Genomic DNA, 144179 nt, shown 5'->3' with positions numbered 1-144179 from the left:
TGACCGATTGGCAGACTGAGTTAGTGTTAGTTGACACAGACAGAGGCAATGTGGCAAAGATGGACTCTGTGTGTGTGTGTCTGTGTGTGTGTGTGTGTGTCGACAAACTTCCTCAGCTACTTACCAAGACTGGCATGCATCCAGGTACACACACACATGCATCCAGGAACACACACACACACACACACACACACACCGCTGACCTTTCACCTCAAACAATCTCTCTAGTCCCTTGGGAGTTTTTAAGAGTGTGATGAGCGGTGGGGTGACACATGTTATAACCTCCATACATGCAGCAACTTCTGTCTCAAGACCGAGTTCACTGTGGAGTGTGAGAATGAGGAGGTGACCTGTAGTTCACAGTATAGTGTAACTCATTACACTACACTATATGGCCAGAAGTATGTAGTAAACAGACTGTTGAACGTCTCATTCATAAACCATTACCCTTTGAGGCAAATATGTAATTTGTGACATTTGTTTATATAAAATTGACTTGACAACAAAGGGCTTCCCCAAAAGTGTAGCACAATATTATAGACCTTTCAGAGCAAGTATGTGGACTGGATCTACTTTTGTCAATAGAATGTGCCTACTACAACACAATAATTAGGTTTCCTTCTTACACTCATGCTTGACCTCTGCTTTGCAGGTTTTCATGTTTATGTTGTGCATTATGTCCAATCCACCTGCAGTCATCAGGACAGTGTCCTTTCTTTGGTATAATTTAGTCTTTTCTTTGAAAGGTAAATAAGATTGTACAATGTATTGTGCTCTCTTTCTTTCTCCTCTTCCTAAAACAACTCTCTATTTAGCTTTTTCTCCCCTCCCCCATGCCCTTCACTCCAACCCTCTCTCCTTCCTTCCACATCCAGCAGACAGAGGGCGGATGCTGGCAAACACTTCCTCTCTCAACGAAGTTACTTCCTGTCTCTGGGAATCTATTTCCTGTTCGCAGCAACTATAACAGCACTAAGAGCATTCCTTAGGAGTCTCTATCTTACACACACACGCACACACACACTACATATGTACATGCATTTAATGGCTGTGAGTGTGTGATTTGTTTTCGTTTGACTCAGGGGCATTAGCTTGTTGCTTGTCAGCAGTCCTCTCCTGTAACTTCAATATGTTGGTCTTGTAGGGCAGTCGTTCACATTGAACCTTTTAATTTTGCTGTGTCAAGCTTAAACATGAGACAATTATGAGATGACAAAGAGCTGGCTGGGACTGTATAAGGGGGAACACTTAAACATTGTATGAATTAACAAAGTAGCCCGAAGCAGAATTCACAGAAAATCTGTGATTGAGGGATTGCCTCCACATGGCTCTCACCATAACCATGGCCGAGACGGCAGCCATCAGCTAACTGTGCTAACAGCACAAACAGTGCAACCGTCAATAGTGCTGACAGAGCTAACCTCGGGGAACCAGACGGTGAATGCTGTTTGCCGGGACGTCGTTATCAGCTGCAATCGCTGTATGGGCACAGCGGCTTCGAATAGCTAGCCAGTGGGGCACACAAACAGGGACTCACATGCACTAACATGCACACGCAACCGGCCCGGCTACGTAAACAAAGCAACGAGAAGCTCGCATTACACACACAGAGGGAGAGTGACTTCATTCGCTGCTCAGGTAGACATTACTCCGCTATATCTTTACACAGCTGTTTGCTGCTATATTAATGCCCTGAATATCGTATAGTGAACCTTTAATGTCACAGCTTGATGCTGCACAAGTAAGTGGGCCAGAGAGAGAACGCAGAAAGACTGAGATTGAATGAAGGAAATGAGGATGGAGAAAGAAAGATTGAAAAATAAAAAAGGCTCTTGGCAGGACACAGGCAGCGTTTCCTGTGGTGTTAACACACACACACACACACACACACACACACACACACACAAAGTTGTGTTTCTAATCAGTCGTAGTATTATCTGGCCTTACAAGGGGAAGTGTTTATATTTGTCTAGTAGGTTGGACCGGCACAGTGCTGGAAGTGACACACACACACACACACACACACACACACACACACACACACACACACACACACACACACACACACACACACACACACACACACACACACACAACCACACACTCAAAGGCACAGGGATACATACATAATCAGCACAAATGCGCCCATCGACAGACACTAGCTCACACCCACAATAACATATACATAGATGCCAACACATACAGTATCTCAAAATAAATGGATGGTGCATGATCTCATGAATACAGTCTTCCTCACACTGTGCTTCTCTTTATCCCGTCATCTGATTCCTTCATCTCTCTTTTTGTTTGTCCTCAATGTTTTTCTCAGGTCATCTCCACAATGTAGTTCCTCTTACTGTCTATTTTCCACAGCTGCTCTTTAATTGAATTGGCCTTGATACACTGATAGACTTGTACATGACATTGATTAAAGGCTGTAAATATGTTCTAAGGTAACATTGCCATGATCACATCCAGGACAGAGACGACTGTATTCAGTGTTTACATGCTCCAAGTCATAACATCAGGGTGTCTGCGTACGACGAAACAAGCCCAACAGGAGGGTCTGTTTGGGTTTTTAAGTTGTGCGGCTGCTGGTGTGTTTGTTCATTGTTGGTCCAGTCTCCTCTCTCCCATCTGCTGCTACTCATTAGCATGGAAACAGGACCGGGAGCGTTTTCACACATACACACACTGGCCATTAATCAACAAGTCAGACCAGGGTCCATTCCCACACATACACACCACACAGATGAAAACAAAGACCATACACACTGAGACACAGAGCCTAATCACAGAAACATCCCACAGCACACTTTACTGGGTCTCGACCACACCTCTCGTCTCAAAGGATCAGACCTGGCAACCTAAATGTTTGTCTATCAAATTTGGCAACCTAGTGATGTCTCAATTGCTTTAAGTGATGACTGTTCCCTGGTGGCACCGTCAGCGAACACAGCGACATTTGTTCTCATCAGCTGTTCTTCTTTTATACCTTCATGGGATGAATTGGGATTTATTATTGTGTGAATTAGTTGTTTAATTTGTCTAGCCATCATGAATGGCCACATTGAAGAGAAGAGTGTATTCCCATGAACTGACTATACCTTGTGTAAATGAGTGTAAAGAGGTAAACCAGCCTAAGTTACAACAACAAGAATATCAAATATATGTGGAAGGTAAAAAGCAGAGACCACATTCCAAAATAAACTGATAATAAAGAAACTGCAAAGACACAAAATAAGACATCGAAAATGGGTAAAATCAAAAATAACACAAGCTGTAAAGGGATAGGGTTATGAAGTAATGTAATGTAAAAGCCTTATGTCTCACTTTTTAAGTTATCTTGATATAAGACGTGATATCTGTTCAATTTGTTTGCAATTTTTATAGGTACGCAGCTGAAAGAAGATAAAACTGGAGATTTTACATTTATTTTATAAGTTTCAATCCTAGCCATTGTATTGTGCATGAGATCAAGATGGGTAATCAGAGGCAGGAAGGGACAGAGCTGCTGCAGCCTGAGCAAGAACCAATAGAAGCATTCATGGCATCCAAAAAATAAATTCAATTTGATACAAGACTGCACGAGCTCCCTTTCTTGTTCTGTAAACGGTGATTCACTTTCACTCTTAACACCTTTTGTGAGAGTCAGTCTGATGCGTGACTTTTAGCTGTTCACTGTATAATATCAACCAAACATCAGTGCTTCCTGCAGAAACTATAAGCCAGCACTTCTACTGTCCAACCAGCTCACACAGAGGAAGCTCACTACAGAAAGACAGTGCGAGCCAGAGACAGCAACAACCCCTCAAAATAAGTGATATTACTACTGGTACATTTAAAGAAAGGATGAGACAATCAAGACAGCATGTTAGTTCAGTTTCCTGTGGTTTATCAGCGGACTGATTAAAAGTCTGACACTCTTATGTAAGATGTATATTTTGGTACCTGAGATGTGGAACCAAGAAAGTCTCCCTGTTTACCAAAGAACGTATCCTGCAGAAGTTAAAGAAAAGCTTCTAATGAGTTATTACTTGATCTGGTCATATTCACAAAATGCAAATACACTTTATCTTGATGTGAAAAAAATTAATCAAACTTCATCAACGTAACTCGATGTTAGAAATACCAATACGATGTTAAAGATACCAAATATGTTACTCTGAAAGTGCATGGGTAATGTGTATAAAATCATGCACAAGGCATTTATAGGTTTCATTTAATGGTTCGTCCATAAACGAAGCCATGCTGCCTTGAGTTTAAATGTTTTACTAATTGTAAGCATCATAAAGCTTACATTAAGTATTGGAAGCAACAAAATACCAACAGATGAAAGACAAATTAGATGAAAGCCAGTCTCAGTGAGGTGTTGGGCCTCTGTGACTCAAGCTCTTTCTCTAAGAAATGTTCTCTCAGTCTTGATGACAACACATCACTTTAAAATCTCCCACAGGCGTTTGGTTTGTCAGGGAAGCATCCTCATCATTCATCGTTGTGTTTCACTCATTTATTCAGACTTTGCCTTTAATTTGTCAACTGTCTGTGTGAGATATTGTCATTCAGTGCGGTTATCGTGTTTTTTTCTCATGTCAAGAAGAGGGTTAAAGAGACATTTTGAAGAGAACATCAGAAACCTTGTGGTTGTCTGGCAGAAACCCAATCCCACACTGCCACAGCAACAGAGAGACTCGACCACAATAGAGCAGCGCAAAGGTAATGCAGGAAAAGCTGTTGTGTCTTTTTACCTGGTTCTAAAGCGGTGAACACAAATCAAACTCATCAGAGAGAGAGAGAGAGAGACATCTGCTGCCTCTCTCTCTCGCTCCCCTCCTGTGTGTCCACTGTGGCAACATCTGCTTCCTCTGCTGTTCGTTCCCATCATGCAGTGGGCGTGTCCTTTGTGTTGCCCCCCCCAGCTTCTTTGTTCTAGCCAATCATTGTCCTCGCCAAGCTGTTCCCACGATGCACCAGTAATGACCAGAAGGCACTGATGGAAGCTGGTGTCTCTGAAGGAATGACTCTGTCTTTACAACCACTTTAACCCCCAGCGATAAATGTCAATAAACTAAATAAAAACAAAGTGCTAGCATCTACTCAACGACAGTTGAGGAATGTGTTCAGTTTTAAGTGCTTCGATTAACTGTTATACCCCCCAAAACTATGATTTCAATAAAGAATATATGTACATTAACTTTAGAAAAGTAAAATAGATTTGATAGAGTCATGCTGTGCAGATATTAACAGAGTCAGAGGAGAGAGACAATCAGGGAAAGAGGAAGAAGGAAGAAGAAGAAGGGGGAGAAGTAGTATGTGAAAGAGAGAGAGATGGAGCTCTGGGAAAAGATCACAGCCTGGTCCCTGGGGAGCTGCGACAGATGAAGTAGCTGAATAAGCTGTCTGTCATTGTGTGACTCGGGCTGCTGTGGTCACTTCGTTTGTTCAAACTCAACAATGGAGGATGGCTGAGAGAGAAATCTCTGTTTTCCCACAAGATTTGGCCCTAAAAAAGTGATGCTGAGTTGGTGTGGGGACAAATTGAAAAGCTAATAAAAAAACAAGAGGGGAGAAGAGCTGTAAAGTCAGTGAGTCGCTGTTATGATGCTGTTTCAACAAAAGAAGTGAAGACATGAAGACAAATCTATCAACTTGTAGAAAAGACGTTTGTGTTTACGTTGTGTATTTTGTGGTCAGGTGGCATATTCAAACTAGAATCTCAAGCATTAGTAACTAAAGCAAATACAACACACCAGTCGGCCAGAAACAGAAGGGCAAAGTTTCCCAGTACGATAACTGTCTCGAGATAAAACGATAGAAGAAGAATCACAAATTCAATGTGTGAATACCATGGATACTGTCACATGTTACATTATGTTATATAGACAGATCTGTAGCCAGGAAATGTCTTCATACATCAAGTCTCACACAGGTACAAATAACTGCATCTGTAGTGGTTATTAATGGCCTTTTTATACCACATTTAATCCAACGAAGCCTGTGATACTTTTATTATGAGGTTTACTTAGTTTGTCTTGTAGAACATTGCTTCCTACATGGTTGTTCAGGTCTTTGCAGATACAGATTGGGGCCTCTTTTTCAGGAAGGACGGCTCCATAATAAACCAAAACTGAATCAGTTTTTGACTTTGAGTTTTTTGAGTTTTAGAGTTTTACGGTGCTAATTAGTTGTGTTCTCTCTTGATGTTTGATGCAAATCTCCTCTCAGTGTAAACTACAGCTAACGACTGCTTGATAAATCTGAGCTCACCTTTCTCTCACATCCTCAGCAACACGAGAAGATGGAGGTATCATTAATCAGCACGATAGCTGTTGTGATGTTAGCTAGTAGGTTCAACCTACGCACCAATATTAAAACTGTTGTAAAAACAGATGAATTGTCTGTCACACCCTTTATTCAGCCACAATAATAACTTACTCATGATGTTAATTTCACATTTGCAAATAAAATGAAACATTTAATTCCAGGCTTCTTGAGGGCCTTTGCCATATTGGGGTCCTAAGTAATTAGTTGCACTATTCCCCTCACTACTGCCCTGTATATAGATGTCTGTTGATGTAAATGTTCAGTAAATGGTAAATGTTGCATTTTTTTATATAGTGCCCTTCTTGTCTTCAGCTCCCTCAAAGCTCTGTACACTACATGTCAACATTCAGCCATTCACACACACATTCATATGCTGATGGCCATACAAGGATCCACCTGCTCATCAAGATGTAAACCAATGCTCACACAGACACCAATTTGCGAAGGACACTTCGACATGCAAATATAGAAATATATATTATATACTGAATATTTATTTATGCCTTCATGAGAGGGCTGACAAGAAATGAGTGGGGGACAAAGATGGGGAACAACATGCAACATAGGATGTTGCGGTCCATGACTGGCACCATAACCCCCAATAACAAGAGGGCGCCCCAGTTTCTTCAGCTTCAACTTTCTGCAAAGTACTGTTGTGTGCATGTGTGTGTTTGTGTGTATGCGTGTGTGTGTGTATGTGTGTGACAGGTGACCAGTGTGTGGACAAAAGAAGGGTCAGTGGCAAAGTGTAGGCTCTCTTCTTCCCCATTTGTCCCTCTCTCTCTCTCTCTCTCTCTCTCTCTCTCTCTCTCTCTCTCTCTCTCTCTCATATACACACATACACACACACACGCACACACACACACACAAACCAACTATCATTAATGTGTATGCTTACACACTGACACTCACATATACATTCAAACAGATCTGTGAGAGGAGAGAAGAGGAGCGTATGAATGGACAGATTAATCAGATTATAGCAGAGACACACTTAAACAGCCTGTTCTCTGGATTAGCTATGGTCCTGCCTACTCCCTGTCAGAATAAAAAGTGTGTGTGCGTGGAGAGAAAGAGGGAGGAGAGTAAAAGAGACAATATATTATCCAACACACATATTTGCGTATATTTCAGATTTGTGTATCACATTTTGAGTTGCTTTTGTTGTTGGTGTTGCTATTAAACATCATCCATGTTTTCTTTACTAAATAATTTACATTCTAAATCCTGCATTATAAATTATGGTAAAATTTATACATTTCCTTAAAAACTAACAGGACTGTAGAAACTGACTGAACTGTTGAGCACCACGTGGAAAGGAAAAACAAGTCTGTGTGAATATGTGTCTGATGTAATAAACATTTATAATATATATTTTACCCTGAAGAAGTTTTGATTTCCCCCTTTAGAAGTTCAAAGAGTGCTGTGCTTTATGTGCAGTGGGGCGGCATATGGCAGCCAGTGACCAGGGCTTTGTCTGACTATTGACACCAGAGAGATGCAGAGAGGGAGGATGTGAGTGTGTGCGACTGTTCGGGGCCGGAGGACAGCCTAACAACAACAAAGGACCAGCTTTAAGCCTGTCTCCTGTGATTTTCCAACTCAGCGAAAAGCTATTGTGGCACTGAAAAAAAGTTAAGTTAAAAAGCTTAGCATGGTATGTGCTAACAACTGCCTGCGCTTGTGTAATACAAGCAAATACTTTTTGAGCAGTCACAGTCGCAGTCTTTCCCCGTGTCTACAACAACTGGACAGGCCAGTGCTCCAACACGTCGGTCTGTAACTTGACTTTCATATAATGTGACTCTGTATCATTATATAAAGGAATAAATTAACTTAACTTGACCTCATTTCCAATGAATTTACTGTTGTCAGCAAGGCCATGACCTGTGTTTATGTGTGTGTGTGTGTGTGTGTGTGTGTGTGTGCGTGTGTATGTGTGTTGGTGTGCTAATGTCGACACTTAATAGACTTTGTCTTCTGTAATTGTGGCAAATTTCTGATCATCTGTCATCGAATTTCACCGTCTTGTGTGCGTGTGTGTGTGTTTATATGAGACCGCGAACCAGATGAGTTTCTTTGATGATTACTGCTACACTCCCAGTGGTTGCTAAATGACATACACACACACACACACACACACACACACACACACACACACACACACACACACACACACACACACACACACAGAGTAGTCAGGCAGGGGCAACCGGGACTAAATCCAGACTGGTGGTTTCTCTCCTCAGCTATAAATATCCCTCTGCTTAAAACAAGATCACACACACAAGCACTGATGCTCATGTACAGAGAACTAAAACATTCATTCACAAGTAAATCAACACACAGACACAAACACACATACGTAGCCATGCACATATAGACACACACACACACACACACACACACACACTCCTTCCACTCACATGCACAAACACTTACACACAAAGAGATGGCTCTGGCCTCAGAGGAGGCTAGCTAAGCGGTCTATGATTATGGGGTGTGTCTTTGTCTCATTTAGTGGTTCCACAAGGAGACAGTCTTCTGCTGCGTCAGACGAACACACACACACACACACACACACACACACACACACACGTATGCAAATACCAACACACTATCACTTAGAGAGAACAAATCCATCAGCTTGAATTTGTTAGATTGCCCTGTAAAGAATTACAAATGTAAAATAGCTTCATATGACGCTAATATTTAGTTTTGTCATCTTTTATGACGTAAAGCTCCTAAGCTAAAAGCCTTGGTTGTGATATGAACATATATTACTGTAATGGAAAGCCACTGTCTATTTGTTCTTCTTGTAAATGTAATCTTTACGAAGAAAAAGCAACCACATATTAATATAAGTTGAAAATCACTCGACACCAGACATGCTATATTTCCTTCCTCTTTTATTTTGGAAAAATATTGCGCTGATTTCCAGTAATAAAAATGACAGGCTCTGTACATACGACTTTTCTCTTAAATACAACACAGTCACAGGGGTCTCAAGTGCCTAACACATACATGCATACATACATACTTACATACATACATTATCTGCCAAATAAAAACAATTCAACTTAAATTATAACATGTTTAACAAAAAAATTCACAACAAGATGAAACACAATAATTACATTATTAAATTAAAAGAATACATCTTTCTTTAGATATCAAATAAAACAAATAATCCTAACCAACGGCAGGCAGAGTGATGGTGTCCTTTAATTGGCTAATAGTGGAAGACTGGGAGTGACGGGAGCGGGAGTGGGCAGTGCATACATTTGACACCACACACAGGTATCATCTCCTCTTCTGTACACACACTCATACACACACACACACGCACACCTCCATAGTGCAATGAGGTCTTGGCAGATAAGACTAGTCCTTGATAGCTCGGCTTGCTTGGAAACACAACAGCATCATTAGAGGAGAATTTAGTGAGCAACTTCTTTTAGGTAATTTTGTCAATAAATTGCGGCCAAAGGAAAAATGATGTCATTGAATAATTACACTTCCTATATGTTTTGTCTGATTTGTTTCATCCTTTGTTCGTTCTCTTGTGCTGATTGCTGTGTTTCCTAAGATGCCCTGCCCAAAACATTGCCCTGTGTATCACAACCTTCAGGGGTCAGGAGGCCAGTATGGCCCAACATGATCCATGTTGGATCGATCTGCAGTCACTACTGGAGTCTTCAGTTCTCTATTTTCTGCTGAGAACCAGCTCAGCCAACACTGTCTGTCAGTGCTGCAAAGCTAAAGATGCACAGCTGCTGTAGAAGTCCCACTGTTTTTACTTTTGTTTTGTCAGGAAAAGCTCCAATTGAGATTTTTATTAATTCTTAACAATACGTGGACATACAGCAAGCAACAGCTGCAGTACTAGTGAAGTACAGGGACTACTCCTATTACTTCATCCTTTACTCTGCAGCACTGCACAGAACATGAACTGTTGAATATCCACAACAGCTTTTACACTGCGTCGTAAAACCACGGCACATAACAGTACTACAACTGTACTTCAAAAGTTCTCAGTACTCCAAAGGTACTACACTGTTCATTCAACCAGTACTCCACAGTACTACAATATCATCGGTCAACATCCAAGTCAATACTCCATAGTTCATCCTGGGACAAGCAGTAAATCTTCCACTGCTGCATGAGTTCTTGCTCAGCACTGTTTCTGTACAAAGTTTGTACGAGAGCTAGCACTGTCTTCTGTTGCTTCATCCATAGCACTGAGTCAGCATTAGACATCCATCGCAGCTCAAAAATGTCAAGTATTCACCCGTAGTACTACTGTAGTACTAAGTCCTTGCCAAGTCGGTACTGACTCTGTGTTGGCTCAGTAGCACCTTGGCTTAAAGTCCTCAGGTAAATCCCAGGGAACAGCAGCAAACAGCAGGAGTAAAACCTCCTGGAGACAAGCTGAGCTCTACTGCTCAGGGCTGGTGTGTGTGGACCGCCATCAACCACAGGAAACTGGTCTGATCTGGTCTGGACTGGTATCATACCTGTAATACAGAGAGAAGAATAATCAGTGTTTAGTGTGTTTTTACATGTGTGCTGAGGCAAGTTACAATTATTTGGTATATTTGTCGGGCAGATTATTCTATTTTTGTGTACTCACCTCTGTAGCAATGATACATTCATCTTTTTGGTCCGACATGACGTAGACGGACTGGTATTTGGTGCTGTTGGTACACTGGTACCTGCTGTCACTGGAACTGTGGTATTCAACATCACTGGTTGACTGGTATTTAAGATCACTTGCTGCGTGATAGTTCAACTCGCTGGACGACTGATATTTTGCTTCGCTGCAGCTCGGTGACTCGTCTACTTGTTTCATTTCTGATGCGTCACTGTGGGACGAAGAGGACAAAAAAACTGATTCAGAAACGTCGTCCTTCACACAACACATGCTATCCCTGCATCTAGGCCGACATTTTTATCCGTGCAGTTTAATGCATGCACAATTTTCCAAGCAGTCTACCCATGTAAATGTATATTTTGTATGTACCTGTTTTGTCTCTTCCTGTATCTTTCCTCCGAGTCAGACTCATCAAACATTTCACATTTAACCTCTGGCTCATCACGCTGCTCTTCTTTACACAGCGACAGCTCTTCAGGCCGGAGCTCATGGACCAGGTTGTACTCCACACTGGGGTAGCGGGTCTTAAAGCCGTTCTTCTCTGATCCGTTGAGCCCACTGATTCCACTAAGACCCCCCAGTGATCCATCGAGGTCCGAATGGTAATCCACCTTCTTGTTGGTGTTTTTAATTGACGTTGTCATCATAGTGCACAGTTCCTTGTCACTGCGGAGACAATTGTTGGTGGTTGTCAGGTTGTTCATGGTCTCGTGGCTGTCGCTGTGGACACTGTCGCTGTGGTGACCGTGCCTCTGCTGCAGTTTGACCCGAATGTAGACCACCAGCACTGAGCAGCCGATCAGAATCACAAGAACGAGGAAGACGCCGGCACACACAGCGGTCCAGGGGAATCCACTGTTGTCATCCTCCTCGTCTTCAATATTTTCATTTTCTGGGGAAGAATAACGGCGATCCGGTCCATCCACCACCGGCTGACCCCTGGGAACCTCTGGTAAGAGGAACTGGCAGTTGTGACCGCCATAGCCGGGCACACAGGCGCACACGTAGCGACCACCACGCTCATGGCAGGTGGCTCCATTGTGGCAGGGGTTGTGATGGCAGCGGGAGATGGGGGAGCTGCAGTTTTCGCCAGTATATCCTAAAGAAGAAGCAGTGTTTAAGACTCTAGAACAAAGCTATGATGAAGCTACATAAAAACAAATAATGTAAACATTATAAAGACGCATTTGTTAGTGTGCTCTCATACCTGGAGGGCAGGTACAGGTGTAGCCGTTCAGTTCCTCCTGACACGTCCCACCGTTCTGACAAGGGAAGGACAGACAGAATCCAGAGATACTGCTGCTGTCCTCACAGTTTTGACCTGAAAATCCCTCAGGACACTGACAAAGGTAGGAGTTCACCAGATCCACACATTCTGCAGCTGCAGAGGGGAGAGGGATCAAGACAAAGAGCGAGGATTAGTCCCGAGATATTTTAATTCTAGGTTTATGTTTGATTGTAGGTGAACTTACAAACACAGAGGACAACATACCATTTAAACAGGGGTTGGAGGAGCAGTGGTCGATTTTCTTCTCGCAGTTGAAGCCAGCGTAACCCATCGGGCACTGACAGAAGTAGCCACCTTCTGGGTTGTCGGCGCAACGCCCGCCATTGAAGCAAGGCCCATCTGCACAGGTATTGGCGCTTAACTCACAGTTGGTGCCATAGAAACCAGGTGGGCAGGTGCACTTATAGCCGTTATCGTTATCCTATAATGGAGATAATGTAAACAGTGGTTACACACAGGCTTGATTCAGTGAATATACTTGTTTTTATCAACACATCACTTCTCTTCATTGATACTCACAGTGCAGCTGCCTCCATTGCGACAGGGGTTTCCAGAACATTCGTTGACCTGGATTTCACAACCGGCACCCGTGTATCCAGGCAGACAGGAACAAGTGTAGCTGCCCTGGCCAGTGTTGGTACAGGTGGCTCCATTAATACAGGGCTTGTGGTGTGTACAGTAGTTCAGATCTGGAAACATCAACAAGGAGCAACATTCATAAATGATACAGCCTAAATATGAAGAAAAGAGGGCAGATAGAGTGCCAGCAAAGTAGTAAATCTCTCAGTAAACTCACCCTGGTTGCAGAAGAGCCCACCCCATCCCTCCTGGCAGTTACATTGCCAGGGCTGTTGGCAAGTACCATGGAGGCAGCCTGGGTAACGGATGCAGTCATCACAGTAACGCCCACTGAAGCCCACTCGACACCTGGGAACACAAAATTCATTAAATATTGTTAATAACAATAGATCTGTCTATTCATCGAGGCAACTCCCAGATATGAAGAATAGATTTTCATTGTCAGCGTGACTTACTTGCACTCTCCAGGTTTATCACAAAAGCCATGTTCTTCATCACAACCAGGAAGACAGATTGCTGCAGGGAGGAAACAGACAGTGACAGGTGAATCATGGGAAATCCAGTGTTGGAAACATGTGTTTGCCCTCTATCAGTCTCCCATTCACAGAGGGCTTTTTGAAACAGCTGCCTGCCTGTCTGGCTGGCGCCTCGACCTTCTTATCTGTTTGTCTGTCTTTCAGCCTGTCTGTTGGCCTGTGTCTCTAAAATTAGTTTACCTGCTCACCTGTCTGTCTGTCTGTCTGTCTCTCTGCCATAGAGGTCTCATAAACCCAGTGGCTCATGTTTGGTAGTTAAGGACACACTGGACCAAACTTAGCTGCTAAAGTGGAAAAGGATAAAACCTTGAAGGTCATCAGGTCGTTCCTGACCACCGGCTGAGATGTGTTGGTCTCTTCAATGCTGCAAAAGTTGCTAAAAATGTTACCTTTCAGCTTCAACAGTCTACAGGCAACTTTGTTCACCAAACGGGGGAACCAGCCAACAAGCCCTCTCCTTTAACATGGTTTCTCTCCAACACAAAAGCATCCCACACAAAGCCTCCTTTCTCCCCTTGACTGTGGGTCAGAAGTCCCTTTTCTCACCCTTGGCCCCTCTCCTCCTCTCCCCCCTTTCTACCCTCCTACTTCTGATCCTCCTCCCTTCGTCTTCAATCAACCTATCCCCTCTCTTCTTCTCCTTCTCTCCTCTTCCTCTTCTAAATTCATCCTTTCCCTCCTCCGCTCCTCCCGTCTCTCCTCACTCCCCTCCTCCTCCCTCCAGGGCCAGCTGGTCTGTGTGGAGCTAACCATCAGACAGCTGCTCCATTGTCTCCTCTCACCGAGCAGCTGCCCCCTCCACAACAATACACAACCCTGCTCGGCCAATCACCAGTCCGAGCAACAACAATACAGGACCCCCACTTGGCCAATCGGGGAGGAGGTTTGGGGTGAGGAGGCCCCAGTGGTCTAATGGAAGGCACGCGGCGTGTGAATTACTGAGGAGCCACTGCGGCTCATTAGAATGGAGGCCTCTGGTGCTATGGGATAACGAACTGACGCCTGTTGCACACGGGCCCTGTATTAGGAGGTGAAAAAAGTCCCTCAACAATAAAGATAGGCAAGTGGTTAACTTTGAAAATTACTTTTCAGAAATCCAGAAAATCTTTGCCTCATAAGTGTTAATATATAGCGCCTTAGTTGTGAGAGTTAAAAAATGCATTCTTCAGCTCTCTGAGCCATGACTAATGAAAAGCATGTTTTATTATATCTTGTGTATTGGGGCACATTGACAAGCAAACACACTTACATTCAGTGCAGTATTGTCCCTTCCAGCCAGAGTTGCATATGATCTCCCCGCGCTCGCCGCAGGTGAAGTGCCCAAAAGCATCGTCTCTGGGCCGGCAGAAGACGGAGCAGCCGTCGCCGTAGTAGTGCTCATCACACAGGAAGCGGTAGGAGTAACGCAGCTCAGTTCTGCCGGCTGTCTGCATATCCTTGTACCACTCTTCTCCCACAGTGAGGTGACGCTGAGTCGTGATCCTGCTGATCAGACGCTCCGGGTTGTCTGCAAAAGTCAATAACGCAGCTTGTTATTTGTCATGTTATTTCTGTTAGTGTTATGATTGAGTGCTAACAGCATGATGTTCTGAAACACAGGTGCACAAGGGGGGTGATACCTTGTCATTGTCAAATTATGACACTTATCTAATTTGTTTACTAGACCTAAGATATCTGTATTATTTTTATAATGAAGATTTCTTTGTTTGGCCTTCTATAGAAAGACAGTCACTCATATGTTAGTATATTTTTATTTGGGCATGAGGTTTAATGCCGGAATGATAATACTTTTTTTCTGGTTCCAAGAAAGTAAAGTGGTGGATGCTGCCGCCTGAACAAAATAAAAATAAAAAACATTTTAAAATGTGAATTGTGTCTTCTCATTTAGAAATAGGTTGATAGATTACTTCTGGTGACTGCCAGATTTTTCACTATCTCCACCATCGCAGACACACACACTCCCATGTTGTGGTCAGTTAGTCATCATTAGCGATAAGAGCATGACATTAAGATTACATTAAGAGAATATCACACTGTAGGGGCAAATCTCAACTGGCACCTGCAAAATCTGTGGGTGGGCTTTATCTTTTGATGATAAATACACCTCCAGCTGTAGAGAAGTGTGGCACATAGAGACTGCCTTTAAATCAAGTTATTTATTATGATGTTATTATGTAGAAGGCTACATGAATATATATGTATGAAAGAAGTGTATAGAATTTGCTCTCAGCATACTGTTCTCTAACATTCATTCAACTCTGTGTTGCCCTGTTTAGCACTAATGACTGAGCACTAAGTGAAAAACATGCAACTGTGAAACAAGGCCACCATTAGCCTTCTGGCCTGTCTTTGAGTTACACTGCTGCCTTTTCTGGCTGTCACCCACCTGTTGTCAGGTCGTCCAGGGACTCAGTGTGCAGAGCTTCAATGATCAGTGAAAACGTCCCCTGAGGAGAGACAGAGAGAGAGAGTCAACAGCTGCTCGGCCTGGAGGCCTCCCTCCCTCCGCAGAGCAGCAGAGGGCCATTAGGAGGCCTCCCAATAAACTTCACAGCCTAATTCCCGTGTTGATTAGGGGCCTAATAAGGGCTACTACCTGCTCATTTTTTCACACCCCTGCTACTATCACACTCTGACACCGCCGTAAAACCAAACGAGGCGGAATTTCACGCTGCGCTGCCAATGATGTGCCAACTCAGAGGATGTTAAATTTCCCACCACGCCTGGTCGGAGGAGAGGAGCGTTTGGTGACACCCCCTCCTCTTCTCACAGACACACACACTCGCCCTCCTCCCCTCCCCGTGTTATCCTACCAAAGAGCACAGAAATACTACAATAGCCCCTCTCACACAGTGCTGACAAAGACCCTCACAAGTGTTGAGTTTGGGAGCATCTGTTGCGTTTTGCACTCTTCAAAGCTAATATGTCCCAAATGGAGTAAGACAGTAGTAACTTCACAGTCTAACAGTTCCCATTACTACTTAAACATGTGAGATAAATCATAATAAAAAAACGACATGACACAAACACTACACACACACACAAAACATTTTAAATGCGGTTAAAACAATAGTTTTACAATAATCTTACAGGAATACCGTATTTCAAATAATGTTTCACATAAGGTGTTTATAAAAACACTTACCGGCCATGTGAAGGCGAACGGGAAGTGAATTGGGTTGGTGAAGCTGTCCGCGTTGGTCTCCGGCACCTGGAAGGAGTTGGAGCCGAGGACGGGAGTCACAGCACCGCCATAGGTGCAGGGAGGCTCGGGGGAGACGTTAGCCTGGTAATGCTTCAGACAAACCCGAAAGAAAGTCTTGCACTCACACTGCTGGTTACTGCCCTGCGGATGAGCAGAGCCTCCGGGGCAGCAGTTAGAGTTCCCCGGTATCCCTTTCTTGTTGAGGAACTCCTGCAGCTTCAGCTCAAACACTCCGGAGCACAAAACCTAAAACACACAATCAGCCCAGCGTGTTTATAAAACAGGTTACTTCAAGATGTTTGAAAAGTTAAGTACAAAGTATTTTAAAACTTTTTTTACAGCCGTAAAATTATGCAAACACACACACACGACGTGCGTTTGTAATAGCCTTTAATATCATCTTGCACTCTTATTGGACCTACCTGGCAGGTGAGGGAGAGAGTGACAACCAGGAGCAGAAGCAGGCGTCCCATTGTGTTGACAGCCCTTCAACAAGCAGTGCAAGCTCCACAGGTCCGTGTAGCCCGACTCAAACAATCATGGAAAAAGTTTTTAAAAAACGCTCTCCGTTATGTCACAGTCAAGGTGAACTCTTGACGCGCAGGAGGGAAGGTGAGGTGAAACTTTTCCTTTGGTGCGTCTGTCTTGTGCCGCTCTAGTTTTCCATACGAGGCACGAGTTTTTGACAGAGAGGGAAAAAAAAGTTTTACAGAGTAAAGTAATCCTCAGCAGAAGGATCCCCTTGGAGAAGCGTGAATGAAATCCCCGATGGAAATATAAGAGAGTTAATTCCAGTCAATCGTTGCAAGAGAAGAGGCAGATCTCGACGGCCTTGTTTATTTTCCCACTTGATAGATAATGATATGCTGATGCTAAGTCTTCGTCTCTCTGTGCCTCTTTCGGAATAACAGTGCGTATGTCTGATGAGTGTCCTGCCCTGCACAGGGTTTTATACCGAGCCAACAGGCGAAGGGTAATAAGATGCAAATGAGCCCCTCTGCTCCTCTTCTTCCCCTCCCTCCACCACCACCACAAGTCCGCCCCGGGGCCATCACAAAGAAAGAGAGGGGGGTGCACCACACAACTTTTCTAAAACCGCCCCACCACCCCCTCCCCTCTTTCTCTCAAAGGGACAGACCAAATGGCTAGTGAGCTGTTAAATGTGCAACAACCTCTTGCTTCCCCTGATGCCTCCTCCACAACGCAACACACAGGACCCATTTACATTCCGACAAATTCTTTAACCTCTGCACGAAATCCTCTACATCTCAGCATCAAGTGATTTATACACGCAGCAGCGCAGTCCGACGGTGGCTGCTCATAGCCTTTTGGGGTTGTATAGCTACTAAAGGCTTGGCTGGCTTGTTCCCTGCATGGCCAGCCGGCTGCCAGCCGTCCCAACTGCGTTACAACGACCATCTGCTCCGCCACATTCCTATGGTGTTACCCCTGCCGAGGCTTTCACACGTTCACACCCCCCAAAACAAGTCGATTTGTTCCTATTACCTTATCTGTATTTCTTGGTTGCATGCCCGACACCATACCCCTCCAAGTCCAGCTCTACAATTTGTTATCTTAATGTGATATTGCTTTTAATGCTGGTACTCTGATCCACAGATGTAATAGTAGGCCTACATTTAAAAAAATGTCAGAGCATTTATTGATCAATTCAAGCTGATTCTCGAAAAAAATGTCATACTAATGTAACTTAACAACATCACGTTATGCCAAGAATAAATAGGCGTTTTACAGATCACCACATCTCCATGAATCTCTGTTAATGATGATGACTTGTTCATGATGATGGCTTCCCAAAATCCCATTCACTGTATTTAGTTTAATTCATATTGATGCAGGTAAAATAATCTGAAGCCGAACAATTTTGACCAAGTAGTGCGCAAAGACGCAACAAAATAAATACGCACACACCCTGGCTGCAGGCCAACACACCTAAACCCTTTTCACCGCATGTCTCTGTATTTCCCTTACTTGCTCTTTGGTAGAGGCAGTAAAAAAGACTTGGTGGTGTGTCACTCGCGTGGCTGTCATTAAGGGACTTTGTGAGGAGAAGGAGGGAGAGTAGGATGAGGGGGGGGGGGGGGGCATAGAGGGAGTAAAGTTTTTTTTTCTTTGTGCTTTCAGCTGTATGGTAATTGGGCCGGCAGCACCTGCTCTCCCACAATAATACATCACCAGAGAGAGAGAGAGAGAGAGAGAGAGAGAAGAGAGAGCATGGCCGGTTGCATAAACAGTAATCTCTACAACATGTTTGATAACAAAATATCACAGTTCCTGCACAATAAAAAATATATAAAACAAGTATAGACAAGGCTACGTCTATTGTGGACACAATATAATTTCCTAGCAGAATACTCTGTTAACATAACACTGACTCCACACATGGACCCACTGTCTAATTTGCATATCTGTGTGTATCTGCAGAAAAATGCGGGGAAGAATTCGCACTTGTTGGCATGACGTAGTTGTGAGCCTTTTCTCTGGCTGTGAAGTAACTGAAGATGTTACATTTTGCCAAATGTGTTGAATGAGAGTTGAATGATTTCTTTATTAATGTGTTGAAGCAGGTAGCTCCACTTAGCTATATTGCAGAGCATATTCTAACGTTTACGCATTAGAGCACACATAGAGGCATTGGGGGAGGGGGGCCATAATTAACAACTCTAATTGAGGCTGGTGTCTCTGCACAGCAGCTCTGTTTTGGTCTGCTGCTGTCCCTAAACAAGACCTTCATTCACTTTAACTGATCTTAAACCCACGGACAACTTTCAGTCTATCATGTCGACACACACACACAGTGCTGATACATTGCGGTGTAGTGGAGCTTGTGTTGTCCTATCATTGCATAAGTTTGATGACCCTGCTCAGCTCCCTCAGGGTCAATGGATGGATAAACGAGACGCCTATGTCTAATGTGGTTGCGTGTCCATGATGTGCTCTTTACACCCCTTGAGGCTGATTGAAAGGCCTTTAACCTTAAGCTTTAACACTATTATGCTTGCCTGCCACGTCTTCCCAGATACCCGTATGTGTGTTTAGCTATAGGACGCTGCTCCGAGCTGCTCATTTCATTTAACCAGTTGATTTCAGCCCCCTTCTCAATAGCATACAATGCTCGTATGTGGCGTGGCGTAAAATCCCTCTCTTGAAGCCTTTTATTTACACTCATCCCGACTTTCAGAGGTCCCCGGTGCTCTTTCTCTCCCTCTCTGTATTAGGCCAATATACTATCAGTCATTCATCACCATGACGTGGCACACATTTTCTGATTACGCCGGCAAAGCGTGACTGAAAAGCATGGTGAGATGGAAAGTGACCCCCCTCCCTCGTTCATCAGCATCAAGTCGACATTTTCCCCTAAAACATCATTTATGCCAGCAGATTCTCTAATTGTGTTTTAAGGAAACAGCAGAAAGTAGAAACTCCTCCCAACTGATCCCTCTTTATGAGTGTGTGTGTTTGTGCGTGCACGCGCGTGTGTGAGGTTAAAAAATTGTTTAACTGGAGGTCGATTGTTTAACTGAAGTGCTTTCCTATTGTCTATGTGTGTACGTGTCCCTGCGTGTGAGCGCGCGCGCGCGCGCGTGTGTGTGTGTGTGTGTGTGTGTGTGTGTGTGTGTGTGTGTGTGTGACCAGGAGCTCTGTGACACGCAGGGGGACAACAAAGGAAGAGGTCTCGCGCCCCGCCGCCCATTCATCCCTTTCTCTTGCGAAGTAATTCCCATTGATTTTTATTGAACGGCGAGTCGCGAGCCCCTCGGGGGGAGAAACCGTGTGATTTGTGAAGGGTCGCGAGGACAAGACACGCCCCTCCTCGAGCCCGGGCCATCTGCTCACCAAACACCACAACACCAACCAGCTACCAAATGTCTTTCCCTCATCTCTATCTCTCTATAGAGTCTCTTCATGTCTCTCCTTTACGTCCCTTTATTCTTCCTCCTCACTCTATCAATCTGTTTCTCACATCTCTATGTCCTTCCTCCACCTTTTCCTCCTTTATTTCTCTCTTCAGTCTCTGATTTACAGGCCAAATGCCTTCATAGTACAGCTACTAGTTGCTTGATGGGACCCTCTGCCAAATCACAGTGGAGGCATGCAATCAGTATGAGGTGGCCACAGGCCATATGGCCAGTGTGTGTGTGTGTGTGTGTGTGTGTGTGTGTGTGTGTGTGTGTGTGCCAAGAAATGGACGGATGGCCGTCGTGGGAACCTCCACAATATCGCCATCACACCAACTACCCACACTCACAAACACATGATCACACACACGCACCGTTGCACGTAGCATGGCAGCCTTTGGCCTAGTCAGTTATAAAAATTAGAGTTCACAGGGACTCTGGATCATTCAATTTTAGCCAGAACAAATGTAACTCCATCTACGCTGCTTGGGTTCCCACATGCACAACGAGAATACTAATTTTAATCAGCCGGGGTGCTGACTGAGATATTTAATTTGTGCCCGGGGTGAAAAGGGTTAAGGACGGCTGAATAGAGGCTGATATTCAATTAGACAAGTGTTTTAAATTCTTGTGCTGCTATGTTATTTCATTAGTCTGATTCATTGCATTCATTATGTATTTATTCCATCACATTGTATTAATATATAGATAGATGGATGGATAGATAGATGGATAGATAGACAGATAGATTGACGGATAGATAGATAGATAGATAGATAGATAGATAGACGGACGGACGGACAGATAGATGATGGATGGATGGATAGATAGATAGATAGATGATGGATGGATAGATAGATAGATAGATAGGTGAGGATCATTCATCTGCTGATTATAATGATAAAGGAAGAGTCGTGTGACCAGGCCGCTAAGACCCCACCACCTACCACTGTGATGTCAGAAACTGGAGACTTACATGTCCCCTCCCTATCAGAGCCACAAAGACCTAAGGACGCCTACCATCCCAGTCAGGAATAGTATCTTATACCACCTGTTAGCCTCAATGTGTGATACAAACTTGTAGTATGATATACTGGCATATATGAAAGATAGGAAGTCATTTTAGTGAGAAAATATGTATGTATCTGTACTAAGATTGTGTTATTTCACTTTTTGAAGGTCAGTATTTTTTTTACTTCCCTCTTAAATGTCACATCCAATAGCTTCAATATCAGATAATAATACTTTTTTTCGACTTTGACGTCACATTTTCTGTATGTTTCACATCTGTCTGTTCCAGTGTTTCTTTAAATGTGTGTTAATATTGAGGAAAGCTGAGACCATTAGTCAGATAAGCAATAAACAAATATTTTGATAATTGATTCATCATTTCAGTCATTTGGCAAGCAAAATTGCCAAACATTACTTAGTTCTAGTGTCTGTAATGTGAGGATTTGCTGTTTTTCTTTATCTTTTGTGTTATCAAATTAAATTATTTAGCATTTCAGATTGTTGGTCAGAAAAAAAGTGCATTTTAAAGACATCAGCAAATTCATTGAGAAAACAATCAGGGGGTTTGTTGAAAATAAGCACTAGTTGCAGTTGTGCCATTGAGTGGAATAATGAAATTCTGATTTTTTTGTTTTATGGCTATACCATTAAATTAAATGGTAAATTCCAAGATGTTTGATGCCTAGTTTGACATGTTTCCCCTGTAATTCACCATGGAACAACGTTCTGTAGTTTTGAACAATGCTTGGTTATATAACATTAATATGAAACATAGTTGTGATGATGACTTTAACACTTTTTTATTTCCCACCTGACATGGTTGTCACAGTTTAAGTCTTGCTACACCATGAAATTTAATGTTTAATGTTTAACTGACTTAAAACAAGCAAACAAACAAACAAAAAAAACTTTTGAACAAATCGCACACTGCCTGCTCCCTGAGATCCCTGCCCTGCGGCCCCCAGGGGGTCCTTGGCCTTTAGTTTGAGAACCAGTGGCCTCCAGTAGCAGGATTAGCCAGGCCAGCTGCCCAGAGAGACCCTCGGCCCTGGACGCTGACACCAGGCCTGACCCCAGGGTGGCTACTATCAGGGACACTGAGGGGATTTGGACAGCACTTGTGTGTGTGTGTGTGTGTGTGTGTGTGTGTGTGTGTGTGTGTGTGTGTGTGTGTGTGTGTATGTTGTTCATTCAGTTGGACAACTGTTGAGCCAGTGCAGATTTGTGCAGAGGTGTTCTTTGTATGTATGTGTGTGCGTGCTTGTATGGTCAATTCTTTCCGGGGGTTAACTGCTGATCCAGTACAAATGGGAGGGGGTGGGGGGGTTGAGGGCAGTCGTGTGCTCCTGGAACATCTGCCTCTGTTTCTCCTGAGTCAAGCCTTGGTCAGGCGTGGGGGAGGCAATAGGGGGGAGGAACTCAAAGGGGAGGAGATGGAAGGGGAGAAGGAAGAGTAAGTGATAGGAGGAGGAGGAAGTTGAAAAGATCCAACGTGAATAGGCAACAAACCCAAACACTGTCTGCTGAAAATAGGATGCAGGATAAACCTCTTTACACCTCTGGTCCTCTGTGATCACATAGAGAGGATATACACAGGGACATGAATATAAAGCATGTCTATGTGTGCACATCCAGGTATATTGTGTGTATGTTTTTCATGTGCAGGATATGAAAACAGATTTTTCCCAGGAACAATAACTCTGAGCCTGGTCCTAATCAAACCAAGCATGAACAGTGTGTGAGCTTGATGGGACACATACAATATCAACTTGATCAAATTAGAAGAAAGGGACTTTTTTAATTTTGATGTACAGCTCATTATCATGATTCCAGACTTCTGAGTTACCAACACGCATTTCTGATCTTTTCAGCAAGTTAAATAAGGTGAAAATAAAAGTGTCATTCCACATACATTGCCACAATATATGCAACAACATGTTAACCATGAGTTGCAATTCCAAAACGATGTCAATACAACACAAACGTTTCCACACAGAGCTCATAAGACAACTCATTATCTGAAGCCAACGGGAAACCCACATGATATTCTATCACAGTCCACATGCAATTTACGTTTACTTCTCTGCTCTGCTCTGTACACTAGATCCTCGCCCTTTGTCCAACCATATCACAGCTGGGTGATGTTCTGCACTTCCTATCAGACTAAAGCATTATCAATAGCATTGATTGTGGATAAGAACATCATGTAAAATTAGCAAAATTATCCATTTGGCATGTTCTCAGATCACTCCACTCTAGAAAAACTCACAGCAACTTTACGGGACAACTTCAAACTGTATATGTACTATGTGCTTGTTTGTGATATAAAGCTATTGTCATCTTTTCTCTCTGTTTTGCCCTCTTTTGTTTGGTCTGACTATACACCTTTTTTTGTGTTATGTTGATGTAATTTGTACTGCATTGTCTCTTGTTGTTTACATTGCAAATAAAATAGCAATTCAGTCTGATTACCAGACTATCAACTTGGACCCAAACCTGAGAAACTACCTGAAGCTCTACAGCTCAACAGTTTTGAACATGAACATGCAACTTCAAGACAAGTGGGCCAAGTTCAGAATAGGTAAAGCAGCTGTTTGTTCAACATCTGCACATGTCTAGAACCCTGTTTCCTAAAACGTCCTCAAGGCTGAGGCCATCCTAACCTATAGACTTAAAATTAAGTTACCATTATTATTGTCGCAGGTGTTTTGGGGGAACCGAGGCACAAACCATTGGCCAAGTTCTATTTAAAACTAAAATGCCTATATGTGGTCTTCATGAGTCGAGTGGCCATAACCATCCAGTGCAATCATAGGGGGCAGATTTACAACACAGCTCCTCCCTCCTTGAAGATCAGTTGACTGGAAAGGGTGGATTGTCCTCCCAGTCCACAGAGCATCTGGCTGAGGAACGACAGATGCTGACAGCTGGACTGACATCCAGCATATGTCCCATTCTTTATTCCTGTTCCACTCAGACAATAGAGTGGAAGGGACGGGGGTGCTTTGTGTTGAGAAGGTAGACCTAATAGCTTGTGACTCCAGAAAAGAGCCCCCATTCTCCAGGAGAGGCTGGGGAGCAATTAGCCTGTCTCTGATCCTAGCCTGGGGAGTTATTATTGGTGGACTGAGCCCACAATAACCACAATGGTCTATTCTCATTCATGCCACCTTAAGATGTTTACTTTTTCATTACAGCACCAGTACAATGATGATCTCAGTTAGTTGTCCGAATTGTGCTCTAAGGATAGATTTTATGTTTGGTTTGCATAGTCTTTTATATCTGGATTAATCAAACAGATCATTTACTCTGGGTACTAATGCATTGCAAACGGTGGGATCCGTACGCTGAGCACGTGTGCTTTGTTTTGCAACGTGATGACGCCACGCGTAGATTACAGGAAGTCATTTGAAGTAAACACAACACGGATACATCCTGCACATGTAGGCTACACCACGATTTAAAAAGTAAGTCTTCTCTACGAGAAGGTGAAATTATTAACACACATAACTGTAGACTAGTTGGCTTGAAGGTAAAGGAAACGCAGCAGCCTCGCAATACATACGTGAAACGGCAGGAAGCTAAGCTAACCTTTAGCATCCAGGTCTACTCTCACTGAACCCTGAACTGAATCGCTATGCAAGCTGTCACGTGGTGTTTATCGTCTTGCAGTGACGTTAACCCGAAACAGTCACATTAATTAAACAGATGTTGCGAACACGTGACATTAACGTGGTAGTACAAATAAACTGGCATACTTTTTAGCATTTTGCTAAGTTACGTTTAAAGTTACCAATGAATTCAGTCTGTCTCTGTTTCTTCTCTGCAGGAATGGGCGTGAAAGGTCTTCAGTACTTTATGGACAGTTGCTGCCCAGAAGCCTGTGTGACTGTGTACCTGAGAGAAATGGCCAGACAACAAGTTGCCAAAAGCCAGCAAGGCTGCAGCAGCACAGCTGACACTACCAGTTGAGTTCAGTGTGCAGGTAGTGTGACAGTGTGGGGAGCAGCAGTGAGTTAGTAGTGAGGGGGGATATTAGTATATAAAATACAACAACAATTTCAGGCTTATACAGTATGATTAATTGTGCTGCTTCTGAAAACCAATGCAAGTATGTCTACTACTTGTCCAGTGTGCATTGTTTGATATTCAGTGAGAAGACACATGCATCTGTCTTGTCTGGGTGATGAGCCAAAAACTGTGCCTGAATTCTAATTTCCCAAAAGGAGTTAACATTTCAGTTTGGGCTAGTTTAATATTTATAGCACACTATTAGTGAAAGCATTCATGTGTTAGTCCAGTATTTCTAATTACAATAACTGCTGTTCACAATAACATACATAGACTTAGATTCAGTGATGCTAGTAGTTTAAAAGTTAAGAGTCGTGCTAACAGGAATACAGACAAAGTGAAATCAGGGACTGAGACAGCCGAGCCTAGCAGTCCGAATGACTGGCTTTGATAATCTAACGGCTGTAAGCTTTTTAAACTAAAAGATTTAAAAAACAGTACACTTGATTATTGGGGATGTGTATGTTAGCATACAGGCCTGCTCTCTGTTACATTTGTGTTTTCACTCTCATTTAGGCCCCACACTCGTTGTGGATGGTATGGCCTGCTTGCATCACTGGTACTCCTGTAAGGACTGGGTGTGTGGGGGGCAGTGGAGGGAGTACATGGATGTGCTGAAGGGCTGGGTGGAGGCCTTCACATCAGCAGGCATCAGACTGGTCTTCTTCTTCGATGGAGTGGTGGAAGAGCAGAAGAGACGAGTGTGGGTGAGGAAAGAAAGAAACAGACTGTGAACTTGTTGCGTTCAAATATATTCAACTTGAATATGTTGAAAGTCAAATTGTCTGATATCACCCGCACCTGCGGCAAATGCAGGTACTGATGTACTGGCCGTGCCCTCATATACAAACATGATGGAGAGACATCTACTCTATCCAACATCTTAAAGCAGAATCTAGATCCGGACCCTCTGGGAGCTCTGTTTGACATTACTGAAGGAGACAATCTTCATCTGACATCTGACATCTGATGAGCGCTGCATGGTGGCCTTTGCCTCACTTGGCTAGACGCACAGTTTTGCTCAAATTGAAGAATGCTGCCTCGCCCACGCAGTCAGCGGCTCAGAGAAGAAACTCACGGACCCTTTTTAATATACTTTCACAACACCCAAACATCACAACATCATTTTAACTCTACCCTTGACATGAACAATAAGTCCTGACTTCATGGCAATAGCTACAAGTTTAGTTTTTAAATTTCTTTGTTGACATTGTCCCTTTATACTTATTCCAGATAATCCAGCAGGAGGTTATTATTGTGATTTTTGTTATTTTTATGTGATGTCACATTGGTATATATTTTATAACAATGTGGAATAAATTTCACCCACCCTGGGTATTTTTGCTGAAAATGAATCAATCCACTACTTTCTTTAGTTTTAGAGTTTATTGACAGATTATTTTGAGCATTAGATGTTTATAATGTCAAAGAATTTAGAAGGCATCAACACGATATATTAAACGTCATTGACATTGAAATCTGAACTGGCAGAGCCTGGAGTTTACTCAACTGACCAACCCTCTCTATACAACATCCTCTCCTGTCCACAGGTGAAGAGGAGACGCAGAGTGAACGGGGAGATTTCTAAGATGTTTCGTCACATGAAGGCATATGGAGAGCAGCCTGGTAGAGAGCTCTTTTGTCTGCCTTCTGGTCTGGCAATATTCACAAGCTTTGCTCTCAGGTCAGCATTTACAAAACAATACAGTAGCCCTCTTGTACATAATGTATACGCTGTGATAATAAAGCCAATAATGTATATTATAGACTATAAATCATTGGATGGGGTTTGAACTGATATCCAGTGGTAGTTCTTGTTTTTCTGTTTATGGTGGAATTATTGTCTCTGTAGTTTGATATTATTTTCTTATTGCAGATGTTATTGTTGTTTACAGGTCATTGGGTCAGGAAGTGTTTTGCTCAGTGCAGGAGGCTGACTATGAGATTGCCAGCTATGCTCGTCAGCATGGCTGTATGGGCATTCTGGGTCAGGACTCAGACTTCATCATATACGACAGGTTTGTTAAAATGTTTTTATACTTTGGCACTTCATTGGATTGAAAAAATAAAAAAACTTCAGTTCCTGCAGAAAGACTTGCACTACACTACCTGCTGGTCAGTTAAAATGCTGATTAATAGATGAATTGATGTGATTGATAAGACAGTGACATGTGGTTTTATATTTTAAAGTGCCCCCTACTTGTCTGTGGCAGAGCTGCGGATAGACAGCCTCACCACTGTCATGTACGACCGACAGAGGCTCTGCCGAACCATCGGATTGACCGTTACCCAGCTACCACTGCTGGCCTGTCTCTTAGGTAACGATGTGGTGTCAGAGGAGCAGATGCAGCACATCAGGAACAACGCCATGACAACATACAGGTATCTGGGGTTTGTTCTCAATATTTGTTGAAATGTATGAGGAATTTACACTCGTGTCCTTTTCTAGATAAATCATACCTCTGTCGTTGACTACATTATAAGAACATTATAATGTGTGCTGAATGCACCCATTCATAATATTTAGAAAAATGTTCCATGAAATTATTTTCCAAGGCAGACTAATCTTGATTAGTGTGAGTAAACTGAGTTAAAGTGTAGATGATTATTATTATTATTGTTTCCCAGGACAAACAATCCCACACCACACTCTGGTGCTCCTCAGGGGCAGAAGGTGCTCGCTGTATCCCACCTTGTGAGCTCCTTGTGGGGAGGAGAGGAAAAAGAAACTGAGCTCATTCCTCAGTCTCTGAACCTGTCAGCTCCTCGCAGAGAGCTATTGAAGAGGGGGGTTCGCTCTTACTTGCTGCCTGGACAGGAAGCTTTTCAGCGAGGTGACATCTCTGCACTTCCCTCCGCCTTTGAGAAACATGTTAGTCCAGAAATATTAAAGGTATGTTCTGCCCCTCATGATGTCTCTTCAGTTTTGAGAGTACCAAATGTCACATTGACTTGCTATGTTTTACTTTGTGCTCTTCCCCAGGCCTGCAGAGAGAAGCATGTAGCCACAGAGGGTTTCATGGTTTACAGTGTTGTGTGTCAGGGAGTTATTGAATGTAGCAACACTCTGGAGGACGAGGAGAACACGGAGTTGCTGCCTCAGGCCCTCGTCTACCAGCCCTGCAGACAGCGCATCTATGGGCTGCTGCTGCTGCACGGCCGTGACGGTAGGACAGTTAACTTACTGGATGTCATAAACACACAGACACACACACACGCACTCTGGCAACAACATGCACATTGCCAGAAAACCAAATATCTAAGTATAAAGTCACCAACAGACATCTGAAGGTAGACACCCACAAATGTACAGAGGAGAGTAGTAGTTAAGAGGAGTAGTTTAAAAATAAAGACAAGTAAGCGCTTTTGTCTTCTCCATACAATGGTGCAAAGTCAGGCCAAGTCTGACCATGACTTTGCTTGTTTTCAGACAGCAGTGTCGACCTTCCAGCAGTCAGGGAATGGTTTGTCTATCCTGGAAACCCTCTGAAGGAACCTGACATGGTCCACCCTGTCCCAATCAGCCTCCCATGTACTGTACCTGCTCGTTTCCTCATTTGCTGTTCTCTGTATTTATTGGCAGCTGTTTATAGACAAAAACTGATTTGAATCTAGTTATGCCAGCTGATGTTAATTTGGAGAATGAGGAGATGAGGTTTTCTTTTAAGTATGGATGATGTTAGTCTATGCGTTGGTAATGGCTTTAAGTTTACAAAGCTTCTAATAAGCACAACAACAAAGGGGTCATTTGGTCGAAGAACATGTTGCAATGTTTCCTAGGAATTATGTTTGGCCATCAGAATGACATGAAAAGTTGCTTCTGGTTATGTTTGAAAGCTTAAAGAGAAAGTCCCACGGTAATGTTTCTCTGTCTGAATGTGTAGGTGATCAGCCCAGTCTGGACTTGTTATGGTTCGGCACTGGTCCTGAAGTTTCTACACTTCGCTTGATGTCCTTCCTTTCAATCTTCGATTGCCAGGAGTTCTCTGACTTGTCTGGAGGTATTGAAGACTCTCTCCTGGCTGCTCTCTGCCTGGTCACGTACATAGTCCTCCAGGTAGTGTCAACTCTTTCTTGTTTCTTTGATAGGTTTCAGTGGATGATGAAAAGAGATTCAACAAAGGTCGTTAGCCAATGCTGAGGAGAGTATTTATTGAGCAAAAATCAAATTAATTTATCAGGAAAAGGTGGAAACACTTTGTCTAACTACATAAAACCCTCTGAGAAAGATAAACTGAAAACCCCAATCAAAGACTTGTACAAGCAGTCCAATGATTTGATTATGAGACTCTCATATCTCATGAGTCATTTAAAGGTATTTATAAAATAGAAACAAATAGAAAATAGTATTTACTTGAGTGATAAATAATTTGTTCTTCTAATTAAAATTACATGTAAGTGAATTTTTTTGATGCTATACTAGTTTTTATTCCACTACAACCGTCTCTTGAGTCACGTTGGGTGTTCCAGGTGCAGAAAACATGAAAACATCATTAGTGATGGGTACTTCACTGTGATTGATGAGACTGTTTTGGTTTTCACTGGTCTGGCGGCATGTTTTGCTTTTGCATTCAATGAATAGGTTAAGCTGTTACTGTAAATTAAGCAGTCGGGCACAATAGCATCAGTTTGTATTGAGGCATATAAGTCATCTTTTGATTTAGGATTTACTACTATAACATATAGACAACAATTATTCTGCTCTTTTGTCAACTTGTGATTTGAAGTTAAACATCACTTGTTGGCGGTTTGTTGTGTGTTGTTTTGTCTTGGCTTAATGGTAACCACTATCACCCACTGAGTGCCCAGTTTAGCCACAGACACTGGTCTTTGTAACTCCAGCTCTTACGTCAACAGCTGCTCTGATAACCACCCAGAGGCTTTGAATATCTTAAGAGCCATTTCTTAATTCACCTTGATACAATTGTGTCCTTATTTTGGTTGTAAATATTAAACTATAAACAAATATTAAACTATAAACATGTGTGCTGTTTGTAATCCTGTTCTAATGCCTTGTTTTTTAATTCTTCCAACAGAGTGATCACTTTTCAAAGTAAACCGGAGTAGTAGTAAAAAGCAAAGATTTGTGATTTTGGTTTGCACATTCTGCATTGACGTCATCTTATTGAGCTTTAACACAACAGAGATTACAGGATCACATCACCTGGATAAAGGTGCATGCGTCATTTCGCAGAAGCTAAACAAAAATTAACTCTGTAGATTAATTTATCAGCTCTGTAACAAACAGGTCTGACACAAGAGATTTCACTTGCTTTGCATTTTTCAAAACAATGCTTCAATTTAAACATCTTTGTGTCGCAATGTATAAAATACGTGAGTTAAAGTTCTCCCATAAAATTGTCGGACTCATGACAGTAAAAAAACAACAACAAATCAAATTAAATTTTTCATTTCCAAACTTGTATTCTTCAGCCCCAACCAAAGCTGACTCAAGTGACATCACTTGAGGCTTTACGCAGCCCGTTCTGGAGCCACCAAAAGCTTTATACAACAGAAAAACAAGAAGGGTAGTCAAACATACGATCGGTGAAGTTTTAACAAACAAGCTAAATGAGGATATTAACCCTACACCTTTGTAAGTTAGACCAACCGTTACAATATCATTTTACCGAGCACCACTCTGTTCAGTTTAGACTCAAAGGATCTAGATTTTGGGGATAACAGACAGATCATTTAAATGGATGACGGACCAACAGACGGACAGAAGAGCAGCTTGTTAGACGGCCCGTTAGACGAGTAGTCGGGCTGACAGACAACAGTAGCTGTTGTTGTCTGATCACGGCTGCACTCACATTCCCTCGTCACTCTTCAATTTAAATAGCTTCAGGGTTTGTTTGTTTTGTACACACAGCTGGGCAGCCTTGTTTCTGCTTTCAGCATTTTTCTTTTCTCTGTTGAATTGTTGTACAGAGAGCAGACAAAACAAACGGACCCACACAAAAGACAAACTGGGATGTGATTGAGTTGACTAACCATATATTGTCCACTGTGTGTGTGTGTGTTTGTATGTTTTCAGGTACAAACTTTTTCTCAAGAAGACGTGGATGCTTACCTGAGTCAGGCTGTGTGTCTGAGACTAAAATCCCCTGATGAGCTTCAACAGATCAAGGTCAGTTAACACAAACGCACGCATAATGTGTAAATGGTCCACTGTTTTTGAAAAGGAACAGATCCGTTTTCTGATTTTCATCCCCTCAGTTTGTTCCAATGTACCCCAACGTTGTTGACGTTCCTGCTGCAAGAAGACAATGTCTCCTCCAGTTTACAGTCAACAAGGTCCGTCTGTGGCAAACACAGCTCAGAAAATGTTTCCAGTTATAGAAAGTCAGAAGAAAAATGGGGAGAAGACACAAATAAGCTTCTGATTGTGTCTCCAGAAAAACAAAGCAAAGTAAACAAACAAAAAACCTAAAACAATTATGGCTAAACTGCAGTGTGGTTGTATTGAAAATGGTAATTTTTGTATTATAGATTAAAAAAAAATCTGGATTCTTAATTTATGTTCTTGTATATTTTTACAGACACAACCTGAAGTCTGATGGTTTGAGATGATATCACTGTCACATCTGAAGCAGCTGTAGTTCAAGTTGCAATTGTTATAGCTGGTGATCAAATTACGAGAAATCTGTGTTAACTAGAGCCAAATCCGACTCACAGCTTCACTGTGATCACATCGTTACGTCGCAGCGTTTTAAATGATGAAATTGCCGTTCTGATGCCCAGCGATGAAGAAACACTGATCAGAATGAACGCTTAGACAGAAACTGACAGAAGATTTATTTTAAATAAATGTCACAATCATTTCAGTTATTGTAACAACACAATTAATTTGAAGACGTCTCTTTGGGCTTCAGAAACTTGTAATGGGCTTTTTCACAATGTTTACTAAGTGGTCGTAAACAATAATCGATAGATTGATTGATAGATAATGCCAAGACTCAATAGTTTGCAGTCTTAATCTAGACAGAAGTGTCAATAACATCAGCGAGGCAGCATTATTACTTCTCCTCACGGTCTTCAGTGAGCTCAGTGGATCTGACTCATGAGCTCTCACAGATTCAAGAGTCAGCTGTGCTTTTCCATTCTCTGGGAAAACGGCTGCGCTGTTTGCTGCCTTGTAGCCCCATTTATTTTTACTGCTTAATTACCATACTTATGTCAAGTAATTTGTATTTTTGCTGCCTGTCTGTTTCCTACACAATAATTAGGGCTGGGCGTTGATTTGAATATGCTGTCTGGGAGAAGTTCAAGGCTGCAGCAGGGGGGTTAACTGAGTGACTAGTATGGATTAACTACACACACACACACACACACACACACACACACACAAATATAATATAATGCATGAATATACGGACATGAACACCCACAGTAATGTATTTAAATATTAGATTCTGTATGCATTTGTGTGCAGAGCACTGTACCAATTGAAAACCTCTTTATATTTTCAAAACACAAAAAATGTATAATTTGAATTGTGTTCAGCTGACTGAAAATGACTCACAGCATATGTGTGTGTGTTTAGGGGAAAGGGGTTGCGGGTAGGTTTTGAGATGGGTTGGTTTCGTTTCAACATTCTTCCCCAGGGGACTGTGATTGTGGCGTGTGTGTGTGTGTGTGTGTGTGTGTGACAGAGAGTGTGCTGGCGACAGTCGCCTGTCTGTCCTGGCTGACGCTCACCACATGGAGCTATTTACACCAAGCACACTCCGCCCGCTGGACACACACACTCACACACACGTTTCTGTCTTTGTCTCTCTCACTTTGAGTGTTCTCATGTTCCTCTACTTAACGCTCTCGACCACTTTCTCTTTTTTCTGTCTCTCTTCACGTTGCATTTTATCTCTTTTATTCTCTCCCTCTCTTTTTGTGTTGGTGTGTTTGTGTGCGCCTTCAAGCTTTTGTGTCTAGTGGTTCATTGTTTTCAGAAGGTGAAGCTGTATTTGACTGGAAGCAGGTGGCAGGCAGGGCTGTGTGTGTGTGTGTGTGTACACACGTAATCACTGTTATCAGTGCTATCTACCAGAGGACAGGTGAGAGCAGAAAAAACACACACACACACACACACCCTGAGAACATCTGCCTGGTGTTGTCACAGTTAGCTTGCTCTCCACTTCTTCTTCATCACCCTCGTCTTCTTTTTCTTTATTGTCCTACTCCAGTTTTTTCTTTCTTTCCGCTCTTTCTCTTTCTTATGATCTTTGTCAGCAAACAACATAATCTTCTTCCTGATTTTACTTTAGTGAGTCAACTGAAACTATCCGAACTGAATCCAAAAATCCCAGCACCAGCATTTATTTTGCCGAAACATAAAATATCTGAGGAGAATATTGTGTCTAGTGGTGTACTGGCCGTCTGGCATTCACCTTTCTCCCTCTGGTCTCATCAGTCAACCTTGCAAGAATTCATAGTGTCAATCATCAAATCATTTACTAAGAAAAGTCTAAGGCCTCATTCAAATCCCACCTGAACTGCAGCATCTTACTTTCATATAAGTGTGAGATGCTGTTGCAGTGAACAAATCTATGCAAAGAAGTTTCACAGTGAAATGTGGAAACCAGATCAGCCAATCAATTTCCCCTAGCTAGCTAGTGACAGTGAAGTGGGTGGTCTGAGTCGTATATCATTGTGTGATTTATGTGTTAGGCTTGAGCAGATGAGGTTGTGCAAATTGGGTTCAATTCATCAATTAGTTTAGCAGCTGGGAGTAAAATTGTAAGGAATTTGTTTCGGGTGGTGACACTAAGCATATTGGAGAAACAGATGGCTCTTTAAGGCAAGCACTGTTTAAATGATGCTCTCTCTACGTATGGTGGAGTGATCGTCTGTGTGGTCAGTGGTGAAACTTCACCTCTGTGTTGAAGTCGGGTATGACCTGCTGGCAGCTCAAAAGAGAGTCACTGTCACTGCAGTGGTGGTTGTCTCATCTTTAAAGTAGAGATACTCCAAAGTATCGAGCCTCGTGATGAAGATGTACTTCCAACCAAAGATAAAGCCAAACTTTGTTCCTCCTCTATTCTCAGCTGCCTGTCCTGTCCAGTCGTGCGGTGCAGCTGGGATCTCTCTACGTCCGAGGACTGAGCAACCTGCTGGGTGCGAACTGTGCCAGCGGCTGCCCGCTGCCCATCGCTGCCCTTATGCCTTGGCACAGCTTCGATGGACGGCTGTTCCACTCAAAGTACCTGCTGGCACATAGCGGCACAGAGAAGACTGTGTTGCTGGACAGCGATGTGAGTGGAGACAGAAAAACAAAAAGGGGAATGTGTTTGTGTTTGTGGCATGATTTTGAGGAAAGAAAAAAAGTTGTCTTCTGTTGCAACTGCTTGTATGATTTTCTGTATTATTTTTACCATGAACAGAATGATTGAGACAAGACTGACCAAAGTGTGTTATCGTTTGCCTTTCTCTCCAGCCGTCCTGTTTGTCTCTGTTTCTTCGCCTGAGAGAGAAACTTACAGAAACCTGCAGGAAGAGAGGCAGAGTCCTGCAGTCCAGACCCTATGCACCAGAACAAGGTCATAGAATCACACCAGGACCCAGATACAGAGAAAGACACGCAGGTGAGACGTAATTCTGACTGACATGCCTTTACCTACAACTTCGGCCATCTGCCTTTCACAGATTGTTTTCAGTGCAAGTGAACACTTTCTTTTCACTTGTAACCGGTAGGCATTGGACAATATGTAACTTTCATGTCACAATTATCCTGTTTAAGATAATTGTGATTCACAATATTCTCCAGATAACTATCAAAATAGGCATAGAACTCTGAAAATTGCACTAGAACAGTGATTCTCAACTGGTGGGTCCCGACCCATCAGTGGGTCGCGGGCCTTTGCCTGAAGAAAAAAAAAGAAACTGTGCTTTTATTTTGAAGGGGATTTTTTATGCAGCGGAGTTATTCACACTCCTTAACAGTATTTGGCGTTAATGCCTTGTAATGCTAATAGACACCCACCATTTCACAGTATAGAACAACACCCACAAAGTTTGTTTTCATTTGTTAATTGCGCGAAATGCAAGTATGACACCGACTACATGTGGATTTTCTTACATTGAGGACAAAAGAGGGCAAAAACCTCTGTGTTTTGTGACGGGAACAATTTTTCTGCACAAGAGAGCTCCCTACTACTATGACTGCAGAGGACATTTTCAGCTCAGGTTCAAACTGCACCATCTTTTCATTAAATTAATTTGAGAAGTTGAAAATTTGGGTCGCGGCTTGTCATTAAGGGATGATGGTGGGTCCCGCAGCCAGACCAGTTGAGAACCACTGCACTAGAACATACCGGAACAACTTAACCTTGTTAAACTAAATAGTTAGGGAATTATTTTTGTAGTGGATCACAGATATTTGAACTGAAATGAGCACGTTCTGTTGTTTTGATTAATGTTAGTGTTTTAAAAGGGATTTAATGCCTTACATGTTTTCTCCTTCTTTCCTCTGACTCAACTCTGTCGGTGAATGTTGGTTCTGTGTTGTTTCGTGTAACATAATTATGTTGCTACTTTGACCAGAACTCTTTGGAAAAAGAGATTTTGGTGTTGTGACCATCATGGTTAAATAAAGGTCAGAGAGAGAAAAACGTTTTGACCTGAATTAAGAAATGTTATGGTGTTTCTAGGGCGCCCTGGTGGCCTGGTGGTTAAGATGCATACCATATAACCACAAGGCCTTGGTGCAAATCTGGCTGGGGACCGTTGTGGCATCACATCCCTCTTTGTCTTCCTGTGTTTCCTTTTCTTATTGTAAAGTTTACAATAAATAAGAAAAAATGCCCCCCAAAACATTATAAAAGTGATGTTTTGATGGCTGTATTATTTGTAAGGCTTTATGTCTTTATGTCTAATCGCTGTTGAAAGTACAGAGACGTAAAAGGGCCTCCAGTGATCCGTGTGGTAGAAACACACAGTGGCTCACATGAAAAACTGATGAAAATACTCCTGGAGCCAAACAGAGCAGCAGCATTTTAATCTGACAGTTCATCTGTGGTTGTAGTTCTCTGGTGCCCCTCACCGAACCACATTACCCAGAGGGCCTCGCTGTAACGAGCTCCATGTGTGCTGCAACCTTAATGCATACCAGCGTGCGCGCGTACACACACACACGTGCACGCTTGGATCCGAGACTTTGCCTAGTCAGTGCACCAGTAATAGTAGGTTTCTGTTTATAGGCTGAGAGAGCTCTATTTTAAGACACACAACAAGGCTGACTGATTACAGACCTCTCTCTTCTGTCTCTCCCCTTCCCCTCAGTCGTTCCCCTCTGTCTAACTCCTCATCCTTTTCTTTTTCTTTTACTGTTTTCTTCATCCTCTCTTTTCCCCATTGCTCACTGTTGTTCTCTTTCTGGTGCTGCATTCAGAGCCTTAACATTCTCCAGACGCCTTTCCATCTAATTATACACAGATTTTCAAACATATTCACCCTCTTAAACACCTACAACTTGAATTGTGATAAGGCTTTTACACACCAGGGGCGTGACGACGTGAAACAACATGAAAATTTCGAAATACTTGGCTGTTCATATATCATCTGTGCTATTCATAACGGCAGCAATGCAAATTCGTGACAGCACTTTTTCAATAAAATGTTTGAAGAGCTTCACGCCGACAAAGGATCAACTACTGGTAGTCTAAGCTATTGTTAGCTATTTCATAGAGTTTTGTTTTAGCGAAATGCTCTGAATGAATTTGATGCCCCTCTGGTAAACAGTTACGCAGTGTATATGTCTAGGGCTTTTATTGTGAAAGGTAAGAACTGAAGGACTGGATCCAGTATGCGCTGCCTTTGTCAAGATTGAAACGAGTAATAAAGTTTGCTGTCTTGGTTCGGACCAAGGAGCCTCTGGGATGTTATACAATGTAGTGTACGCACATTGGTTGATTGATTGGTTGATGCCTCTTTTTTTGCCACGTAAGATTTGTGTTCTGTGTGAAAGAACAAAACAGCAGTTCGAAAAGATCAATTGACATGTAAATTAATCGCATGAAGAAAAAACCTGCCCCCGGTGTGTAAAGGCCTTGAATGTGGCCTGTCAGTATATGATGCTCTCAGACTTTAGGTCAAGTTGAGCTTCGTGTTGGTTCAGGACTCGTCCTGCTCAGTGTTCAATCTCAGAAGACGACTCTGCAGAAGCTTATGAAACGTGAACCCATAGTTTCTGTTCAGCCCTGTGACTAAACCTTTAGTAAACCTTTAGCGACCGACTCTCTGCGTGCCATGTTGGTCCAGAGTCTCCCAGAATTGCGCCGAACTGTCTGCGTTTTGCCCAAGTCAACCCTCGTTGGTCTCATGAGGATGTTTCTGGTTTTACAGATGGAAGGCTATACACTCTTTCTACCTCGGTGTTTCATTTCTGCCAGACGCAGACACCAATCATTACTACAGAACTGTGGGGATATGGAGTGTGTGTGTGTTTGAGAGAGAGACAGAGAGTTTGTGTGTGCGTGAGAGTAGTGGTGGCGCTATGTGGTATCGTTGAGGGCCCGGTTTGGTTTTTGTTTGGAATCAGGCCTGATGTTTAGTCTCCTCAGCAAATATCTCCTCTGCCCGCCTGCCCTTGCAATTACACTCCAACAGTGGATCCAGTTTAGCTGCTCTCCCACGTCTCTTCAGTTTATTTCAGATTGCTTCCCATTCGTAGAGTATATTTTACTTTAGAGCAGTGTCGTCTCCTCCGATCTGTCCTCTGATAGTTTTTACTTTCATTAACACACATTTAACTCTCCTCTTACAAAGGAAGAACACATTTCTTCTCATACCTCTCTCTAATCTTATTTATCCCACTGTTTTGGTTTTAGTCTGAATCTCAATCTGAGAAACTGAAACTTTTCCAAAAGACAAGCCAACCACAGAAACAGTTTTGGTGCTTGTGGCCTGACTGACACATTTATTTATGCATGGTATCCTTTCATGTTTTTTTTTTGTCTGTACTTTCACATTGAGTGAGTGGATTGGTGGAAGGATGGCGGCTGATTTGGCTTAGCTGGCTACGGCTCCCTTTTGGCAACGTCTAAAGTTGGACTTGGTGCTTTATTTCAAGCATTTTGTAATTAAAATCTGCCACATCTGTCAAAGCTCCTGAAGTGAAAAGTATCTCACAGGCTTTTCTGAATGCGAGGGCAGATTTTAATGGGAGCTAAACAGGAGTAGGGAAACATTTAGCTTTTTCTGTCTAATAATTGATTTTGTGACCAAAAGTAGAGCAACAGACCATAAACACAAACATATGTTTCATCTTAGTTTTTTGTTTTTTTTATTTGTTAGATGACAGTTGACAAGGAGATCTGTAAGCGTTCAGCTTTGTGAAACTTTTTCTTTTCTGAATAATTCGACTTTCAGCACTGGCAGCGTTTGTCAGACGTGATGAGTGTGTGTGTGTCCTCTGTGATATGGCCATGGGTTGTTTTTTTGGCTGTTCTGTGGGTAACCTTGAAATAATTGTGGACAGACTTTAAAGGCAAACTGTGTGTGTGTGTGTGTGTGTGTGTGTGTGTGTGTGTGTGTGTGTGTGTGTGTGTGTGTGTGTGTGTGTGTGTGTGTGTGTGTGTGTGTGTGTGTGTGTGTGTGTGTGTGTGTGTGTGTGTGTGTGTGTGTGTGTGTAACCAAAGCTTGCACACTCTAGACTTCTGCCTTATGGAATTGAAAATGAACAGAGAGAGAGATGGGAGGGGAAAAAAACAATTGTTTTTTCACATAGTGGGTCATTTATTCCAGATTGTTGAATTCATCAAAGTCAACCTTAACTCATCACTTACCCGTTCCATTAGTCCAGACTCTTAAAATGATAACGGCTATAATGTAGGCGAATAATTCATCAGAAAACTAAAATATAATGTTTTGATTTTCCCTGCCACAACTTAACTGTTTTAATTCGCTCTCTCTGCTCTCATCGGTTTCGGTTGCAGCAGAAAACGCCGATGTACACAACCTGCTCAGCACCAAACAGCAGACAGACGCAGTTAGAGATTAGCTGGCGAACATAGTGGAGCATTTAGCAGCTAAAGAGAGATATTTCTGATATGCACAATCTTAAATTAATGCTAATGTTGCTCTCTAACTGCTGGATGTGTAATTAGAAAAACATTTTTTTATTTAAATTTCTGCTGTATTTATCAGTTACTGTAGGTTTAAGCACATTTTGGTTGAAGTAACTATTAATATCCAATAACTAAAACAACTGCTTCATCTTGGTGCTGTTTAGTCAGATTTGACTGCCAGTGGCAGAAATATCCAACATTAGACTTTTCCATTAGGCCCATCGCACTTCAAACAAGACAGTACACGACAATACAGAAACTTAGTCGGAGCATAGTGTGTTCATGTAGGACTTAATAAGTTTTACTGTCCTTTTAAGTATGACATTTCTCACTTTCAGGTAGCAGTGAGAACTGGAGGAAAAGAGGAGAAACAACAGGAGGCCATCGACATGGAGGAGGATGGAGGGAGAGAGGGGAGGCAAGTGGAGACCCGAGTGAAAATGACAGCAGTGAGAGACTGTGGCAGAGAGGAGACCATTTCAACCCTCACTCTCACTCTTATCCTTACGGCCATGATGGAGGAGCCCAGAACACGAGGCGTCCTCAAATACAGTCCAGAGGTCGATCGTACCACAACAGAGGGAGATACAGGCCGGCTCCGAGGTAACATCGGTGTGGAACTAGATGTTCCTCCTCTTTTTTAATGTTTCGTCTGTTCTTATCTCCTCTATAATGTCACATTTCATCCCCTCCCCTCCTCTCAGATGGTCGCAGCCTCCTGCACCAGGAACATAACTCGACCCCGAATAGAGAGGAGAGAAGAGGAGGATTAGAGGGGAGGATTTGAGGAGTTAAGAGGATGGGAGAGATGTGATGAAAGCAGTGAAGGAATCAAATGTCTCTGAACAAACTGGTTAGTGAATTACCCGTCAGGAATGTTTGTCTAAAGGATGCAGTAAGTAGAGAAATGGGGATTAAGAGATGGCGGCATGAAGAGATTAGGAATCGTCATTTAATTTGCCATTTTAACCTTAATTTGTCTTTTTTTTGTGCATCTCAAAATAATCCGGTAGACATACTTTAATAGTCAAATCATTTTAAAGCCTCTCCTTTATATCAGGGAAACTGACCTGTTTTAATGTGACGAAGAATGTACAGTTCGCATCAGCACTCACCAAACAAACACAGAAATGAGCTACTTCAAACATGCACTGAAGTAGATCAATGGTTAATCCCCGAGCCTGTTTCACCTCTTATCTTTGACAATAAAAGAACAGAGATCTTAAAAGCTGTGTGTGTCCAGTGGTATAATCCTTTTAAAGGCATGGTTTTAACTAGAGAAACAGTAATGCAAGTATCAAGTATCAGCTAAAATAGGCCGTCAGTGCCGGAGATTTATACACCTCTGTAAGGTGATGCCAAGAGCCGTTTGTGACACGTCAAAAACAAAGTGAGGCAACTTGAGTGTTTGCTTTTTTCATACACAGAACAATGTGAGTTGTCTGTAATGGATACTAATAGAGAAAGATGTTTATATGTTAAACTGTTTTGTACCGAGTCCTGAGTTAAGTAAACATGACCGAAATTTGTTGTCTTAAAAATACCAGAACCAGATTTCACACTATGTGACAATAACATTTAGAGTATTGAGCGTGTTGGGATCAAAATGACGTGTGTGTGCGTGTGCATGTTTGTTGGGTTGATGATGAATGTATAGCCTTTACAGCAAGGCTGACAGAGTGTCTTCCTGTAGCACAGTGAATGTCGTAAAACTTACCAGAGAGGAAAAGGATGCAGAGAAAGTTCCTGTGTGTGTGTGTGTGTGTGTGTGTGTGTGTGTGTGTGTGTGTGTGTGTGTGTGTGTGTGTGTGTGTGTGTGTGTGTGTGTGTAAGCGGTAAAGAGTAAAGAAATGTGAGAGTGAATTTCTCAACAAACGGAAACAAATGAGGGGAAATCAGAGTGTTGATACAGTGATGTGAGACGGTGTGACAGAGCGGAGAGTTACATCAGTTTTTTCTCCTGTAGTTCAATGATAGACTCATTATACAGTAACAGATACAGGACTATTTGGTAGTGGTTTTATAAGCCCTCAGACTTCAAAAAAACACTCAGCACATGGACTGGGTTTGAGATAGTAATCTTTTATGTTGTGTATCAATCTTATGTGATGTGTTACTGCGGTGTGGTGCTTTTTGGAGGGAATATTTGCGTTTTTATAGTTTTTGTAATTCTATGATTACTTACATTCTAAAATTCAATATAAAATAATTGAAAACATCAACATGGATCAGTAAACATCGTTGCATGAAACTTCGTTTCCCGTAATCTCTACAACGGAGGTGAGTTAGCTTGTCCCATAGATTCACAATTGCCACATCTATGGGGATCACCCAAGTTGAAAAATCCTTAATGTTTCCTTTTGTGTGACTCCATCATATACATTCTATATACAGTATTCTGTTTAGGTATAGTGCCAGAGCAATGTGTCGTTTTCACAAGTGATGTACAGTGTAAAACATTCAGTAAATGTACAGAGTTGAAATTGAACAAGAGAGGAATTGAACAACTCATTGATTATGAGTTTTCTAAGGGGATGTGATCAAAGCATCCCCTCCCCGTCTCCCCTCTCAGTCCAGAGGCAGCAGAACAAACATCAGAGCGTGTGTGTTTTTAGGTTCGTAACTGTGGTGAGTGGAGTGGTAGTGTACATGAGGAGGGGCGACAAGGGTGGGGCACGCAACACACATACATGAGTCGGGTCCAGTTGCCCCTTCTACATAATAACAATAACAGGAGGAGGGATGTTTTTTGTGGTGAATAGGAAGCGAGGGATGGAAAGTTAAAACGGGAGAGAAAAAAACAAAGTGGAAGACGGAAATGAAGGAGTTTAAAGGAGAGATGAGACGTAAACATTGAGAATAGGAAAACGAGGAAGACGTGGAGCGGAGGAAACGCAGCCAGAGGAGTGGGCTATGGAGAGGTGGAAGACTAAGAATAGAGAAAACTACAGAAAACAGGATGAGAGTGGAGAAAAGCCAGGAGGTGGATTTAGAGTAGAGGAAAGGGTAAGACAGAAGAGTTAAGAACACAAGTAATTTGAGTCAGTAGTCCTGCTTCAACCACAGGAAACCCTGTTGGCTGCCTGACAGATCAGCTTCCTGCGTGTGTGTGTGTGTGTGTGTGTGTGTGTGCGTGTGTCTGGGTGGTGGAGGTCTGGGTGTGGTCCCTCCAGTAGCAGGGAGACAAACAGTCAAACCCCCTTTCGAGGCCTCCACCCCGGGATTGGCCTCTTTCCTCTCCGGTGGCAGTCATTCAACAGGCTGTCCGCTCCATTTCGTCCTACACTCACTGTCTGTCTTATCTAAACTCTCTGAGGCTTTCTTCCTGCCGAAGTCATCAAACCAGGCAGCCAATGGTGAAACCCAGCTGGACCAAGGGAATTTGATTTTAAAACCTTGTGGTGCCCAGCGGTGACCACAATGGGTGGCACCTAAATGTATCCCGTCGTAACCACAAAACCACTTCATCAAACTTCACCCGAAGGAAAGAGGCCCTTTGAGGCAGAGTTACACTTTCATGACTTCACGCATTTACCTCTGGACAGGTGCAACATGGTTAAACCGTGTAGTGTTTGTCACAGGGGTTTTGGATGTTATGATATTTCCCAGCCTCAATCTGGTGAGAATGGTCTGTTCTGATGGGTAAAAGTCACAATGAGGCTTACATTTGTGTGTCTCAACAACTATTTGATGTATCCCCATGAAATTTGGATCAAACATTCATGTTCCCATCAGTATTAACTGTAAGAACTCTGGTGATCCGTTAGCTTTTCATCTGAAGGCCAGTTCGTCTGTGTGGCTGTGGACTGTCCGTCACTAGAAAAGTTAACTGGACACTCTTACCGTACTGTTCTTGTATCGTATTCCCCATCCATGGTCCTACCCTTTTCCTTTTTTATGTTCAGTCAAATACAGTAAAGAAAGGAGCTCTTCTTGTAGGAGGTCACCATCACGTTTTCTTGCATCTGTGTTACGTTTCGAGGGTATGCACACCCGTGATTGTAGTATGTATATGTTGGGACTTCACCATGTGGTTGCAACAAAGAGAGAGGCCTGCATGTCATTTTGAAAGCTTGGATTGTAAAATCACGCCAACCCCCCAACAGGCTTCAGAATCTCACCTGACTGTGAGATTTGGTTCAAACCACAACACTGGTGGCTCATTGGACGAGGGCCATGGGAGCCCCAGGGAGTCCCTGTGACACGGCCATGACATCACCAAGGCTATATAGACCGACGCATACCTTCATCCTGCGCTGTCCATGCGATTCACGTTGCTAAACTTTGGTGCCTTTTAAAGACAAACCCTAGGGGAACAGTCCTAAATTCGCTGGTCGAACAACAGGATCCTGAAGGGGGAACAGATAACTTGCTCCCCCACTTTAACCTGCAGACGGGAGATCACGGAATTGCTGGATTCTTTAAGTCGGCATTATCAGGGCGTCGGTTAAACCGCCGATAGAGCGGTACGGTCCCCGGTCCTAGGTTTGAAGAAATACCACTTACAAGTCTGAAGAACAAATCCCCGCTGCCATACTTGAGCCGCCGAGAGAGTGCAGTCAGGGTCACCAGTCCTAAGCAGGAGAAAGCAGGAGTGTTTTCTTTTTCTTTTCAAACTAACCCACACACACGTACACACTCTCAAACACACATATAGGCTGTGCTGTTAAGGTTATTTCATACACACGTGGCGTGTAAGCGCAGCCTCCATTGTGTGTCTTATTCCCCGTTAAATAATCGCAGCCTCACCGCCGTTGTGGAGCCATTCTTAAATCTCGCGTTGTGTAATCACTTACGAGACTACTTCCGCCATCTTTTTTTCTCTCCCCCTCCCTACACACACACACACACACTCCCCTCACCACGTGATTGTTTGTTGCTTTTAGGTAGTATGCTTGTAATTGTATAATAGATGTTTGTTGATTCATAATATAATTGATTTTTGATCAGTATTGTTAGAGATAAATAAACTCAGTTTTCTGTGATTATTTCGTGCATGTGTGTTGTGCTTGGACTCAAACCTTCACTCTGAATGAGGAATAGTACTTTCACTATTGACATTGTGAGTGAACTCTAATTTTGAGACTTAATCCACAGTTTGGTTATTGGTCCCTGATCCCAGGGTGGTACCCATTCATTGTTAATATATGTTAATAATTATATTGATAATAATAATCCTATTGATAATAATAATTTGATATTCATACTTGCTAATAACCAAACCCGTTCCTGCCAGATCCCAACATATATGTCCGCTGGAGTATGATCAAGGCTTAGCCCCATCATCAGGTCAGAAATGTTTAAAACCAAGTAATCCAAAACTGACATTCCCATCACCTCGGTTGTACTTTTGTTTCGTGCTGGATGTCAGTAAGTGGTTGTTTGTTAAAATTCTGAGCAGCTTTCAATTACAGCATTTTGGGAGAAAACGTGAGAGGAGACATCAATTTACCTTAACCACAATACCACTTGTTAACACACAGCAACCTGCCAACAAACGAACGTTATAGAGGGTAATTGTTATCATTATATGGTGACTAACATGTTCTTCTTAGTTAACAAGTACCTTCAGATTTAAGTGTTGTTATGTAGAAACCTGGATGAGCTTCAGGATGGCAGAAGAAAACCTGTTAAACACATTTAGAAACAATATATTACGAATCATTCTTTTTGTCTAAATGAACAGCTTTATTTTTGCAATGACGCCTCTTTATTCATCCAAACTGTTGTTGCATTCAGATAGACATGCAAAGAAGAGGTCCAGTTTGTTTTCTTGATTGACTGTGTGCGTGTGTGTGTCTGTGTGTATACAGACACACACACACACACACACACAAAGAGTCTTGGCAAAACAAATGGCTCTGTTATTTTGATGTTTTTTTTCTGTCGATTTCACAGAGGCACGCACCAAAGTGACACAGGCATCCAAAAATACACTGAGCATAGTGACCAAATATAACTGTTCTGTATTTACAGTAGTCTATAAATATAAACTGCTTTCTTTAGCTGAGGCCAAAACACAGATGGAACAAATCCCACACTGCTGTGTGTGTGTGTGTGTGTGTGTGTGTGTGTGTGTGTGTGTGTGTGTGTGTGTGTGTGTGTGTGTGTGTGTGTGTGTGTGTGTGTGTGTGTGTGTGTGTGTGTGTGTGTGTGTGTGTGTGTGTGTGTGTGTGTGTGTGTGTGTCGCCAAAAATAGCACACTCTAGACTTCTGCCTTATGTAGTAGTGGAATTGAAAATGAACAGAGAGAGAGAGAGGGGGGGAGGAAACTGACGGACTTATTTGGGGATTTTATTTAACCTAAAATGTGTCTGATGTTCCTCTTGTTTGATCTCTCCTCTCAAACTAAACCACCAAACCAAGGCTGAAGCTGATAATGAAGGTTAACTTAATTTAATCTAACTTTAAGATACTTTGTTCTTGAAGTGTGTAGTCACAACTAATGACTCTGGATCAGACACAACTATAAATGCAACAGTGTAAACACAATACTTCCACTTAATCATCCATCCTGTTCATACTGGCCATGAGGTAACGCTTTCCTTGTGCTGTTCAACAGGTGTTTTGTCACGGCAACAAAAATATATGTGACAACCTGGAAGTATTTCTCCGTCGCCCCCCCAAAAAAGAGGGACTTTCATACTGAAAATACTGTAACTTTGGAGGAAACTGACATTTGGCAAACAGTATGGAAAGAGAAATAATTACAGTGACCAATAACTCTTTCAACGTACATTTGGCATGTGAGTATTTTATTAAACAAATAATTAAAATATTTGTAAAACCAAATACCACTCATGTCAGGAGGCAACTAGCTTAGCTTAGCATAAAGACTGGAAACGGGGAAACAACTAGCATGGCCAAAGCTAAACAAAATCCATCCACTAGCACCTCTAATTAACATGTAACATCTCAAAGACATATCCTATGACACCTGCAGACGTACTCTGATCGGTCCGTTGCGCGAGTAGAGAGCACAGCAGTAAACTGGTGCCAAGTGCTCATTGTAGCTCAATATTTGTTGCTTGCATGTAAACAGGAAGCTGCTCCTGATTAATTAGCGTTCATTGTGGGATTTATCAGCCAGGTTGAGTTCATACAAAAAGAACAATTTGGCCTCTGGAAGTGCAGCTGCCATCCAGTGAACACTAAAGGAATCTGTTTCCGGATTAATTGTTCCTCGAATGGGCTGATGTAGTGCTGCTGTAACCATGGCGATAATGATCTGGAACGACATAGAGAAACCTGCAGGGTTCATATGGGTCCATAATCACTTGTTTGGAAGTTGCTTGTTAATAACTAGATGAATTGGCACTACTATTTTGTTTTTTTAAAGAAAATCTCAATTCAACCCCAAATAAATAATAACTCATCACTAGTGTATTATTGGAAACGTTCATCTCCGTATGTCGATCAGCGTGGTTGCTTTTCGTGCTTTGAGGTTTTTACTCAACAGCAACGGACAAAGGTGTGACCTCTCTCTTCACCTCCATGTTGACATCAGCTCACAGAGCTAGTGGTGGGTCGGAGCACTGTGTCCCACCCTCCCTCTTCTCCTCCAATCAGCTCCCTCCCTCCCTTCTCTCATCCTCCTTTATCTCTTTCCACCTTCACCCATTCCTCTCTTGCTCTTTTGCCTTTCGGGTATCTCCATCCCCCCACCCTCCCTCCTCCTCCTCCTCCTCCTCCTCCTCTCTCTGTCTGTCGTTGAATGAATGCTCTCTGACTAGTGGAACATATGCTGCTGGTTGTTCAATACCCTCCCTCTGAGCGGGGGCGCATCCATGCATGTGTGTGCCCTGTGTGTGTGTGACAGAGAGCGTCGTGGGTGTGTGTTTGTGTGTCTGTCCCTGTGTGAATACAAGTGTGTGTGTGTGTGTGTGTTCATTGAAACATATGCCTCCTGTTGCACATCGGCCATCTGTTCCTTGAATGGACTGATGGAGTGCTGCTGTAACCATGGTGATAGGCCATTCAGTCAAATAGCCAGTCAAACAACCCCTGGCTGTGTGTGTGTGTGTGTGTATGTGTTTGTGTGTGTGTTTGTATGTGTTTGTGTGTGTGTTTGTATGTGTTTGTGTTTAGGAATTGACTGGCAGAGTGGAGGAATTCCCACATGTTGATGAAATGAGGTTGACCTTCCAAGAGGACCTGCTCACTTCTACTCTGGTCTCCACATTCACAGTGATTGTACTGTAACTGACTGAGGACATTGTCTCCAGTAGACCTACTAACCCAGCCAGACCATTTACAAACCAGGAAGAAAACATTGTACAGTTTAATCAATCAAATTATATATATATATAAAGTGAGAGAGGTAAGGGGATAAAGGATAACACTGGTGAAACTTGAAATTGTGTTATATTATAATCAGATTAGTTTTAAACATTTTTATTATGTGGAGAAAGTTTTTTCAATATTACTAGTCTAAAAGAAGTTATGTTGTTTGATTAGGTTTTCTTCACTTTAATCACATCAAAACAATGATAAAATACTCTGCCGTTGGGATTCTTATGGATACTTAAAAGAGTTCAGATTGTTGGACATTTGATATATATGATGTTGGAAAGTGAGAATAGTTATATAATTAACAATTAAAGGTGTCATTTGATATATGGAGCATTAATGTAGCAGCTTACCTCTCTGTGATGTAAAGATTTAGTGTCGTAACATCTACTTGAGCAGAGAATAAAGTGCTACGCTGTGCTTTGTTGACATAGCCGGGCCGTCTTGCGTGAGTGCTTTTAGCTCATATTTGTGCATGTGAGCGTGATCCATTGGCAATATTTATTTATTTATTTATTATATTCTGGGCTTACAGACAATCAGCAGCGGGGCAACAGTGACAATTAATATTGAGTGTCAACTGTCTCTAACCACTGGTCTATTCATCTGCACCCTCAGTCAGACCAGCAGCAACCCCACCCTCACACACCCAGACACGCACACACACACACACACACACACACAGGCCCCACCTACCCATTACACACACTTACCCTGCTCCACCCAGTGCAGTGGTCTGCTGGCCATATGTCAGCCCATCTCCTCAGAAACACCTCTCTTGGGACTCCAGCTTCTTTTGTGTATGCGTGTGTGTTCCCTAATGTGTTTGCCATCTCCTCTCAATATCTCTCCTGTGGATTGGATTGTAGTCCACGCAAGAGATTTACTTAAAACAAATGTAATTATTAATGTGACTACTGTTAACACAAAACAAACCACAGGGTGTATAGTTTGGCAATGAAAGCAAAGCAGAGATATTTTGGTGCTGTTAAAGATGCAAGCCAAAAGAAAATGATGTAGGAAAAGAGAGGCAGGAGGGAGCACTAGGCCAGCTCATATCACCCAAAGGCCCAGGTGAGCTTAATCAACTGACGACCATATCTCATGTCAGTGATGAATACAGAAAAGTGAGTATTGTGGTCATCAAGGAGTGAGTTTTTCCAAACCTCATCACAAATGTCCAACAATGTGCCCTTCAGCTAGACAAAGCAACAAATCACAATATTCTGCTATCACAAAATTCCAACAACCAAACTAAAGAAGCACACTAAATGGTTCCTCTAAGCAAAGGCTCAATAGCCAACCAAGAAGTCCCAAGATGCAAAACACAAAGAAGAACCAAGCTACAACAAAGCTCACACAAACAAAACCAACAAAAGCATGAGCTGTGGCGCTTACCACCAAAACTGCTCAGCCACGATGCCACGATGCAGGCACGAAACACAACATTTAGCATTTTAGGGTTACCAATTACCTCACTGCCATTCTCCTAGTTCCTCTCTTACCAAAACTAGTTCTGCCGTAAACATAAGGATTGTAGAGCATACCGTGTTTGAGTCAATTTACCACTACATCACACAACCAAGGATTGACAAAATGCCCTATTTTTACATTATTAGCCATTCTATGTTTAACGTTACAAACCCACAAGAATAAAAACACAAGTACTACAAGTGCAACTGTGAAATGAAAGCCAGCACAGAGCCCAAGCTCCCAAGCCTTATCTAACTGTTTCCACTTATCTTACAAGTCTCAACTCTATTCGTCGGACAGATACTGGTGGTGGATACTTAATCAGTGATTCCACCAGAACCTTAAGGCGACTAGAAATCGAATACCCTTGATAAACCAGGTAAATATTGTCCTCACCCACGCTCTCCACCACACTAAAGTGAAAACAACAAATTGGTCGGTCTCCTGGTGACATCAACCAGATCAGCCAACGAATTGCTCCTACAAACAGAAATGAGGCTTTACTCACCAATTACATACCTTTAATCCCAAACAAAAGAGTTGGCAAACCAAACAATTAGGCTGCTTCCTTCCATCATCCCCCAAAACAAACTTCACAGAAGTAACCGCGGTAGTCATGCTAAATAACAGTTTCAATACTTCTAAAGTCTGGTCTTTCTGAGGACAAAGACAAAGTAAAAACAGTAGACGAGTTTGAAATTGTTCCCTAGTGCCACAGTGTCGGGCCCCTGTGACATTGTTTTCCTGTGACATGACGGTAAGCTTTGGGTTGTCATAGTGGTGTATCTGTGTGTGTGTGTGTGTGTGTGTGTGTGTGTGTGTGTGTGTGTGTGTGTGTGTGTGTGAGACTGTACACATCTAATCTAAATATAAAGCAAGGAATCTTTGTCTGTCTGTCTTTGTGTGTTCATCTGATTTACTTTGATTTACAATTTGGTGCAACACAAGCAACACCTTTAATATTAATATACTTTGAATAAACAAGCACGCAGTCCAACACGCTGTTGGCGGTGGACAGACCCGGCTCACTGTCGACAATGCTGCAAGCAGCACTGCCGAGGGCCAAGCAATCGGCCCATTTCAAACGGGCACGCACACTGTACTATTTAGTGCTATACTAAATATCAGTTCAATGGATGATGGGCGCTATTCATGTTTAATATGTTGGATAGTTTGAAGCTCAGGTACATCTTGTGAGAAGTTACAGGCTCTTTATGGGATTTTTAATGCTGTCAGGAGATGTTTTAGTTTTACAGACATAAAAGCATAAAAACTGCGTGTAAAGACATCAGACGACAGTTAGCAAATACTTTGTGTAGTACAGCATCAAAAAAAAATCACTCACAGGGATCCCCCTCTAATGCAACAGTATGGGACTAACTGCAGCATTTGGCAGCTGAGACTCATTCCATGTTGTGGTGTTTTGTGTTTGAGCCCAAATTATGATCTTGGTTTAATGTCAACCACCTAAATTCTTTCCCATTTTCTTGGTCTCTCACCACTGTCTCCACAAACAGACATGCCTTAAATATACTGTTACATTTTCCATAAGTAATACTTTTGTTGTTATTAGTGTTAGTACTGATTTGTTTTCTTTAAGAAGACATGCCGTTTATTGCTCACCCCAAGAGACAACGTTTGCTAATTTTTGAGACTGAATACTTTGAGATTTATGAATAAACAGTATCAACAAACAGAGAAAAGAAATGTTCAATTTCTCTGTGTTTTAGCCGATGTGTTTGACAGTTGTGTGCCTTTTTGTGGGTATGTGACTGTATGTGAGTGTGTGTTAATGGATGAAGGAGACCTTCAGTGTGTGTGTGTGTGTATATGTGTGTGTGCGAGTGTGTGAGAGAGAGGGAGAGAGAGAGAGGTTTAACTCGGCTTTTACAAATTTAGCAGAAAATCAGTTGCTATTTGAGGGTAATTCACAGCAGACGAGGCAGATTTTATGGTTAAGCATTAAAGGGTCGGGCCCCCAAAAGGCTGCGACTATTGGCTTTATAAATGGTTGATAAATCATTGACTAATGCTTTATAGATCAAGTTATACATTATATAAGTCTCAGTTAATCGTAAGTTAGAGTGTCTTTAGCTTCTGTAACGGTTTGATCTGATCTACCAACAGATGATGAGGGAGGTGTGTGTGTGTGTGTGGAGGGGGTTAATATTGTGCAAAAACAATTGAATCATAGAAACTATTCAGGAAACACATTACAACTGAAACACAGTATTGTCAACTAGTTATGGTTAACCAAGATGTCTCTGTGCATTCTGTATGTAAACATGCAAACTAGTTTTGTAGCACATCTGGTTGTGTGTGTTCGTGAGCGTTTCAGCAGCAAAGCCTTTTAGCCTCAGACCACTTTCTAACTCTGTTGTTTATTTCTTTTTCTTCTGTTGATGTCTTCCATTTTTTTCTCTTTGTTGAGATCAATCTTACCACTTTCTCTCTTTTTCTCCTCATCTTCTTCCCACTTTTTCCTCTTATGTCTTAATGAAGCAGATGTGTGTGAGGTTTTGTGGAATTTAGTGCAAATGTGCTTTCCTGACAACAGTGCAGAGACATCCATCCTTCCTCCCTACAACTATAAATATGAGTCTTTAGTTCGGCTTACAGCGAAGAAGTTTAGATAATTCATTCTCCACCGCCTGCACAGTGACTGCTTCCATCTGAAGCTGTTTTGTATTCATTCTAATAATGAAAAAATGCTGTTGTTTTGTCTCTTACTGTGAGACAGTGATCTTCACAGATGGGTTTTTGTTATTGTGTAATCCACAATATATATGAGTGTGGTGGGTATACCTATCACTATCTTTTGATAATGGTGGAGAAAAGATTCAAATCTACAACGTAACATCCAATATAAGGTCCCGTATTTAACATTTTACTTACAGTAACCTTATAGGCAGGAAATGTGCTAAATATCAAAAGGCAGAATATTTATTACAAACAACGAATCTCAAAGAAAGTATTTTGCTGAATACGACTCCAAATGAATGATGATGTTGCTCCAGGTCTGCTGGATGTGTAAATATCAAATTGAAAGGTAATATTATGTCAGTGTTTACAGCTTGTTTAAGCTGCCTCCAAGTGGTCTCAGACAGAGTTGATGTATGTTTAAATCATTGGTACTTAAATACACAATAAGATTGTGTCCATTGTAGTAGGTCTATCCACTACGTATACTGAAATTTGATCTGTAACAATGTAGCAATATTTAAAAGTCTTATTGTATGATTTGCAAATCATTATGCTGCAAAGTAATTTGCAACATTCAGAAAAATGATGTGATGTACTTAAAATATCATGGAAATATCAATTCCTACAAATGTTAATACACAAAAACACCAGTATCTCAAAATACTGATTAAATGGTGAAAGGTTTTTCTTCCACCTCTGCTCATTGATCGGGTGACGGCTTACAGTAAATATCTGAATTGGGCTTCATCAAATATTCCCACCCAGTCAAGTGATAGGCCTCCTGTGCATTCAAAAGGCTTCTCAACTGTAATGAAGCATCACAAAATGTGAACTTTAGTTTCTACAAGTGACTTAAGGCATTCACTGACGGTGGCCATTGGATCCAAACAAATAATATGAGTCTGTATTGTTCAATGGACCTTTTCAACTTAACAACATACACGTTTTAAATAAGCCCCTTTGTATTTCCTGTTGCAATGTTTGTTAATGCAGTAGCTAGCAGGAAGTAAACCTGGACTAAAGCTTTTGCCCTAGCAACAGAAAGACAATGAAAAGGTCTATAAAACGAATATATAGGAGTATTTGCCTTCAGCCAATGCCCTTGCTTAACCTTCATCATGGTGCCAATAAACTGAGATTTTACAAGAATCCACGACACCCCAAATTTGAATTGTAGCGGGTGAAATGAATGTTTCCAGTATTGAATTTGACCTTTATTACTTTTAGTAGTATTGTTGATGTCATTATATTCAATTTTATTTTTCTGAGCCCTACAAGAGGAACAACAGCATACATGGATTATGTTTTGCTGCAGATTCTCCCTGAACTCACTCCCCCCTGCTGTTGGAAACTACCATGCCTGTTCCACTTCTCAATGGCATTCCTGTGTTAATGCATGAATCATGACACGTTGCTGCTCCTCTTTCTTCCTTTCCCTCGTTCACATTCATATCGTTCTCTCTCTATCTCTCTCTTTCTCTCAGTAACGGTTTAACCCTCCACAGATGACTTTGTGTTGGGACTTCCTCTGAAGTACTGATGGGTCACACGCATGACGGCCAGGTTAACAAGCTGGCAGGTTTGGGAGGTGGGAATAAGGGGGACATGGTCAAAGTTCGAGATAACAGGGAGATCCCAGAGCTCGATGCAGGGCTGCTCATCCTCTTGTGGGATGATGACTTCAGAAATATGCTTTGATCTGCAGCTCTTCAACAGTACATCTTCTTCAACAAGTGACAAAGGACTGTTACATATTCTGCTATCTTGTCACTATTTTATCCCCTGAGCTATATGGCTGTTAGCTCTGCTGGTGACTATATCTTTTTAACTTAGACATACAGTATTTGTGGCTATAGTATATATAGCAGCATAAGGCCAGTTTCCATTCTGTTTGTGCCATGAGCAACAGGTGGTTTTCTATACTAGAGGAATGACTCTGTAAAAGGCGTGCATTGCTTGGTTTAGCCGTCTGTACAACTCTCCTGTCTGTTTCGTATGTCTTGTCTATTTTTAAAGAAAGTTTAAAAGAGAATCCATCATCTGATAACGGCGCTGTCTAATTTGTGTTACCAGTCTGTCCACTTGGCAGCAGTGCAAGCCAGCTGGGTTGGGACGTGAACACAGCGGTCAATTAAACAAGCTACAACATATGACAAGCATCTCTTAATTAGTCATCACATTTGCCTCTAAAATCTACTTAGAAAATGTTTCATTGTCTGAGAAAGAAAAATGGAAAAGCAGCAGTTTAACTGACCTTTAAAAGTCTGTCACACCACGGTGGCGTCTTCCTCTGTGTAAATCACAAGTCATGGCTGTAAATGCCTGACTGGAAACTCTTTGATCATAGTGGAAAAAAAATGAGAGAAGAGAGAGAGAGAGGATGTCGACATTTCACTGGAGAGGTGCACCCCAGGTGCTTCAGGACATCTTTTTCCAACTGGACACATGGACACCTTAGGGGGAATTTGGAAGAAAACATTGTGCGTCAAAGAGTTATCACGCTCATCAAATTAGACTGCAGACTAAATACTTCACTTTGAGCAGTACAACAACACTTTGTATATACTGTAGGTTTAAGTGAAAATATACTAAAACTTCCATAACTTCATAGAAGAAAACCAAATAAATGTTTTAATCTGAAAAAATAATCTTGCAGGGTCTGATAACTGCCCCCAACACACACACACACACACACACACACACACACACACACACACACACACACACACACACACTGTCTCTGTGTAGTTGAGGGTAACAGCACAGTAAAAAACTGATAGCTCTTCAGCAGGTACATGTCATCTCATCCTGCTCTTTGATAAGCACAGACACTTCCCTTTAACATGGGACTGACAAGCACACACACACTCACTCTCACTCTCTCTCTCTCTCTCTCTCTCTCTCTCTCTCTCTCTCTCTCTCTCTCTCTCTTCGTCCTGTCATAAAGTTATCTTTTGTGTCCAAACCAAGCTGGCAATTTTAAAAAGTGCATTATTTTGGTCTTCAGTCCACATTTAGCTTACTGTTTTTCAAACCAAAGTGGAGCATTTCAGAAAGTGTTTTCTATTTCCTCAAACTCTTCCCGCTAACATTCATTTTGAATGTCAGTATAGTCAAATACAAAGCATTTACTGAAGCCAGAAGGCTTTGCAAGCCTGAAATAATGATATGATCAATAGTATTTGTGCAACAGCACAAAGCGTAATGTTCCCCTTGGTGAACGGGTAGTATTTTATCAAATCACTCTTGTCTTATCATTCACTTGACGTCATAAACAAAAAAAGGATAATGTGAGTGCTGCTGTACTGACTCAAGATATAAGTGATCATTGAGAGTGGGAGGTGACAAAATGGACAGCAGCAGACCCAAAGAAAAGTAGTGCAGCTGTGTCTGAACTCAAACTTCAGACATGATCCTGAAAATACTGATGGGGTGGATGCAAGTTGTTTTCCCAGGTCAACAACATTTTCAGATATATCAGCCTCAGCGTAGCATAGCCTGTATCTCTTATCTGTATGATTAGTCATGTGAGCAAGAGACAAAGTGTGTGAAAGAGATCTAGAGTTAATGAGCACACTGTGCGCACACCCAGAAGATGACTAAGATGCTGAGCAAGGCACAAGAAAGGAAGAAAAAACTCTCACAGAAGCCTTAAATAGTACAAATGAGTCCCAGTCTGTCTTTAGCATGTATCCGTCAAAAGGAACAGGATGTGTGTGTGTGTGTGTGTGTGTGTGTGTGTGTGTGTGTGTGTGTGTGTGTGTGTGTGTGTGTGTGTGTGTGTGTGTGTGTGTGTGTGTGTGTGTGTGTGTGTGTGTGTGTGTGTGTGTGTGTGTGTGTGTGTGTGTGTGTGTGTGTGTTTGTTTGTGTTTGTCTGTGTGTGTGAGTGTGTGAGCAAGAGAGAGTTTAAAGGATCGGCACAGTGGCAGTTTGGAGCCTTGTTTTTTAGCTTTACATAGCCTGAAGAACATGTTTATACATCAACTCTTAATTGATGCACTCAGTGTCATATTCTACTCTGTTGGAGCTTCCTTTCGCGGTCTCAGTGTGGATTCATGTGATCAAACCTTCCCACAGAAAGGTTCCTCATTGGACTGGAAAGATGTCTCAAACAGCAGTGAAACTATGTGACAATTAACCACTCCATCATCACCATCATTTCACATCACTGTAAGATAATCATTTTACATGTCAGCACGTTTGTGAGAAAAGGTCACATTGCCACAACATGAATCCAATTTGACAAAGTAATGGCTGCAATGACAGTTAAAAGAATCAGTGTTGTGGTTTTCTCATCTCATTTACATGAGTGCCAAACATTTTCCAGAGCAAATGTTTCAGACTGATTTCCTTCCTTCCAGGCAGCCATCAGTTTCCATTTAGTTCACTCAGTATATAAGAAAATCAACTTGAAGATATTGGAAACTTCTTAGACATGGGTAATCCATCACAGGCAGTACGCTGTCTTGTTTTTTCAACAAATTTGAAAAGCTACACTATCATGGCATCGTGATCCATCAGCAAGCAAGGCTGTTTTCTTTTCTTTGCTAGTGCATTTATGGACACTCTGACATCCAAGATAGGTGAGTGTACTGTCAAATAGCTAATCTTTTTAATGCAGGACAGGATCACATTTACATGACCCTTTAAAACAACAATATAAAACTTAATTAACTTGTTTCGGTTTGTCCTACAGGTTTGATTTGTTGGCAACAGTCGGCAGATTTCAGATGCTGGACCTTTATTTAATGCTTCACCAAGTAAGTTGTTTTTTAAAAGCAGTCGCTGCTCACAACTGTATTTATTTTCTTTCAGGTTATTTTGGGGTATTTCATGCCTGTATTTGATTGTGAGAGTGGAGAGCGGCAGGAAAAATGAGGAAAGAGAGTGCATGTTAAACACGATAAAGTGGATTCAATGTTTAAAGTTTAATGTAATGTATCACCAATAAATAGAAACTATGCTGCAGATCAGAAAATGTATGATGTGATCCGGTAAATGGTTTACAATATACATTAATTGGCTAAAACGTGCAAAGCTGCCAGTATGTTTCTTGCACCATTTATTTCTATTATGTGTGTGTGTGTGTGTGTGTGTGTGTGTGTGTGTGTGTGTGTGTGTGTGTGTGTGTGTGTGTGTGTGTGTGTGTGTGTGTGTGTGTGTGTGTGTGTGTGTGTGTGTGTGTGTGTGTGTGTGTGTGTGTGTGTGTGTGTTCGTGTATTCGGAGGTTAGTTACAGGATCATCTCCTACCATCAATGAGGTGTGAACCCCAGACTTCTCACGTCCCCCCACCCCCACTTTACACCAGCCCAGGTGTCAAAGCCCCCACTGAGGTGACACTTATCACTGGTCTGGGAAAGAGCTGCTCTGTAACAACACAAAGACACTCACACACACACACACACACACACACACACACACACACACACACACACAAAGACGCTCAGATATCAGAGGATGACTTGGGTTGGAAAATGTCTCTCCTCCTCACTCGATATTAAGGTCTATAGATTATCAGGTCTAGACAAGAACAATAACATGACCACCATGGCAACCATGAGATTGCCTATTCTCTTCAAGATGTTCCAATGTTTATTAAACTTCCCATTCAATGATTTTGGCCCTACTACTTACTGATCTACATTATCTGGCTCAATAGCTGGCTCAGCTTGTCTCAGATACTAACACTGACACACACACAAGCACACACACAGACGAACACACACATTTATCTATGACTACCTATCGTGTCTCTTTTTAGGCTGTGTCTCTTCCTCTGTTCTCCCTCCTCCTTTCCTCTGAAGATAAATATGTCACTCACGCTGCAGATGGTGTGTGTGTGTGTGTGTGTGTGTGTGTGTGTGTGTGTGTGTGTGTGTGTGACTGAGAGGGAGTGTGTGTATGGAGACTGTTTGGGATGTGGAGTCCCCCACTGAGGTCAGATGTCACAGCAGACAGACAAACACATCAGCATTCAGAGCCGCAAGCCATTCAATTTATATCATAATTGATAAATACCAAATTAAAGCACAGTTATACTCAGTTTTTATAAACTAAATAGCAACTTTGTTTTGAGTTGTAGGCTTCAGGTTCACAGTGCAACAGAGTACTTCAACAGGGGTATAGAATGTAAACATTTGTGGAGGACAGTAGCCAAATGGTTGCAGAAGTGACCTCATGACCAGAGGGTCAGCGGTTCAAATTCCTGAACTGCCTGGTAGGGAAAGTGCCTGAGACACAACAACTGCCATCCAAACAGTGTAGAGAAAGGTCCCTGTCACTCAGCCACTGCAAAGAATCAATAGTAGGCTGGTTTATACTGTACTGGCAGCTGCCAGTGCTAAAACCAACAAATGAAACCGTCTCTCTGTGAGATAATCATTGAACAATTTACATATTGTTCTAAATTGAGAGTAGAATTCGACAAAATATTAATATTAATATTGAATCCCTCTAATTTGAAAGTGTTACCATTAGTGTCAACTCCACTGATATCTCCGCTGCTCTCAGAGGATTTCTGCTGCTTGTTTTCGATGTGCCAGACTGGTTGAGTCCCTGTGGCTCCCTCTAGGCAATTGTCAATATACACGTCAGTTGGCAAGTTAGCAAAATGTACATGATAAGTTCATTATGATGTGTCAAAGCTTATTGCTGCGTGGAGACATTTTTGTGCTCTCTAGACTGCAAGCTGTATCCTGCATAATATCAAAAACAATTGCTACACAAGGTGAAGCTATGTTCAACCTCAGTCACTATATATTAGGATAAAGCACTTACCTTCTGAATCTCCTCCAGGTTGAACAGCAATGGTTGAATCTCTTGTAAAATTGATCATTCTTTGTGTCTGGGCTTGTGTGTTATGTCACTACTTATGTCCCTACTCTCTGCAATTATTTTACACTGACTGGACAGCAGTATATTGTTTTACTTTTTATCCCTATATGTCATTTGTTTCTATTCACATGACAAACAGAAATCATGCAGCTTTGTATTTTCATTTGCTGCTTCTGACAAATGTTTTTTTTTTAATGAACTCTCAAATCACACAGAGTGGAAGATAAACGCTCCGCTGCTTTCTTGTGGTTCCCTACTTTCTGCTGACAGACAGTCTGCCATAATCACTGCAGGAGTAAGATGCTGGTCTGCTGAAATTAGTGGGTTTAGTTTCCTAATATGGCAGAAGTCTAAATCAAAGAGGAGAAGCACATTTTATGTTTTAGAGCAGGGATATCCAACATGTTCTCATTCCAACTTACTGATGCTTTGTCAGACCCGTGAAGCATCACTTTCTTACACACTGGGTATCAGACGCCGAGGGGCATGACAAAGCCTTGGAATTTGACGCCCTGGGAATGAGAGCCCACTGGGATATCACCTCCCTCTGTATCGGAAAGCAGATTTTCTCCTTTTTTTTCAGATTTTTTAGTTTGGAAGCGAGACTGGTGATGTCTCTTTTTTGGAGAAGCTTCCAATTTTCATCCCTGTGTTGCACCGAACTTTCTAATATAGGTTTTGTGAGCCTTATATTGCCGGCATCTTTGACATCTTCTGCATTTTTAATTCTTGAAATTCTTGTGACCCCTGCAGTTAGAGAGCTGTCATTTTGTAGGAAATACTTATATACTGTATTAAAATAATCAAACAAGTATAAATACATCAGCAGAGATCTTGTAAGACCCTCTCTGCACATAAAGCATGAAAAAGAGAAGCCATGATGAACCTTTATGTGTATTTGACTTGTGACTGTTTGTCTTGAGTTGTTTCTGTGTCAGCAACAAGAAAGACAACTCTCCATGTTTATCATTTACAACTCCTAAACATCACTTGTGATGTCTATATAATTTGTATTTTCCCCTTAAATGAAGGTGTCTTGACTCTCTGGATCCCAATAATACCAGGTTGCCCCCTCATGTGTTGTGGACCCTGTGTAAGTAGTCTAGTCAGCTGTACTGTAATTGTCACTGTAACTGGGTGTGCCATCACTTGTGACATCACTATGATAATAGCTGATATCCTCATAATTGGTGTTATTCGTTGTGCTGTCCCTGTAATCTGCAGTGTCCCACATGAGGAATCCTCCAGGTGACACTTAGACTGCCTCCAACAGAGACGATGTTTGATCTGTCACGACTCACTATCGTGGTCTTCAAATGTAAATGAAATTGATGCAGTATTCATGACACCTGCCTGGAGTCTTCATGTTGTTACCATTTAAAAACTATTTAGATTAGCCTTCATTTAAATTCTGGCCTTTGATGAGCTTATGTTATCCCCAAACCGAAAGATCCAAACATCAGTGAAATGGACTACAAAAAGATCTTAATATAATTAAGACTACATAAATATACAACACAAATAAGTACACATAAAAATAAGTAACGACATCAAGCAAGTCTATTTATAAATGTTTCATAGGAGGGACACTCTTGACAGAGAAAACTGCACATTACCCTAAATGATTTATTATGATGATTTGGCAAACAATTGAATTTTTTAAGGATATTTTCTTTATATATACAAAACATGCACTTAAAAAGCCATCTACCACCTGATAGCAATTATCTTAATTATGAAGTTTATACCATACCCAGCACTTCTGGTGTGTGTTTACCACTACTATGTTTCAGTAGCATAGATACAAAATATTTTTAAACCCAAAAGACACACAAAGAAAGATTAAAATACTATAATCCCAAAACATTATGGACAATGACAAACCAACATACTCAGCCACATGATTTCTAGTCCTTTGACTCTGTTCAAAGGAGGAGCCCAATTATTTTTGTGTCCCATCTTGGTTCATTGAACCATCTCAACTGTTCACTGACAATAAAAGAGCAAGTAGTGAAAAGAGCAAATACGCCATCTAGAGCAGGCAGGCAGGAAGCACAGTGCACTGCAGAACAAAAGTCCCTGTGCTCAGAATAAAAGGTATAATTAAAGTTAGATTGATGCCTCTAATCATGCGACTATTTTGATATAGATTCTGCTTTTCTTTTCTTTTTCAAACAGAGAGATGTGGTGACAAGAAGACTGTCAACGACATATTTAAATGTTGTATGTATATATGAAATTAAAATTAACACATCCTCACAAAAATAATTAAAATAATCCTTTTTGGAAAAATATGCAGTCAAAATATCTTAAAAAGTGGAGTTTTCAGCTCTGAAGATATATTTAACAAGATCTGTAGCTCAGTCATGTATGCAGGACCAAATAATATAATATTCTAGTAATATATATCTAGTAATAGAACTATATCAATAATACATATAATCTAAATTTGGTTGCAAGACAACGGAAATTAGTGGAGGTATTATTTTTTGGAAAATTAAAAGTTACCAACTATTTCCACGAATACATGTTGCGAATTATCCATAGGGTGTCTTGTATGTTTAAAAATACATAACTAACAAAGTATTTGGTGTAGAATAGTACAGATATAGGATTTTGTGATTTCACAGACGTTTTCACATGATTTTTAAGAAAATCCGGGAGGTCTTGTTGAGTTGGTATATAGGATAACCCCATAAGAAAGAGTCATACACATAAAATCTTTTTTTATTTTCATTTGTTTCATTCAAGGATAGCCTTTCCATAAGGTGTCAACGATACAACTTTTATTTTGAATGAATAGAGCGCCGCACTTCCTTCTGCCAGCTTCAACCTGGCGAGGTTCGATCGTTGTCCACCGACGAAAGGACTTCGCGAAGAAGTAAATAACCAGAAAACAAAATGAATACTGTCGAAAAGAAGCTCGCGGACTTGATACGCGAACACCCGAATCTGTACGACCAATCCCGGCGGGACTACAAAGACAATCTGAAGGGGCATCTGTCGTGGAGAGACATCGCAGACAACATGGGAAAGTCGGAGGAGGAGGTGAAGCTGAAATGGAAAAATCTACGCGACAAGTTCTGCAAGGCGAAGAAGCGACTCGCCAAGAGAAGCGCGCCTCTGCTCACAGACGACGAGAACCCGGTGGAGAGGCCCGTCCCGGTGCTGTACAACCAGCTGGCCTGGCTCAGCGCCTACGTCAAGCCCAAAGTAGAGCCTGGCACGGGGGAAGTCGACGAGGTGTGTTGGTCACTTGTCTTGTCTGTCATGCATTGATTTAAAATGGATTCACATATTTGATTTTTAAATTGTAACATTAGCAAGGTAATGTAACCGCGCAGTTAACGTTGTTTTGATTTATAGACCGCCCTACAGCCCTGACGCTAACTAACGGAGACATCGTTTTGCAAAGCTAATCGCATGATAACGTCCGTGTACACCGAACACATCGCTACTGACGTCTGCCTCTCACGATATCCGGATTCACTTGTCAAAATAAAAGCACGTGGTGGAAAACCGACAATCAGCAGTCACAGTTAAACATGTTTAACATGTTTAACATGTTTAACATGTTAAACCTAAAACTGAATCAAAGCATCAATCAACTTATTTGCCTTCACAAAACAATATGCAAAACAAAGTATATATCTGACAGATATTAGATTTCTGAAGCTGGTATTTCATAATTAGATTTTTTATATTGTACAATATTCTTTTTTTCTTTCTTTTTTTAAACATAAATACACAACAAAAACATTATTATTATTATTATTTCTTTTTTTAATGTAGACGTCTTAAAAGCCCTGCACAGCCCTGCACAGCCATGCTATACCCAAACAATGATTTCACTTATTAGACCTTTGACTTGAGCAAGCAATACAAAAACAACCTTTGGGGAATGCAAATGTATATAATATAATATGTACTCAGCTTGACAATTTACAAATGCAAAGATACCGATGCTTTGTGGTGGACTAACATGTTGTGTCTGAATTATCTCGAGCATATTATCTTTGGCATTCCTGCACTGCAAGTTCTTGTTATTTAATAGGCAATATGATATATTTGTGATAAGCTATTATTGGCCCCTAATAGCCACCTGCCGATGATTAATGCTCTATTGAATGGTATACATTACATTAAAATAGAAACAAATATATATATATTTATAACAAAAAATCAGTTTTGTTCCCAGTAGGAGGTATGGGTTGTATAAGGGACTGAGACATGTTTGGCTTTGATCGCCAAATAAGTTGAAGCTTGTTATCAGTGTTGCTGTCTGTGTTAACCACTAATGCTATTTGCTGTCTTCATGCCACACAGGTAGCTGGAAGTGGTGACGACGTGGACAAAGAGCAAGATAAAGATGAGAAGGAGCAGCATTGTCCTCTGCCTCTCGTTACTACTAGCTTTTCTCTTGTGGAGTCCTGTCCAAACAACCATCAGGAGATGGGAGTCTCTCTTAAACGTAAAAGGCAAACAACCACAGAAACTGAGATAAGCTCTGCAGATGCCCTCACCAACCTCAGAGATGAAGATGAACTGTTTCTACTCAGCCTTCTGCCTTCACTGAAGAGGCTTACCATTAAAAAAAGAATGGAGGTACGGATGAAATTCCAGCAAGTGCTTTATGCTGCAGAGTTTGAGGGCTAAAGGGCTCATTATGAGGCATTACAAATGGTGTGATCGATGGTAGGGCTTGTTATGGTATAAGTATGATTCTGCAAGCATTGAACCTGTAAATAGGTTTTTTTGGTTGTTTTTTACCATTACAACTTTTTAATATTTATCTTTTGACCACCACTGCTATCAATAATATCACTATGTTGATCTCTATAATTCAGTGTTGTATCGAGAGCTTTATTTCTGGGTTTGAAAAGTCTTTCGTTTTGAATGTAGGTGATGGAACCCCCTTTTGGTACTAGTTATAAAATAAGAGTAAACAGAGTTGTTAGTTCACTAGGTACACATACTTAGTCAAATGTAATTCCACCAGATATACCAGCCTCCTAATAACTCCCTCCTTTTCAAAGCTAATCCTAAAAGCTAATGTTCATTCAACATCATGAAGTGAAAAATATTTTGTCCACACCCATTTATTGGGACTTGAGCAAAATGTGTGTGCAAGTGTACTGTAGACTACCTGTTGACCTAGTAACTCAGAGTAATGAACAATCTGAGAATGAATTTGGTTGAAAAACCTTTCTATTGAAAAATATCTTTTATCTTTTACATTTCAGGACAGCACACACAAATGCCACAATTAACTACCCTTTGAACGGTACCTGCACACATTACCATATGTATGATAACAAATCAATTTCAGACATCAGTTTGAAATACCTGCAAATAGAAATACAGTTATTTCCTTTAACTTTAGCTCCACATGGGGGAAGTTAGGAAACAGTAGATTCCACCTAAGTTAGTTCTGTGATGCTGCTCGTCAACACTGCCCGCTTCTTGTCATCTGATTTTTGTAGATCAGACAAAACTCTCTGACTGTACATAGATATCTCTCCTTCATCTTTCTGAATGGAGTCATTTCTACTGTGTATATATATATATATATTTTTTACAAATAAATATTTTCCTGCTACGGAAAAAAACTGTTCGCTTGCTGTTATTTTTGCTAGTCGATTTCAAAAAGCCATCAAATCTAAGAATAGTTGGTCCAAAATTCTTATTACAAATCGGAACCTGCTAGTACTTCATTATTATTATTTTTTACATATACGTATATAGTGCAAACTCTACAATTACACAAAACATATGATTGTGCATATTTAATGGTAAAAATTAGGCCATTAAGTATTAAGAGTTTTTATCATCCACCCAAGTGTACAATAATCTCCTTTGTCTTTCATTTTGTTGCATTCTGGTGTATAGGGTAGCATCAGCCTTCTTGTATTTCACTGACGATGTTTTCTCGCTGCACTAATACTATTTCATTTTTTTAGCTGCACACACACACACACACACACACACACACACACACAAATCTCTGGTCTGTCTCAACAGTGACCTCTCTCTCTGTTCAGGGATGGGACTGCTGCAGAAAGCCCTGTTCACCAACACTTGCATGTTTTCATTCATATATTCATGTATTCCATTCATATTAGCGGTGTACAATGGAAATATGTGGGTGGGGTGTATGTATGAATACAAGTCAATGCCCCTCTCCCCCTCACTATATTTAACCCCCTAGAAGCCTCCTCTTGCCTCCCTCATTGCTGTGTTACTCCCTAACCCCTCCCCCTCTCCCTGTCTTCCTGCTCTCTTGTCATTGGGTGCTGTGTGGGGTGATGGTTGTGGTTTCTGTCGGTGATGTCTCCAGAGCGTGTACCGGCTTACTGCTTCAAAACTAATGAAGCTTATTTTGATTTAACAGTCTTGCAGCACTTCTAGATTAGATTCAGTTTAGATAGATAGAGATGGATATATAGATAAATAAATAGATAGTGTTTTGAAAGAATATATAAAGAACATACTAAGAACACATGCATATTTGTTCATCATCTCTGTGGAAGTAGTGCCTCTAAGGAGCCTATAACTGCTGCCTGTAGCTCCAACAGCTGACTTGCGAGTGACAACCTGAAGCTTGGACTGTACATTCTGCCAGGAAGTCGAGGACTCAAGCGCATCTTGAACAGTTTCCAGAGAGTCATTGCCTCAGGCTCGACCGGAGCATAGACTTATCCTTTTTGGGACCAGACTTCTGAGAGTTGACAAGCTGCAGAAATAAGGATCAACTCACTGCTTTCTACTGCCTGAGGTGAGATGCAATAATCTCATGATAACTTGCTGTCCTTGATTATTAGGGAGGATGTTGGTATAATCAGTGAAAACTTTGCTCCGATCTCTTCTGCTGTTACAGGACAGTAAACTCACTGCTTCTTGTTCTCTGCAAATTAGAATTATATTAATAACTCACAGTAGCAGAATCTGTGCGCATAGCACCACTCTATCACTGCTGCAGAATGAAAGGCTTGCTACTATGAAACAGCGTTTCTTCCGCCCATTGGTGGGAAAAGGTTCCACTGAAGGCTAATGATTGGTCACTCTGGCTGTCTGTCATGTCGAAGGGTGTGTTCCTACAGTGATAAACGTGGTCATATGACACAAACATACCACCCTGGAAGTAATGTGCTTGTTTAGGTGTGGTTCAGAGATGATGGGAGAGCAGAGAGAAGAGACAGTGGAGGAGGAAAGTGTATGCAGGGCGGCAGGAGAGAGATAGACAAATGAGAAAAACAGAAAAAAAGACAGATGTAGGCTGCATTAGATTCTGAATGCAAGATATGGACATGGTTATCCACGAAAATATTAAATACAAATATATCTAAGCTCAAATTCTGATGAATAGTTGGTTTGTTTCTCATTATTGGTGAAGACGGGCAGAAAATGTATGTACGGCCTCACAAAAAGCACAGATAAACAAACCAGCGGAAAGGCGAAATAGATTAAGACACATATTTTAGATAGTGACTTTTGTGACAATAACAGGGAAGCAAACAGGTAAACCGAGAAAGTAACAAAATAAAGAAGAAGAACTGGACATAACAATAACAAGGCAGCAGCAACCTGAGTCATGAATTCTCTGTTGAATGCAGCCATTCAGAGAATTAACACAGGCAGTATATGGTCAGCTAAGGGGTGTGAGGATCAGCAAGAAACCGGTCATATGATCCCTGGTCAGCCCTCAGCTATTAGAGAGAGAGTGACAAACAGGAAGAGAGGCAGAACAAGAGAAAAACAACAAGAGAGGAAAAACACCAGTGGTCCCTCCATGCTTTGACAGTGGGTAATGGAGCTAACATTCGTCAGTTGGTGTGGTCGGAGGCTTTCACATCCTCTTACATCATGGTGAGGTGGAGGCCCACTAGATGCATTCCTCATAAGCTACCAATCAAAGGAAAGGTAAAACCGTCTGTTCTATATTCTGCTCTATAATGTACATTTTTGTGATGATCGTAGTATTTACATTACATTAAATCAAGAATATCTGCGGGATGAACTTTTCGGCATGTATTATAAATGACAGCGAAAGGTTTTATCCTGTGTATGTGTGAGCGGTGATTGTTTGAATCAGTGAGGAGAAATGGGAGGCAAAGATGTAATGTTGTGTGACAGAGCCTATAGACAGTGACTAACCTTTGAGTCTACATGCAGGTATATGTGTATATTTATCTTGTTCTTTAATTCTACACCTGGAACCAGGCTTAAAACGAAATGGTTAGCTGCTTTTCGAAACTCAGATTTGTCCATCTCAAAATGTTGTGCATCTGGGCATCCTGGTGGCCAACCTATACCTAACTTGTGCTCAGGCAGGGATGTTTTGTTGTTAACAAAGTTGTGAATGCATTTGCATTGCCTGTGTGCTGAAATAAGTTTTTACATACACACATGTATGATTTATTCCAGGTTGTCTTACGCAGCTCAGCAGAAGCCCAGCAAATACTGAGACGGTTACCAAACAGGAACGCGCCATATTAGAGGGTCATCTGCTTCAAGGGAATCAAAAAACCCAAGAAAATTTGACTGTGTGGCACCAGCTGAAGAGACCAGACCAGAGGGAGCCACCTCAGGACTCAGGGATCTGCTCGATTTACTAACCTAACAACAAGACTGTGGGCACAGCAGAGTCCCACTCACCATGTACTCCCCTCAGAGTCTCCACCGCTGGGGCATCACTCACAGTGAGAGTATGGAGCGGTTAGCATACAGCCAAGGTAGGTTGGGAAGTGTTATTTAAAAGAATAACCCTATCTAATATATAATGATAACTCCTGTCAACTCCTACTGCAGCGTGGTCTTATACAATGTTCTTGTTCAATGGATTCATATCACTGGACTGAAACAAAGCATCTTCCCTGTCTGCAGTTCCTTCCTGTCTATTGTAATACATGCAATCAGAAATATCCAATTTACATTGTTTCCACTCTGACCCTTACCCTTATAGAGGTACAGTAATGTTATAAGCCTAATATCAGTGAAAGTTAATTTCAGAGCACCTGTGATTAAATGAAGCATCCTCTTACTTCTGCAGGTGCACTGAAGTCTTGCAGTCGATCAGTATCAGCCGACTCGTACATTTAAACAAATCACCAGTCAGTCAAGACGGCGAAGTGGTCTTTATAGGCTGACAAGCTTTATCATAGAAAAAACAAGCTTTAAGATGTCTCATTGGCCTCTGAGAGAAGGTGATGGGCATTGTTCGCAATTCTATGACTAGACTAAAATAATAAGCCGAATAATCAAGGAAATAATCAGCAGATTAATTGATAATTAAAACAATAATTAGTTGCAGACAGCCATGCATTTCATGTAGCATGCAGGTCTCACTTAAAACCTTAAGCATGTTTACCAAAGCCTGCTCAGCCTGACTCTCTACATGTACTTCTTCCTCCTCTTTACTGGTGCCTGTGTGGGTGTTTATTTTTCCACTGTCATGCTTCTAAATTCTACTGAGAGCTTTCCTCCGTGGGTTCATAATATGACATTGAAAGTAAGGCCGTAGCCAGGACTTTGGAAATACTGAGGTCATGACTCCAAATTCCCCCAGCAGAACCTAAGAAAAATATGGACAAGCAACCAATCAAACCCTGTAAATGTCTTACAGAATTTAAAGAAATCACAACATTTTATTAATTATTTGAACTGTTTAATTATACTATATGTATTAAGTATTTACAATTAAGGCATTTAGAAAATAAAGCTAACAACATTTTGCCTAAAACTATAAGATATTACAAAAAAATAACATGTGTAGCAGGCCTACATTTTTACCACAGAATGTTACGACTACCACGTAGAATTTCAATACCAAAATGACCAGAAATACAGTTGTTGAGGAGGAATTCAGATCCTGTTGTTACTGAAGTGAAAGTGCATAAATATTATTGGGAGATTTACTTAAAATGTGAGTATTCTCTGAACAACAAAAGCCCCCTGTGAGTATTAGACAATTATATTATTGTGAAAGCCGCATAGTTTAATCTATTCACAATGCATCATATTTTATTAGCTCAAATGTTTTATATGTCAAATCTTGATTTGTTAAGTAGTTATAACTGTCAAAATAAGTGGAGCAAAAAGTACAATATTTATGGAAGCACTCAAGTAAAGTACAAGTACCTCAAATTTGTACCTAAGAATAGTATTTTAGTTAAGTATTTTAGTTACATTCCACCCTAGCAGAAATATTACCAACCTCCTTGGGGGCTGCAGCTTTCTACGAGAGATGTTGGACCTTTTTTTTTTTACTCAACTATATATCTTAAAATAGCTGTCTGGGCCCTCTTGTCTCCAAGCATCTCTGTCGTCTACACACAGTACCACCCTCCACCTGGTGGCAGCCCTGCAGTTCTTCCTTCTAGCAGCAGGGGGCGGCACACCCACAACACAGCAGCCACTGAAATCATTACGTAGCTAGTACTGCCTTTTGTGTATCTCGTGAGCCTGTTGACACCGCCCCTCCGGAGGGTGCAGCGGGACCGCCAGGAGCCCAACTGTCGGTTTTGGTCTACGGGCTACAAATGTCCACAGCACCGGGATGTACGGAAAACAATCGTATATCAACGAGCAGCTAACGGTCATCATGTAGACCGACACCAACGGTTTGCAGTACGGGAACGCTACGACGGTTGACTAGTCAGGCTTGTTGCTTTGGGTGCTATTACAGGTATTTTTATGCTACGGTTGTCACAATGGTCGCCGGTTGAATTGCTCAACGACGCCAGCTCGCTAACGGTTAGCTAACCGTATGAATCTGGCTGCGTTCGCACCGACCAGCAGCTATATTTGTCTCAGAGGTACACGAACATGGCATCGCCTGCAGAGCACGACCTGGCGTTGTCTGAAGCGGACAGCAGTAAGGAGAAGGCTCAGATGTTTGGGATTTTGAGGCTGCAGGAGGAGAAATCTGGTGTTGGGGATAAAGCTAACAGTAGCAACACGGCGAGAGGAGGAGGTAGTAGTGGTGGTGGAGGAGACGGGCGATGGCAGGCTCCCATCTTCGCTTTGGCCAGGAAAGCATCCGAGACCATTTCAGGGAGCATTCACGTCCTACCCAAAGTGTCGGAGCACAGGACGTCTCTTTCCGGGGACTGGACCGTCCAAGGTAGAGTATTATCATAAAGGGAGTGTCTTGTTAGTAATAAAAGGTCAGTAACTGATTGTTTTAGGGTCACATGAGGAAATGTGCCCTTAGCTAACTGACATCTTCTAATCGGAGCACTGGTACTAGTTCCAGCTGGTGTTGGTAGATGTGCTAATGTGACAGACCTAGCTGGCTACATATCCTCCTTGTTCTTTCATATCTAGCATTACCTCATCACTCTCTGTGTGTGTCTGGCCAATTGATTTTCCAAAGAGCTCACATGCTTTGATGGTACACCCTCGCATATTAATGTTAGCAGTGCTGCTGCTGTTTCTACCGCCACACAACTGAACAGCGTGAGGCGTCACATGCCGCACTGATGCACATGGGAAACACATGTTCTGTCTTTTTTATTTCCTTTGGGGGTTTCACCATGCATAGTGGTGTTGTCTGTATTTGTTTGCTGCCTTGATATCACTACAAATAACGTTTTAGTATAAGCTAATATAGTATAGTACAGTATAAGCAGCTGTAACTAACTAAATATGTTTGTTTTCATGTTTTATCAATTCATTTTTTGTCGATAAAATATCAGAAAATTTTAAATATTTCCATCACAAATTTCCAGAGCTCAAGCACACTCACAGTCTGAAACCCTAATATATACATTTTTTACGATGATATAAAACGGATAAAAGCAGCAAATAATATTTTTTAAGAAACTGGAACCAGCAAAGGTTTCTCATTTTTGCTTGACAAGTGAATCGTACTATTGAATCATAATAGTTGCTGGTTAATCTTCTGATGAGCGACATCTTCTGTTGTTTCTGCAGAGCTCTGCACCAGTGTCTGTCTGACAGTAGACGTTCCCTCACACACACACACACACACACACACATACACACACACACACACACACACACACCTATTTAGTTTCTGACAGTTTCCAGGTGTCCATCACAGACTTGCATTTGAATTCTGTGACATCTGAATCATTTGAAATAACTAAATAGTTGTTTCAGGCATTCAGTGCAACATAACTTCTTCATTGATTGTTTGTTTGTCTTTCTGTTAACAAGAACACAGTAGATACATTTTAGGGGAATGACCTTTTAATGATCAAAGATTTTAAAAATCTACACAGTTGCATTCACACTCAAATCTCAATTGAAACATCCAGACACGTTTTTCACTCGTCAGTGTTTGATGTGTTGTAGTAGCAGTCACATGGCGACACAGGCATTTAAAGGGTTACTGTTTCTTTCTTAGTATCATCAGGGCGTAGCACCAACGGGCTCCCAAAAGTCTTGCTCACTCCCAAGAAATCATCTGTTGATTTGTCAGCATCTCTGCCTCTGGGCCATTAAAGCTCTCTGTCATTGCTAGGCAACATCTCTGCACTTTTCCACCCATCTGTCCTGCTCTGGTGTTTAGCTACACATTAACCACATTAACCCGGATGTCCACTCAAAGTGTAGAGCACTTAAAGACATATCTCTGTGGGAGTTTCTCTGTTTCAGTCTCAGGCTCTGGAGTTGTTCTAGAAGGCAAATGTTCAAAGTTAGCTGCAAACAAGACAATTTATCGAGCAAAGTTATACAAATGTATGTACTGCATTGTTCTGTGTGCCTACAGTGAGCTGACATAAAAATACAAATGATCTGTTTTTAGGGTGTGTTCTGCTTTCACTTACTTTACTTTTACTGTACATTCCCACAGTAAGCATGTTTCTGCTAATGACCAGCTGTAATACATTACATTATAAGCATATTTTAAATTAAGTGCTCGTGTGTGGCTTTTGTCCTGTAGCCCTGCGAGATCCCATGGCTATGGAGAGAGCCAACCTGCTGAACATGGCCAAGCTGAGTATTAAAGGGCTGATTGAGTCGGCTCTGAGCTTCGGACGAACTCTGGACTCAGACTACCCCCCTCTCCAGCAGTTCTTTGTTGTCATGGAGCACTGCCTCAAACATGGCCTCAAAGGTAAGAGGAACCTCCCAAGAGGAACCTCCCAACTTATTAACATTCAATATCAAAGGGTTCCTAGTTAGTTTTTTTTGATGTTCATGTGCTACTGCTTGTCTATTCTCTCTGCAGTGAAGAAGTCCTTTCTGGGCTTTAACAAGTCTCTCTGGGGTCCTCTGGAGCTGGTGGAGAAGCTGTGTCCTGAAGCAGCAGAGATCTCCGCCTCTGTACGAGACCTGCCTGGACTTAAGTAAGGAGTAAAAACACACACCTGTGCTCACACACAACTTAACCTTACATCGTGCTGGGGGAACATGAGCCACAACACAACCACACACGCTCACATTTACCAGTAACATGAGAATGTGACGTGAGCCAGAGCAGGAAAATACCTGACTGTTATTTACTTTCACTTCACCTTTCCTCTCCCTGCTGCCTCACTTCCTCCAAATTCTCTAGATCTTTAATATTCTTTCGTCTCTTTGTAACTGCTATAGCCAGAATAGGCACATTTTTAGTCAGACACAGTGTTAACAGCACGGAGTTTAAAATTCAGTAAAGATTAGTCATTATACTGTCAATTTTGGGCAATAGACATCTTTTAAAAGCAAAATCAGTAATGGTGCAGTAGTATGTTTGTATATTTGCTAACAGTTGTATGTTTTTCCACATCATGCTTTACTTTGTTATTCACTTCTCAGTCACACATACCAGAGCGTCTAGGCCTGACATCAAGTGAGCAATATTCAGGTCTCGCTGATCCAGCTAAATGGGGAACAGCCGTGTTGTTTTAGATGAAGAACAGACTGTGTTTCCTTTGGTGCTGCTGAGTCAGACCAACGGACATGTAGCAGAGCAGTGTTTATGCAACACTATGTATGACAGTGCAGGCGTTTTAATCGTTGAGATGAAAAAGAAGGAAGTTAATTAGATGAGCCCATGTTAACTGTAGACTGCAATAAACGCATAGAAGAACCTAATTAGATCCAAACTATAAAACAAAGCTCAAATCTTATCGTGTGTGTGTGTGTGTGTGTGTGTGTGTGTGTGTGTGTGTGTGTGTGTGTGTGTGTGTGTGTGTGTGTGTGTGTGTGTGTGTGTGTGTGTGTGTGTGTGTGTGTGTGTGTGTGTGTGTGTGTGTGTGTGTGTGTGTGTGTGTGTGTGTGTGTGTGTGTGTGTGTGTGTGTGTTTCCCAGGACTCCATTAGGCAGGGCCAGAGCTTGGTTGCGTCTGGCTCTCATGCAGAAACGGCTGGCCGACTACCTACGACTCCTCATCACCAGAAAAGATCTGCTCAGGTACTCTCATATTTACACATAACAATTGGTACATTTGACTTGTTTTGAAAAATATACCTTAATTAAAGTATATACTTTTTATATTTTCTTGTTTCCAAGTTTCAGCTATAGACAAAAAAATGTTTGGCTGAAAAATATTGGTGTTGTTAAATAATATTAATGATAAAACAATATTGTTTTTAATCAATTTAATACAAATTCTGACAGCTTGTACTTACGCCAAAGACATTTTACATCCACAGTAACACTACTGAGCTAAAACCTAAAATAAAGCCCCTTTTTTGCTTTTACCTAAGCTACCTTAAGTGTTTAAGGATCTGTTGTATCTTCCTCCACAGTGATTTCTATGAGTATTCAGCACTCATGCTGGAGGAGGAGGGAGCAGTGATAGTGGGCCTGCTGGTGGGTCTCAACGTCATCGATGCTAACCTGTGTGTCAAAGGCGAGGACCTGGACTCGCAGGTAACCCCTCTGAGACAGTATTTAGACCACTTGACTAGAAGAACACATTTACACCAGACATTACGACATTGTTTTAATGTGGGCATTAAACATCTGATGATGTGGCTGCATGACAACACGTGTACAGCTGATATGTCTACTCTTCTCTCCATAATTGCATCTAATTTTCCACTTGCACCAAATTAAGCAGAGAAGCAAATCTATGTCTTATGTTAATAAAAAATGACTCCACTTGCTGTGCATACAAGTTCACGGACATGAAACAGTTTAAACAACACTTGTTTGATTTGTCACGTTATCTTTGCATCAGGCAGAGAGAGAGCAGCCGCTGTGGTGTCATGTTTCTACGGGTGGACTCTTTGTCCTGAGTGCAAACACATTTTCTCACGAATGCACCCTGTTCAGACTGTGTTTACACCTGACTGAATGTGGCTGAGACACTTGTAACATGAAGCGATCTGGAATAGTTTGTTTGGATACGATTTTTGTCTGAGCCTTAACACAAATAACCACACACATTTGTACATTTGATGGCAGGCGTAAAAGAGATTCCATTCCTAAAGCAGAGATGATACATTTCATTCAAGATTAAAAAAAGCATATTTGGTTACTTCTTTTTAAGGCTGCAACTAATAATTATTTTCATTATTGATTAATCTGTATAAAAGCTATTATTTTTTCATTCTATCATTGGACTATAAATTGTAGAGAAAAAACTTCCCAATGTCCAAAACCCAAAGATATTTAATTTACAACTAGAATATAATATATAATATAAAACAGAGAAATGCAGAAAATCCTCACTTTCAAGAGGCTGGAATCAAATGGGAATCAAAACTATTTTTACTTGAAATATAATTGAAACAATTAATTGATTATCAGAATAGTTGCAGATAATTTGTCTTTTGATTGACTAGGTGGTGTATATTGTGGTAGTTTCTATTAGTGCTATTAGTAAATGTCAGTGGATATTAACTGCATGCTGTCAAATTTACAATAAGCATTTCGTTTTTATTGTGCAGGTTTTGATTTGTTTAACCACACAATTGTAAACATCCCCAATTCTTGCAAATGTTCTGGTGGCCTGCAACTACTCAAGGCATAACTGAATCAATGGTTGTTTGAACATTAGTGCTGGGCAAGTTAACGAAGGACTTTGAAAGTTAGCGGAAAGATTAACGTGAGACAACATCCGGTTTCTTCAGACGAACATCCGGTTTTCAGAATAAGATGCCAACAAAGTATGAATTATATTCACATTAAGTATAAAACATGCTACCTGCATCTCGTGAACCAAATGGTATTGCCCTTTTGTTCATATAGCAGTACTTTTAAAATAAAAGTGCGCAATACACTACTTTTTAATTCATCATTGAACTTTGCCATAACACTGCGATTAATCGCAAAAAATAATAATATATATATATATATATATTATATATATATATATATATATATATATATATATATATATATTATATATATATATATATATATATATATATATTATATATATATATATATATATATATATATATATATATATATATATAAACTTCATTTTGAGTGATGCCAGCTTGTCTATCTTCTCATGAGGTCGGGGTGATCGACTTCTCCATGTACTTGAAGAATGACATTGATGATTACAGGAGTGAAGAGAGGTATTGTCTGTTATTATCTCTCCACTATATTTAATACAATGGGTCTCTTAGCCCCCCCAATGTGATGCAGAGCTCTGTTTTACATATGTTTCCATGGCAACAGGAATAGCCAGATAGCGTCCATCTTGGATCAGAAGAACTATGTAGAGGAACTGAACCGACAACTCAAGTAAGACATTTGTTTTTTCATTGGGTAACAGACGTGTCTGCAGGGACTTCCGCAGAGTTCAGGGAGATGATGATGTTATTAACTTCAAGATGATTTTAAGAAATAGAAGTCCTCTGTTTACTGTTCTGTGTCGACCTGAACAGTGGCTGATTTCTACCTCACGTTTTTCTTTACATCCATCTGATGTTGGAGACATGGTATGATGCCTTGAATCGAAGGCAAAAGGCTGATTGCACGTTAAAATATTCAGTCCATTTTGGTTTGAACCAGTCTGCTTGTTTCAGAAGTACAACTCCCTACAGACAGACTCCTTTAAGCACAGACTGTCAATCACACTTCCTCTTTCAGTTTGTCTTTTTTTTCTCACAAACTTGGTATCACATTTCAATGAAACTGGATTGATCTACTGTCTTAAATGGAATTGTAGTTCTTTGAAATCTTTCTTCAAAACTCGCACCTGTGATTTGGGATGCACCAATGAGTACTCTGAGTACTGAACCGATACCTGTGTTTAGTTAATAAGCTGTGTGCCTCACTGTGTGGAAGTGACTGGGATCATTCTTTTATGTGTAAGACAACGTCAGACAGAACATAAGCTAAGCTAGCCATGGCACTACTGTATTGGTGCTGTGGCTATTGAAAGTTAAATTCAGGTCCGTCAGTCCGGGGTGTGACACTTCAGTCCTTTAAACATGTGAATGTCATTAAACCTCATAAACACGATAACAGCTCAAAAGCCACAGTTGTTCTCCATTTAGCTGTATCTAATTGAAGAGGGCAAATGTCTGTTTAAGTTACACATTTTAACACCTCTGTGTTGTGATATAGCCACTATAGTCCCATTCCCATATTCTGAATAATATGTTGGCACAATAAATTCAGTGAGAATCAAAATAAACAGAATCTGTTTACAATTTGTTTGTACGATGTGTTTGTGTGTCTAGCTCCACAGTTCATGGTCTTCAGGGCAGAGTGGAGTCGATGGAGAAGTCCAACTCTAAACTCGTAGAGGAGGTGAGATCCACACTCAAAATATCTGCGTATTAGATTTAAACTAAAGGTAAAAGGCGGCACTTTAATGTCAGAGTTTAAGTGCACATCTCTACATGATGACTGAAGTCATCATGCTTTGTCTTTTACATGTTATCATAGAATCTGATCTCATCATTTAGCCAGATATGTTTTGATGAAATCACAGTGTCGGTGCAAGCATTGTTGTCAAACTGTTCTTTGTGATCAACTAAATTATTAAAAATGTTTTGTGTGCAGTTAGCCATAGCCAAGAACAACATCATCAAACTGCAGGAAGAAAACCAGGAGCTGAGGAGTGAAAACAGCCTTATTCTGCTGAAGACACAAGAGCATTTAGAGGTACGCATGCACACGTCTAATGTCTTAAATCACAGAGAAACATTGATTTGGTAAAGATTTTGCTGCAGCCACAACTGAAACCAACACTGTAGATCTACCCCCTTAAAGGATAACTTTGTTATTTTTCAACCGTGACCCTATTTTTTCATGTTTTATGTGTAAGTGGCTAGGAGACAACCATTTTGTAATTCTATTCAGTACGGAGGGAGAATGCTGCAGACGGCAGCTGCTAAACAGGCTAAAAGTGCCTGTTTTTGCCTCTGACGATTGTTATTATAAGTGTCCAACAACATTATGGAAACGACCCTACAGAGGAATACAACTTTTTCTTAACCTTTGCTTTCTGTTTGTTATTGTGTCATGTGACTTGTTGCCGGAAGGCAACGGGTGAAACGTGAGTGAGAGTTGGAGAGAGTGGTGCCATGGTGACACCATTCTCTCCGGTGGTGGCTGAGTTTGTTGTGTTTGAGTCGGTTTGAGTACAGAAAACATAGCTAAAGGTTATCTAAAAGATTTTAAATGTCATGGCTGAATATTAAGAATATTTTGTTAATGTCAGAACCAGACTTCTCCGTGCGAGACACACATTAACAAACAGACCTGATCAAGCAAAAGGTAAAGAATACCTTTTTTTTGTACATTGGAAAATAGGGTCCAGGTTGAAAAGTACAGAAGTTATCATTAAATATTCCATCAATTATTACCAGCTCTGACTACAAATTGATGCATGGTATGGCTGACGTGTTCTTCCCGTTGACGTAATTTATTTAGGTAACCCAAGTCGATGCGTCAGTGGAGAGAGATACATACAAACAGTCGCGTCAAGGATTGGATGAGATGTACAACGATGCTCAAAAACAACTGAAGGAGGAGTGTCGGCTCAGACAGGTCAGACTGTGACTGTGTGTGTGTGTGTGTGTACTATATATTGTGACAGCGTAACAACAGATTATATGCATGTATGTGGTTTATTTTTAGGATGTGGAGAATGAGCTGGTAGTCCAGATGTCGATGAAACAGGAAATGGAGTTGGCCATGAAACTCCTGGAGAAAGATATTCATGAAAAGCAGGTCAGCCTACATTTTCCTTTCACTTCACTCCGTCTTCCTTTTTGAACACTGATTTATTTACAAAATGTCTCAAGAGATGAAAGTGGACAAAATATTGACAAAAGGAAATACTTTAAAATATAAGACATTTAGTTTTATTCAGTATTATCCATAATGACTTACAATGAATACACAAATAGAAAAAAATCACAAAACATGAAGAATGAACAATGTACAAAGAAACATGGATTATTATAGGATTTTCATATTGGTGGATTTGTTAATGGTGAGTTTTACAATCACAGGAGATATGAATGAGAAAGGACTCAAATTAAAATAATGATCATAAGAATGCTGGGGTTGCTCTACAGACATAGTGTCATCACAATGGGAGAGCACATGATAACGAACCCTTTGGGGGCTCAAACTAAACATATAGCGCCAGCCCATACTTGCTCACGTAGAGCAGTAGCATCTTGCCAGCTCTTGTGCCTGTTTCTCTCTAGCAGCCCTACCAGTGTCGGGCCTTTCACCACCAACACGTGAACTCTGCTAAATAAACGCCACCAGCTGACATTTGTAGCCGAGCTGTGACATACAGTAGCTGTCAGGGCAGCAGCATCATCACACATCCCAGCAGCCTGCTGACATCTTTGCACAGGAACATGGGGATATTTGTATCACGCATTGTGACTTACAGTTTGTACAAAATATATTTCAGCTTGCTTACAGGTAGCTCTGAAATGTGATATATATATATATATATATACGTATATACACATTAATATGACTATTCTCCAAAAATGGCCTTTAATCATCACTATGTTTGTTCGTATGTAGTCCTGAGTTAAATTTTGCACAAAACCCCAGTGAATAAATGATTTGAGAGGATCAATAGATACACAAATAAAAATAATACTGAAGCCCTTAAAAGACTGAATGAATGGATGAAAGAACAAATAATAAAAGAGCAGCATGCTGAATTACAGTGAAACTGTTGCAGGAGACTTGATAGTGTGACCAGGACAGTCAATACAGGATACGAACACATATGAAGTCTTTGTTTTTCATCAACAGGACACGCTGATCGGACTGAGACATCAACTGGATGAAGTCAAAGTCATCAATGTAGAGATGTACCAGAAGATGCAGGTAAAAACACTTACATTCTCACCGGGTTGCACTTGTTCTCTTGTCATACACAGTGCACATACTTTAATTTTTACTATTACTTATGACTTGTTCTCATTTGTTAGTCGTCTGATGAGGAAATGAAGAAGAAGAACGACGTGATCACTCGTCTGGAAGAGAAGACCAATCAGATCAATGCCACCATGAAGCAGCTGGAGCAAAGGTGAGATATGCTGCCTGTGAAGGAACAGCACGCACTAATCAAAACAGGAATATCACTTTGTCCCATGTGTCTCCTCAGTCTCTCCTTCAATCTTCTCTGTTGTTCTGTTAAAACCTTTGAACTGCAGTCTGTCATTGAATTACCAAAACATACATAATCCTCCTTTAACAAAGTGAGTCTGATGTCCCTGAGACCCTTTTAACAGCGTTGACTTGTAATATTGAACCTGAATTATGCAATAGAACTTGTTCACAAAAAAGGTGTTGTTTTTCTTAAACCAGATAATGATGCTCTTTTTAATATTTACTGCAAAGTACATAGTTATGAATAGTTCTGCATGGTGAAGCTATGCAGAAGGGAACTGGGGGAAAACATGGTGGGAAATGATTTGAGCCTTCCTCCTCATCAGTGTTTCGGGTTTGCTCATAGGACGTTGGTGAGGAGGTTGTACTCCTTGTCTCCTTCTTATTTAGCTTCTGTTTGTCCTGCAAACACAAAAAGTTCAACAGTTATGAAACCTAAAATAAAATGATCCGATTAGGGTTTTACCTAACATCGCTACGTGTGTTGGGATTGATAAGTCTCAGTTCCGTTACTAGTTCGCAGCCTAAACAATCATCAAATACATTGCCATTGTTATGTGAAGTAGCTCCTTCTTCTCTCTTCCCCTGAAATTAAAGTGTATTATTCCTTTTGACGTTAGCGAAGGTGGTCTTAATTCAGCTTTTTCATGAAATGGCAAATGGATTCACTAAAAAGTGTTTGCATATTAAATCTAAACATTATAAACGTACTGTCCAAAGTTGAAACAAAATAATAATACATTGTTATTTTCCAGTGGAAACCCTCAGAATGTCCAAAAATGTCAAACATTTTGGGAAACAAGAAACGGTCATGTTTTAGGTGTAATTATTATTTTTTGCATTATCCTAAAGTATTTTTCTTCGTGCAAAAGTTGCCAAAAATTAAGATACAAAGCTTATACTTGAAACAGACTTTTACTAAAATAACCCAAAAATATGCTTGAATTGACTCCCAATGCACTTAGAATAAAGACCACCTCCACTGGCATCACAATATCACACAAAGTTCATACATTTCTATGACTCATGAGAGATAGTGTTTGTTGTCTTAAGAAACCATCAAGAGTCTCTTTTGCAATGAAGGAAGCTGGCAACACTAGTTCCCCCAAAACAGGTTGGTAAACGCACAGGTTACCAACTCAGCTTTAACCTTCAGGGGAAAAGAGCAGAAGCAACATTTTCCACAGCAAATACTGTATTGAATGCTATTGATTAGGCCATCACCCACTAACTAAACTGATTACAAGACGAAATAGATCAGGGAATGATAAACACGTTTCATGCATGCTATGTTCTCTTGCACCACAATCCGTGTATGATGCTCCATATTTCCATATCAGTCATTATGAGACCTGCTGGTTCATTGGTGTGTGTTATGATTCCTCTTCACCTCATCGTCTACCAGTCAACACGATCCATCCCTCCCCCCCGCTCTCCCATTAGTTTAAATCTGTTCCATCCTATTTGTGATTGGTTGTGAATGTTTTTTGCTGCTCCAAAGGTGTTTGTATAGTAGGCTGGTAGGACACAGACCCCGGTTACACGGTTTTTTTCAGTGGGAGTTTTGTGTTGTAGCTGAAAAATTGAATGAAGAAGTAAGAAGTGTCCTGACAGAGCCACTGTTTAAGATTATTTACCTGCTAATTAGAGATAAATCTCCCCCTCAGAATTTAACATGTTGGCTTCTTTAGAGAGGTCAGGCATACATCTCTCATGTTGATAGTATACTTCTGTGCACACTTCACCTGACAATTCCACTTTTTGTCTGATCTAGTTTTATTCACTTATCTGTCCACATTACCTTTCCGTGCTTCTCCTCCCCACCTCTTCTCATTACTCGTACATATACTGTGGAGGGAAATGTGTCCAGACTGAAGAAATCTGGTGACAGTGGCAGTCTGCAATCAGATTTCTGTGTTTTAATGCATTTTATTTACACTCACTGCTGTGCTTGTGATGTTAAAAGTCACTTAAAGTGTTCAGTGTAACCGGGGCCACTTAGAATACTGATGTATTGACATCCTTTCTTCCTTCCTCCTTCTTTCCTCCCTTCCGTTTGTCTCTTTTATACCATCCATCCAATCATCCATCCATCCGTTTTGCTCCCTTGAAACCACGTTTCCTTGATTTCCTGATTTTATCCCCTCTCCTCTGTGCAGTGATAAGGATCTGCTTAGTCAGACCAGAACGCTTGCTATGTCATTTGTGAAGTGTGCCAGCAAAGACACAGAGCACCAGTACAAGCTAGTCAAGGACATCTCCTTCTGAGGACAGACCTGACCCACACACATGCAGACACATGGTCGCTTATGATTGAATGAATAAACGGACTAAACTTAAAGGAACATTCCTGTTTTTTTGCACACAATATTCAGACGGTTTAATGGCCAGAGAGCAGCCACAGAATCAGGTGAAACTAGAATGCATGGTTTAGTCCTTCAGTTACTAAAACATTGTCGTCACCAGCAGATTGCTGGGATTCATTGAGGCCACTGCAGCATGTTTCAAGATCTTTAGTTGAACCCTCCTCAGACAACATTACTGGGTTTATGTTAAAAGGGTTTCCTCTGAATTTCCTCATCTAGGTGGTCACCAAACTGTCTGAATATTATATTAATTGTACTTTAATAGAAACATTTTGAATTAATCGTTTTATTTATTCACTCTCATGCTCAGCCGTGTACACACACACACACACACACGTGTGTATGCCACACATTCGTCCTGCCTCCAGTAGTCAGTTTATATGCAGTAACACTGACAGTGAGATAGTTGACTCTGAGATGTCATCAGAGGGTCGTTGTTGTAGTTCAGATTGAGTTAGAATGAGTATAGAGGCCCATCCCGCTCGTATCACAACTACTTTATCTGGCAACACCCAGAGCTACTAGTTAACAGAGTTGAGTCTCTGTAGTATTTAGGGACTGCGTAAATGATTGGGTCGTGATTATCTCAGAACTTGTGATTCTGTGCTTGGCTGTCTTTTTACTTTATTGCAGCCAACACTGTTTAAGTCTAAAGCACGAGCGGGATCATGTAACCTGCATTTCATCACAGTCAGTCAGTGGTGTTCACTATAATTGTTAAGGCAGACAGAAGTTTGCTTGTGCAACCTCCTGCTTTTAATTTGTTGCCATTTTGCTCTGCATATGTGGCCCCTCGTGACCTGCTTCTGACTGGCTGTGATGACCCTTGCTGTGCCTGATTTCTTTCCCTTGTTCACTCACTCATTATTCTCCTTATAATACACACTCAGTTTACTCTGTACTGAGCAGTAATGTAAGCTTTCGGACACTTATCTCCCACTCATCATCACTGACCGTTGACGAAAATGTTAGAAATTGTATTGTGGGATTGTGAGCAGAAAGTAAGGCACGTGCCGTGGATGCTACTTTTTTCGTTTTTGAGGACGCTATGTAATGGATATTTGGATTTCACACTCAGATTTCGACCCTAAATTGAAATGGCAAAAGGTTAAATATAGTGTACTCTACAGTTAAAAAGGGAGTCATTTCGGAAACATCCCGTCTCCTTCTTGCATGGATTTAACAAAACTGAAGATTGTAAGGTTTTGCAGATGTATGCAGCTCAGTGGGACCAGCACATTTGCTTTGTTTCTGCAGAACAGACAGAACTGAGCCACATGGAAAGACTTTTAGATACACAGCTGTAAACCTCTGTAGCTTCTCTCAAGGGAACTTGAATGTGTTGATGTCTCTCGTCTTGGCATATTTAATGACTTATGTGATTGATCAGGAAGTAATTATTCTACCGATTCTAACTCTGTGTTCATAGTACTGTAACTCCTCTCAATTTTTAGAAGAATATACTATCGGTACACTAATGTCTTTTACCACCGTGACAAATAAAGTTAGATGGTTTTAAAGTGTTGAGTGTGGTTTGACTTTTTGGCCATGTTCAGACACTGGACATTTATTGTGTAATAAAGCTCTTAATCAACTGTAAACCAGGGAGTTGTGGGATTCTTCTCACCCAAAAACACACTACAAAAGGGTCCTTCCTGTACAATATCAGGTGAAAACAATGCAGTTGGCATATTAATATTCAAAATGCTTTGAATATATAAGGTATTATTGAAAAATACATGCAGGTCAAGATGCAGTTAGCTTTCATCTTTTTGTTGTTGTCCATTCAGTTGCTTTAAGGCATTTCTTCCTCATTGTTTCATCATGCGTCTTATTTGGACTCACCCGTTTGTATTCCTTACTGTTCTGTTTTGAACCCTCTCAATTCTTCTTCTCTCTAAGTTTGACTCTCTGGTGTTGTGGCGAAGAAAATGACAACACCATCCTTTCCCTCAACCTTCTTCATTCATCCTCAACCATCCCTTCTTTCTACCCATAAACCTCACTCATTAGCCTTCATCCTCCTTCCGGTCTTCCTATATTATTTTTTTCCCTTTCCCTCCACACTCCCCCTCCCCTAGTTTTTTCTCTCCATGGCCCTGAGTTTGTCCCTGGTTATAATGGTGCAGATTACAGGAGGCAGAGAGGCACCGCACCTCGGCCGAGGAGGGGACCAGACGCTTCAAGTTGGACTTTGCCAACAAGGCCGACAGCCTGCAGCGGCAGATCGAACACAGAGAAAGGCAACTGTAAGCAAAACCCCTTTAAAGACAGACTGATGGGTAGACTCATGCACACACATACATACATAAACACCTAATCTAGAGAATCTGGTGCTCAGAGAGAGACACAACAAAGTAAATGCACAATAAGCTGTGTTGCATGGTAAGCCAGCTTTTGGTGAAAAAGCATTTCTCACTGAAACTGTCATAGACATAGGACCAGTAAATAACAATCAAAACAAACGTATACAAACCAGTGTGCCCTTACTTTGTCTCTTGTTGGTCATCTTTATTATTGTTATTGGTGTTGTATATTTATATATGTGTTTGTGGTGTCCCTTTAGCCAGCAGCTAGAGACGGACCTGAAGATAGAGAGGGAGTGGAGGCACACGTTACAGAATGATCTAGACAGAGAGAGGGATACGGTGGCTCAGCTCAGCACAGAGGCGCTGCAGATCAACGGGCTAAAAAAGGTAAAAGAGACGTACCATGTATGTGATATTTTATGTTTTATTATAGTATATAACTTTGTGTGTGCGACCCAGCATTTGATCAGATACATGTCTTCTGTTGTTTTGTGTTATATGTTTTTTTCTTAGGAGTTCCATCGTCTCCACGGTGAAAACATTCAGCTGAAGATGATTTGCGAGGACCAAGAACAAGCTCTCGAGGAACTAGGCTCCAAACTGAGCGAGTATGTATGCTTTGTTTAAAAATGTCTGCACCCTAATCAAGCTGTTAGAGCCTTTAACAGAGCGTTAACAGAGCGTTAACAGAGCGTTAACAGAGAGTTAACAGAGCGTCGTTAACAGAGAGTTAAAGGCTCTAACCTTTGAGGGAAACTGTTTATGCCTCCCTCCACGCTGACGACAGCAGCTGACCGGGTTGTCGGTCCGTCCTATATCTCCTATAAAACAATATCTCAGAAGCGGCTTGAGTGAATTTTTTCAAACATCCACTTGGACTCGAGGATTAACTCATTAGATGTTGGTGGTCAAAGGTCAAGATCACTGTAACCTCAAATGGGTCCTATTCTCGTGATATCTTAGGTACGCCTTGAGCAAATTTTCTCAAATTTGGCACAAACATCCACCTGGACTCAAGATTAACCGTTTTAGTTTGTGGTTATCAAAGGTCAATGTGCTCTTATGCTCATCCCATCCTCGTGAACGTGATATTTCAGCAACGCAGTAAACTGCAACTTGACTAGTTGGCAGAGGCACACAACCGTGAAGTGGTATCAGGATGACCTGAGGTGGTTGTATTTACTTGTATTTAAGCAGTTTTATTCATTTTGTCATCAGATCCAAACTGAAGATTGAAGACATCAAAGAAGCCAACAAAGCTCTTCAGGTAAATTAACTGAGTTAAACGTAGCGCAAAGAAAGTCTTTTAATGTCTAATGTTCGAATGTCTGTCTATTCCAAACCCTTTCATCACTAAAATGGAAAAGTTAGATGAGATATTATTAAAAGAGCAGAGAGAGAAATCAGAGAAACAAATACAGTAATTATTATTGTTGATTAGTGAAGTGTGCTCTGTTGTTTTGTAAAATGAGGGTGAAACTGAGATTTACTGTATTGTGCTGTTGCAGGGAGGTCAGGTGTGGTTGAAGGACAAGGAAGCCAGCCACTGCAAGCTGTGTGAGAAGGAGTTCTCCATCTCAAGACGAAAGGTCAGTGAGCAAATTACCACAAATAAGACATGGAGACTCTCTATTTTGTGTGGTCCCGCATCTGAAATCCTTTATCTAAACTATCATTGTATTGGAAATCATCTCAGGGCGGCTGATGTGTTGGTGAGGAAGTTAGTGATCCACATCCTTTTTATGCATAGTTAAATGCTAACTGATTTGAAAGCTTTTCTATTTTGATTTACTTCCTGTTTTGAGAACTGTTCTATGGCCGGTATTTGTTTTTAGATTACGACGGCAACAGCATATTATATAGAATAAATGAGAAAATAACTTATAGTGAGAGTGCTATCATTTACAGCCACCATGCCTGAAAAGACAACTTGAGGACAAGACATTTGAGGATACATGCGTTACAGACATGGCTTTAGCCTCAAGCAGTGCTGTAATGAAATATGAATTACTCAATGGATAGAAGATAAATCAGCAAGTTGGTTCCCTCAGCAGCTAATTTGCACCCATAAGCACACCACAACAATGTCAACTTTATTTTGACATACTTTCTGTATTTCCCTCCAGCACCACTGTAGGAACTGTGGGGAGATTTTTTGTAACAGCTGCTCCGACAATGAGCTCCCTCTGCCCGCCTCACCGAAACCAGTGAGAGTCTGTGACACCTGCCACGCCCTCCTCCTCCAGCGATGCTCCTCCAATCCAACGTGAAGGAGCCGGGACTGCTTCAAACAATCTGAGATCAAACTCACAAATTCCCATCCTCTGGTTCTCTGTAAGATCCATCTCCCAACTTCTCTCAACAGAAATGCTGCTTGAAATGGACCGTGTGCATGAACATTTAGTGCGTTTGATTCATTCATTTACAGTCAGCAGAAAAAAGCAAGGGTGTCTGCATCATTCTGACACGTCTATGTTTGTATTTATTATAACATTGTCTCTTGTAATCCGAAACAGAGGAGGAGGCCATTTTATATGCTAGATAAACAACAGTTGTACAGACTAACCATTTACAGTAAATTCCATCAGTCAAGACTGATGGAGCAATGCAAAACAGGACTGTCTGAAGACAGAGCTCTGCTATTAAAGGAGGAACTACTTTACCATGAACTGATGAGCGCTGCTGCAGCTAAATGGAGATTCTCAACCAAACCTATAGTCTTTTGAAGGACTGCATCATTATAATGTATGTACCAGGCGTCAAACTCTATACAGTAACTGTATAGCCAAACAGATGAGATTACATATTTAATACATACTGTATCGTGGCCTTATTACCGAGTCTTGACTGCAAAGCACTCCTCTTTACAAGTGGAGGGAAATGAACACAAAAATAAAGGCAATATTTTCACAGGCACAAAAGATCAAGTCAACCTGACAGGTTAATTCTACTTTACTTAAAGTTAAAGTTACTACAAGGTACTTTTGTGTCGATTTTGGCGACCCCTGTGGAGAACATGGTAGTGTTTCCGAGCACCTGATTCCCTGAAGAAAACCTAATTTTGCTGCAGCAGGTGTTTGACCGTCTGCTCCGCTCAGTGCTGGTTCTGGTTCTCCCGTGCCTCTCTTCCCTCCAGCAATACGGGCTGGGTCTCTGGCAGCAGGGACCGGTGGCGGAGTAGCAAAGCGAAGCTCACCCCCTGGCAGTAGATGCTTAGCTCTCCCGCTGCCACCGGAGCTTACGACTGCAGGTCGAAGGCTGCATGCGAACCGGGTCCGGTTCTGTCCGCGGTGGGCTGGTTGCTGCTGGAGGCCCCGCTGCAGTCTGAGCTAAAGGAATTTCTGGTGAACCTGCATTATTTCATCTGATTTTGCGCGGAACCCGACCCGGTGGCACCGCTGACAATCACTAAGAATAAGTATATAGAAATAACCAATCTTTTGTCTGATGGTCTCGTTTACTTATGTAGGTCATATAGAGGCATCCGTTTTAATTTGAGACAGTTTCATAACCAGTTCAAAGTTCATCACAGTTACTTCATTTGAAACATATTTCTGTTTAATTGACTGTGAGAAGATCAGGACTGGTCTCATTTTTTTGTCCCTGTTTTAATTGCAGTCATATCACAGGAGATATATAACATGGAGATATATTTTGTGACAATGAGACACAGACTTCTTGCAAATTAATTCCAGGGAAATTCAAAGCAGATGTTGTTCTGCTGACACAATGACCAGACTAGTTCCCCATGGGGCTGTGGTTTTCAAAGGAATGGAACATCTTTCTTTTCTTCTTTTTTTTTAAACAATGTTGGTGCCATTTGTGCCTGTGGAAATGCCATGAATATTACGTGCTTGTGCTTCTCTTGTTTCCAAAATGAGTTCTAGATTTCTACAGAGAGGATTTCTGTTGAGAGAATTTAAAATACTTAAAGTAGCAACTCTAGCCAAGCAAAGCCATCTAAATAAAAGGCACATTTCACTGTTAGTTTTCGAACACTAATGCAGTGGAAGCTGCTTTAAGGACCAAGAAGAGCAACAAATGCTGTCATCTCCGGTGCCTAAATGGCTCTTTAGTTGATGAACCACTGACGGCTAGCTCACAACATGACCACTTCACTGGCGAGTTAAGAACAGACTTAATGGTTACACACCTCTCACACAATAGCCAGTAGGTTTGAGCACTTGGCAATCCTATATTACCTCTACTATGGATTAATTTGAAAGTATTTATATTTGATTTTGTATTTCATGCACATTCATTTTTACTTTTAGAAGTCCAGGGAACTTGTTTGAGCTTTCCCTGTTTACTTGAAGTAAGTTGTGAAAAGAACCACATTTTACTGCTGCTCCATTTCTGAGAGGGAAAGTTTGAAACTTTAAACCAATTCAGTTCCTTTCTGTTGAATGTGTTGTTAAACTAATGCTGATGACTGTACGGTCTTCAGTGACGGGTTATGATACGAGTTCCACATTCTGGTGTTGTACTTGTACAATGTTTACAACCTATGACTTTTCAAGTACTGGACGTATTCATTACCATTAAGAGATAAAACAGGCCTGGGTTCATTTCAATTCAATTTAAAGTGTTTTTATTGTTTCAAATATTTAAAAACTCACCAATTTATCATTAAGTACTAGAGGCAAGTGTTCCTGAAATGCACCCAGGCCTAAAACCTTTTTGTACAGTGTCGTTCTTATAGATCTCCCAGCTTTCAATGGGACTTATGCGGTGTTGACACCACTGTATGTTGTATATACATAATTGTTGATAATCACGCTGACCCTTTCATTTAAAGTTAAAGTTTACTTAATCTGCCATTTTAATATTATCTCTATTGCCAACAATATGTTGCCTTGACTGTAGCAGTTTCTGATTAAATCACATCACAAACAGAATTGTTCATATTGTTTGCTGTCATATTAATGGTGGTCATTGAAATTTCTCCTGTGAACATTTACTGTTTTTGCCCCGTTTGGGTCTTTTTCTGCTGGTGTCTTGCTGAAATCAACTCTAATTTAGTTCCCCTTTAACACACATAAGTATAATATTGATAAATATGTTTTCTAGCACAAATGTGTTTTCTTCGGGTCACGGAGCTGGCCGCATGTTCTACAGTAGTAGAATCCTACACACTGCACCTTTTAAGTATAGAATTTACTAAGCAGAGTGTAGAACAGCTGCCTAAGCTATTTTCCAGCTTAAATATATATTATTTTACTTCCTTTCTTTGAGAGTGGAATATAATATTAGTTTTAAATGATGTCATGAACCTTGAATACATTCATAAAAAACTCACCAACTCACACTTATCAAACCATTTGAACCAAGAAAGCTGATCTGAGATCCAGTTTGAATCGGTATACTACAGGACGGTCAAATGTTCTGCTGAAGATCATTTTAAACCAGAGTAAACAAAGATAAGAAACATGGAATTAGAGTGTATTACCTCGACCACTGCTCCACCTTCTTAAAGCGCATCATTCACCTGAACACGTCATCCAAGTCAAAGCAGAATTATCATCAACTGATTAGATTCAAAGTGACCGTGCTTTATGGCATACTATGCTGTGACATGTGATACTATGACTTTTTGTTTTACAATATAAACAATGAATTATTTAGACCAATTATTCATCACATTCTATATTATAACGTTCCTGCAATACAACCGAGAGCCAGCGAGCAAAGACCACAGATACCCCTGGTTGAGCAGGTAAGGTTATTTGATCGCTCTTGATGTTTTTGATGACATTTCTATGGCATACTGTACTATGACATGCTGCTCCATAACATTTTAAAATGTTATTTTCATTGCATACTATGATACTGTTATGATATACTACTCCATTACTTTATTTATTTAATATTCATGGCATACCATAGTTACTTTTTAAATCATTTTTATTTCGTGACATACTATAATATGACATTTCTTATTGCATACTAAACTGACATTTGATATTAGTATGGCATATCATGCTATGCCAGTTTTTATGGCATTCAATACTATGACTTTCATATGAAGTTTTTATAGGAAACTATACTATGCCAGTTTTTTATGGCATCTGTTCTCATGTTTTTATGACATGATATACTACACAATGTGATCAGATGAGTTTACAATTAATAAATAAGCATGTTTTTTTACAACGTAAAATAACGAAACAAACTTGGAAGTCAATAATCAGTCATGTAAGCATTTATGGATGCATCAAAATGTCTGCTGCAAACAAAATACAAACAGCAGCTACAACAGAGAGCGCAGTGATAGTGATAGCGTCTGTGGGGAGGTGGTGAGCTTCATATCCTTAACCACACCGACCCAGGTGTGGCTCATGTAGCTGATGATCCCAATCCTGCAAAAGAAAACCAAGAGCAAGCAAGCAAAAAACACAGAGACCCCTAGTGGAGTGGAGGTGTCATCACATCCCTTTTAGATTTTTATGACATTGTTCTAAGAGTTCTTTTGACAACATTTTAATGTCATATTATACTATTACATTTGACTATGTCATACTGCGGGGCCAGTGCCACCAGGAGGATCTCGGACTTGCTGAATAAAATACTGCTACTGGACGGACATACAAAAAATAATGTATTAAAGTAATTTTCAATATATTACAGTTCAGTGAAAATAATTAGTATATTATTAAAACTATTTTTTTTTTATGCAAATAGAAGTAATACATGGCTTTTATGAGTTAGTTAATGCAAGACAATAAGATGTTTAGAGCAGTTTGTTAGTATTTATTTAAGATAGTGAGAATGTCTCTGAATGAAGAGGGTTATGTGGTCCGGATCAGAGGACTACCGTGGTCCTGCACGCAGGAGGAGGTTGCCAGTTTCTTCTGTGGTGAGAATACACACGCATATCTTCACAGCTTGAGGCATGAACAGTGTTAGCAAGTGCAAGACTGAAGTTACATCTAAAACAATAAACTCAGCTATATGCTATATGCTTAGTGTTGATATTGTGATCATTGTATTTCCCCTGGTGGTCGTCCATCATAGTGAATGAATTGACAGAAAACTGCTTTCACCTGTACATTGTGTTTAGAAATGTAAACACAACATAAAGCATCGCAATTGCACCTGAATATTTTTTATCGATTTTGGACGTGAAAGTTAAAGTGTTATTTCAAAATCTAAATAAGTTGCACTGTAGCACCATTCAGCTGAGTTATGCAATAGAAATCTGATATTCAACGCATTTCTTTTATTGGTTGCATGAGTGTATTAATGGATTTATGTATTGTGACATGTTGAATAATGGGATGATGTATCTAATCTGTAAATTAAAGGTGGTGTGAGTATTTTATGCCATAGCTACTTTTGCTGTTGGTTGTCTGAGACCTGGGAGCAACATTTGGGTATATTCGATCATTGTATTGGCACTTCCTTTGTATCCTTTTATACATTTATTTTACAGATAATTTACTGTGGAAAAGGGGTTAAGCGTAGAGGTCAGTCAAGGTAGCCTCTACCATTAAAGCATCAAACTTATTTCTGCAGTTTTTAATCATTAAAATGATCAGTGCAACACCTCAAAGCCCTGTAAGGATTTCCTTTATTGTACAAGAGGTGAGGTTGGTGTAGAAATGCTTTGCTACAGCCATAAGCCCAGCTAATGATGATATTTTGTTGAGGTTGTTCAGTCATCCAGACCCTCAGCTCCAGGTTAAAACTATTTAGACTACTATTTAGAAGATTTGTCTTTTGTGTGGTTATGTGTTTGTGTGTGTGTATTTTGTTAATACTGAGATTTTTGCTTTTGCGTTATGAGAATAAATACAAATACTATCAAAGTGTGAGGTGTATTTTTACATCCTGTTGTGTGTTGTCATGCTTAGTGATGTTTCATTATTAGATTGACCAGTCTGGACAATAACGCTTTGTTTAAATTGACTCATTTTTATTAAATTTTTTTTTTAAATCATATGGTACAACGCCTGTTTGTGGGTACATAATGACTGTCCCATCATCCCCAACCCTCCTAGCGTGCATGTGGCTGTGGCTATAGTGTGATTGTTCCCTGCAGCACAGTGACGGACTGTCCAGATATATTGATTCTTCCGTCATCTCTCACTTCTAGTTCCAGCTCCCCGCCTCGACTGGAGCACTGGTAAGCTACACAAACACAGAGGGGATAAAACGAGCGTCAGTATCTGTTTATAGGGAGAAACAATGCCTGAGATCAAGTTAATCACACAAAAAGACTTTGCCTCTGGCTTAGTTTAATTGCATTGGTTTAGAATTAGAGAAGTTGCTAATCAGATCAAATGTTAATTAGGAATTAGTTTAATTGATTACCCAGCATTTTATTCTTTCCCAGCTTCTTAGACCAGTAGCTACCCAGCACGGTGTGGGCAGAACCTGCAGGGACACAAAAGACATCTTTACTGCCTGAGTGCTTTACATGTGACACTACATGTTTTAGTATTTTTGCCAGTACCTGTTGCTTGTATGCAAATGTGAGGATTACTTAGTTATCAGAAAGTACTTTACAATTTAAACAATTTACACCGTAGTATCCCACACTCTCTAACCCAACAACGACTGTGAATGTGTGGCCACTGGGGTGGTAGTGGTAGTAGTAGTAGTTGTAGTAGTAGTGGTAGTATCTACCTGTGACAGGATCCTCAGGGATGCCATTCCATGGAGCAAAGTATCTGGAGTAGAAGTCGTACCCTGGCTGGATGTCCGGGGATCCTATTGGCAGATAAAGAATGACAATTTGATTAACGACGACTTGTAGTTTTCACAGTCTCAACAGTGTTCTGTTAACATGTCGTATTTGTTGGTTAATGAGCATGAAAACTTCAGTGGACATTGAGATGCAACATAGAGGCTAACTAATAAAGGGTTTATCATGTCAGTTAAGGCAACAAACAACTGTTACTTATTTCTTTAAAGACCGTGCGTGTCTTAACTGTGGTACCACTATACAATTACTGCATATCAACAAGTCATAAAGCTGTCCTACAATCTCCCCCTGGTCCAACTAGTTTTTAGCTCTGATTACCTTTCATGGTGAGGATTAGTCCTTTGACTCTTCCACTTGTTTCACTGCTCTGGAGAGCAACAGGGTCAACTTTCAGACTGGTTAGCACCGACCTGCAGAAAACACAGAGTCACAAACAAACCTGGCAAGAGAAGGGACTTAGGAAGCAGTGCCCATGTGTGAAGATGAACTATTATACTGTGTGTGTGTGTGTGTGTGTGTGTGTGTTGATTGTAACCTGTCACAGCTGTCAGCCAGTCGAACCATCAGTTTTTTAGTGTTGGCGCTAAGATAAACATCCTGGATTGGGTGGTTTCCAACTGCAACCTTTATCCCACATGCAAGAGCAGAGACACAGTTAAGCATGCACACACAATAAACGCAGAAATGTAACCACACTGGCACATATTCTGCAGTATAGAGGTGTTCATGTATAGACAGAGAAGCAGGAGTCTACTGTAAAACATGCTCTCACAAAAAAAAGAAGACGTCTTACTGACCTTGATGAGATCTCTGAACTCGTTGGCATCCTGAGAAAACAGGTTTTAGAAAAAAAATCTTATTGAATAATAGCTTTTTGTTGTCTTTTGAAATATTTCAAGTTACTGAAAAACTTTCTTTGGAAAACCTTGCAGTGCCAATGCAGGATGTTTGAGTTCTGCTAATCCAAGCTGAGCTGTATGTTACATTATTGTGGGATGGTTGCAGTTTGTGGGTTTTACAAGAGCAGTTTTCTTAATGTGATGCTGATTGACGTGAGAGTGTTGTGAGCAATGAAGAATGAATAGTATAGATGTTGAAATGGAAAGGACTGACTGTGTTTAAGGTTGTGTTTTATTTAATGTTAATCATATATGATATCATTTCCAAATTCAGTTGCATAGTGTTGGTAATGTTTTCATTCCTTATAGCCTTGCAGGTCCACACAATGTATCCTTCACTTCGTGATATAAATACACATTTTGAGACAAATAATTGTTGGACCTATGATTGTATTATCCTGATGTGTTTGTCTGATCACATACTGTACCTCCTGGGTGGGTGGGTTGAGAGGAAAGTCCATGACGTACCCTTCCCCCTGCTGGGTGACAGCCAGATCTCCACTCCTGGTCTCAAACACCAGTTTCGGATTCACATTCTCTAACAGACATAATAAATACACAGAACATAATGCTCACAGGCTTACAGAAGAGAACATGTAACTGGCTAATGTGGATGTGTTGGCTAACAATACTTTATCATGTCTTGTATCTGGCTGTACTGTGTATTACATTGAAAAGCGTTACAATATGAACAGCTTTTTTATTGTCAGGTAAATCATACAAAGTATTTCAAATTGCCTCCAAGCTCAACTTAATGGATTTCTGTGTGTGTCTTGTGTTCCAAATCAAGCCAGTGCATTTAACTGGATTATAACTGATTATAACTTGATATTCTGTTCATGTTTGTGTGTGTTTGTTTTGTAACTTACTCTTATGCTTGAACAGCACCGCTGCAGAGGCCAGAGTGGCATGACCACACAGATTCACTTCAGTGGTTGGTGTGAACCATCGAAGTCGGAACCTTGATCCTGTTAATCACATGGTTAATGGTTTGCTTCACATTTAGCAAATTTTCACCTTAATGCAGATGTGTTGTTTTAATGTGTACAATAAGTAACTGCTGAGCCGCAAGCTAAATGTATACCCAAGGAGGGTGATTTAGATTTACTTAAGGCTATGTAAGCCTGTGTGTGGATAGCATTGAGATTCCTCTCTGTGCAGTTGTATCTTTTGTGAGACACTGAGTGACTGCATGCTGTTTACCAACTGTGAGCTTATTACATTGTACTTCCAATTACCAACAATGCAAGTCTTTGCTGTGTGTTTAACATTGTACCTGTCAGACTGTTGAGGACAGGTGTTATTTTCTGAACAGAGGCAGAATGACCTCAATAAACTGCACAGAGGTTCACAACTGTGTCTTTTGATCTGCAACCAGAATATCTTAAGCTAGTGGGCGACTTGTCGCTATACCTTTGTTCCTTATAGCCACTTGATTACCTGCAATGATTAATATGTGTATTCTGCAACTAGTTAAATCTGTGTTATCAATTTACTCCGTTAATCTGTTTGTTTCTTATCAACCTGCCTGGATTTTTCGAACAGTCAGTGAGGATTGTCCAGACTTGCCAATAAAACCTGGACTTTCCTCTGCAGGTAAAATGTTTGTGTTGTTCTTTATGTGCTGTACTCACAGCTACACAGTATGTGACATTGTGCCCATTTAGCATATTGTCTACAGTTTATTATGTCAAGCCAGTTGGAGCGGGGACATTACCTTTGCAGATTAACTGTGCACAATGGACAGTGTGATGACCATTGAGGCTCTATTGTATTGGCCACTAGCACAGGTATTTACTTCTTTACTGCTTGCTCCCCATTTTCTCTCCCCATCAGAACAGCTTCAATAACAACACGTAGGTTGTGCATTGGTAAGGGCTTGTAAAAACATTGGGTTTAATCATTGTAATGAAATACTAACCCGCCCAGACTGGTGCTTTTCTGTTGAACCCATTTAACAAATCTAAACAATCAATCAATCAATAATAAAAATATATGAAACCCAATATTATCTGACCTGTGGTAAAATTATCAGAGGGGTCGATCCTGGTGATGAAAGCTGTTTCTGACAGGTTCATCTCTGCTGCTATCCTCTGATACAAATCATCTCTCAGTTCCTGTTAGAAACACATACATAATACACAAACATATATGTTGTGTTTTGACATGCAATAATTACACACTGAGGTAGGCCTACATGCACATGGCCTATGATATATACAAAATGCTTAAACTATGACTATTTTATAACAAATTGTGTAATAATGTCGCAGTCGTGATCCTTGACCAAACAACTGAATACACAAGTCGAAGTGTCTTGATATATTTTGAGCCATAACAGCCCGTCCTATGCTAGTCTGCATTCTGACATTACTGTTGTCACATAAACCTAAATTCTTACTCACATGCATAAGTGGACAAATTGCCGCGGGGTTTCCCTTGAACGGTAAATTAGTAAAGGCATCAAGCGTATACACTGGAATCTCCATTATGATTAGACAAAAAATAGTAAAATAGCTTTAAATTAAAAGAGTCACGGTGAAGATTTGACACAGTCGACCGCTGCTGTCGACGGACTTTACACCTCGTGTGTTTGCTTTCAGCAGGCGCCCCTCAGCTTCACCCTCTGGCTGGTTGTCAGATTATTAACCTTTGTTTTCAGCGGCATGACTAGCTAGTGTTTAGACGCTTTGTCTAGTGTTGCAGAGGAGTTTTTGTATTGTCATATGTGTAGTAACAACCCCAAGCTCGGCTAATTAATGAATTAACTGTGTTGTAGTTACAAAATAATTTCACAACAGGTTAATAGCAGACCACCTCAAGGTGTCACTCAGACAGAACCAGGACATTCTGATGTAGCATTTAAAAATGAAAGCCCTTCAGTCTGTGTGGAGTCAAAGATGTCAAAGATGTCATTGTATGGAAATATTGACAAGAATATTTTCATAGCACCTTAAACATTTCAGCAATTAGCTATTTGAAGGTGCAATTTCAGCTCACAGTTTGTACTTCATAACATGTTTGATTTGTGTTTGGATGTGGTCAGAAATGTCCTGAACACATACATATCAGTAAGTCAAGATATTATTAATTTCATTAACTTTCCAGCAACCCTCAAATCAAAGAATAAAGACACAATTTAGTTGTATTTCCCTTTAACTCACTAGATGCAGGTAACATGTTTTGTACTTAATGTTAATTTAATTCATTTAATCTTATTTCCACAAATGCAATTTGTATACGCTTAGTTGACATCCTATTTTGGAAACCGGATGTTGTCTGATGGTAATCTTTCCCGTTTATTTGCCATCTTATTTTGAAAACCGGATGCTGTCTCACGTTGATCTTTATGCTAACTTTGCAAAGTCCTTCGCTCGCTCCCGATCTGTGCCGTTTGAATGCGTTTACCGTGAATTTCAACATATAGGCGCACTAAAATTTAAGTCTCTGCTGGGTTGACCACGGAGATCCGAGTGTCCGCTGACTTGACAGCAGTGGGTAGGAGCAGGAGACGAGAAGTGACTGTGAGATAATTGAAACGTTTTCACACATGTATCGCTGACCTATGACATACTTCTGTCTCATGATACATGTTGCTGTCCAATGACTGCGTACGACCGTCGGGAATTGAACTAGTCTGCCCCGGACGTTTGACCGCTGACAGTGTCCCTACTGTTAGCCTTAGCTGTTAGCCTGCTAACTGCTAACGTTACCTAGCTAACATTAGCACGTCAGCCCGGTAGAGACACGGTAACATAACAATTAGAGGACGCAGAATCCAAGCTGACAAATGTTCCGCTGTGGCGACTCTCAAAGAAGTAATTTAACCAAAGAATAGATAATGTCTTGCTAGAATATGTTTGGAAAGGTCTCGGTGAGTTGAAGTTCTACTGTGGTAACGTTAGCTAGCAAGGCTCTTGGTTTAACCAACTCTTTGAGAAACGGGTTGAAGGAGGAAGTAACACACGTCAGGTGAATGTTTTTAACGTTGAGGTTAACTGTCGTGACATTTACAGTAACGTAACGTGCATTATAGCTCTAAATTATTAGACATTTCCTACCGGGGATTTGCTATAACTCGCTGTTTTTAATTAATGTTACGATTAATTCATTGCTGTTTGTGACACCAGCTTCCTGCAGAAAGGTTGTTATGTAACGTTAATGTCTTACATTAAGGATATATATGAATGATATGCATATTTCATAGTTGAAGGCTCCTGCTCTGGTTATGATGTACTGCGCAAATAGAAGTAATACGTGACTTTTATGAGTTAGTTAATGCAAGACAATAAGAAGATGTTTAGAGCAGTTTGTTAGTATTTATTTAAGATATCTGCACAGGTAAAGCTTAGATTTTTTGGACATTGTAAAGAAGTGACTAGGGACAGTGAGGAGGACAGGATATGGGGAAGCACAGCCTTATTTAAAGATGACTGTGTGATAGGCTTGGGACAAGTGTCTGTATTATTGACACGCCATTAAATGTGTTGCTGCTGTATTCTGCTGTCTGTGCCAGTGAGAATGTCTCTGAATGAAGAGGGTTATGTGGTCCGGATCAGAGGACTACCGTGGTCCTGCACGCAGGAGGAGGTTGCCAGTTTCTTCTGTGGTGAGAATACACACGCATATCTTCACAGCTTGAGGCATGAACAGTGTTAGTAAGTGCAAGACTGAAGTTACATCTAAAACAATAAACTCAGCTATATGCTATATGCTTAGTGTTGATATTGTGATCATTGTATTTCCCCTGGTGGTCGTCCGTCATACTGAATGAATTGACAGAAAACTGCTTTCACCTGTACATTGTGTTTAGAAATGTAAACACAACATAAAGCATCGCAATTGCACCTGAATATTTTTTGATTTTGGACGTGAAAGTTAAAATGTTATTTCAAAATCTAAATAAGTTGCACTGTAGCAGAGTTATGCAATAGAAATCTGACATTTAACTCTTTTTTAAATTTTTTTTATTGGTCGCATGAGTGTAAGTGACATTTGACTTGTGACTGCGTCCAAGAGTCTTCTCTCCCTCTAACAACTTGTCTTGTGGTCAACGTATTAGTTTAGGAATCCTTTTAAGGAGATCTCAATCAATCTTACTACCTTTTTACAGACTGTGACATCGTTGGCAAAGTAAACGGAGTGTGCTTTACCTACTCTAAAGAAGGCCGTCCCAGTGGAGAGGCATTTATTGAGCTGAAAATGTCAGAGGATTTCAAGAATGCCCTCGCCAAGGACCGTAAATACATGGGACACCGATACATAGAGGGTAAGCAATACAGCCGATATCAACAGACTGATGGACCACTGAGTGTTTACCTTTGTCGTCTTACTCTTTGAACAATTGCTGCATTGTGAGAGGGTTATTGATGGAAACAGGGCAACATACTCTGTTGCTGACATCTCATCAGTTTACTGTGGAGATGTTGTTGCCTGTGCGTTTTTTACATGCTTTTTGAAGTTTTCTTCTTGGCTCACCTTTTATTGAATTCCCCATACAAATAGACCTTTGATAAGCTTTAAACTAAAAGTTGTTGAGTATAATTGTCCTCTCAGATCTTGATTTGTGTGCGTCCATTTGTCTCTGACTTAGTGTTCAAGTCAAATCGTAGTGAAATGGACTGGGTGCTAAAACGTAGCGGCCCTGCTGACTACGACAGCTGCAGCGGCTGCATGCTGCGACTTCGAGGCCTTCCGTTTGGCTGCAGCAAGGAGGAGATTGTTCAGTTCTTCTCAGGTACACAAACATTTAAACTGTTGTAGTTATTATTGAATTATATTCACATTACACCGTTTATATTAATCGGAGGAATATTTTTTTCACAGGCATGCTGTAGTTTTTTGACTGTGGACATACCGACAACATTACAGCTAGCTTTAAAATGTGCAAAAGAGCATCTTAGCCTTCAGTGCAAGGAAAACAAATAAGACAAAACCACTAAAAGAATTGTCAAATGCATGTAGGCGTTGCATACATTTCACTTATCTCTCAGTCAATGTTTATGTATATCGCTGTGTCACATAAAATGTTTCAGAAGGCTTCATTAAATAAGGCCAAGTCAAAGAAATGTGCCACATCCAAAGGCCCAAGTAGAACCTAAAGCCACAATATGTACAATGTCTATCTGACTATAGCGTCTTTAATGTAATTCTGTCACGTTTGCACAAAAGTGGAACAACGACCATGCTCACATTCACAGGCTCTTTCTTTATATTACGAAATGTGACTTTGTTTGTATTATGAACAATTCCTACTGGAGCTGCTCTTTGAATAGTGCTCTTTGCTGATCAACCCCACAACAACACACCACAACTTAAACATACACCAAAATTAGCTTTGACAGATTTGCCAATACACTATCTTTGGATTTCTCTCACATTGGTTTTAAATTGATTTATAGTCAGTCAATGTATGTTTGTTCTTGTAGTATAGTCATAGGCTTAGTGTCAATATCGTGTTTTGCAACGTCACCTTTTTTCAATTGTTCCCATAGAGAGAGAGCGTATGCGGCTGCTTAGACAAAAAGCGCTGCACTCAGTTTCTTTTTTCAGAGCGATCTGACTTTTTTGTGTGGCTGCTCTGAGTGTTTCTAGTTGAAGGCCCTGCCAGCGCTTTAATGCCTGAAAAAAGTGCTATATGGACACTCAGCCAACTATGTTTATGAATTTGTCCTCATTATGAATTGTTAGTAAGCCTCTTACCATGTTAGTGTTAAATTTACACTTTATTTAGCATGCATATTCTAGCATGATGGCATGCCCTCTAAAGGGGTTAAAGATAGTTTGGGCTGGGCTGGTTTGGCTGAGGGGAGACAGTCTAAGATAATCACCACTGAAGAGTTATTATAGGCCAGTGTCATTCAACACTAATAAGTAATGATTTTGCCTGACCTGAATTCAGTTGTGTATACGACAATATGTTAAGTCTGCATCCACTTAATTTTCTAGTTGCTGTATGTTAATCCTGATAGCTCAAGTGATGCAGTGGGTGTTGTTCTTTCTATTCCATACATCTATCAGTCTACCTACCGACCTATGTATTTATGTGTGCTTGGGTTGAAGGGTTGAGAATCGTGCCAAATGGGATTACTCTGCCAGTGGACTACCAGGGGAGGAGCACAGGGGAAGCCTTCGTGCAGTTTGCCTCAAAGGAGATAGCAGAACAGGCTCTGGGGAAACACAAGGAAAGAATAGGGCACAGGTGGGACAGATGGGAAAGGGACGGGCTGGACTGGGTTGGGCTTCTACTGCAGTATTTAATGGGTGGTCATATTATAGTATTTATGGGATGGCTTCTGTTATGGTCGAATGATAAGCATGGGTTGGTGTGCTAGAATAATTATGGTAAAACAATGATAAAGTGGGTAAATTAATTGGGTGGGTCATGTGATATTCATTAAAATGATACGGGGAAGGGTTCAATGGATTTATGTATTGTGACATGTTGAATAATGGGATGATGTATCTAATCTGTAAATTAAAGGTGGTGTGAGTATGTTATGCCATAGATACTTTTGCTGTTGTCTGAGACCTGGGAGCAACATTTGGGTATATTAGATCATTGTATTGGCACTTCCTTTGTATCCTTTTATACATTTATTTTACAGATAATTTACTGTGGAAAAGGGGTTAAGTGTAGAGGTCAGTCAAGGTAGCCTCTACCATTAAAGCATCAAACTTATTTCTGTAGTTTTTAATCATTAAAATGATCAGTGCAACACCTCAAAGCCCTGTAAGGATTTCCTTTATTGTGAGTAACAATAGGTGAGGTTGGTGTAGAAATGCTTTGCAACAGCCATAAGCCCAGCTAATGATGATATTTTGTTGAGGTTGTTCAGTCATCCAGACCCTCAGCTCCAGGTTAAAACTACTATTTAGAATATTTGTCTTTAGTATGTTTATCTTCTCTCTCTGTAAATGATCTATGTATGTAACCTGAGCTAAGCCATTTCTGCTCCTTAACCCTCTCCTCTGCCCCCGTCCACCTCATGGGCATTTCATGTTGCAGGTATATAGAGATTTTTAAGAGCAGTCGCAACGAGATCAGAGCCTACTACGAGCTGCCCCGGCGGGGGATGGGAGGCCAGAGACCGGGGCCCTACGATCGACCCATGATGGGGGGACCCAGGGGAGGGTTTTATGGGCCCGGGCCTGGCCGCAACGGGGCTCTAATGGACACCATAAGGAGTGGAGGGGGCTATGGAGGAGGTAAGCAGGGTTCTGTATGTATGCATACAGGTATATTTGTGTTTAGAAAAGGTATATCGGTCCGTGCTGTTGTGGAATATTTCTTATGACTAGTCGGGAGAAGAAAGTTGAGGTTTTCTATCAATATAAAGTAAAACAGAGTTTTGATGAACGATCAAGGTCTGTAAAGTCAATTTATTTGCTTGCAAGCAAAGAGAACAGTCTCACAGACACATTGCAGTGATCTGTATGAGTGCTCTGCATAACACTCACAATGCATGGACATTTATACTCAGACAGCTTCCTGTTATCTGCTTTAGCTAACAAGAATACACAAAGAACACAGTTATCAGGCAGGTCATCCTTCGAGCCTTAGTATATCATTTAAGACAGTCAGGAAGATGCTTTATCTCCTGTTTGCAAATCCATTTGTTCACAGTTTGCTTTACAATAATCAGTTTAAACTCACAACAGATGCTTCCTTTGAAGCCACTGTGACATCGTTAAAATGACCATTGCAGAGACAGAACAGACATTCTTTACCCTCACACATCATATCTGCATGCAACGGTTTACGCCTTTACAACTTCAGATAACGCGTCACAAAGGAAGTCAAAAGTATTTCAAACAGAGGATCTCTGTTAATCAAGGCCTCTCTGTGTCTCTGTCTTACGAAGAAGAAAGAAACAGTGCACAATGATAACAGATAACAAGACACCTGGATACTAAACTAATTAAAGTCATCTACTGAAACTACAGTTTGGTGTCTGCATTTTTAGGACTTACATTCTTTAAACCTGTACATGAGACTATGACATATTTTCCCATTACAGTGCTAGTAGAACAAAACAATTTAATCATGCAGAAGCCTGTGTGTTTGGTTCAATATAGGACTCTGAGCAGTAAAGCAATATTTGTGAGTGTCGAGAATTGCTCGTTGACCTCAGGGAAGTGAAGAAGAGTTCAGATGAAACATTGGTTTTTCTGCAGATCCACGGCCTGTAAAGGCCCCCTGCAGTCAGCATGCTTGAGTCAGTCCGCAGAGCCCTGAAGCCTTGCCCCTGCTGCTAACTGAGCACAGTATTGTTAATTCTAAGTTTACTAATGTTGAATGTGTCACAAGTCCAAATCGCACCCACTTCGAGGCTGCACGTCCTTGAGTCCCCAGCAATACACCCGCCGAGTGTGACGTAGATCGGATGGGCTGTTCTTGAGATGTGTGAAGTTTCACACAGACACAGACAGAGGAGGATTTATATTTAGATGATGCTGCTACAGCGCCAGCTATTGGCCAAATGGCACCAAATTTGTCAAGATCACTCAGACATCATAACTACACATGTCCACCAAATGTCATTATGTCCTTTATCTAAACCAGCAGAAAACTAGTTTATTATCCAGTTGGCTTGTTATTGAGTTCTGTCATCTGTGATGTAAGAGAACGAGACCTGCTTCAATAGATTCATGGTTGTCTGTGTCCAGGTTACAGTGACTTCGACAGCTACAATGGTTTCAACAACTACTGCTTTGGCAACGGCCTGTTTGATGAGCGAGTGAGAGGAGAGAGGGGAGGAAGAGGTAAAGTCTTAGCTCATAGTCTCTCACACTTCAATGACAATTTACACATTTAATAAGATACATAAATATTTACTTTAAACGTATTCACAGTATTTTTTTCTTCCTCAGTTGTTTTATTTCATTAATGTTGTCGTGTATCAACTTGCTTCTCTCTCCACCATTACTAAAGGTTTCATTGGTAATCTATGGATGTGCTTGTGTGTTTTGGCTCAGGGATGGGAGGCCTCGGCTACGGTGGTCAAAGTGATGTTTGCTCCGGCTTCCACGGCGGCCATTTTGTCCACATGAGGGGTTTACCTTTCCGTGCCACAGAGGGAGACATCGCCAAAGTAAGATCACGTGCACTCACTAAGACCAGTTACTTTAGTTATTTCTCTTGAAATAAGCATCAGCAGGTTTTGAAATTTTGTAAAAACAATGAATTCAGTTTCCTCCAAAACAAGATCATAGAAGGTATTAAATTTAACTTACAAATGTAAATATTGTTGTAGGCAGTGATGTTATAAAAGTTTTTGTATTTTTTGTCTAGTTTGTCTTGAGAAGTTCTACACTTATATAGGTTTCTATTGGTTTTCCATCATACTTACACACTGCAGATTGTATGATTGTAAAACGGGTATTAATTTAACTTGGTCAACACTCAAAAATGTGTCTGTGGAGCCAGATTCAAGACTGGCTCATAATTTAGATCCACAATGTCTCTGTGGCTGTTCTCTATAGATGTCGTGTTCATACCGTATAATACTGTTGTCTTTACAAACATATAAATATATTCAATTCAATTGATTTGTATAGCCCAATATCACAAATCTGGATATAATATAGAAAATAGAAATAATAAAAGCAGTAACGGTAGCAGAAATAGAAGTGTGACCAATAATGATAATCATATTGGTAGTGAATGTGTTTCTTTGTTCTTGTAGTTCTTTTCTCCTTTGAGTCCACTGAGGGTCCACATTGATGTGGCTCCTAACGGAAAGTCGACTGGAGAAGCAGATGTGGAGTTTCGCTCCCATGAAGACGCTGTAGCAGCCATGTCCAAAGACAAGAACCACATGCGTATGTCCTCCCTTCTTACTCTTCAACTGGTTGGTTCTTATGTTGGTTCGTGTGACACCACTTTGTCCCACGAGCAGAGTGGATCAGTTATATCTACAGACAAATGAACAAGCTCAACAGGGTTTAATATGGTTGACTCTGAGTTTTGCAAAGGTTCATTTTTAAAGCCCATTAAGATTAAATATGATCCTGGTATTTTGTTATGACACTATTTGATCATATTGTAATTAAACTAGGAAATGAAGCAGGTGAATTTAAGGTCAACAGCAGAAGAAACACGAGTTCTTCGATGTGAATGATGGCTTGATGTTTTCTCCACAGAGCATCGGTACATTGAGCTGTTTCTTAACTCAACAACCAGCGGAGCAGCGGAAATGAGTGAGTTCCTGTTCACAATTATGTTAAATAAAATAAATACAAGTTGGGTGTTAGTTATTTTTCTGAGAAATGACTTCCTCCTCTTTACGCTGACCTATCTTTTTAAAACCATCACAGGTCGTGGCGGCGGTGGTGGTTACTACGGTAACTCTGGAGGAGGCGGAGGCTCGCGGAGCGGAGGGCTGCGATTCTCTTACTGATGATGTCATCGCACTTTTACGATCCATCTCGACGTTTGTCTCGCGTCTATTCAGGCCACATTTACTCGATTGCTTTTTCTGAGCAAAGGAGCTGATCTGAAGTCAGTCACTTGTTTTGTAACTGTGGTTCTTTTTATCGTGGGGTTATTATTATATTATATTATATTATATTATATTATTGTACTGAAACTTTAATTCAGACTAGAGAACAGACCAGATATGACCTTAACGAGCGCTATTATTACACCATTCTTTAAAGCATACGAAGAACAAAATCTAAAATATTAAGATGTAGGTGCTGAACATTTAACGGGTCATAGAGGAGATTTCTTGTTTATCTTATATTTTAATACAATAGATATTGTAATATAGTTTTTCAGGATTCACACACAAAAGTACATTTTGTCCAGTGATTTTATTAAGAGGAATCAGATTATTGTTTCCAGAGTTTGAATGGCATTTAAACGGAGGTAACTGTATGAGTTTTAGTTTTTATGACCATAAGGGAACACGCTTACATTTGTTTCACATGTCACTGTTGGCAGGATATGTTCTCAGTGCAGATGAGACAGAACTTCATGGGACACACTCACTGCTGTGGGATTTGATGAAGGAGAAAAGAATAATTTTGTGGCACTGTCGAGACCGAGCCCGGTCACTTTGAATCTAATCAGTTGATGATTCTGCGTTCAGGTGAATGATGCTCTTTAGGAAGGTGGAGCTGTGAAAAGCTACGTCAAAACATTACAAGTGTCTCTAGGTTAGAAATTCTGATTTAAAAAGATTACATCTTGGTTTATTCTAATTTGAACTTATTTTTAGCAGAACGTGTGACCTTCCTGCATTTCAGATCAGCTTTCTTGGTTTGAAAAGTTTGATAAATGTTGAGCCAGTGAGTTTTTTATGAATGTTTTCACAGTTCATTACAGAATTTAAAACTAAGTTTAATATTATATTCCACTCTTAAAGAGTGGAAGTAAAAGTCTATATTTGAGCTGTAAGATACTGTAACTTATGCAGCTGTTGTACATTTTGCAAAATAAATTTTATATTTAATTCTCTTTTTGTCTCCCAACTCTGAAATCATTTTTGAAGAGGTGTTTGTATCACGGTTGGGAATACGTTAAAATAAAAGCAATAATTAAATAAATAGTATAGTATTTTATAAAGCTTTTGGAAATAATTCTTCCATAATTTCACACAAGTCATTGTATAGCATGCCAAAAAAAGTCATGGTATAGTATATAATTAGTCCTAATATAGTATTCCATAAAATATGTAGAGTATAGTTTGCCATAAAAATGTTAGTCTGTGTCATAAAAAAATCAGTCTAGTATGCCATAAAAAAATCCTAAAAAGTCATAGTATAGTATTTCATAACACGAACGGTCCAAAGGTCATACTTCGCTATAATAGTCATACAAAAGTCATTGTATAGCATGTCATTAAAATGGTATAGTGTGTCTGTCGTGAAATATTCATAGTATATTATGCCATTCAAAATGTCATAAAAGAAGTCTTCGTATAGCAGCCATTAATGTATCATAGTATATCTCATAGAAATGTCTTTAAAAAGGTCAGGTATAGTATTTCCTAAAAAATAAGCATGTCATTAAAAAGTCATAGTATATTATGCCATAGGAATGTCATCCAAATCAACAAATTGTAGTATGCAATGAAAATGTAAAAAAAGTCATAGTAGGATATGCCATTTTACCTTTAGAGACTATGAGGGCAGCCTCAGAGGTGAGCGACACTGGACTTCGGTTGGAGTGTACAAAATACAAACCAGTTTTATTTGTTTCTTACAATAAAAAGTAGGTTAACGGTTACAAAAATGGATGACTCAAAAAGTTAATAAAAGAAAAGACAAATTGTCAAAAGCTAATTCTACACAAGATCAACGTACTCTTCCAATTTTGACGTTTCTTTCAGTTAACACTCGTTTCTTGTCCTTCCTGTCCAGCACCTGAGTGAAATGTCAGTCCGGATATTTCTTTAAATGATTTACATTTTTTGCATCAATCCAAGGTTACTTCAATTACTTATCTTAAACAATTCTAATCTCAAGAGTATGTAAGATTATACATTAATCAATTTATGAAAAATCACTTAAAAATCATCAAATGAACACTGTGCAATAATGTGCTCGTCACTTTAATGCTTTAGTCACAAACTTATGACAAGAGATTACAAAAAGTATCTTAACAATATTACCCAACCTTTGTTAAAACTAACAGTACTAACTCCCTGCCAACCTGAGGAGGCGTCACCTTAAGCAAAGCATGGATCTCTCAGAGCGATCAAGGTTTATTGTGTCACTAATCGCAAGCGGGGGCTAATTGTGTGTGAGGACAGGGTTAGAGGGAAACAATTCAAAATCTAAACGTGGAATCAATAAGCAACACTCAAATTAAAACATGCTTTTGAATAAAGATAGGATAAAAAGCACCAGAGTTCTTCCCCTGTTATGTGGCGCGTCAGATTTACCTTTTGTATACAAACAGAACCACTAAAGCCGGTTGGTACTTGTATGAATAATCATGTGTAACTTCAGAATTGACTTGTGCCGAAATCGTTCATCACAAACTGAGCAACTGAAAGGTTTCTCTCCTGTGTGGAGTCTCATGTGTGTCTGTAAAGTTGTACGCTTGCTAAAAGACTTCTTACAGACTGAGCAGCTGAAAGGTTTCTCTCCTGTGTGGATTATCATGTGTGTCTGTAAAGTTGTACGCTTGCTAAAAGACTTCTTACAGACTGAGCAGCTGAAAGGTTTCTCTCCTGTGTGGAGTCTCATGTGTGTCTGTAAAGTTGTACGCTTGCTAAAAGACTTCTTACAGACTGAGCAGCTGAAAGGTTTCTCTCCTGTGTGGATTATCATGTGTGTCTGTAAAGTTGTACGCTTGCTAAAAGATTTCTTACAGACTGAGCAGCTGAAAGGTTTCTCTCCTGTGTGGATTATCATGCGTTTCTTCAGATCTCCACTCGTGCCAGTGCTTTTCCCACACTCAGAGGATCTAAAAGGTTTCTCACCAGCACTACATCTTGAATCCCTGACAGAAACTTCATCAGGTTTCAAAGAGTTTAAACCTGACTGAGGTTCTCTGGTCCCCTTCCAATCATCACTGTCAGAATAGTCTCCATCAGTATCTGGTCCTTGATGTCTATCTGGATCCGAGTTCCTGTCTGGTTCTGGTCCTACACAGTCCTCTCCATCAGCTTTTGTCTCCATCTGTTCAGTTTGTCTTTCATGAAGCTGTGAGGACTGAGCTTCCTCTTCATCATCTTCACTCTTCACAGGAGTGAATGAGAACTTGACATCAGCCTCCTCCAGTCCTTGAAGCTGCTCTCCCTCCTGACTGGTCCAGAGTTTCTCCTGTTCCTCTTTAATGTGTGGAGGCTCTGGGTCCTCCTGTTCCTCTTTAATGTGTGGAGGCTCTGGGTCCTTCTGGTCCAGACTGGAGCTCCACTCCTGCTGCTCAGGGGGAACCTCTTCTTTAACCACCAACAGCTGCTGGACGTCTGCAGGAAAACAGAAAACACACACAGAGACGTTACAAAGAAATATTAGTATTGAGCAAAGTCTCCTGTACATACTTTGTTTTCCTGCTATCATTCCCTCTTACACTCCCTGTGCACAGTTACCAAACAGAGATAACGACACAAATTGTAAAGACACAACGCACCAGCAGCAATGAGCTCATCAATAGTCACATGGCAAAAAAAGTCAACTGTGGGCAGTTATAGTTGACAAATGTACTTAAACGTGCCACCGTAGAAACAGTGGATACAACATTCAGAAGCAGCCACAACGTAACCGTGGACGTCGTGCATCATAGGTGCGCTCCGTTTCTAAACCAATAGCACTCCACCATGGTAGTCAGCTGTAGAGAACATCCATGTAAAGATGATGAAACTGAAATGTGACAATAACAACAATGACACAATCTGAACTAATAAACTTCGTCTAGAGACTGCTCTCAGGAACCTATAGGTCAAGGTAGAACCCCCCCACACACACTCGTACACACGGTTATGTGTTGCTCTTAGGTAGTGTGCTTGTAATTGTTTGATAGATGTTTGTTGATTTATGATCATATTTTAGGGAGCAGTTTTCTGTGATGATTTTGTGTATATGTGTTGTGATAATAGCTGGATGTTATCAATGGAACCAGATAATATAATAATATAATGAACTCGTATGTGACCATGAACATATGAACCATTTTAGAATTCAACAAGCTGCTAAATCCATGTGGTGTTATCAAAGAGAACAAACTGAAATATTGTCTGTCATATAACGTTAGAAGCTGAGAGAATAGATCAGAAGAAGAAAAAGATTAATTGCAACCGAATCTCACTCCAAACTAAACTATAAAGTTAGCAGACGTAGCATAAACAGTGTTTGATAACTGAGAGAAGAAACAAAGTGAACCAACCTGCTCTTTGTATCCGGACTACAGGGTTCAAAACAGCGTACAGTAGTTTCCGTTGTCGCTCGTTCTCCTCTTTTGAACCAGAGAGTTCCTCCTCGTACTCTGCTATCGTTCTTTCAAACAGACCAAATATCTCTTCAGCAGCCGCAGTTAGTCGCTGGTTGAACAAAGATCTCAGCATTTGGACTCGAGACATTTTCACTAAACCACAGAAACGTTTTCTCCACACAAACTCCGTCAGAAACACCGTTTACTCTCCATTAAACTCTGACTAGCGCTGTGTTGCTAACTTGCACAGCATGCTTGCATGCTAAGCTAACTTCAATAGCTTTGTAGGCTACCGGGAGATGAGTCAGAGGAAAAACATCCAGAAAAAAGGTGAACAGCTAAAAGTCCATTCAGACAGGTTCATCGAGACATACAGAAGCTGTGTCTCAATTCAGGGTCTGCATCCTTCGGAGGCTGCATTCGTAGACCGGTTGCGTCACAGCGCTGCGACTAGTGCTGTCCCATTTCGCATTTTTGTTGAAGAGTCCTTCAATGCAGCCGACGAATGCAGCCTTGTCGTCGGAGATTTGGAGGACACATCTGATGTATGCTTCGCGGCCCACCATATCCCAAGATGCATTGCGTGCCGGTGCGCTATTACCGGCAGCTCGGCTGCCTGCATCCGACCGTAGTTAAGCCTTGTAAAGTAACTTTTAAAAACTTCACTTTCAAACCTCAGAGGTTGAATAATATCTTCCTGAGTTTGTGATGATTTTACAGATGATTTATACTTTATATCATGTACATAAACGGACCAACGTGAGCTCAGGTAGACCGGTTGTGAACCTGAAATATCACTTTAAGTCCGGTAACGTTTCAAACGTTGAGATTAACTACACGAATACACTGAATTTGAGTATTTTGCTGATTCTGTTCATGTTTTGTTACAGAGAGCCAGGAGCTGAGGGGAGAACGATGGACAAACATTCAGCAGCCGTAGCTTTGAATTAAGACATTAGTCCATTTGTAATATCTCCATTTGACCATCCTGTACTTCAGGTTACAGTTACATGAGCTCTCATCCTGTACAAAGCCTTCACTAATAACACAACCAGTAGATCCTTCTCATGTGTTCATGTTGCTGTCACAGAGATGACAGTTGTGATGTCACCTTTTTATTTTATTTATTTAAATTTACACAAGACGTCCATGTAAATGATTTCTATGTGAATATGTATATATTATGCTGTGTAAAATGTGTCAATCTTCTAAGTTTGCATCCCTGTGTGAACATTATTGATAAATGTTTCTCTTTTCATCAACTTATTTAAAAAATATAAAGTATATGCACGTGTGTTACTGAGAGTTAATAAACACGTTTGCTGACATTTGTTTTGCTGCTGTTAATATTAACTGTCTTGATTGATTTCCTCTGCCTTAGGATTGCTATATATATATGTACATGTAAATATATATGTATGTGTGAATGAAATTAAATAAAGTTATTGATAAATTAATTTAATTACCAGAACTATAACTGATTGAAAATTAGTTATTAGTAACTGATTTAATTAACTGATTATTAATATAGAAAAACAATATTATGAAAAAGATCTATGAATTTATTATTGAATATATGATAAAAAAACTGATTAAAACACTAAACTAAAACCTTTCCAGTATATATACTGAATAGGTTTTAGTTTAATGTATATATTATATATATATATATATATTATATATATATAATCCTGTTGAGCAGGGATTTTAGGGACGGGAGCAGCAAGAGGGGGGCGGGGCGGGAACAGCTGTTGACGCAAACAGGAAGTCCTCTGTAGCGTAGGCCGTCTCATTTCGTAGACCGCACGGTCTAGCCTTTGCGGTCCTCAAAGGACGCGGCCCACGTAGACCGCGAAGGCTGGGTCCTCCGAAGGATGCAGCCCCTGAATTGAGACACAGCTAGAGACTCTGGTCTACCAGTACTGATGGAGCTAACTGATACTTTATCAACACAACAAAGATACTCTGCTGTTTCTACTAACGTTAGGCGCCATGTTGTTAATGGAAGAACATCCGGGTTCGCTGCAACTTTGTGGGTAACCTTCAAAATAAAAGCCTTTAGAAGCTGTGTGGATTTCATTGAAGACTTAAGAAAATAATACTTCATCATTGTCATCTTAAATTAGTGGTTCTTAACTTGGAAATTAAAGCTTCAAAACAATGTATCAACACAGGTCCAACCATGGCCATAAACAGGGTTTTTAGAAAAATAGAGAGGTTCAAAAAATGAGTGTTCTGTCTGTTAGGGGTTTTGTCCCACCCCCTTCAGAAAATTTCTGATTTCCATGATCTAAAAATGTGCATTTTAAGATGTTTCGAGAGCAACATTTTCAATGATAACTTTAATGCCATGTCAGTGGGCAGTCGTATAAGAGATCTGTTAGCAGTAAAACATGAGAATCAGGTTACATATTGCAATGAATGATTCAGACTACATTCTATAAATACAGAAGAGGCTAAAATGATCAAAACATCAGCAAAATGAAAGTTGACAGTGTTTAATATATTCATACAGTAATAGTATGTTGTTACATTATAATTATACTATACAAGTGTTACAGAAGTGTTGGTGTTGTAAAATCGTAGCCTAGGGGAAGATATTCATCGTGCTAATAGGCTCCGAACTAATCAATATACAGAATATAAAAGTTTTTAAAAAGTACATCACATTATCATATAAAATCAACATAAACTTATCACCAGATAAGATGGTTCCGCAGATGGCTGCCTCTCTGCGTTGGTGCGCATTGTTTTGCTTTGTTTTTATTATTAATTCCGTCAAATTAATCTGATTAGCAATTTCTCTAATTCTAAACCAATGCAATTAAACTAAACCAGAGGCAAAGTCTTTTTGTGTGATTAACTTGATCTCAGGCATTGTTTCTCCCTATAAACAGATACTGACGCTCGTTTTATCCCCTCTGTGTTTGTGTAGCTTACCAGTGCTCCAGTCGAGGCGGGGAGCTGGAACTAGAAGTGAGAGATGACGGAAGAATCAATATATCTGGACAGTCCGTCACTGTGCTGCAGGGAACAATCACACTATAGCCACATGCACGCTAGGAGGGTTGGGGATGATGGGACAGTCATTATGTACCCACAAACAGGCGTTGTACCATATGATTTAAAAAAAAAAATGTAATAAAAATGAGTCAATTTAAACAAAGCATTATTGTCCAGACTGGTCAATCTAATAATGAAACATCACTAAGCATGACAACACACAACAGGATGTAAAAATACACCTCACACTTTGATAGTATTTGTATTTATTCTCATAACGCAAAAATCTCAGTATTAACAAAATACACACACAAAACATGTAAAATCAGAGGTTGTCGGTTTTCCAGCATGCTCTAATAATTAAAAGAATAATCACCAGTTAAATTATCACAGATCAGCATTAAATTACATTTTAGCAGAATATATTTCCTCCTAACTTGTGGTTTCCTACATATTCCTTGAGTTTTAACTGATTATCATGATACCAGGTAGCTTCCTTTATCATTCCGTCTCCGTACAGCTTTAGATTTTCACGTATATTGTTGTACGCAAAAGGAAGTGAATCAAAAACTTGCTTTAGCTTTTTCTGTTACCAACAGTATAATGTTGTTAACTGAGGAATAAAGAGAAACTATTTATATACCAGTTTGTTGTTTCATTTCTGTACTGTTGTAGGTCGGTGTGGCCGATTCACAGATTAAAACAGAGTAATGTTGATGCAATATTTCTATATTGCATCAACATATATTTCAAGTATGTATGAAGTCCAGTTGAACCACTAAACAAGAAACTATACACTACAGCAATCACCTCATGGTTCATAAATGTTCTTGAGGTTCGAGCTGGAACAAAAGATATTGATTAGGTCCTTTAAAACTAAATCAAAGTTTATTGTAATATTGTGATGTAGCTTCACTTTTCAGTTTTAAGTGCAACAATTTTGTCCTTAAAACTGTGTTTTAGTGGACTGATAGACCTTCCTGAGCATATCTGACTGTTGTAGCTGAGTGACATGAACTATAAAAAGGTTTGGTCTCCATATTCACATTATGAGTGACTTTCTGTGTTGTGTGTAAACGCTTAGAGAAAGTACCAACAGTGAATATTGTCAGTGTATCGATAGAGGTATTTGATCAAAAGTACCATAGTTTAGTTTATTCCTAGTTGATGTTTGATGGACAGTACCATAATCCACCAGTGACAGTTCAACCAATTAAAGATACAGTACAATTTTGTGTGCAAATATTTTAGCTGTTCAGTGTCCAGTACCTTGTTTCACCGCACAGACATCAACTATTGATACTTTTAAAACTGTGTATTAAATGTGTTGTATTTATAATTAATCAACATTAAGACTTGCATCTTTGGCCTCAAGATTGGCATAAAACCTCTGCCCTGATGAGGTGACCTGAAATACCACCAGACTTCCATCACAGGGGCATGCTTGGTAAGGCCTTGTGGGCAGCTGGGGGGAGCTGGATAATGTGAAGTAAGGGTTCAGGAAAAACAAATGTCTCTATGTATTCTGCGTCTACAAAGACGACATGTAACAAGAACAAAGGTTAAATCACTAAAAACTGCTTAGAAGCAGTCTCGTAGTCTCAGCCACCATTCTTTGGAAACACTGGGGACTTGCTGTTCAGCACACTTTAAATTTCCGTAACATGTGAAGCTTAATTCTGCTGTATAGAACTGAAAAAAAGACTTCTGCAGTAACCAGTTCAGTAACGCATTTTGCAATAACTGACTTAATGCTTACAGTACTCCCATTAAAGATTATTTTGTAATTAAAGGATATCATGTCCTCTTGCTGCAGATGGTTGAGCAGTTTCTCCACAGGTGCGTAGCGTCGTAGCGTCGTGGCGGACCCCACCATCAGCAGCTTGTGTTTAGCCCTGGTAATGGCTACATTCAGGCGACGCCAGTCCTTCAACAGCTCTCCTAACTATGAAAGGAGAAGCAGCAGAGAATCAGGTCATTTTTCCACTCACTTGTTTATTTGCTTGTTCACTAATGCAGAGAGGAGAAGAGGAGTTAAAAAAAGGACAATGGGAAGACAAACACTTACGTTTCCTTCCTCTGCAGTGCTCCTGACAAAAGAAAAGATGATCAGACTTTTGTCCCGTCCTTGGTATTTATCCACTGTATTCACCTCCACACCGGTGAAAGCAGAGGACTGCAGCAGAGCAGAGATACTCTTTAACTGCTGCCTGTAGGGGGCGATAACACCTATATCACTGGGCTTACACCCTGCCTGAAGAAAGTAAAATAAGCAGGGGTTAGTATGATAAATAGCTACTATTTCTCTATTCCCCCCCCCCTCCCCTGTATTAAGAACACTTCATGACCCCAAGAATTAAGCCAGGACTTTAAAAACCCAGTTTTTATGCCATAAATACTTCAAATGCAAATGATGCACCTTTATCAGCAGTGAAAGCAACTTGTGTATGAGAGCAGCTTCGGTATGATTGCTAACGCCTCCCTTCTCCACAGACTCCACTGCTGGCACCTAAAGGAGAAAAACAAGATGTAGACCAGCACACCTCCTTTGTCTTACTCACGACAATCTTATTTCGCATAAATAACTTTCTTCGACTGTTGAGGCAGCCGACTTAATTCCTTGACCTTTCACTAGAAGGCAGACCTAATAAAAGATGCATCGATCCTCTTGGCTAATAACGGGTAAAAAGGTGGCTCGTAAAACATTCAACCAACCATGGAGCAGTCTAGGAAGCAGACAGGGCTGCTGGGCAACAATGTGGCATGTATCCAAGCCAGGTCGTGCTGCGGATGAGACTTGGAGTAGGAACTAAGCTCCGACTGGACAGAGAGCAGGAAGGGCAGGCTGAGCAGGGCCGTGGCTGTCCTCTCTGATCCACACTCCAGCCGGCCCTCATACATCAGGGAGTTACTGAGAGACATTATCTGCCTAAAAACACAGAGCACACACTGTTTATTATGGCGTGTGTCCTCGTAGATAAGAGTTCAATTGCCATTTGAATGGTCTAATGGATGAGCTCATGATAAACAAGAGAATATTACTGAAGCATATAGTGTTGTCTGTGTATGTTGGTGTACCTATTCATCCGGTACTGTACATTGAGTTGGACCACTGCTTCACTGTGGAGCTCTAGTCGCTTAAAAAGACTTTCGTCCATCCCAAGTGACCTAGAAGAAAAAGAATAAAGAAATTGGGAACTGATATTTCTATTGACATTATTCTAACTTTGCATTAATTACCAAATTTACCCTGCGCTTCCTCCATGTTTTACCCTCACGAAGACAAATAACTACAAAAAAGTACGAAAGGAATACTTCACCGTTATCATGACCATTTGTATATCAATGACTTACTCACGTTTCCTTGAATTCTGGAGGAAAACTTAGTTTTTCTCGCATGCCTCAACCATGAACGGAGAATCCAAAAGTGAATTGGAGGCCAGGTTTAACAGAAAAACTATATCAAAACTTCTTTTTAGAAACTCTCACAGGATAATCCAGGTATCGTTTATCCTGTTGTACGCTCAGTACTTTCCAAACGTGCATTTTTCCCTAAACACTTGTGGCACTACTGTCTCATGCTTTTGTAGGTGCGCTGCGAGTCTTTGCACACTGAAAAAGTTGTGTGAGAGTTTGTAAATGGATGTTTTGATATAGTTTTGCTGTTGTTAAACCTGGCCTCAATTTATTTCAAATCATCAAAGATCTAGTCCGCTTTTTATAATAGAATAATCGATATGCAGATGGTCATTTTAGGGGTGAAGTGTTACTTTAGCACGCTAGTTTTTATTTGATCAATTTAACAACATATACCTAATCTACACATACACACTTTACCTCGCCTCCTTATTTTGTACTATTGGTGGCAGCTGTTGGTGATCTCCCACCAGGACAAATCTCTTGGCATAGAACAGGGGTCCCAAACAGATAGGCTGGCTGATCTGTGAAGCTTCGTCTACGATGCAGAAATCAAACCGGCGACGTGTGAAAATGGGATGCTTGATGCCCATACAGGTGGTTGCCACTACCAGCTAGACAGAGACAGAGAGAGAGAGAATCAGTTTAGAATGGTAAGATGTTCACAACATTTGTACATTTGTTAAATTACAATATCAACAAGTGGCATGTCTTGATGCAGAAAAAAAATAGAGATTAGATGTTAAATATTTAAAAGAAATGCTGATTTCAGTGTCTATAAATCAGTCAAAGTAGTTGCAATTATGATATTCCACAAACTAACTCCTTACCTCCTTGTTATAGAGCTGCTCTAACTCTGACAGAGTGTGAACTCCCTTCTTTCTCGCGCTCTCCTCTGTGTAAGGCAGGATGTCTGGATGAACCTGGAGAGGTCGGCAGAAAAGAGAGAAATCAGAGAAGTCAGAGGGGAAAAAACAAGAGATTTAAACATTAGAGGTTCTAATTTGTTGAACTCTTGAATATTTCAAAAATACAGATCAAACCATCCCCCAAATGTTTATATTTTGTATTACTTCAATAACATTTATTAGTGATTTGTGCTTTAATGCAAACTACCACATGAGAGAATGGAATAACCTTTTTTTAAACAGCAAATATATCTACAAAGTGACAGTTTAAAATAACAAAATGTGGGACGTGAATGCTTATTTTCTATGCTGTACTGAACACATTGAATAAAATCAAACCATACTGCACCTTCTGCCCCTGTCCAAGACGCAGAAAGCCAACCCGGAAGCGCTTTAGCTTCAGCAGGATGTTGTCAACAGCAGAGTGGGTGTAGCTGGTCAGCAACACACTGAACCCACATGCATGAAGGATGCGAACCTGAGAGAAAAAGTGAGGAAGAGACAAAGAGCAAGAAGGAAAGAGAGGGTTAGAGTTCTGGTCTCACTTGGAGTAGATAATGTCCATTTACGGTTCAGGTGAGGTGAGGTTTTTAGAGCATGGTTAGGAGTTTACCAGGGTGCAGATGGTTGTGGTTTTGCCCGTCCCTGGCATGCCAACAATCAGTGTGTAGTCTTTAGATAACAACACCTTCTTCATGGCCTGCTTCTGGGGTTTGTTGAGACCTGAACACACACACGGGTTCATTGTTAGAAAATGTTCTATTATTGATTTAAATGTGAAACTACAACTACGCAACTGAGCAAAACTTCCGGGGAAGTGTGCATATCATTTTAAGTTGCTCATTTATAGTATTGTGCCACACAGTAATGGAAAGCAGAATAAAACTGAGTAAAGGAAAGCAGATAAGAAAGAAAATGAGACAAGCAGAGTGGAAGAGCAGAGCAGTGTAGCTTAGTCACCTTTCAGGATGTTGGCCACAGTGTCCTTGGCCTCTCTTGGCAGAACAGAACTGAGGTTGGAAATAAACTCTGGAGGACGAAGGTCGACAACCAGCTCCCTCAGACGATCACTGCACACATATAAAATGTTTGAGGCTATTGTTTTAACTGTCACCTAGTTAATGTCCTACTAGCAATATTTAGATTTTGCCATTCCATACATTCTATAAAATCACAACTTTGCATTATTGCATTTTACTGCAGCTACCTGTCCTGACAGTTTTCCATCAGCCTGGAGAGATTGGTGAGGTGAGTGCTGAGGCCCACCACACCTTCATCACCGTCCAATCGAAACAACACACCACTGAACTTGGACAGGTCTCTATAAAACACACAACGTGTAAATCGGATTAGTGACTTCAACTGAGCAGCTGAATCCAAACAATTCACTCTCCTGTAGTTTTCCTTTGTCTTAAATACTTCAGATGGCAGTTATATGTGGATTCGTTCTCACCTGTCCAGAGTGCAGCTGATGGATGTCCTGCTGACCTCACACAGGTATCCTGTTGCCAAACCAACCAGTCGACCTTTCTGGTCGCTGACAACTATGCGATCCCCGCTGGCCAAACCGCTGCTGGCCAAACCCTCCTGTGGCACCACGCTGCTTCGCTGGAAACGATGGAGGAAAACCCCTTCAGACTGCACGGTCACTGGACCACTGAGCTGCACATTCCCGACACAGCTCCCATTCTTCTCACTAGAAACACAGGTCAGATGAAACAAATACTCTGTATTAACCGTTACATACAGTATGAAGGGGCTAGTTCTCTACACACGTTTTTATATATTGGACTGGGAGTGTTTACATGTCTAAAGTTTGAGAGACCAGATTTTTACCTCTCTTCAGCCGTCTGAAGCCACACGCGCTTTCGGCCATTCTTGGCCTCCATGCTGGCAGCCTCAAGGCAGCAGAGCAGCAGCCAATGAGAGAAATAGCTTAGATGTGGTGGGATCAGGTGACCCGTCTCCTGCTGGAGGAAGTCACGCACAACATCCTCGCAGACGTCTGCAGAGCTGCCATCGACCACCCTGGAGGAAGGGCGAGGACAGGTTTTGAGAAAAAAGAAAGAGGAAGTTGTGAGAAAAGAGGACAAGTTTAACTGACTGATAAGTTTAATAAAAATCATAATGCTTAACATTCCCACAGCTGCAACATGAGTTCAAAAAAAAAGTTACCTTTCATATAAAGCACAGTTTCTCTGCTGAGGACAATACTGGCAGGTTTGTCTGTCTGTCAGGATGTCAGGAAGTTTAGACAAACGGCTCCGCTTCGCCTCTTTCTCCACACAGTTGTGGATGTGATGAACCAGGGTGTTCCTCAGCTTCAGCAGCTCTGAAATAAACGTAGAGTTCAGCAATAAAGGCGACGGCAGACATGCTGCAGTGAAAGAATGTAAGAAGACTACTTTGGTTTCACTGCAGCATTGTGTTGTGGTTCAAACATGCACAATTTAGTTGAAAGGACACTGTAAATGTGTAAATAATTAATAATACATGTATACAAGATTATATAGGCCAATAACAACACTTACTGTATCGACTTATCATATAATATATGGACATAACAGAATAAACAGCAGTTTTCACTAATATCTACTTGCACATTTTTGTTAACAGTTGATATTTATTGTTTTAGTTTTATTTATTTAGGATATCTTTTTTTTTTTTTAACATTCCAATTCCTGAATATCTTTAATAATTAAAAGTTCATTGCTCATTTAAAGGGTGTACTTGCATTATTATGCTATTTTAATATTATATCAGCAGCCTAAAATGGTCTTAAGAAAAGAGTTAATCGCAGTTATTTCTGGGACAATATATCGCCTGATATGCTTAAAACTCTACAATTATTAATGATATAAAACACTATTTTTATATGGTTGTTTAAAACTGGTGTTGGGCAAGTTGTCAAAGCTCATGTGGGAGCACTGTACCTCTGCGGTCCATGTGGCTGGCCACTACAGGGTGCAGGCTGCCAGTCTTGAGGTAAAGCAGGAAGCCAGCTTCAGAATTGTATCTCTCCAAGCTCATCAGAGTGTAAAGAATCACCTACACACAGACACACACTTATATGGACATCTTGAAAGTCGGTTTAAACCTGCCTTTTCACAGTCTACATATGCACATCTACCTAGTTGAGCCCGTGTGGTCCACCAACCTGACTGCGATGTTCTATCGAGTTTGACTCCTTTCCAGTTTTCAGCTCCAGGGGAACAGTCCTCTCCTCCGACGTTCTGTGACTACCGCTTCGTGGTTTTTGAATTCGAACCCGCGCCGTTACATCGATTTTCCCTTTCAGACCAAATCTCGGCGACCACACATTTTCTTCTATGTCTGCCAGCTCTGCTATTGTGACAACAGTTGCAGAGTCCTGACATCTGCTGTTGCTGAGTTCATCGAGACAGAGATTGACATATAAACAGCTAATAAAGTTTTGTTCACAAATCTTTAGCGCTGTGTGTGTGTGTGTGTGTACATACATTTTTAGGCTGATGGCTTTTGGTGTTGGGGAGCTCAGGTATTCCTTTGCCCAATGTTCCAGTGAGGGAAGATAATCATGCAGCTCCTGCTTCATCTCTTCCTGACTTACACCCAAACTGTACCTAGAGACCAACGGACAAAACACAAACATAATAAGACAAAGAATATGCACACAAACATGAAGTGGATACATCACATGAAAACTGTGCAGTATTTCTCCATTGTTTCTGTATTTCATGATTCAAGTGCTCTGTTATGAACAACTGTGAACCGTATCATTACACACATTAAAGGTTTGTGGCACCCTGTATAGACTAGGTTGGGACCCGCAGGTGGGTCGCTGGAGATTTTATTAGCCAAATAAATGTCTTCCATAGTCTTCCTTTTTAACATTAACATGTGCAGGACACCTTTGAGCCACATGGCGGAGCCTGAATGTTCCTATTGTTCTGATAATTGCAGCCTGCTCATAACTAGCTAGCGTACATTGTTTGTTTTATTGATGAAGGAAATAAGAAGAATGAGATAGTCTGCTAACTCTGCCTAAATGGATTTATTTGGTCTCATTTATAACGTCTCTAACATGTGTTTTGTTTTCAATAACACATGTTAGAGACACAGTTGTAATTTATCAAACTTAGATCTTTTGAATTTGCTCTTATCAAGATTTAGAGGTAAGGTCTATTCTGAATTGGGTCGAGACACTTGATCATTTTTAGGGTAGGGTATAATCGGACCGCTTACATGTCTCCCAGGTACTGAGGACGGCAAAGGGCTTGGTCCGCCATCTTAGACAGTGTCTCCAAAGAAAAATCTTTAGCTGTAGCTGCTCTCTGGAAGACTTCATGGACCATGGTGCCGTTTAGCATTTGCTTCGAGCCGCCGTCAAAACTCTGCATCACGGCAAACAGAAAGAACAGGAGAAGGTAAAGAGTATAGCATTGTGTGTGAGAGTGTACTGCCCACTTAATAAAATAGGAGATTTAGGGACAATACACAATAATCAGCAAACATAAAAACAGGTACTGATATTCATAGTACTTGTAAAGCTTTTTACCTTGAACATATCTCCCAGTACTGCACGTCTCATGCAGCGGATGGAGTTAGAGATGCTGGTACCTGAGATAAGACTGTCAGGTAGTAAAACCAGGAAGCCCTGCTCCCTGTCCACTACCCAGCATCCACCATCAGAGCAGCCCTCTAGATGCACCACAGCACCACAACAAACGGGCGTCGTTTCCCTGGAAATACCAAAGGAATGATACTTTTAGACGGATATTAAGACAAAGACACACAAACACGCATAATGAAGACATAGGCAAAGAAACAGAAAACTCAGTGCTACTTTCACAAATCCGGGCATTGTGGGGAGAAGTTTGATGCACACCACGATGAAAGTAAGTAATTGAATAACAATGTGAACAGAACAGAAGACCTTAACACGAGGTATTACCATCCATCTTTCAACAGACACGTTTCAGTTGGATGTAGAGATTTGGAGCATGAGATGGTCAGTGCTTTGAGGCCAGGCCTCTCCTCCACATCTACAACCCAGTAGCGGTTGTTTAGGCCTCCAGAAAGGATCACATGGTCTGGCACCTTACTGTATCAACAGAGAGGAAATATATCATACATCTGCCACGTATCATTTCTAAAAATCAGAATGAATTGAAACACCTGCCCACAGAGGGATCAACTGACAGATAGCAGCTTGTCAGCAGATTATTGGTCACCAGGTCAAGTGCTTGAAGCCACACACTCTGTGTCAAGTGCTCATATTTCCTCCTTTATTATCAACATGAGCAATTTTATCATCCCCTAACCTAATCAAACTATGCGGCAAAATTCTGTTCATGCATCTCTCACCGGGCTTTTTTTGATTTATCATCTGTGACAAGACCTTCACTGTGATCCATCTGCTCTGCAAACCAGCTCTCGTCCAACAACTCCTCCACAGGACCCGATGACGTCACTCCTGTATTTTCTTTTGTGCGAAAAAGAAGAAAAAAAAAAAAACATTAGCGTGGAAAGAAAAGGCTGTAAAATAAAGCTGCATGTATAATGTATAAATATATTATTAATATCATGATGATATGCCCCTCAATATACAGTCATCAGGGATTCCATAATATAGTTTAAAAGCTTAAATCTTGTGTTTTCCTTGTCTTAAAGGCGGCATTGTTGGTAGGTGACACCATGTTTTTAACTGAGGGCCAATCACACGGACACTTTGCTTCAGAGAAACACTTTTGAACTCCATGTTTTTCAATGAAACATACATTAAAGCAGGGCTGGGAGTCTTCTGCAACATGCCTGCTTTTTTGTCACAACAAAAATAGTGACAGTTAACAATTACCTCCAGCTCGATCCTGATCCGATGATGTCCCATTGTCCCCGTCTTCATTTGACGAGGTCATTGCTGTTACTGTAGCTCCTGCCTTGTTAAGGTCAATCTCTCCCCCCTTCGCACCTCTCTTCGTTGCAGCCGTTATGGTTTGAGCACCAGGTTTGTGCATGTGAGCAATGAGAGTGGGAGTATCCTTCACCTCAGTTGCTTTCTGCTCTGTTATCACAGTAAAACCAGAATCTTTCTCATGTTCATTCATCGTATTCTGATGTTTTCTCTGTTCCCCAAAAGAGTTTTTGTTGCCATTGAAGACCACTTCAGTACTTCTGCTGTGACCCTCAGACCGACCCTCTGACTGGACTCTTGAAAAACGAGGCGTCTTCAAAGTGCCAATCACAGACCTCGCTGCTTTCAGATTGCTACCTGTGGGGCTGAGCACAGATGTATGTGCCTGCATATTGACATTTCTTGGTCTCTTTGCATTGTGAGACGCTTGAGGAGGGCTGATGACTCTTTTTACTGAGCCAGAACATCCCTCTTCCCACTTGGGTTTTCTTCCCTCCTCGGTTACGACTCTCCGTGCACTCTGCCCTTTGGAGCGAGGACTCCGACAGATGGGGGACAGTTGGCCGAGCTTCTCCAGGCTCGCCACCTCTCTGCTGGGCTGGGGGCTCGGCCGACCTGGATTTCTGGAAGGAGAAGGGGAATCGAGCCTGATCTGACTGCTGGGGGTCTCGGGCACAGAGAAAAGATCAGGCGAGGTGGACAGGAAGTTTTCAAGGTCCCCAAGGATACTCCTCTTTAGGGGGGAATGGGGTCTGAATGTGGAGGTTTCACCATCTTTGATTAGAGGTTCAGTCCTGGCAAGTGCAGTGCAAGTGAATTTTTTGGAAGACGACAAGGCCTAAAACAAACATAGTAAAATGAAAATGTTGATACATTAGCTAAACGTTAGTAGTAGTACACTGTTTATGTAAATGAGAGAGAAATACAACAGTGCACTGCAGCGTAGGGTGCATAGCAAGGGAAAAGGTAAGAAAAGGGACAAGCAAGTAAATAACAGAAGACGATAAACATAAGAGGTAAAAACAATTAGATGAGTAAATCAGTAACATCCTTGACCAAAGCAACTTAAAGAGGTGTGTAATGAGTTTAAAGACAAAAGAAGAAAGTGCTGCCAACACGAGCAAAACAAAAAGCACAGAGAAATTATACATGGTGGGTATTATATGTAATGTTTAATTAATTCTGGTCTTAAAGACACCATTTTAGCAATTTACAGTTATAAGTTATGTAATGTTCTTATGCGATTGTTGTTACCAGGTGAAATGAACAATATATATGCATCTACCTATTTGGCAAATACATGCACATTACTAATAATGATCTCTCAAATTCTTAATCTGTCGAAATGATCCATAATGTGATTATGTTATAATATCAAGATTTGAAAATCCCGTCAAAAACTGAAAATGCTGCAAAGACAGAAACAACTTAGTAAAAGAAAGAAAAAGAAAAAAGTACCTTCTGGTGGTTTTGAGAGGAAAAGAAGGATGAGATGTTCTTCTGACCAGACACGTCAGGTGCCTGACAGAAACCACAAAGAAAACATGTACCTGCATTTACCTGGAGACATTCGTCTGTTGTCCAATGAGACACCAAGTTACAACAGAGCATCACATTTAACATTTGTATATAAATGTATGAATATGTCGTTCCCCTAATATATATAATGATTAAACCAGACTTAACTGAGTCAACCAGAGACTGTGGACATAATAAACTACCGCAGGTGCCACATTTAACCGTTAACGTTAACGTTATACTGTCTCGTTAGAGGCTGGTTCGGTAACGTTCCTGTTAAAATCCTCGTAAAGTCGTTGCTACTGTTGTAGAAAAACAACGGCCATGTTAGCTAAACCTTCTGTACTCACCTTGGTTTTCTTCAGTTTGGTCCTGTTCATGGTGACAGATTAAACCACCGCAGGCGCGTGTATTCATGCGCTCCTTCTCACCCACAGTCAGCTTGTCTACCAGAGGTAACGTTAAACGAGCTGTTTAGTAGCGATACCTTCTTAGCTGACCGAACAACGGAGCGCTAACCTCACCGGAGTTAACGACACATCTATCCGAAGAGAGCTTATTCTGCTGAGTTTCGTACGACTCTACATCTCCACAACCAGGAGATTGAGGACTTCTCTGATACCGTTAGTTAACGTTCATTTTCAGTTAAAACTACCGCACTATTTCAATGTTTGAATCCATCTTTTTGATGGTGTTCCCACTGTCTCTCCCAGTGTTCAAGATGTGGCGCCAAAGTTCAGTTTCGCGCAACGGAAATTACATCGATGCACTTCCGCCAAAACAATAAAATAAAAGTGTGAGATGAAAGCGGCTAAAAGCTACAGAAAAAAACAAGTAGTGGTACAAGTAGTGATAAGAATTGATCCAACATTATTCCTTTCTACCTCGTATATAATGCAGTTTTAGGGATAGTTTGGTTGTGTATGTGACACCCACCAATGTGCTTTCACATGTGAATTGGTGTGTTTTGGGTTATGTAAAGCCAATATAGTTTAGAGTGAGCATTGTATATGGTAGAAATATAATCATTTGATAAAGGACTGACGTGCTTTCACTGTGTATGGAGTGTGCATTCCACCCTGTGGCCAGCAGGGGGCAGGGTGGTGCTTTTTGCTTTGATTTGGGCAGGCGTTACGACAGTAGAGTTAGACTACAACGGCGCGATGCTGTTTCCTCATTCTGACGAGCAGGCGAGATGAACAGACGTGAAATTGCCCTGTGTCATTTTGTGTGTCCTGTTTACAGGTGGGTGAGGAAGAATTGAATACTGAATGAGTCGGTTTAGATAAGCCTATTGTTAGCGGCTAGGTAGCTAGGAGATGGATGTCTGAATATATATATGTGTTTGTGTGGGTGTCTAGCTTGATTGTCCGTTGTGCCGTGTTAGCGAAAATGGCGCGAAAGTATTGTTTGTGGCTCAGTGAACATTTCGTGTAATATTGTCTAAGACTGTTAAAATGTGTTTACCATATGTTTTGCACCTTGTGTTTTTGGTAAATAAATCCTCATTCTGACGAGCAGGCGAGATGAACAGACGTGAAATTGCCCTGTGTCATTTTGTGTGTCCTGTTTACAGAAACTTATCATCTGGCTATTTGGTACCAATCCTGGTACCTGTAACAGATTTTTGGGGGCTCGTCCGGGATGAGGATGAAGTCCAAAACCAGAAGCGAGTCTGGTTTCCACTGTCTGGTTTCACTTGTGTGAGTCTGGTTTCCACTGACACCATTTGGCTGGGACGTTTGAGACCCGATCACTGGGCGCCCATCAGTTAATACCAGCCACCTGGAAGAGGAACAGCGAGAGGCAGTAAAGAAAATGTTATATGAGGAGTCAGCAGCTTTCGCACAAGATGGTGACGATATCGGCTGTATTCCGAGTCTGCAAATGTCGCTCAATCTCAAAGATGATATTCCTGTTCAGAGAGCATACTCCTCTGTGCCAAAGCCACTACTCAGGGAAGTCAAGGAGTACGTCCAGGACCTTCTGGCAAAGGGATGGATAGTGAAATCCAAGTCTCCTTACTCTGCCCCCATGGTGTGCGTTCGAAAAAAAGACGGAACGTTACGCCTCTGCATAGACTATCGTCTGTTAAACCAAAAGACTGTTGCTGATCGACATCCACTACCCAGGATCCAAGACTTGACTGACACCCTTGGTGGTTATTCCTGGTTCAGCATCTTGGACCAGGGAAAAGCCTACCATCAGGGTTTTATCGACCAGAAATCCAGACATCTCACGGCTTTTATCACGCCCTGGGGCCTCTACGAGTGGGTGCGTATTCCCTTTGGCCTTTCTAATGCGCCTGCAGCCTTTCAGAGGAGTATGGAGGAGATGCTTGGCTCCCTTAGGGACGAGTACTGCATTCCATATCTCGATGACGTCCTCTGTTATGCAAGGTCTTTTGAAGAGCATGTTGAGGGAGTCCGCAAGGTCCTACAGGCCCTTCAGCGTCATGGAGTAAAACTAAGGCCCGAGAAATGTGAACTCTTCCAGCGTGAGGTCCGTTACGTGGGACGACTGGTATCTGCGGAAGGAGTGCAAATTGACCCAAAAGACCTGGAAGCGGTGCTGTTGCTCAAAACCAAGACACCACAGACAGTGGGTGATATCAGAAGGGTCCTTGGTTTCCTAAGCTACTACCGATCCTACATTCAGGATTTCTCACGGATTGCAAAGCCTCTTTACGAGTTGCTGCAGGTGAAACATGGAATGACAGGGACTCCAAAACACAGAGGGAAATCCAAGGGACCCCAACTGTCCTCTAGGGCCCCTGTGGAATGGTCGAAAGAACATCAAGCAACACTAGAGCGACTCGTGGACATGCTCACAAGCCCACCTGTGTTGGCATACCCGGACTTCAACTTACCGTTCGTACTGCATACTGACGCATCAGAGCAGGGCCTCGGGGCTATCCTTTACCAGCAGCAAGATGGGAAGTTGAGGGCCATTGGTTATGGATCGAGAACTTTGACACCGGCTGAGAAAAATTACAATCTACACAGTGGGAAGCTGGAATTTCTTGCCTTGAAATGGGCAGTGTGCGAGAAGTTCAGGGATTACCTGTACTATGCCCCGCATTTCACGATCTATACAGACAACAACCCCCTCACCTACATCATGAGCACAGCAAAGCTAAATGCTGTTGGACATCGTTGGGTAGGAGAACTCAGTGATTTCCGATTTGATGTGAAGTACCGGCCTGGGAAGGTTAACATAGATGCAGATACATTGTCTCGCATCCCGCTGGATATGGAGAAATACATCACAACCTGCACTGAGGAGCTATCCCAAGATGTTGTGTGTACGACCTGGGAGGGAAACAAAGCAGCTCAGAGAAAGGATGTGGCCTGGATCGCTGCCTTGCATATCGCTTCTCTTAACACAAGCCAAGAGCCGCGTACACTCCTGCCAACAATAAGTCACGATGAGCTTGTTCGAGCACAGGGAGAAGACCCCACCATCGGAGAGGTCGTGAGGCTCAAGGAGACAAGCGCAGTCCCTACTGATGAGACACGGAAAGCAACAAATCTACTCACCAGAAAACTCTTACACGAGTGGAACAAACTACACCTGGAAAATGGGCTCCTGTACAGACGGACTGATGAAAGACAGCAGCTTGTCCTGCCTGCAAAATACAAGCATGTGGCATTGAAACATCTTCACGACGAGATGGGGCATGTGGGAACTGAGAGAGTGATCCACTTGGCTAGGGAACAGTTTTATTGGCCTTACATGAAGAGAGAGATAGAGGACTATGTCACAAGAAAGTGCCCATGTATAAAACAAAAAAAACCTGTCACCCACATGCGTGCCCCCATGGGTAGTATAACCACTAGCTCCCCCCTAGAGCTGGTATGTGTCGACTACTTGCATCTTGAGACCAGTAGAGGAGGCTACCAATACATTCTAGTGGTAGTTGATCATTTCACACGATTTGCCCAAGCATACGCTACAAAGAACAAATCCGGACGGACTGCGGCAGAGCGCATATATAATGACTTCATACCCAGGTTTGGTTACCCATCGAAACTGCACCACGATCAGGGTCGTGAGTTTGAGAACGAGTTGTTTCGGACGCTTCAGAAGCTGTCAGGGGTTGGTCATTCCAGAACGTCGCTATACCACCCACAAGGCAACCCAGCTGAGAGGTTTAACCGCACCCTACTGCAGATGTTGCAAACGCTGGCAGACAAGGAGAAAGAGCGTTGGAAGGACCATCTCCCACAAATTGTACATGCATACAATTGTACCCGACACGAGTCCACTGGCTACTCGCCCTACTATTTGCTTTACGGCCATCATCCACGCCTGCCAATCGATCTTTTATTTGGCCGGATGGGGGAGACAGACTTAGTCTCACCCAAGGGATATGCAGAAAAGTGGGCAAAGAGAATGTCTGATGCTTATCAGATTGCAAATGAGAACAGCAAGAAGTCAAGTGCTAGAGGCAAGTCCTATTATGACAACAAGATGAAAGGAGCAGTCCTGCAGCCCGGAGACAGAGTGCTGGTAAGGAATCTCAACGAGCGAGGAGGGCCCGGAAAGCTAAGATCCTACTGGGAGAAGGCAATATACATAGTCAAGGAACAGGTATCTGAAAATCCTGTGTACGTTGTCTATCCAGAGGCTGGAGATAAGCTGAAAAGGAGAACTCTACATCGCAACCTGTTGTTACCTGTGAGCGACCTACCTGTTGAAACTCCTCTTTGTCCGGAGAAGTCAGCACCTGAGACACGACAGAGGAAAAGGCTGGCAAGAGTCAGTGATTTGGAGGAACAGACAGATAAGAGTGACAACTCAGACGATTCAGAGGATGAACAGAGCACTGGAGGCTATTGGCTACGAATACCAATGAGCAGAACACAACAGAGAGGTTCAGTCCAAGTGCCTGAAAGACCTGGTTCAATCCAGAGAGGATCAGCCCAAGGATCTGTAAGAGATGAAACCTTGGGTGAGAATGAATACTTACCTGATCCAGTTACAGTACCTACAAGGGAAGAGCAAAGACAAACACAACTCACTGAGAATGAATACTTACCTGATCCAGTTACAGTACCTACAAGGGAAGAGCAAAGACAAACACAACTCACTGAGAATGAATACTTACCTGATCCAGTTTCAGCACCTGCAAGAGACGAGGAAAGACATACAGAAAGAACGCATGAAAATGCACACTTACCTTGGTCAGTCCAAACAGAAGCAGGAAATGGACACGAAGAGAGACCAGTGACTCCACCTCCAGCAAACATACACACAGAGATTAGGCGATCTGCTAGGGAAAGAAGGCCGAGGAACATGTTGACCTATGACACACTTGGCCAGCCTTCATTACAACCGAACCCTACAGTTAACACAGTCGGGGCATACAGTGCATCTTACTTACCATTATGGGGTACACCTTACCATTTCCCACTGACATACCAACCTGCAGCGTACATGCCACCAACATACATGCCATACATTACACCTGTTTACGGATTTTAAAGGGAGTTTCTGATGTGGAGAGAAATTGTGAGTTATATGTATTTTGATGTTAGTTTGGAACTTTTGAATTTTTGGAAATGTCAGGAGCCATTTTTTTACTTTGTCGGGGAGTGTGTGACACCCACCAATGTGCTTTCACATGTGAATTGGTGTGTTTTGGGTTATGTAAAGCCAATATAGTTTAGAGTGAGCATTGTATATGGTAGAAATATAATCATTTGATAAAGGACTGACGTGCTTTCACTGTGTATGGAGTGTGCATTCCACCCTGTGGCCAGCAGGGGGCAGGGTGGTGCTTTTTGCTTTGATTTGGGCAGGCGTTACGACAGTAGAGTTAGACTACAACGGCGCGATGCTGTTTCCTCATTCTGACGAGCAGGCGAGATGAACAGACGTGAAATTGCCCTGTGTCATTTTGTGTGTCCTGTTTACAGAAACTTATCATCTGGCTATTTGGTACCAATCCTGGTACCTGTAACATGTACATTTGTAAACTAGAAATTATTTGTAATTCGGGGAAAGCAGTCATAAAATAGTATTCAATCAAGGCCAGTACATATTTCTATATTATTGTTATGTTGTCAGTTTTTTTGTTATTCTGGATGTGGCCTGTACATAGTTGAACTTTGCTTGGAGATAAAGCTACATTTGATGATGATGATGACGATGATATATATATTTAAAGAGCTATTGTTTTGATACAGATGAAACTGTGTCAGCTGACCTCCAGAATCATCCTGGAGGACTAAACCATCAGAAGGTAGCTCTGTATTTATAAGCTACACATTTGAACTCTCATTGGTCCAGTGTCCCTTAACTATGTCACGAAATACATTCTGCATCATACTAAACTGACAGAGTGGCTTTCCTTCAAGCCAACATCACTTCAGTCTTTGAGGTTGTGAAGCAGCAGAACATTGAGCAGTATTTCTAACTGATCACCAATCAGCCCTCTCCCTGCAGTCGTCACGCAACGTCTACTCTTTGAAGCATGGTCAAATTAATTTTACAGCTAACTCTACCTAGCTTTTGAATATCCATCCCTCAACTAACAGCTTTTGTTTTGCCTTTGTGAATAAGGATCAATTAACATGATTGCATGCTCTTTTCTCAAGTGCAAACGTTTTCATCTACAGCCTGTAAACTATTGCACCATCAGTTTGCCCAGTGATTACAGGTATGCAAAATATTCAGCTATCTAAAATGTCTCTATAGGTGGAAAAGGTAAATCTGGACTTTAAATTTAGTTCTCAAGTGCAGAACAACTTTGGCCAACATTTGCTTTGGTATCATTTCCTTATGAGTAAAAAAAAAAGTTCCTTATTGCAGTGAAATCTCAAGTACTTAATTTGATCCGTCTTCCAAGAATGTTCCCTGGAGCAAACTCACTACTCTTACTCTTCAGACATACCGAAGTTAGACAATATTTCACTAGCAGAGTACTCTACTTAACTTTGACTAACTTAGGTCAAAATATGATTTTGAAATCAACATATTACAAAGATAATATGGCATTTCCTTCACCTGTAACACTACAAGATGGCACTTCATTAAGTTCTCTCCACTGGAAGGGAACCCCAGAGGGAACTTCATCATGATTTATCGGCATCCAAGAGGGGCACTTTTGTTGCATTTCTTTTGAGTCCACCAGTGGATCCCACTAACAAGTACTGCGTAGCCAAAGCCTGATGTGTCCCATTCATCTGTGCTGTACACCTCCATTGTTGTCCAAAAACCTAAAAAACACACCAGTGAGCCACACTATTGCACTGGGTGACATGTTCCTCCATTACCATGAACATGGGCACTGAGTCAATCCCACGTAATGCTGGAAATACTTACTAGAGCACCAGATCAGCATCTGAAATAATCAACAAATGCATTGCTGTCTGAGTAGTATTTTCTAAAATCTACAATGGCCTGTTTTAGGAAATTATTGAAACTTCATATGTGTAACTGGCCTTAACATCTTCACTAAGATTTCATTGGCTCAGGGCTGAGTCAGGGTTGGCAGAGTATTAAAACTAACACATTGTTTGTTTTGCTTTATTTCTTCAGAGAACCTTGTTTTACAAGTTCAAAAGAAAATAAATTTGAGGTCCGCACTTAACACAAATGTTTTGTCACTTGGAGAAACATTTACAACATTTCTATTTTACAGTACAAAAGTATATACTAACATAGATAAAATGGGTTTACACAAAAACGTTTTATTTTATACAATTTCCTCTTCCAATGTGAGTCCTCGTCCACTCTACCTGGGATATTATCAAGTAAATACCACGGGAACTAATCATGTCTCCAGTCTACAGATTCTCTCCTGCATGAGTCTTCATATGAATAAGTAAATGGGAGCGTCGAATGAATTTTTTCCCACAAGCGGGGCAACTATATGGCCTCTCCCCCGAATGAGTCTTCATGTGGCGCGTTAAATTAGACTGAGCGCTGAATTTCATTTTGCACACAGTGCAAATGTAAGGTTTCTCACCGGTGTGAATTATTGTGTGCTTGATGAGGTCCGCTTTCTCTCTAAAACTTTTACCACAGTCAGTGCAGCTGTGAGGTTTCTCTCCCGTGTGGATTCGTATGTGGGCGTTCATGTTTCCAACTTGTGTGAAGCCTCTGCCACAGAAACTACACGTGTGCGGTTTCTGTCCGGAGTGAGAATTCATGTGAGTCTGTAGATAGGAGCGCTGGATGAAGCTTTTACCACAAACACTGCACCTGTAGGGCTTCTCTCCTGTGTGTGTCTTCATGTGGCGAGTTAGAACGGATTTAATCCTGAAATTCTTGTTGCAGACGCTGCAGGTGTACGGTCTGTCGGCCGATTCATCAGCTTGCTGGGGTTTCTTCCTGTTTACACCCGAGTGAAATCCTCCACAGTCTCTCCCTTCATCGTCACTAACTTCACTCATCTGACAGTCACTGGTTGGCTCTGATGCATCACAGCCTTCTTTATCAGGTTCTGATTTCAACTGTTCACATGAGCTGCTGCGCACATGGTCTCCTTTATTTTCAACCTCTAGGTTTTGATGTGGGAACCGTCTTCCGTCGTCATCCTTCCTTTGCACATAAATTATATTGAACATAGAGTCTTTTGTATCAGCTTCCTCCTGCTGATTTTCACCTGCCTGAGCAGTCCACGGTTCCTCCTCCTGCTCCTCTTTAATCTGCGGGGGCTGCTGGTCATCCTCACGCAGGTCAGACTTCTTCTCAAAGTGACACTGCTCAGAGGGAGGGGCCTCTTCCTGGACAGAGAGCTGCACTGGGGCTGGACGGTAACACACACGAGAAAAAAACCCAAAAAAGCTTTAGTTATCAGTTATTTTGATTTGTAAATATTTAGCAGAGAGCTAGACAAGACAGGCAGAGCAGCACAATGTGTTCCAGCATATATAACTATCATCATTTTGCAAGGTTATGTTATGATGTGCAGTCTGCTCATTAAAAGACGGGGAACAGCAACAAAACAACTACACTCTTTCTTTCCAAGACAACAACAGGTGCAATGATGCTTGTTTTTGAATGGCTGCCTGTTTGTGCCATAGAAGGGTCTTCTTTGTGGAGATGTCCTTGCAAACAAAAGGGTAAAACAAATATAAACAATGTAGTTTGACTTACAAATGAAATTATGTCTAAAATTAGTTTAGAGTCAATAAGCCAGCTTCATTTCAGCACTTATTTTTGAAATGTACTGTATTATGAAATACACAGTTAATGGTTTAACAACTAGATGTTTTGGGGTCACGGTTCATCATGTTTTTAATTCCACAAGGAACATGATGGATAAAGGCGTAAAAGTGCCTCTGTGTCTGTATTTTGTCTATTTGTCTACGTCTCACAGGGCATCACAAGTCAAACTGATTATAGTCACATGTTTGACCACATATTATACACCACTGTATCACTCACTGCCTTCTTCTTTTGCTACACATGTGAAGATTTTTTTCAATGTGGGGGTTTAACTACTGTAGCCTAGAGATCATAATATCATTAACAAAATCTGAGACAAACATGCCTGTTAATGTGACTCGACATATAGTCACCATCAATTCTAAATAATCAGATAAGCAGCACAGGCAACACAGTGTGTATTATTAATCATATTTTGGGCATGCACAAAAACCTGGACTTGTTATACGAGCCATATAATGGACTTAAGACAGGACCACTTTATAATGAAAGACATCTATTTTTAATATTAAAATAGCAAATAAACTGTTCCCATTGACTTTAACTGCATCTATCCCTCTTTATTCTCCGACCTGACAGGAAAGAGGTTGCAATGAGGTAAGTAACAGGTGCAAAGGCTTTCAGCTCCACGTCCTGTTGCCCAAGGACCAACAAAACCGTTGTGTGGTACATTTGACCAGTGACAGCCATTTTGCATCCCCCCCCCCCCCCCCCCCCTTCAGGGATGCAAAATGGCGCTACTTGCTGCCCCCTGTAAAGCATATTTAAGGAGTGGCCCAGCTGATTGAAGGAGTCAGTACATCTCAACAGACGCTACTCTGATTCAATCAGGAGTCAGGACCCCTGAGTGTGTCCTGCCGTTAACGTTAACTTACCTTTGCACCCCGCCAGCCTGCTTCGTTGTTGGTCCACCTGCTGAAAAACGATCTCCTCATAGTCTTTAATAGTTCTCTCAAAGATGATGAATATTTCCTCAGCGGCGGCTTTCAGTCGCTCATTCACCAGAGCTTTTAGTTTATCTGTTTTGAACATTTCCGCGGGTGACAGAGGATCTCCAGTCTGTCTCCTGACGGGCTGACAGTAGACTGGCTGCTCACTGGGTTGCCAGATATCGCGAGAGAAACAAGCAATCTAAAATTAGAAGACACTCACTCATAGACTCACCCTTCTATCTTTGGAACGAGACGGGTTTGAAAGCTTAAATAAATACATTTACTAATCAAGCATACTTCTTTCATATTTAAATGAATTACATTAATATAGTGAGTGTGAGATATGTGTAGAAATCATGTGTTTTAATTTACCAGAAAAGCAGCTCGACTTCATGATGCATTTTGGTACATGGGCTGACAATTACCCTATTCAAACATTAATTTGTAACCAGTAAAATGATGGGCTGTGAGGATGACAAGTAACAATACGGAAAAGCACAATAAACGGACATGGCAACACTGGCTGCTGAGGCACACAATGGCCCCAGTCCCTCTGCGTGCTGGAGCTTTGCTTCCACCCACTGGCCATGAAACAGGACACTGAAACAAGACCTCAGGAATGAACAATTTCAAATACCTATTTGTGGGCCATTTCAACAGGGATTCTCGCCAGTTTATATCACGTTATTTGGATATTTACATTGCATTTTAAATGAAAAAAGTTTAAAAACCAGAAACTGGAACACATTCAGGACTGTTTTATGTTTTAAAACGACTTACTTAGACCTGATGGCCCACCAAATTGCCTTGGCTAGAATAAAACAGATGCACAGCAGTTGTTGACAAGGAGATGACATCCACGTTAGACCTACAGTCTATGATATTAATGACTGCTGCACCTTCATTTGACACTTTAAAAAGCCAACGCCGATATAATTGTGATTATATTTGCTTCAGTCAGAGCTGCAGCCAGAAAGTGCTGATACTATATCAGATTTGTCAGGATAAATGCTGTTAAAAACAAGGTGGGATTAACAATAGCTCTCACTTTCAGTGACTGGATACATGTCTAAGTCTTTGTTACAGAATTCATTTTTAGGTGTTCTTCGTTTGTCTCTTCATGTTCCTTATCAATCCTCAAATGGTGATGCCTGTGAACCTGCTTAACCAAAACAAATGGGTTGCTCCACTCAAACCTGACCCAAACAGCCTGTACCATCATCAACCTATGTTGTATCATTTAGCTTCAGTCTTGTGCATATTGATGATTATCTATTAACCTAAGATGTGCAACAAGTTGCACTGATTGATTTCTGAAAATACTTTCTTCCCTAAATCCATGCTAAAAACAATGTCAAAGATATTTTACAGACAAATTATTATTAATTATTAATTACTTATAATTGATTTATGCTTCTTTATTTTATTATTATTACGACAATATTTCATTGTATTCTTGTAAACTTTATTTTTTTACTATGTTTTTCTTTTAGCTTGTTTTACCAGAGATACCGTTCATGGCTTATTGTTAGTTTAGACGTGAGGATTTAGGTCCTCTGTTTCAATGTGGTCAGTCAGACAATAACATACCAGTGGGGGCCCACACACACACACACACACACATGGCAGAGGAGAGATAAGGTCATACATCATGTAAACTTTACAGGCCAACGTGACAGATGCTTCCATACCAGCTTGTTCCGCACAGACCCCACACCTCCATCTATCTACTCTTAAAGTCCAGCTGAAATTAAAATGTTTCACCAGTAATATAGAGTTTTGGTAGCTGGTCTGTGTCCTCAGCTGTTAGCCAAACAGAAAATGTAAAAAAGAAGAGTGAAATGAAGCTTTCATAAAGAGGACATGCTCACAGGTGGCTCTCTTGTAAATAGTTCTGGTACGTGCACATTCTGACACTGTGTCCTGTGTGTTTACACTGTATAAGCAAGTGCAAAAGAGTTCTCAGAAAGAAAGTCAGACTAAAAATAGAAGAAAGTACTTCAGGGTTGCATCATCTTTTAGATAATATCAGTAACTTTTTGGGAACCCAGATATAAACAAAACAAAAATGAAATAAAGTAGGTCTACTGTAAGAATAACTCTTGATGAAATGAAGTATACCTGATTGCTCTGTCTCTGTAATTCCATCACTACCAAAACACTGTGACATTACTTCTGGTAACTACAGTCACCAGAGCATTTGTTTGTATTGCCTCTCTGTCTCCCTGCAGGTCCAGCTGCCACTCAAACATGCAGAGCAGTAACACAAGGATTTGATTTGCTTTCATGCTTCCTACCAGTGTGTTGTATTATTGTTAACACGAGAAAGACAAAAAGACACATTTCGGTGTCATTCATTTGTTAATTAAGCATTTCAAGTTTTCAATCTCTGCACACAAGGAATCATTATGGATACTAAGGACTGATGTATCAGATTTATTTTTTAGTTCAGATCAGTAGTTCAATCACAGTTCCCTATATTATTGTGGAATTGATAGCAGCTCACACGGCCCCATAAAAATTTGATTAATTTTGCTCCTTGTTTGTAGCAGATGAGTAACTGTGCTCTGATGAGGTGACTCAGCTGGCAACACTGAGAGGGACCTATCATCAATGGTGTTAACATGCATGTCATAGAGACACTAATGATCAGATTGTTGTTTGTCTTTGTCTCAGATGTCTTAAATTACTTAATGTACATTTTAAAGAAATGCTCATTATCTATTTTATTTCTAAGGCTCCAATCACAGCACACACTGCAGATGAAATCTATTTGCCGTTTTTGGTATTTCAATGTAAATACTGACTGTACAACTAAGATAATTAAACGTGACGAGAAAAGAACAGCATCATGGTTTGACACAGTTAAATCATACTTGCGTACTTTTTGAAGTCACAGTACTAATGTAGAGTTTGACTTTTAGGTCACACATTTGAAATCTCTTAATCAGAATTTGCTGCAAAGCTGTCACTGCTGCTGAAACTTTTATCTTGTCAAATAATGGTAGCAGTAGCACGAGTCTCTGCTACAAGCTGGCTTTAAACCTCCTCATGCATTAATCAACGAGCTGCAGCCTTATGAATGGTGAGGACAACAGTCAGTAAACTCTGGCGTCAACTGCGTATTTACACATTCTCATCCAGTCACTCCACGGACTCATTCATCCATTCATGCACTTTTATCACTTGTTCGTACTGTTTCATTACATCTTTGTTACCGGCCTTAAACATTTCTCTGCCTCCACAACACTTTTTTACAAAGGTCAAAGCCAAATCTAGAGAAGGAAAGAAAGAAACAAGGGATGCATAGAGGAGAGAAAAGGACAGAGAGATAATTGGATAATAGGCTCATTGGCATCATACATTTATCAAAGCCTGACTAAATTGACCTTTGGATCTGTTTCTACATATTAATGATCAAGCTATTTAATACGCACAGTCATGTAGCTGACTAAGATCTCCATTAAGTTCATCAAAGAGTTTCACAGGTGCATCTCTAACTCCACCAGACGATTCAACTTTTTGTATTCAGCTTGTATTCAGGTGTAGGAATTATTAATATCTAATGAGCTGATTAGAATGTCATCACATAGATTACAAAAGTGAGCACACACACATATGACACACACAAGGGGAAAAACAATGCACACATACAGCACAACAACACACAGAGCAATATTCAGACACACACCTCCACGCTTCACCAGGACGGCCTACAGTCAGATATCGTGTTCAGACTGGACGTGTCACCTTTACACTTTGAAGTTTTCTTTCTGTTATGGAGTAATTGCTACTTTAGTGCACAGAATGCATGGATTTAAGTCTTGTATGTTTCTAACACTTTCCTAACTTTTCACGACCTCTCAAATATGGCGCATGTTCAGGTGTTAAAAATGGGTCAGGTTGGTGGGAGGCATGTTTGGTTTATTTAATTTAATTTTTTTGTTATAATTGACACCTGGAATCAATTCAAATATTGCAGATTTTTCAGCCAATCCCAACAAGTTGGAAAAGGAAAATATGAACCATGTGTTTCCACCAACTATTTTCCAAATGTTCTCAGGGCAATGACCTTTCTGTGAAGCATAGCATTTCATGGCTGCTTTACACCTTAGATGGTATATATATATATTACTTTGATGAATGACTCGGACTCCTTTGTTGGCGGCAATTTTAAACTTTTTTCTGGAGCTTTCTGGTGATGTTGATGAATCTGGTTCGACCTTTGTTGCATGTCACTTTGTATAGAAGGCAAATTGCTAAAAGAAGAAATACACTGGTAATTATTATAGTTTTCTATTTTTTAGTACATTAGTTATTTGTATGAAAGAGCATATAGATCTACCTCTTCACATTTATTCATCACCACCACAACCATGAATAGTTGGTCACTGAGCAGCTCCACCAGTAGAGGTGGAATGTGACAGAAGTTTTGGAGGGCATCTGGACAGAAGTTATAAAAGGAGGGGAAGGTTTTTGTCACTTCATTCATCAAGCTTGAACTGGCCTTTCTTCTTCTTCACTATCGCTATTGCCAACACTACAGCTCTGCTGCTTCAGTATTCATGAACTGTTGTTACGTAGCATGATCCTTAATCTTTGCCATGCATCTGACTTAGTAATCACTGTTCTGTTTCACAGTCACTGCTCCCAGTAATGCGATGCTGAAAATGGGATTCAATTTATTAAACTGATGTGTGATAACAACCCGGTGATGACATTTTAATGGAGTTCTATACTGTGCAATCCATGCAACCTTCACCCCACCTCTTGCAGATATAAATACAATCAGCAACAACAGCAAATAGTTTGTATTGTTTCATAAAACTAAGCTGAGGACTTATTTTATATTTAACTACATCAACACCATAAAACCACATTCTGCACTGAAGCAAATTATCAAGCATGAAAATCAGTACATGACAAAAATCCTAATGACATGCAGACAAATGATACACACTGAAAGCACACACTGTTGTATTTTAATGTTGTTTTGAAAATGATGATTTCAGTAGCTTCAGGAGCACAGGAAGAGGCGTACTCATCTGGGAAATTTCAAATATATGGAATAAAAATGGTTGTCACTGCATTTTAGAGTAACAGCTTGTGCAGACTGTTTTGCAATGACCTCAGAGACAACAACTTTGCCTTTGCAGTCATAGCAACACAATGTTTCCCCTGAAGTATATTACACCGGTGACATGGTATTTTCAGATCAACTCTAATACAGTAGGAGGCATTTACGATGGTGGCCCAGAAGTACAAAGTAGAATAACGTTTCACAAAACGAATGAACAAAACCAAAAACATAATGCTATAACAAGTGTGCAGCTGTCGCTAACGGAGTTCAACAAAAATAGATGAACAGTATTGTCTGTGCTTGTGTAAAATGATCACACAGACAGTGTAATGAACCCCACATTTCACTGTCTTCATCTCACGCTCATTTTCAATTTCATGTTTAATTTATAGATAAAACCTGCAAAGATAATAGATAACTTGAACTGTTTTTGGTGTCGTATATAACTACAGTTACAATCAGCACAATTAGCCAACATCCTCCTGCAATCAGAACTGCTTCCTTTCTGGTTGTACTTTTGACACAATGAGCTCTGCTGGTGGAGAATTTAGGCTAAAAGTGCAATTAAAAGCCCCTAAACAAGACAGAGGCAGCTGAAAATATCTGATGGCATTACCGATAAATCCAGTTTCTTTAGCTCAGAGTGATATCAGTGTGTATTCTGTATGTCTGTGAAATATGTTTATGATTTGTTTTGTGATCTTTTAGCCACTTGACTTGATGTAAAGCAATGACAGATTGTTGGTTGGCCCACCACTTTGGTCCAAACTGAAACAACTCTGTAAGTTTATAACTATTGGATGGATTACCATGAAATGGTGTACAAACAGTCATGGTGCCCGGAGGATGAAGCATTATGATTTTAGTGGAAACAATGACGTATTTGTGCTTTTGAGTGAAGTGCCTCCACAACTACATGGATCGCCACGAAATATGAGAAACATTAATAAATCATAGATCTTTGTTTGTTCTTTTAGATTCTATCCATCATATAGTTTCTCTCGCTGAGAATTCAATTTTCAAGCTCATTGGCTCATGTTCTTTTACTAGTAACCCAAACAGAGTCACCTGGGGCCAAGTTTTATTAAAGAAAACACACTCTTCATTTGGGGTTTCACCAGAAAACTGCCTGATCTATAAAACTACGTTTCAGTTTCCCTTACTGCATGACCATTTCAATTATTGAGTGGACATAAGAGAAAGGAAAGAGATGGTGTACGGACATTAAAGATGATTAAGTGTTGACGGCATGTTTACATGTTAAGTAAAAGCAGACGTTTGCCATTTGGGAAAATATCCAAAATATAATTTGTTTCATGTTATCTGGATGATTAAATCTTTGTTGTGCTGTGGTGGTTCGCTCTATTCCCGTTGTTAGTGTATTGAGTGGTGTCATCAATGTTAAATGCCAGCATCACATCAGACTGATACCAGACTAATGAATGAGTCTCACATAATATTGGTTGTCATGGTGTGGTCATTTGGTTGACATATTCGAAACAGTGTGTCTGCTTGGCCTGCGCTGATGAATAAATATCTAATTTCTTTGCAGTCATAGTTGGAGAAGTATATAAATGTGGCTTCTATGGCACCAGAGGTGTCGACACACCTCTCCATCTATGTTCCTGCTGCTGTCTACACTGACTGATTAGCTTAGTTTGTTATGTTGTGCAGAGCTAAATGCCAGCATCAGACCAGACACTGGGCTTTCCACCAGACTAATAGATGACCAGCACCCTCCCACACATTATTGCACACAGTGACACAGTGTCAGTGTGTGTGCAGGTGTCTGTGTCTACAAAGTGGAAAAAGATAGGAGAATATATCTGTTTTGGCAAAATTATATTAATTAATTTGATAATAAGCCAAATACTCCACGGTTTCTGATTTCCTACAAGAAAAATATGAAAAATGGTGAATGGCAATGTTTACGCATGGATCCACTAGTCTTGAGCAGGCGTTCTCTTACTAGTTAACTTTTGTTCTGGATAAATGTTTTATTAATAAAAAAATAAAAAAATCTTTCCCTGTCAGCTCAATTAATTAGAAGAAGATCTATCGTTCTGTTATGTCCTCAATAGCTCTTTGATTGAACTTTTAAGACACACGCTAATAGCAAACAATCCATCGTATATCTGTTAGAGGCAGTTAAATGGAATTTAAATGCACATTAACGACTTGCTTAGATTTCAGGGGAAAAAAATTGGAAAACTTCTGGAGAGTAAAATGAACTTCATGCTGTTATATAACAAAATGAGTGCATTATGTCAACGTAAAGATGTATTACTTTGCCTGCCGCCTTACGTTTGTTTTATTACTTTTTTAAAGATGATCTTCTTTTTGACAAACCGAAGCTTTCAGTCTTAAATTTGCTGCTTCAAATCATATCTGAAGGTTTGTACTAATAACTTCTGAGCTCATGCTTGATTTTGAATGTGTCAAATATGGTGTAAAGTGCTTCACTGCTATTCCACTGGCTCTGATTTCAAATGAGTTTATTGGCTTTGTCAACTAGAGCATGCATTTAATTTAACACTGTTGTAGTTATGCTAGGACCATTAACTTCATGCAAGCAGTCCATTAGTAGAGGTTGAATGGGTGGGAGGAAACTGTGTGTGTGTGTGTGTGTGTGTGTGTGTGTGTGTGTGTGTGTGTGTGTGTGTGTGTGTGTGTGTGTGTGCGTGTGTGTGTGTGCTGGCCAGCTTGGTGGGTCCAAATATTCCTAGAAGAGTATGGCTTGTGTGACAGTTCTGGTGTATGTTGGGTTAAAGTTTGACAGCGATGATAGATAACACTGCAGGAGCTGATCTCCTCTTCAGACTCCAGAGTTGCTGCAGTGCTGAGAAAAAGCTAAGAGTTTGAAATCTTCTCCACTGGGAGATTAGTGTGTTTATAGGAGTCTTCAGCACCTTTCTATGAACAGATAACTATTGAGTTTGAGAGAGGTAAATAAAATCAAACAGGAAATAAAAACTCAGTACTATTAAGACATGACAGTGCAAGCGTTGGCTGCAACTTAGAAAAAAACGAATACATTTGGCTCAGGAAGGTGTACAAGATAAAATACAACAGTATTCAGATAATTGATTTCATAGCTTTAAAGCAGGTGAAGTGAAAGTCGTGTAAGCCGCCCTTGACAAGACAGCACACTGAAGGTGGACTTATGCCTCTGTGTCAGTGTGTTACGGACTGTTGGAGTGAGAATTGACAGATGGACAACCTTTCTGTCACAATATATGTTAAATGGGAAGATTACGAAAAGGCTGTAGTTACTACAAAAAATATATCAAAATAGACAACAGATTAAAGGATATCTATAGCTGTCACCTTCTGTCAGCTATGCGGTCATATATATAAGACACAGCGCAGCCTTTACTCTCCTCTGCTGCCTGTACATCTGTCTGCTCACGTGGTTGAAGGTGAACAGCTGAAGAGGAGACGTGAATGTCAAAGGACTGACAGATTGAGAGTGAGATGGGCAGACATGACACAGTCACACACATCAACTCAAAGTCTCACAGGAGAGACAGACACTATACTGTGGTAGATGCAGAGGAAGAAGAATGAAGATGGAATTGTGCAATATATATTATTTTAAACACTAATGAAAGATACTTCTTGAGAAGAATTTAATTGGCAGACATATACGTTTTTTTTTTTCAAAAACATAACCATATAGTGAGTCTATTAGACTGATTCTGTGCAGTGTGAGAGACTGATAATAAGGAATAATGTAGATATTGGATGATGCAGCTCACAATTTAAGTCCAATGCCAACATTAGCGTTAATACATGAAATAGTGAGCCTTTTATGTAGCAAGGCAGAGGGTGGGGTGGTGTTGCTGGTTGATGGGTGTTTGGCAGGTCAGACTCTAACCTGAACAAGTTTAGATGGTTTAACTGACAATATATTTTAATACACATCTGGTCTCCTTCGGAGGCTTTTAACGAGGCAGGGTGATCTACGGTTTAGGATGTTGATCTATCAGATGCAACACACTGGAAATGTAAGCAACATGGGTGTTGGTGGAGTTTGGCAGTGTTACATAAATACTGGAAGACTTTCGAATGGTGTCAAATGCACTGTATTTAAGGATCCGTTACATCTCATGCAAACATTGCTCTCACCTGCTCGGCTGCATGATCACACCATTACAAGTGAATATTCAAGTGACAGATCTGCGATGACACTGCAGGCCTATGCGTCATTGGCCAATGTATTCTCATTTCTGAGATACAAACTTGTAATGTGACTTTTCATTTGGACACATAGCGCTTTAAATCCACAACAAAAAATGTGTTGGAGGACTCACAGCTGTGACTGCTATGAGAGTGGGATTTTAATAATACAAATATATGTTCTCTGATTGGGGAGTTGTAGAGAAAATGAGAGCAGGCGGGAAGAAACCAAACAGGTTATTTTAAGTTCAGTGTTGGTGGAGCAGAGCAACATGATCACTCCTACAAGACCATTCAAAACAGCTTCTTCCTTCCTTGTTGGTGATGTAGGAAAATCATTTTCCCTCTGTGGTGGTGTTAGGAGTAAAATATTAATAGGTTCCATCCAGCAGGAAGTCCTCAAAGCAGCAGGAGACAACGGTGTAACAATAAGAAAGAAC

General features: G+C 40.8%; 8 protein-coding genes and 1 pseudogene across 17 annotated transcripts; 4 read left to right on the top strand and 5 right to left on the bottom strand.

Annotated features, from left to right (window-relative positions):
* Positions 1-10711: 10711 nt before the first annotated feature.
* dldh (dihydrolipoamide dehydrogenase) lies at positions 10712-17059 on the bottom strand. Its single transcript, XM_076110142.1, has 12 exons — positions 17009-17059; positions 16527-16832; positions 15768-15828; positions 14631-14888; positions 13301-13361; positions 13063-13193; positions 12786-12955; positions 12471-12687; positions 12186-12359; positions 11348-12077; positions 10958-11189; positions 10712-10841 (listed from the first exon to the last, which is right to left on the bottom strand). Exons 1-12 carry the CDS (start codon positions 17057-17059, stop codon positions 10836-10838), a joined length of 2397 nt encoding a protein of 798 aa, XP_075966257.1. The 3' UTR covers positions 10712-10835.
* A 7828-nt stretch (positions 17060-24887) lies between these two features.
* On the top strand, positions 24888-40876 carry fam120b (family with sequence similarity 120 member B). 5 transcript variants are annotated; one of them, XM_076110133.1, is made up of 16 exons: positions 24888-24981; positions 25344-25481; positions 26102-26292; positions 27136-27269; positions 27481-27603; positions 27776-27967; positions 28214-28478; positions 28569-28752; positions 29016-29117; positions 29470-29642; positions 31623-31715; positions 31805-31882; positions 34630-34836; positions 35019-35166; positions 39987-40251; positions 40353-40876. In XM_076110133.1, exons 2-16 carry the CDS (start codon positions 25346-25348, stop codon positions 40381-40383), a joined length of 2322 nt encoding a protein of 773 aa, XP_075966248.1. In that variant the 5' UTR covers positions 24888-24981; positions 25344-25345; the 3' UTR covers positions 40384-40876. The 5 variants fall into 5 exon arrangements, with proteins under 5 accessions (XP_075966248.1, XP_075966250.1, XP_075966251.1 ...); XM_076110135.1 differs by lacking the exon at positions 31805-31882; XM_076110136.1 differs by lacking the exon at positions 24888-24981 and having other exon boundaries at positions 25398-25499.
* Positions 40877-61734: 20858 nt separating this feature from the next.
* Positions 61735-64562, top strand: LOC142970042 (uncharacterized). The gene is made up of 2 exons (XM_076110192.1): positions 61735-62191; positions 63275-64562. Exons 1-2 carry the CDS (start codon positions 61850-61852, stop codon positions 63602-63604), a joined length of 672 nt encoding a protein of 223 aa, XP_075966307.1. The 5' UTR covers positions 61735-61849; the 3' UTR covers positions 63605-64562.
* A 4855-nt stretch (positions 64563-69417) lies between these two features.
* Positions 69418-89035, top strand: rufy2 (RUN and FYVE domain containing 2). Of its 3 annotated transcripts, XM_076110009.1 has the most exons (20): positions 69418-69632; positions 69743-70070; positions 71859-72032; positions 72147-72264; positions 73211-73312; positions 73651-73774; positions 75371-75435; positions 75539-75604; positions 76549-76618; positions 76874-76975; positions 77747-77863; positions 77954-78046; positions 79103-79177; positions 79282-79379; positions 83958-84077; positions 84395-84524; positions 84651-84745; positions 85356-85404; positions 85646-85726; positions 86264-89035. In XM_076110009.1, exons 2-20 carry the CDS (start codon positions 69773-69775, stop codon positions 86405-86407), a joined length of 2121 nt encoding a protein of 706 aa, XP_075966124.1. In that variant the 5' UTR covers positions 69418-69632; positions 69743-69772; the 3' UTR covers positions 86408-89035. The 3 variants fall into 3 exon arrangements, with proteins under 3 accessions (XP_075966124.1, XP_075966123.1, XP_075966125.1); XM_076110008.1 differs by having other exon boundaries at positions 69418-70070; XM_076110010.1 differs by lacking the exons at positions 83958-84077; positions 84395-84524; positions 84651-84745; ... (1 more) ...; positions 85646-85726; positions 86264-89035 and adding an exon at positions 81622-83348 and having other exon boundaries at positions 69418-70070.
* Positions 89036-91962: 2927 nt separating this feature from the next.
* LOC142969788 (phenazine biosynthesis-like domain-containing protein 1) lies at positions 91963-97109 on the bottom strand. Its single transcript, XM_076109799.1, has 10 exons — positions 96149-97109; positions 95761-95860; positions 94613-94711; positions 94172-94281; positions 93642-93671; positions 93380-93468; positions 93163-93254; positions 92766-92849; positions 92451-92513; positions 91963-92267 (listed from the first exon to the last, which is right to left on the bottom strand). The coding sequence occupies exons 1-10, from the start codon at positions 96230-96232 to the stop codon at positions 92155-92157; spliced, it is 864 nt and encodes a 287-aa protein (XP_075965914.1). The 5' UTR covers positions 96233-97109; the 3' UTR covers positions 91963-92154.
* hnrnph3 (heterogeneous nuclear ribonucleoprotein H3 (2H9)) lies at positions 97093-106206 on the top strand. 4 transcript variants are annotated; one of them, XM_076109794.1, is made up of 11 exons: positions 97099-97715; positions 98260-98352; positions 98857-99012; positions 99337-99480; positions 100806-100944; positions 101752-101951; positions 103413-103508; positions 103722-103837; positions 104432-104567; positions 104889-104945; positions 105063-106206. In XM_076109794.1, exons 2-11 carry the CDS (start codon positions 98265-98267, stop codon positions 105143-105145), a joined length of 1215 nt encoding a protein of 404 aa, XP_075965909.1. In that variant the 5' UTR covers positions 97099-97715; positions 98260-98264; the 3' UTR covers positions 105146-106206. The 4 variants fall into 4 exon arrangements, with proteins under 4 accessions (XP_075965911.1, XP_075965909.1, XP_075965910.1 ...); XM_076109795.1 differs by having other exon boundaries at positions 97100-97267; XM_076109797.1 differs by lacking the exon at positions 97099-97715 and having other exon boundaries at positions 98241-98352.
* A 701-nt stretch (positions 106207-106907) lies between these two features.
* LOC142969785 (uncharacterized) lies at positions 106908-110186 on the bottom strand (annotated as a pseudogene).
* Positions 110187-112881: 2695 nt separating this feature from the next.
* dna2 (DNA replication helicase/nuclease 2) lies at positions 112882-125060 on the bottom strand. The gene is made up of 25 exons (XM_076109793.1): positions 124719-125060; positions 124309-124371; positions 122794-123688; positions 122304-122421; positions 121891-122040; positions 121495-121678; positions 121182-121330; positions 120437-120559; positions 120115-120343; positions 119891-120005; positions 119133-119289; positions 118794-118985; positions 118411-118653; positions 118165-118278; positions 117918-118027; positions 117571-117680; positions 117307-117435; positions 116880-116972; positions 116470-116663; positions 115711-115800; positions 115348-115561; positions 115052-115141; positions 114701-114886; positions 114431-114577; positions 112882-114116 (listed from the first exon to the last, which is right to left on the bottom strand). The coding sequence occupies exons 1-25, from the start codon at positions 124746-124748 to the stop codon at positions 114063-114065; spliced, it is 4179 nt and encodes a 1392-aa protein (XP_075965908.1). The 5' UTR covers positions 124749-125060; the 3' UTR covers positions 112882-114062.
* Positions 125061-131887: 6827 nt separating this feature from the next.
* LOC142969787 (uncharacterized) lies at positions 131888-134606 on the bottom strand. The gene is made up of 2 exons (XM_076109798.1): positions 134424-134606; positions 131888-133126 (listed from the first exon to the last, which is right to left on the bottom strand). Exons 1-2 carry the CDS (start codon positions 134578-134580, stop codon positions 132162-132164), a joined length of 1122 nt encoding a protein of 373 aa, XP_075965913.1. The 5' UTR covers positions 134581-134606; the 3' UTR covers positions 131888-132161.
* Positions 134607-144179: the final 9573 nt, after the last annotated feature.

Source organism: Anarhichas minor, unplaced genomic scaffold, assembly GCF_050575085.1.
Source record: "Anarhichas minor isolate MPS153535 unplaced genomic scaffold, ASM5057508v1 ptg000042l, whole genome shotgun sequence".
Classification (NCBI taxonomy): Eukaryota; Metazoa; Chordata; class Actinopteri; order Perciformes; family Anarhichadidae; genus Anarhichas; species Anarhichas minor.
The sequence above is the reverse complement of the archived record's forward strand: the minus strand, read 5'-3'. Positions and strand labels throughout refer to the sequence as shown.

Bases quoted from the DNA above. Each gene is read 5' to 3' on its own strand.
- hnrnph3 (XM_076109794.1), top strand. From the start codon at position 98,265: ATGTCTCTGAATGAAGAGGGTTATGTGGTCCGGATCAGAGGACTACCG. The intron at 98,353-98,856 runs GTGAGAATACAC...ACCTTTTTACAG, and splicing joins GGTTGCCAGTTTCTTCTGTG to ACTGTGACATCGTTGGCAAA. The intron at 99,481-100,805 runs GTACACAAACAT...CTTGGGTTGAAG, and splicing joins GATTGTTCAGTTCTTCTCAG to GGTTGAGAATCGTGCCAAAT.
- fam120b (XM_076110133.1), top strand. From the start codon at position 25,346: ATGGGCGTGAAAGGTCTTCAGTACTTTATGGACAGTTGCTGCCCAGAA. The intron at 27,270-27,480 runs GTCAGCATTTAC...TGTTGTTTACAG, and splicing joins TTCACAAGCTTTGCTCTCAG to GTCATTGGGTCAGGAAGTGT. The intron at 31,716-31,804 runs GTCAGTTAACAC...TCATCCCCTCAG, and splicing joins ATGAGCTTCAACAGATCAAG to TTTGTTCCAATGTACCCCAA.
- rufy2 (XM_076110009.1), top strand. From the start codon at position 69,773: ATGGCATCGCCTGCAGAGCACGACCTGGCGTTGTCTGAAGCGGACAGC. The intron at 75,436-75,538 runs GTATTGTCTGTT...CCATGGCAACAG, and splicing joins GATTACAGGAGTGAAGAGAG to GAATAGCCAGATAGCGTCCA. The intron at 79,380-83,957 runs GTGAGATATGCT...ATAATGGTGCAG, and splicing joins ATGAAGCAGCTGGAGCAAAG to ATTACAGGAGGCAGAGAGGC.
- dna2 (XM_076109793.1), bottom strand. From the start codon at position 124,748: ATGAACAGGACCAAACTGAAGAAAACCAAG. The intron at 122,041-122,303 runs GTGAGAGATGCA...CTGTTGATACAG, and splicing joins GATAAATCAAAAAAAGCCCG to TAAGGTGCCAGACCATGTGA. The intron at 120,006-120,114 runs GTTGGTGGACCA...GTCTGTGTGTAG, and splicing joins CGATAGAACATCGCAGTCAG to GTGATTCTTTACACTCTGAT.
- LOC142970042 (XM_076110192.1), top strand. From the start codon at position 61,850: ATGAATACTGTCGAAAAGAAGCTCGCGGACTTGATACGCGAACACCCG. The intron at 62,192-63,274 runs GTGTGTTGGTCA...CATGCCACACAG, and splicing joins GCACGGGGGAAGTCGACGAG to GTAGCTGGAAGTGGTGACGA.
- LOC142969788 (XM_076109799.1), bottom strand. From the start codon at position 96,232: ATGGAGATTCCAGTGTATACGCTTGATGCCTTTACTAATTTACCGTTC. The intron at 95,861-96,148 runs GTGAGTAAGAAT...TGTTTCTAACAG, and splicing joins CAATTTGTCCACTTATGCAT to GAACTGAGAGATGATTTGTA. The intron at 92,268-92,450 runs GTAATCAATTAA...GTGTTTGTGTAG, and splicing joins GGGAAAGAATAAAATGCTGG to CTTACCAGTGCTCCAGTCGA.
- LOC142969787 (XM_076109798.1), bottom strand. From the start codon at position 134,580: ATGTTCAAAACAGATAAACTAAAAGCTCTGGTGAATGAGCGACTGAAA. The intron at 133,127-134,423 runs GTAAGTTAACGT...GTTACCGTCCAG, and splicing joins CAGGCTGGCGGGGTGCAAAG to CCCCAGTGCAGCTCTCTGTC.
- dldh (XM_076110142.1), bottom strand. From the start codon at position 17,059: ATGGGACGCCTGCTTCTGCTCCTGGTTGTCACTCTCTCCCTCACCTGC. The intron at 15,829-16,526 runs GTAAGTGTTTTT...GTCTCTCCTCAG, and splicing joins CGTTCGCCTTCACATGGCCG to GGGACGTTTTCACTGATCAT. The intron at 11,190-11,347 runs GTACATACAAAA...TTCGTCCCACAG, and splicing joins TACAGGAAGAGACAAAACAG to TGACGCATCAGAAATGAAAC.